Source organism: Cherax quadricarinatus, chromosome 3 (genome assembly GCF_038502225.1).
Source record: "Cherax quadricarinatus isolate ZL_2023a chromosome 3, ASM3850222v1, whole genome shotgun sequence".
NCBI lineage: Eukaryota > Metazoa > Arthropoda > Malacostraca > Decapoda > Parastacidae > Cherax > Cherax quadricarinatus.
The window spans coordinates 64,591,756-64,735,934 of NC_091294.1; the positions used below are offsets into that span (position 1 = coordinate 64,591,756).

Sequence of the window (144,179 nt, forward strand, 5' to 3'; positions counted from 1 at the left end):
GGCGTCTTCAGATTACTTTTGACTCTACTGAGAGTGACACTAACGCCAGGATAACCAACAAAGAACGATCTGTGCGTTAGTGTGAACAAAGTGTCTCACAAACCATGATAAACACTTACAGAGAAGTGTGATCAGCTTTTTAGTGATATTGTGTGAACAATTATTGATGAACAGTGTAACAACGAGTGTTGCGATCCAACAGAGTGTAGTGCGACATTCTTCAAAGAACACTATACTTCAATCAACTCAACGTATATCCGGGCATAATTCTGGGTCAGATACATATACCTAGGTAAGTATTCTAACTCCTGATGTACTACTATTGACTGCGCAGTTGAGTATAAAGTCGTGAGTTAGTCACTTATCATAAACCCCAGTGATATGCGGACCTTTGAGTCCACACACGTAAGTTTGTCAGCCATCAGTGAATGAAATATGCTGACATAACACCCCCTAGTGGTAATTTATAATCTTACAAATTATAACTCAAAACAGCCCGTTGAGGAATGACTTCGACAGCTTCTCAAGACCTCGTCTGCAGGGGCGGCTGTGCAGGCGATGAGCTGTCTTTCTAAGTTAAGTTTTCCTATATTTAATAAGCTTAGCTGGTAATCCCATTTCTCAACATTTATATAACAGAAGGAAAATATATCTTAATCATAACAGGTAAACTCCAGGTAACACTCACCAATTTGACTGGAGATTACTGTGTATCATACTCAAAAAACCTCACTGTCTATCTATGAAAATAACACTGGCCAGAGTTACTACATAACAGACTTATCTGAGGTTCCTGCAGTTGTCCTTTCCAGTCACCTGATACTCAAATTATGCAGAAATGCACATCCAACAATTTCGGCTCCTATTTGAGAGGTGTCAGCCCAATTTAACCTCTAGAGCTACGAAAATTCTTCCGATTATTCACTAACGTTTCTTGCCCAATTCAAACAAAAATGGCGAGTCTTCTGCTCTGCGCAGGTGCAGGGCTTCCCATTTTTATAACATAATTTTTATTAAATACAATATAGGCCATCTATTTACATATACTGTATTTCAGGAAAATATATAGTATTTTCCACAACCTATGTAACTGTATTTGTGTATACCTGAATAAATTTACTTAATATTGCATTTCATTCTTGTACAACAGTAATCTTATAGAGTCACCCATTACCTACATACCCTTTTCTATGGTGATCAGGGAACCTGTAGCTCGATCGCTAGCGCACTTGCCTGACACACCAAGGTCCAGAGGTCGAAGTTACGGTACGGCTGGATAATATTAGGACGTGTTTCCATATGACACCTGCTGTCCATGTTCACCTATCAGTATAAAATGGACACCTGAATGTTAATCGACTGGTGTGGGTCGCATCCTGGGACAAAACTGGCCTAATTTGCCCGAAATGCTCAACATAAGCGGCTTTCTTTAGTGTCAGCTAGACCTGTATACCTTGTACTTGTAGAAATTTCTATAATCTAAAATAAGCGCTAATTATTATTGTTATAATCATGGGGATCGCTAAATCCGTAGGAATATACAGCGCATGTGGGGGAGGATGGAAGGTATTCAGGCTCAATTCAGGGAACCGGAGCACAGATTCAATTCCCTGGATCAAGAGCCCCTCACTAGCGTCAAGAAATTTCCCTTGAGGGGACCTAACATGTAGAAATAGATATTATTATATTGAATCATTGTTTTCACAAAAAGCATTTTTGAATATATATCTTTTGTCTTATACCAATTAGATTCACTAACAATTAATAATCTACTGTACAACTATGATATAATTCTTAGTGTTAAGTAGACTGTAAGCCAATAATGTTAAGTTGGCCCATAATGCCTAGGCATAATAGAGGCTCTCTTTGCATTGCAACCCACTATTGTAAATACAAAATCTCAATGTACTATTTGCAGAGACAAATAAATAAATAAATAAATCTTATTGTGAGATCCTGGACCAGCGGCCGCCGCCCTCTCAGTATATGGCAATAATTATTCATTTGGCCGTATTTATTATACTTTGCGTTATTTATCTTGTGAGATACCATTCTGGAATAAATGTGATAGGTAGATAACATTAATTCTAATAATAAAGTAATTACACATTTTATTACTCGTAGCAACTCTACCCTTACATTACGACGCTCCAGGAAGTACTGGCTGGCTGGCTGGCTGGCTGGCTGGCTGGCTGGCTGGCTGGCTGGCTGGCTGGCTGGCTGGCTGGCTGGCTGGCTGCGGCTGCGGCTGCGGCTGCGGCTGCTGCTGCCGCTGCTGCCGCTGCCGCCGCTGCCGCCGCCGCCGGCGGCGACGTGTGGCTCCTCCCAATTTTAACTAATGTCAAATGGCAAAATTAATATATCAGAAAGAAAAATAAGAAAATAATTAAAAAAGTCGGAAAAAATCTGAAAATTTACTTCACATACAGAGGTATATCATGCGCTCGTCACCACAAAAAGTATTTGTAAAATTACTGTAATTCGTTGTAGAAACATCGTACAACAATGAGATTTACACCAAAATATTGCCAGATTGTTAAATATTTTTCAGTAAACTTAAGTCATTTTTCGTATTTTTTCGATTTTTAGTTTTCCTGGGCGCGCCGCGAATATCTGCCTCCTCCCCCCTGAAGCCTGGGAAGGAGGGTGAGTTAGAAGAGTCTGCCATGTTGTAGTGTTGTAGTGTAGGCCTGGGTGTGGTGGACGCTGAACCGGCGTCCTGCTGGGTACAGGTTAGATAACAGTTTCCTAGGTGTTTTGTTGCTGTTTTTCAGTGCTGTTTGCTCTTATAGTATGATTGAGGTAGTTGTTAGTGAGGTGTAGTTGTGGAGAACTTTAGTAGATGGATTATTATTATAATCAAGGGGGAAGCGCTAAACCCGGAGCATTATACAGCGCCTGGGGGGGGGGATATGTGGAAGGCATTCAGGCTTAATTCGGGGAACTGGAGCACAGATCCAATTCCCTAAATCAAGAGCCCCTCACCAACATCAAGGAACCTTCCTTGAGGGGTTTAGTAGATGGAGGTAGAGATGGTTGTTGGTGTGAGAGCAGTCCGGTGCCTGGGTTCACAGGTCAGTCTTCCTCTGGTCCTCTTATTTTAACAGGTTGTACGTATCTACTGTTAGTTTTCTTGGGTCATGTTGGGTTCTACGTGTATTATTGCAGTTGTGCTTGTAATTATGTCATCACAGGAACTTTGATCCTGGGAATTGAAGAATTACGGAGCTACACTGTCGCTGCCAACATATATGTAAGTTCATTTAGGCTGTGCATAATTTTTTTTCTTCTGGGCGCACGTGTTACGGGCACATAAGATGTACTACATTATATATAGTGAACCTAGTATAAGTCAGTCAGTTATGACCTTTTATGGGTATGCCTTCTTACACCTGCCCCTGTTCACCTAGCAGTAAGTAGTAATACGTAGGTACCTGGATGTCAGCCGCCGTACACCTGCTGCCCCTGTTCACCTAGCAGTAAGTAGTAATACGTAGGTACCTGGATGTCAGCCGCCGTACACCTGCTGCCCCTGTTCACCTAGCAGTAGGTAGTAATACGTAGGTACCTGGATGTCAGCCGCCGTACACCTGCTGCCCCTGTTCACCTAGCAGTAAGTAGTAATACGTAGGTACCTGGATGTCGGCCGCCATACACCTGCTGCCCCTGTTCACCTAGCAGTAAGTAGTAATACGTAGGTACCTGGATGTCGGCCGCCGTACACCTGCTGCCCCTGTTTACCTAGCAGTAAGTAGTAATACGTAGGTACCTGGATGTCGGCTGCCGTACACCTGCTGCCCCTGTTCACCTAGCAGTAAGTAGTAATACGTAGGTACCTGGATGTCAGCCGCCGTACACCTGCTGCCCTTGTTCACCTAGCAGTAAGTAGTAATACGTAGGTACATGGATGTCAGCCGCCGTACACCTGCTGCCCCTGTTCACCTAGCAGTAAGTAGTAATACGTAGGTACCTGGATGTCGGCCGCCGTACACCTGCTGCCCCTGTTCACCTAGCAGTAAGTAGTAATACGTAGGTACCTGGATGTCGGCCGCCGTACACCTGCTGCCCCTGTTCACCTAGCAGTAAGTAGTAATACGTAGGTACCTGGATGTCAGCCGCCGTACACCTGCTGCCCCTGTTCACCTAGCAGTAAGTAGTAATACGTAGGTACCTGGATGTCAGCCGCCGTACACCTGCTGCCCCTGTTCACCTAGCAGTAAGTAGTAATACGTAGGTACCTGGATGTCAGCCGCCGTACACCTCCTGCCCCTGTTCACCTAGCAGTAAGTAGTAATACGTAGGTACCTGGATGTCGGCCGCCATACACCTGCTGCCCCTGTTCACCTAGCAGTAAGTAGTAATACGTAGGTACCTGGATGTCGGCCGCCGTACACCTGCTGCCCCTGTTCACCTAGCAGTAAGTAGTAATACGTAGGTACCTGGATGTCGGCCGCCGTACACCTGCTGCCCCTGTTCACCTAGCAGTAAGTAGTAATACGTAGGTACCTGGATGTCAGCCGCCGTACACCTGCTGCCCTTGTTCACCTAGCAGTAAGTAGTAATACGTAGGTACATGGATGTCAGCCGCCGTACACCTGCTGCCCCTGTTCACCTAGCAGTAAGTAGTAATACGTAGGTACCTGGATGTCGGCCGCCGTACACCTGCTGCCCCTGTTCACCTAGCAGTAAGTAGTAATACGTAGGTACCTGGATGTCGGCCGCCGTACACCTGCTGCCCCTGTTCACCTAGCAGTAAGTAGTAATACGTAGGTACCTGGATGTCAGCCGCCGTACACCTGCTGCCCCTGTTCACCTAGCAGTAAGTAGTAATACGTAGGTACCTGGATGTCAGCCGCCGTACACCTGCTGCCCCTGTTCACCTAGCAGTAAGTAGTAATACGTAGGTACCTGGATGTCAGCCGCCGTACACCTGCTGCCCCTGTTCACCTAGCAGTAAGTAGTAATACGTAGGTACCTGGATGTCAGCAGCCGTACACCTGCTGCCCCTGTTCACCTAGCAGTAAGTAGTAATACGTAGGTACCTGGATGTCGGCCGCCGTACACCTGCTGCCCCTGTTCACCTAGCAGTAAGTAGTAATACGTAGGTACCTGGATGTCGGCCGCCGTACACCTGCTGCCCCTGTTCACCTAGAAGTAAGTAGTAATACGTAGGTACCTGGATGTCGGCCGCCGTACACCTGCTGCCCCTGTTCACCTAGCAGTAAGTAGTAATACGTAGGTACCTGGATGTCGGCCGCCGTACACCTGCTGCCCCTGTTCACCTAGCAGTAAGTAGTAATACGTAGGTACCTGGATGTCGGCCGCCGTACACCTGCTGCCCCTGTTCACCTAGCAGTAAGTAGTAATACGTAGGTACCTGGATGTCAGCCGCCGTACACCTGCTGCCCCTGTTCACCTAGCAGTAAGTAGTAATACGTAGGTACCTGGATGTCGGCCGCCGTACACCTGCTGCCCCTGTTCACCTAGCAGTAAGTAGTAATACGTAGGTACCTGGATGTCGGCCGCCGTACACCTGCTGCCCCTGTTCACCTAGGAGTAAGTAGTAATACGTAGGTACCTGGATGTCAGCCGCCGTACACTTGCTGCCCCTGTTCACCTAGCAGTAAGTAGTAGTACGTAGGTACCTGGATGTCGGCCGCCGTACACCTGCTGCCCCTGTTCACCTAGCAGTAAGTAGTAATACGTAGGTACCTGGATGTCTGCCGCCGTACACCTGCTGCCCCTGTTCACCTAGCAGTAAGTAGTAATACGTAGGTACCTGGATGTCGGCCGCCGTACACCTGCCCCTGTTCACCTAGCAGTAAGTAGTAATACGTAGGTACCTGGATGTCGGCCGCCGTACACCTGCTGCCCCTGTTCACCTAGCAGTAAGTAGTAATACGTAGGTACCTGGATGTCGGCCGCCGTACACCTGCTGCCCCTGTTCACCTAACAGTAAGTAGTAATACGTAGGTACCTGGATGTCGGCCGCCGTACACCTGCTGCCCCTGTTCACCTAGCAGTAAGTAGTAATACGTAGGTACCTGGATGTCGGCCGCCGTACACCTGCTGCCCCTGTTCACCTAGCAGTAAGTAGTAATACGTAGGTACCTGGATGTCGGCCGCCATACACCTGCTGCCCCTGTTCACCTAGCAGTAAGTAGTAATACGTAGGTACCTGGATGTCGGCCGCCGTACACCTGCCCCTTTTCACCTAGCAGTAAGTAGTAATACGTAGGTACTTGGATGTCGGCCGCCGTACACTTGCTGCCCCTGTTCACCTAGCAGTAAGTAGTAATACGTAGGTACCTGGATGTCAGCCGCCGTACACCTGCTGCCCCTGTTCACCTAGCAGTAAGTAGTAATACGTAGGTACCTGGATGTCAGCTGCCGTATATCTGCTGCCCCTGTTCATCTAGCAGTAAGTAGGTACCTGGGTGTTAGTCGCCGTACATCTGCTGTCACTTCACCTAGCAGTAAGTAGGTACCCGGGTGTTAGTCGCCGTATATATGCTGCCCCTGTTCACCTAGCAGTAAGTAGGTACCTGGGTGTTAGTCGCCGTACATCTGATGTCATTGTTCACCTAGCAGTAAGTAGGTACCTGGGTGTTAGTCGCCGTACATCTGCTGTCACTGTTCACCTAGCAGTAAGTAGGTACCTGGGTGTTAGTCGCCGTACATCTGCTGCCCCTGTTCACCTAGCAGTAAGTAGGTACCTGGGTGTTAGTCGCCGTACATCTGCTGTCACTGTTCACCTAGCAGTAAGTAGGTACCCGGGTGTTAGTCGCCGTACATCTGCTGCCCCTGTTCACCTAGCAGTAAGTACCTGGGTGTTAGTCGCCGTACATCTGCTGTCACTGTTCACCAAGCAGTAAGTAGGTACCTGGGTGTTAGTCGCCGTACATCTGCTGTCACTTCACCTAGCAGTAAGTAGGTACCTGGGTGTTAGTCGCCGTACATCTGCTGCCCCTGGTCACCTAGCAGTATGTAGGTACCTGGGTGTTAGTCGCCGTACATCTGCTGTCACTGCTCACCTAGCAGTAAGTAAGTACCTGGGTGTTAGTCGCCGTACATCTGCTGCCCCTGTTCACCTAGCAGTAAGTAGGTACCTGGGTGTTAGTCGCCGTACATCTGCTGTCACTGTTCACCTAGCAGTAAGTAGGTACCTGGGTGTTAGTCGCCGTACATCTGCTGTCACTGTTCACCTAGCAGTAAGTAGGTACCTGGGTGTTAGTCGCCGTACATCTGCTGTCACTGTTCACCTAGCAGTAAGTAGGTACCTGGGTGTTAGTCGCCGTACATCTGCTGTCACTGTTCACCTAGCAGCAAGTAGGTACCTGGGAGTTAGTCATGTTCACCTAGCAGCAAGTACCTGGGTGTACATCTGCCCCTGTTCACCTAGCAGTATGTAGGTCACCTATCTGCTGTCAGTAAGTAAGTACCTGGGTGTTAGTCGCCGTACATCTGCTGCCCCTGTTCACCTAGTAGTAAGTAGGTACCTGGGTGTTAGTCGCCGTACATCTGCTGCCACTTCACCTAGCAGTAAGTACCTGGGTGTAGTTGACTGGTGTGAGTAGCATCCTGGGGGACAACATTGAAGAACCACAGTAGAATAAGACAGTCTGGAAGGCACACTGACTTTCTTGAGTTATCCTGGGTGGATAATCCTCTGGGTTAAAAATCGAAACAAATCTTATCTTGTTTGAATTTTTAACCTGGTGGGTTAGCCAGTAAAGTCAGTACATCATCGGGAACTCTTATTTCCTTTGGGATCTTTAATCTTGTCCCTCAAAATACAACGCACGACAATTAGCTAACTCCCAGGTACCTACATACTACTTGGTGAAAATGGACAGCAGGTGTAAAGACACGTGCCCAGTGTTTCCACCAATGCCAGGGATTGAACCATGTGAATGTGTTGTCTTCTAGTATATTTGTAATAGGTGTTTGAGGTCTGCCACTTTGAGGCTCGTCAGCAAGTATCCTCGGCCTGGGTTACCGCCACTTGTTTTTATGTTCACGCAATATTTTCTTGACATTGCATTAGCACTAGACTTAGGCACTATATGATCCTTATGAGTTTAGCACTTCACTCTAAATATAATAATAATAATAATATTAATAATTGACTTAAAATAATTTAAGAATAGATCCAAAGAATATCTAATGAATGAAGCCGCAGAAAAGTAAGATTTCTTGCAGTGTTTAAAATATTCATAAATTCAGTTTGATCTGATGTATTTATTGTAAGATTTATTAGCATTACTAAGAATAGAAAATATAGGTAACTATGCTTGTGCAAAAAATAAAATTAACTATAACACAGGACCCCAGTGGAAATAAGTCGAATTGTCTAACATTGTTGATTTTTTAATTATCATTGGTTCATTTATATATAAAATTTACTGCTGTTTAACCTGTATGGATTTTGTTTGTTTTTTTAATATAATAAGACATGATTTTTTTTTATATAAAGTCGTTGTAAAGGTTTAAAATTCTGTGTGTGGCCTGGAGAAGTTCAGTTCCATACACAGCTCTCTCTCTTCCCGTTTTTTCTCCAAGTCTGTCCCACGGTCGCCTTAGCTGCTGTGTCTATTTCTACGACTAAGAACACTCCTCTCCAGCGCTATTCTTCGTCTGTCCCGTCTTCCCCGCTCATCCCATTGGGATCTTACCTGCACTTGCTTGCTTGCTTGCTTGTGACGATAGCCGGTGCCCCGTGGCCTGTTGGCAAGAGCTCTCGCTTCACACGGTGATGGTCAGGGTTCGATTCTCGGCGAATGGGTGAAAATATCGGACGTGTTTCCTTACACCCGTTGTCTAAGTTCACCCATCAGTAAAATGGGTACCTGGGTGTTTGTCGACTGGTGTGTGTCGCATCCTGGGACAAGACTGACCTAATTTGCCCGAAATGCTCAGCATAAGGGGTTTTCTGTATAGTAGTATGTCATTGTTGTCGGCTAGGCCTGTATACCTTGTATATGTACTTGTAGTATTATTATTATTAGTAGTAGTATTGATGATGACACCTTCATTGACAGCAGCCATCATAGTAAGAGGAACAAGAGACAGGCTCGGGCTTGTCTCAACTCACCACCCATCCACAAGTTATGTCATTAAGGGTGTAGCACTTCACATGAGGCTACATTAAGCTGTTGAGGACTCTTGATCCAAGGAATTGCAGCTTGTTCCCTTTCATATCAAACTTTTTACAATGGAGGTGTCTTGGTGTTGGTAAATGGCTTTTAATCCAAAGAAATGGAATTTTCTTCATTGAGTCAAATTTAATTCTGTCCTTAGCTCTGTGGCTTCCTCCTGCAGTGTTTTGGAATCTCAGGTTAAAGTAATAATAATAATCATAATATATATTTCTACAAGTACATGTACAAGGTGTACAGGCCTAACTGACATTAATGACATACTACTATATAGAAAGCTGCTTGTTATGCTGAGCATTTCGGGCAAATTAGGACAGCTTTGTCCCAGGATGCGACCTACACCAGTCAACTAACACCCAGGTACCCATTTTATACTGATGGGTGAACATGGACAGCAGGTGTCTTATGGAAACACGTCACTAATGTTTTCCAGCAGTACCAGAGATTGATCTCCGGAGCTCAGTGAGTGAACTGAGTGCGCTAGCGATCGAGCTTTGGGAAGAGGTTCTACTTCTCCAAGAGGAAAATAGGAGGCTGAAAATGCCTAGATGGATTTGGGAGTGAGTGTGAGATGGATGGAGTCTGTGTGGAGGAAAAGGCTACTAACGGTTTAGTTTGAGAGTGGCAACTGCTTCAAGTGGGAAGTGATTCCCACTTCAGGTAGAAACATCAAGATAAGGAACATTAATAGAGAAGACCTGAAGGGGGGGGGGAACGATTTTGCTTTTTTCTTTTCTTTCTAATTTTAATGAATTTTTTCCTGTGAATTATTAAGCAGCATTTGAAACCTACACAGTGTTTCTTTTCACTTTTTTCCTTTTATTTTTATTATTAACACGCTGGCCGATTCCCACCAAGGGAGGGTGGCCCGAAAAAGAAAAACTTTCACCATCATTCACTCCATCACTGTCTTGCTAGAAGGGTGCTTTACACTACAGTTTTTAAACTGCAACATTAACACCCCTCCTTCAGAGTGCAGGCACTGTACTTCCCATCTCCAGGACTCAAGTCCGGCCTGCCGGTTTCCCTGAATCCCTTCATAAATGTTACTTTGCTTACACTCCAACAGCACGTCAAGTATTAAAAACCATTTGTCTCCATTCACTCCTATCAAACACGCTCACGCATGCCCGCTGGAAGTCCAAACCCCTCGCACACAAAACCTCCTTTACCCCCTCCCTCCAACCTTTCCTAGGCCGACCCCTACCCTGCCTTCCTTCCACTACAGACTGATGCACTCTTGAAGTCATTCTGTTTCGCTCCATTCTCTCTACATGTCCGAACCACCTCAACAACCCTTCCTCAGCCCTCTGGACAACAGTTTTGGCAATCCCACCCCTCCTCCTAACTTCCAAACTACGAATTCTCTGCATTATATTCACACCACACATTGCCCTCAGACGTGACATCTCCACTGCCTCCAGTCTTCTCCTCGCTGCAGCATTCATCACCCATGCTTCACACCCATACAGGAGCGTTGGTAAAACTATACTCTCATACATTCCCCTCTTTGCTTCCAAGGACAGACTCCTAAGTGCACCACTCACCCTTTTCCCCTCATCAATTCTGTGATTCACCTCATCTTTCATAGACCCATCCGCTGACATGTCCACTCCCAAATATCTGAATACATTCACCTCCTCCATACTCCCTCCAAACTAATATCCAATCTTTCATCACCTAATCTTTTTGTTATCATAACCTTACTGTTTCCTGTATTCACTTTCAATTTTCTTCTTTTACATACCCTACCAAATTCATCCACCAACCTCTGCAACTTCTCTTCAGAATCACCCAAGAGCACAGTGTCATCAGCAAAGAGCAACTGTGACAACTCCCACTTTATGTGTGATTCTTTATCTTTTAACTCCACACCTCTTGCCAAGACCCTCGCATTTACTTCTCTTACAACCCCATCTACAAATATATTGAACAACCACTGTGACATCGCACATCCTTGTCTAAGGCCTACTTTTACTGGGAAATAATCACCCTCTTTCATACATAATCTAACATGAGCCTCGCTATCCTCGTAAAAACTCTTCACTGCTTTCAGTAACCTACCTCCTATACCATACATCTGCAACATCTGTCACATTGCCCCCTATCCACCCTGTCATATGCCTTTTCCAAATCCATAAGTGCCACAAAAACCTCTTTAGCCTTATCTAAATACTGTTCACTAATGTTTCACTGTAAACACCTGGTCCACACATCCCCTACCTTTCCTAAAGCCTTACTCATCTGCTATCCTATTCTCTGTCTTACTTTTAATTCTTTCAATAATAACTCTACCATACACTTTACCAAGTATACTCAACAGACTTATCCCCCTATAATTTTTGCACTCTTTTGTCCCCTTTGCCTTTATACAAAGGAACTATGCATGCTCTCTGCCAATCCCTAGGTACCTTACCCTCTTCCATACATTTATTAAATAATAGCACCAACCACTCAAAACTATATCCCCACCTGCTTTTAACATTTCTATGTTTATCCCATCAATCCCAGCTGCCTTACCCCCTTTCAGTTTACCTACTGCCTCACGAACTTCCCTCACACTCACAACTGGCTCTTTCTCATTCCTACAAGATGTTATTCCTCCTTGCCCTATACACGAAATCACACCTTCCCTATCTTCATCAACATTCAACAATTCCTCAAAATATTCCCTCCATCTTCCCAATACTTCTAACTCTCCATTTAATAACTCTCCTGTTTTTAACTGACAAATCCATTTGTTCTCTAGGCTTTCTTAACTTGTTAATCTCACTCCAAAACTTTTTCTTATTTTCAACAAAATTTGTTGATAACATCTCACCCACTCTCTCATTTGCTCTCTTTTTACATTGCTTCACCAGTCTCTTAGCCTCTTTTTCTCCATATACTCTTCCCTCCTTGCATCACTTCTACTTTGTAAAAACTTCTCATATGCTAACTTTTTCTCCCCCTTACTACTCTCTTTACATCATCATTCCACCAATCGCTCCTCTTCCCACCTGCACCCACTCTCCTGTAACCACAAACTTCTGCTGAACACTCTAACACTACATTTTTAAAACTACCGCATACCTCTTCGACCCCATTGCCTATGCTCTCATTAGCCCATCTATCCTCCAATAGTTGTTTATATCTTACCCTAACTGCCTCCTCTTTTAGTTTATAAACCTTCACCTCTCTCTTACCTGGTGCTTCTATTCTCCTTGTATCCTATCTACCTTTTACTCTCAGTGTAGCTACAACTAAAAAGTGATCTGATATATCTGTGGCCCCTCTATAAACATGTACATCCTGAAGTCTACTCAACAGTCTTTTATCTACTAATACATAATCCAACAAACTACTGTCATTTTGCCCTACATCATATCTTGTATACTTATTTATCCTCTTTTTCTTGAAATATGTATTTCCTATAACTAAACCCCTTTCTATACAAAGTTCAATCAAAGGGCTCCCATTATCATTTTCACCTGGCACCCCAAACTTACCTACCACACCCTCTCTAAAAGTTTCTCATACTTTAGCATTCAGGTCCCCTACCACAATTACTCTCTCACTTGGTTCAAAGGTTTCTATACATTCACTTAACATCTCCCAAAATCTCTCTCTCTCCTCTACATTCCTCTCTTGTCCAGGTGCATACATGCTTATTATGACCCATTTTTCACATCCAACCTTTACTTTAATCCACATAATCCTTGAATTTACACATTTATATTCTCTTTTCTCCTTCTATAACTGATTCTTCAACATTCTTACACCTTCCTTAGCTCTAACTCTCTTAGATACTCCAGATTTAATCCCATTTATTTCTCCCCACCGAAACTCCCCTACCCCCTTCAGCTTTGTTTCGCTTAGGGCCAGGACATCCCACTTCTTTTTATTCATAACATCAGCAATCATCTGTTTCTTGTCATCCGCACAACATCCACGCACATTCAAGCATCCCAGTTTTATAAAGTTTTTCTTCTCTTTTTTAGTAAATGTCTACAGGAAAAGGGGTTCCTAGCCCATTGCTCCCGGCATTTTAGTCGCCTCATACGACACGCATGGCTTACGGAGGAAAGATTCTTTTCCACTTTCCCATGGACAATAGAAGAAATAAAGAAGAACAAAAGCTATTTAGAAAAAGGAGAAAAAATCTAGATGTATGTATATATATATATATATATATGAATGTGCTTTTCTGTGAAGAGTGACCAAACTGTAAGTAGGAGTACCAAGATATCCCTGTTATCTAGCGCGTTTATGAGACAGAAAAGACACCAGCAATCCTACCATCATGTAAAACAGTTACAGGTTTCTGTTTCACAGTCATCTGGCAGGATGATAGTACTTCTCTGGGTTGCCGCTGTCTACCAACCTACTACCTACACCAACCTACTACCTACCTTATAGTTAGAAAAAAAACAAAATTGTTGTATTCTATAGGTCTTAAAAGATTTCTTTTTCAGCAAATTTGGTAAGATGTACAATGGTCTAGTTGGCATCAAACGAAAGATAGAGCTAGATAATCATCGGATTATACAAAATGCCTTATACAAAATGTTGAAATTTGCTGCTTTTTTTTTTTTGGGGGGGGGGGGGATCCATAAAAACAAAATGGTAATACATATCACAAATCCCCTCTCCTGGTTTATAGAATAATCATTCCTCAATAAAATGTGAAAAAATCATGGTGCTCCTATAAAAACTTTGCAAAAGAAGGATAATAAAATAAATAACTTATTCCTGAGTTATTCACATGTGTGGTTTGCATGAAACTCTAGGGTGGCCGTGTGCCACCTTTCACTGACCATGGCTCTACTCATTGGCGACTCATGAGTCACTGGGGTACTAGTAATAATAATAATAATAATATCTTTATTTACTACAAGTACATGTACAAGGTATACAGTCCTAGCTGACAACAATGACATACTACTATATAGAAACTCCCTTGTTATGCTCTGCATTTCGGGCAAATTAGGTCAGTGTCCCGGGATGCGACCCACACCAGTCGACTAACACCCAGGTACCCATTTTACTGATGGGGAACATAGACAACAGGCGGAAAGAAACACGTCCAATGTTTCTACTCTGGCTGGGAATTGAACCCAGGCCCTTGCCCTGTGAAGCGAGAGCGTTAACCAACAGGCCAGTGCTCAGTGATCACTAGTTCAAAGTTCAAGTTCAAAGTTTATTCTCTATAAGGATTACAATGCTGAGTATACAGAATTTGGGTATTGTGTGGTTTACATGTAGTAAAAATAATTACAGAGTGTACCACTAGAACACCTAGCATGGCTAGGTATTTCGGGCAGACTTAGTTTAAATCTTAAATTTAAAATATTACAAAGTATGAGGTAAGTTGGTATTATGGCTAAGTGACTACTAGTTTGTGAGTTTAGCAATGTGAATGCTTTTGTTTTGGCACAATACATAGTTTCAGTATTGGAGTATCACAGGCCAACTTACGACTAGTTAGGATTCATTATTTTAAGATTGAGATTGATATTTCTTTTTATGGTCAAATGGGTGAGTGAGTGTAAGTGTGAACCACCAGGTGGTATTCGTGTAATTAGTTGACAGGGTGTATCAGGGAGATAAGATGTTTTCTAATGGTAGTTTTGAAGGTGATGAATGTGTCTGCAGTTCTAGAGTTTTCAGGTAGGGTGTTCCAGATTTTAGGGCCTTTGACATACATTGAATTTTTGTAAAGGTTTAGTCGGACACGGGGAATGTCATAGAGATGTTTGTGTCTGGTGCTATGCCTGTGGGTTCTGTCACAACTATCAAAAAAGCGTTTTAGGTCAAGGTTAATATTGGAATTTAAGGTCCTGTAGATGTAGGTTGCACAGTAGTAAGTGTGGATGTACTGAACAGGGAGTAAGTTTAGAAATATGAAGAGTGGGGGGTGTGTTGCCAGGGATGGGATTTAGTGATTATTCTTACTGCGGATTCTTGTTGGGTTATTATTGGCTTTAGGTGTGTTGCTGCAGTTGATCGCGAAGCACAAATAGCATAGGTGAGGTATGGATAAATAAGTGAGTGGTATAGTGTGAGAAGGGCATTTTGCGGCACATAGTATCGTATCTTGGAGAGGATCCCAACCGTTTTAGATACTTTTTTGGTTATGTGTTGGATATGGGTGCTGAAATTCAGGTTGTTGTCGAGGTATAGGCCTAGGAATTTGCCCTCATTATGTCTGGCAATTAGAGTGTTGTCGATCTTAATGTTAATTTGTGCAACTCCTGCTCTGCTACCAAACATAATGTAGTAGGTTTTGTCAGTGTTAAGCGTAAGTTTATTGGCTGTCATCCAAGTTGATATTTTGATCAGCTCCTAGTTAACAATGGTGTTGAGGGTGGCAAGATTAGGGTGAGAGATGACATAAGTAGTGTCGTTCAGGTGTTGGGATACGTTTGGAAGATCATTGATGTATATGAGGAAGAGCAGGGGACCAAGGACCCTTCCCTGCAGAACTCCAGTATCAAGTGGCTGTGGTGTTGATGCTGTGTCTTTAATGGTGACATACTGATACCTATTAGTAAGGTAAGATTTGAAATATGCAAGCGCATGGCCTCTTATACCATAATGGTCAAGTTTGTGGAGTAGGATGGTGTGGTCTACTGTGTCAAAAGCTTTTCTTAGGTCAATAAAAATTCCTAGTGGATATTCCTTATTTTCCAATACTGTGTAAAGTAGATCTAGCATTTTTATGATTGCATCATTAGTGCTTTTATTTTTCCTGAATCCAAATTGGCAGGGGTTGAGTATGTTTTGTGCCCTTATAAATGAATATAGTCTCCTGTGCACAAGTTTCTCAAAGATTTTGGATAGCAATGGTAAGTTTGATATTGGCCTATAGTTGTTTAAATCTGTAGGGTCACCACCTTTATGTATTGGTGTAACCCTTGCCGTCTTGAGTAGTTTCGGGAAGGTTCTAGTTTCTAGTGACTTGTTAAAAAGTAATGAAATAGCAGGCGAAAGGACATGGGCCGCTCGCTTGTACAATAATGGTGGGACATGAGACAGATTCCCTGAGTTATTTTTAAGTGACTTTATAATCTCGGTGACTTCCGTGGGCTCAGTTGGTGCAAGATAGAAGGAATTTGGGAAATTCCCATCTAGGTAGTCCCCGGCATGGGCATTGGTATGTGGGATTTTATTGGCGAGATTAGATCCTATGGTTGAGAAGAAGTCGTTTATCTTGTTAGCTGTGTCAGTGGGATGCAGTGGTGTTTCATTAGGTTTAGTTAGGACAATATTCTTGGGGTTTTTTCAGTTTTTGGGTCCCTAGAATCTGAGTGTGTTTTCCAGGTCTTTTTTATATCTCCTCTTGTGTCAGTGAATCTACTGGAGTAGTATAGTTGTTTGGCTTTCTTTATTACTTTGGTGAGAACTGATGAATAGTGTTTAAGAATATCTTTGTGTATTAAGCCCTGTCTATATTGCTTTTCATATTGGTGTTTCTTATCAATGGATTTCAGAATGGTGCTGGTTAGCCATGCGCAACCAAGCCGTTTGTTTGTGATCTGTTTCGTTTTTATAGGACAATGTTTGTTGTATAGTCTAAGTAATTTGTTAAGAAAAATGTCTGTCCAGTCGACTCAGAAGATGCCAACAAGTATATTTGGATAGAAACAGTCATAAAAATTGTAAAAAAAAGAAACTCGAATTGGCATCCTGTCGTATTGATGACCCCAGCAACAAAAAAAAATCGAAAGACATACGGTAGGGCCCCACTTATATGTCGGGTTAGGTTCCAGGCTGTCACCAGAAAGCAGACATCGCCGGAAGGCAGAACGCCTTTTTTTCCATTTATAAATGCCTGTAAATGCCAGACAACAAGTTTACACTAAATTATATTAAGTTAATAATAACTTAATACACCTACCATCCGACTTACGACCGAGTTCGGTTCCGAGAAACCGGTCGTAAGTCGAAATGGTTGTAAGTCGAACTTTACTACTGAATATCAACAAAACGTTTTTGTAATGACTTTATTTTATTGTTTTATTTTGGTATTTCATGTTTTACTTCACTTTTTATGCTTTTAGTACTGTATTTTATACTGTAAGGTTTAGGATAAACACTGTGTACTACACAAATAATTGTTTATTTCCCAGAAATTTGGCATAAAAAACACGGTAGTAAGTAGAGTGGTCGTAAGTCGGATGGTAGGTGTATAATTTAGTAATAGAACTAGGGATTAAAAACACACTAAGTAAAATGTATTCACAGTACATTCATTACTTATCATAAAGTATTTGTAATCTTAATGTAGGGAGAGAGGTGAGTAGTACTCATTTGTAGGAAGTCAGGTGTAGGTAGCCCTGGGTCCCTGTCTCATATTTAATATACGATATTTAAAACATCCCTGAGAGTTAAAATACACATACAGTACACTCACTATTTACCTTAAAATATGTGTAGTCTTAATATTGGAAGAGAGGTGAGTAGTATTTATTTGTAGGAAGTCAGTGTAGGTAACCGGCAGGTGTAGCCCGCCTGGGCTACACCTACCGGCTACCTACACTATGGCCCAGAGCCATATTATTAGCATTGACATACCTTGTTAACTGAATTTAATTGTTTCCAACAACTACCTTTAGATCCCATCATAAACGAAGGGAGAAGTAATGAATAATTCATGCTGAAAATTGTAAACAAAAGCAGAGTGTAGGAGTGGCTGGGCCAATCGCAGATTCATACACGTTTTCTCTGTTGGCTGAGCAGAGAAAACGTAATGTTGTCCCTCCACCCGGCTACCACACAGGTAATACCTGTGTGGTATTATTATCAGAGCACATATAAAATATGCAATAAATGCCAGACAACAAGTTTACGCTAACTTATATTAAGTTAGCAATAGAAATAGACATTAAAAACACAATAAAAGGTAAGATACACACAGAGTGCGCTTATTACTTACCTTAAAATATTAATATTAATGTGTGTGAGGTGAGTGGTAGGGTGTTTATTAAATAAAATCAGAATGACACACCATCATCCTCTAACTTGGCACTTAAAGCAAGAGGCTTATGACTCCTCTTTTTATCACAGCTAAGCTTAGACGCTATCGTCAACGAGAGCCAACTAGTTAACGAAAGAGTAAATGAGAGAGAGAACGAGATAGAGTTCAGACAATGTAAGAATACAAACTGAACAGGTAGTGGGCAATCACTTGGTCAGGCGAAATAAATGCGTATTAATGTGTCTATTTTTAGTTCATTCACGTACATTTGTAAGAGTTTGTAAAACATTTACCTCAATTTTTTTTTATTATAATAATTACCTCGCAATACAAATACTCTTACATTGTGTGTAAGTTGTACAAGTTAGTACAGAATAAACAAACAGCAACACACCATTTTGAGAGTGAATGAAGATATTATTATAATTATTATCATAATAAAAAGCACTAAACCTACAAGGGTTGTGAATTGCTATATATATAGTGAAGGCATACAAAAAGAATATTTTTCTACAGTTATCCCCGAGTTTGACTAGAGAAAATGTAATTCTTCCAACACTACCTACACAGCTGCTTAGTAAACAAATCTCATACAGGTCTGCCATCACAAATCCGGCAATCAGTTATTCGGTTCCTTCAATTATTCGGCACTAATTTAGGCTAGCATAATTTCAAATTTCCAGGGTTGCCACACCAACCTGCTGGTACTGTTTGGTGGCGCTACTTGCTGCATAAGTCATTCTAATTTCTTTTCTCCATTTATTGTTATAACCTGCTTACTTTTAGCCCTAACCATGGTTCCAATGAATAAAAGAAATACTTTTCATTGTGTAAAGCACCTACACAGTACATTGTCCATTAAAGATAAGGTGGCTTTGAAGCCACTGTCGGTTGCCATGAGCTCAGTCTCGTGATGCAGGGGGAATATGTTTTATTATTACGCTAATATCAACACTGCAGCTGAATGCCTACCATAATTGATCTAATATGACATAATAAACAATATAGATAGCATAAAACATGTTAAATAATCCAAAATGAATAATACTTGGCATAATACCGAGCAGTTCGACGGAGGTATGAAGAGGATATGGGATACAAGTACCATTCTCCTATCCCTGTCTTGGGGCTTATATTAGAGAAAACGGAGTATAACACAGGGCTAACTGTGATATACACTCGTACCGCGCCATAAACCTGAAATAAGAAAGCTGTTTTCTCTTCATAGATTATCACACATAGCATACGTGTAGAGAACCTAGCTTAACCCAAAAAAGTCAGATAACGTGGCTTATTTCTAGTACCTGGCTTGGGTTAGCCATAGTATATGATTTTTGGTAAATATTCAGTTCCCAGCCAGGGTAGAAACATCGGGCGTGTTTCTTTACACCTGTTGTCTATGTTCACCCATCAGTAAATGGATACCTGGGTGTTATTGGACTGGTGTGGGTGTTATCCTGGGACACTGACCTAATATGCTTGAAATACTCTGCATAACAAGCGGCTTTCTATATAGGAGTATGTCACTGATGTCAGCTATGTCTGTATACCATGTACATGTAGTAAATAAAGATATTATTATTATTATTATTATTATTATTGTTGTTGTTATTTTCTCAGTTGTTTGTTGGGTTGTATTATTGAAACATGGGCAATGTACAATGGGAAGATACTTCTTAATGTACACCAAAAATGAAAAATCAGACGATAAATAGCGGAGTTAACTTCTCGACCATTAGCGGCCGCGTAGCGGTATATTTTTATGTGGTTTTTATGGTTATATTCTCGTTTTTTTGGTCTCATTTGATAGATTGGAAGATACATTACAGAAATAGATATGAATTTGAATGCTTTCATGACGAAAAGTACCTTGAAATTGCGCTCACAGTAGCGAAAATGTTCTATTCTGTAGCAATGCTCGAGTAAACAATACCTGTCCACCTGCCAGTCCAAATTCCAATATGGAGTCAAGAATGGGCTCACATTATTTATACAATTATTACAGTAATGCAATTGTCTGCGTAACAGTAAATCTTCTATTTTTTGTGTGAATAAAAATTCCAAATGGTAAGCAAGAGTAATATAAGTGGGACCTGGAGCCAAGACTAATGAACAGAGAAAATGTTATTTTAGTGCCAGAATGTCTGCATTGTTTATTTTGGACCCTATTTTGAAATTGGCATCTGTGAAATTGGCCAAATTGCCAATTTCTGACCACTTTATTGGGTAGTTGAAATAGGTGAATGGGCGGTTTCTTGTACTCAGTCGACAGACTAGAAGTAAGTAAATAAGTAAGTTTATTCAGGTATGCACAAATAGTTACATAGATTATCTGTCTCATAAACACGCTAGATAACAGGGATATCTTGCTACTCCTACTTACACTTTGGTCACACTTCACAGACACGCACATGCATATGTATATACATACATCTAGGTTTTTCTCCTTTTTCTAAATAGCTCTTGTTCTTCTTTATTTCTTCTATTGTCCATGGGGAAGTGGAAAAGTATGTTTCCTCCGTAAGCCATGCGTGTCGTATGAGGCGACTAAAATGCCGGGAGCGATGGGCTAGGAACCCCTTCTCCTGTAGACATGTACTAAAAAGAGAAGATGAAAAACTTTATAAAACTGGGATGCTTGAATGTGCGTGGATGTAGTGCAGATGACAAGAAACAGATGATTGCTGATGTTATGAATGAAAAGAAGTTGGATGTCCTAGCCCTAAACGAAACAAAGCTGAAGGGGGTAGGGGAGTTTCGGTGGGGGGAAATAAATGGGGTTAAATCTGGAGTATCTGAGAGAGTTAGAGCTAAGGAAGGTGTGGCAGTAATGTTGAAGGTTCAGTTATGGATGGAGAAAAGAGAATATGAATGTGTAAATGCAAGAATTATGTGGATTAAAGTAAAGGTTGGATGCGAAAAGTGGGTCATAATAAGCGTGTATACACCTGGAGAAGAGACGAATGCAGAGGAGAGAGAGAGATTTTGGGAGATGTTAAGTGAAAGTATAGGAGCCTTTGAACCAAGTGAGAGAGTAATTGTGGTAGGGGACCTGAATGCTAAAGTAGGAGAAACTTTTAGAGAGGGTGTGGTAGGTAAGTTTGGGGTGCCAGGTGTAAATGATAATGGGAGCCCTTTGATTGAACTTTGTATAGAAAGGGGTTTAGTTATAGGTAATACATATTTTAAGAAAAAGAGGATAAATAAGTGTACAAGATATGATGTAGGGCGAAATGACAGTAGTTTGTTGGATTATGTATTGGTAGATAAAAGACTGTTGAGTAGACTTCAGCATGTACATGTTTCTAGAGGGGCCACAGATATATCAAATCATTTTCTAGTTGTAGCTACACTGAGAGTAAAAGGTAGATGGGATACAAGGAGAATAGAAATATCAGGGAAGAGAGAGGTGAAGATTTATAAACTAAAAGAGGAGGCAGTTAGGGAAAGATATAAACAGCTATTGGAGGATAGTTGGGCTAATGAGAGCATAGGCAATGGGGTCGAAGAGGTATGGGGTAGGTTTAAAAATGTAGTGTTAGAGTGTTCAGCAGAAGTTTGTGGTTACAGGAAAGTGGGTGCGGGAGGGAAGAGGAGCGATTGGTGGAATGATGATGTAAAGATAGTAGTAAGGGAGAAAAAGTTAGCATATGAGAAGTTTTTACAAAGTAGAAGTGATGCAAGGAGGGAAGAGTATATGGAGAAAAAGAGAGAGGTTAAGAGAGTGGTGAAGCAATGTAAAAAGAGAGCAAATGAGAGAGTGGGTGAGATGTTATCAACAAATTTTGTTGAAAATAAGAAAAAGTTTTGGAGTGAGATTAACAAGTTAAGGAAGCCTAAAGAACAAATGGATTTGTCAGTTAAAAATAGGAGAGGAGAGTTATTAAATGGAGAGTTAGAGGTATTGGGAAGATGGAGGGAATATTTTGAGGAATTGTTAAATGTTGATGAAGATAGGGAACCTGTGATTTCGTGTATAGGGCAAGGAGGAATAACATCTTGTAGGAGTGAGGAAGAGCCAGTTGTGAGTGTGGGGGAAGTTCGTGAGGCAGTAGGTAAAATGAAAGGGGGTAAGGCAGATGGGATTGATGGGATAAAGATAGAAATGTTAAAAGCAGGTGGGGATATAGTTTTGGAGTGGTTGGTGCAATTATTTAATAAATGTATGGAAGAGGGTAAGGTACCTAGGGATTGGCAGAGAGCATGCATAGTTCCTTTGTATAAAGGCAAAGGGGACAAAAGAGAGTGCAAAAATTATAAGTCTGTTGAGTATACCTGGTAAAGTGTATGGTAGAGTTATTATTGAAAGAATTAAGAGTAAGACGGAGAATAGGATAGCAGATGAACAAGGAGGCTTTAGGAAAGGTAGGGGGTGTGTGGACCAGGTGTTCACAGTGAAACATATAAGTGAACAGTATTTAGATAAGGCTAAAGAGGTCTTTGTGGCATTTATGGATTTGGAAAAGGCATATGACAGGGTGGATAGGGGGGCAATGTGGCAGATGTTGCAGGTGTATGGTGTAGGAGGTAGGTTACTGAAAGTAGTGAAGAGTTTTTACGAGGATAGTGAGGCTCAAGTTAGAGTATGTAGGAAAGAGGGAAATTATTTCCCAGTAAAAGTAGGCCTTAGACAAGGATGTGTGATGTCACCGTGGTTGTTTAATATATTTATAGATGGGGTTGTAAGAGAAGTAAATGCGAGGGTCTTGACAAGAGGCGTGGAGTTAGAAGATAAAGAATCACACATAAAGTGGGAGTTGTCACAGTTGCTCTTTGCTGATGACACTGTGCTCTTGGGAGATTCTGAAGAGAAGTTGCAGAGATTGGTGGATGAATTTGGTAGGGTGTGCAAAAGAAGAAAATTAAAAGTGAATACAGGAAAGAGTAAGGTTATGAGGATAACAAAAAGATTAGGTGATGAAAGATTGGATATCAGATTGGAGGGAGAGAGTATGGAGGAGGTGAATGTATTCAGATTTTTGGGAGTGGACGTGTCAGCGGATGGGTCTATGAAGGATGAGGTGAATCATAGAATTGATGAGGGGAAAAGGGTGAGTGGTGCACTAAGTCTGTGGAGACAAAGAACTTTGTCCTTGGAGGCAAAGAGGGGAATGTATGAGAGTATAGTTTTACCAACGCTCTTATATGGGTGTGAAGCATGGGTGATGAATGTTGCAGCGAGGAGAAGGGTGGAGGCAGTGGAGATGTCATGTCTGAGGGAAATGTGTGGTGTGAATATAATGCAGAGAATTCGTAGTTTGGAAGTTAGGAGGAGGTGCGGGATTACCAAAACTGTTGTCCAGAGGGCTGAGGAAGGGTTGTTGAGGTGGTTCGGACATGTAGAGAGAATGGAGAGAAACAGAATGACTTCAAGAGTGTATCAGTCTGTAGTGGAAGGAAGGCGGGGTAGGGGTCGGCCTAGGAAAGGTTGGAGGGATGGGGTAAAGGAGGTTTTGTGTGCGAGGGGCTTGGACTTCCAGCAGGCGTACGTGAGCGTGTTTGATAGGAGTGAATGGAGACGAATGGTTTTTAATACATGACGTGCTGTTGGAGTGTGAGCAAAGTAACATTTATGAAGGGGTTCAGGGAAACCGGCAGGCCGGACTTGAGTCCTGGAGATGGGAAGTACAGTGCCTGCACTCTGAAGGAGGGGTGTTAATGTTGCAGTTTAAAAACTGTAGTGTAAAGCACCCTTCTGGCAAGACAGTGATGGAGTGAATGATGGTGAATGTTTTTCTTTTTCGGGCCACCCTGCCTTGGTGGGAATCAGTCAGTGTGATAATAAAAAAAATAATAATAACCTTGTCAGTCCTTGAGCAAGGACCACCAAGTTTTGGAGCCTACTCTACCTGATGCCAGCTTTATTTTTGTGTCAGCCTCCTATTTATAGATGACCCTCTTTTGGACTTCTATTTTCTTACAGGCTTGCTTGTAGGAAAATGGGAGAAGATAGTGGGATGCCTCTTATACTTTCTCCAAGCAGTAGCAGCCTCTTTATGATGAAAGCCAAACCAAGGCTTCATCACATACTGTTGGTGAGGGATATGTTCTTGTTGGAGATTAAGGATGTGCTCAGTGAAGGCATTCAGTTAGCTGTCAACATCACCATGGAGAAGAGCATTCCAGTCGGAGGCCGTGAGCTCAGAGGAAAAGGTTGGCCAGTTTCCTATTTTCCATTCTTCACTTTGTTCTGTTGGAATCTTTAGTGTTGTAAAGCCTTGTGGTCAGATGATCCAATATCACCAAGGGGCTGGCAAGTAACTATACTTTCTAACAGATCATTCACTACTGGATTGAGGGTTGAGCCAGACATGTGCGTAGGGAAATCAACAAAGTTTCTCGTGTCAAGCACAAGGTATGGATAGACTGAGGGCCCTGAATCTGCACTCTCTCGAAAGGCGTAGAATTAGGGGGGATATGATCGAGGTGTATAAATGGAAAACAGGAATAATTAAAGGGGATGTAAATGGCATGCTGAAAATTTCCTGCCAAGACAGGACTTGCAGCAATGGTTTCAAGTTGGAAAAATTCAGATTCAGGAAGGATATAGGAAAGCACTGGTTTGGTAATAGAGTTGTGGATGAGTGGAACAAACTCCCGAGTACAGTTATTGAGGCTAAAACGTTGTGTAGTTTTAAAAATAAGTTAGATAAATACATGAGTGGGTGTGGGTGGGTGAGAGTTTGACCTGACTTGCTTGTGCTGCTGGGTCTGGTGCCGTGCTCCTTCTTTGAGTGGAGGTGATCAGACTGGGTGGGTCATTGGGCTAATCTGGAGGGGGGGGACATGGCCCTGCTCTGCATGGGTCAGTATGCCTGCTGCAGTGCTCCTTCTTTCTTATGTTCTTATGTATAAGATGTTGGTTGAGGTCACCAACAATTGTGTTGACATTTGTGCTGAAGTAAAAGCATGTCCACATTTTCCATCAGGAAGTTGATTGGGTCTGCATGTTGCCACTGAGGTCTCTACATTGCATATGCTAGTATGAAGGTACTAGTGGTTATGCATAGTTTCAAGAATATTATTTCTAAGTGAGTAGGGATGGCACCATCAATGGGTTGGGCATGTACACTTTTAGAGAAGCACACAGTGACACCACCTCCTTTTCCTTGCCTGTCTCTTCTCATCCATGAGGTGTAGCCAGCATCTCTATCAAAATTGTCTGGAGTCCTGTCGTCCAAAAATGTGTCTACAACAGTGACCAAATCGGGATGTCGAGTGTTCATAAAACTGTGCATGAGCTCCCTGACATTGGTAATGAAGCCTCTAATGTTGGCCAACAGAATGCTGATAGACTGGCTCCTCGTGATTGTGTTCAGCTAGAATTGATGGGTGTGTAATTTATTTATTTATTTGTTTATTTATTTATTATTAATTTGAACATGATACAGAGAAGTACAAGGAATACAATTTTTAAAGTGCAGCATGCCAAAGCCCCTTGTATGCAGTGCATTATGGGCAGGCTTAAAATTAACTTAAGATTAACTAAGCAATGATATATTCAGTGGTACAAAAATTATTGTAAACAGATAACAATTTAGTACAAATGAGTATTACGAAGACAGGTCATATGGTCATTGACTGTGATGCTGAGCAATCAGTAGAATGGAGTATTCTGTTGGGTAATGAAGTTAAATATTAACAAAGTTTGATTGGGTCACAGTATGACATTTATGAGATACAATAATGAGAAACATTTATGAGATACAGTTTGAGATTCAATTATTCAGTATTTATTTAGTTGTGGGTGAGTAAGTGATTTTTGAGAAGAGACTTGAATTTATAAACAGACAGTGTTTCTTTTATATTCACAGGTAATGAATTCCAGATTTTAGGGCCTTTTATGTGCATTGAGTTTTTGCATAGCGTGAGATGGACATGAGGAACATCAAAGAGCGATCTGTCCCTTGTGTTATGGTCATGTGTTCTGTTGAGGTTGGTAAGGAGATGTTTGAGGGGAGGGTTTATATCAGAGTTAAGTGTTCTATGTATGTAGTAGGTGCAGTAATAAGTATGGATGTTTTGTATGGTGAGTAGGTTTAGAGTTTTGAATATTGGTGGAGTGTGCTGTCTGTAGTGGGAATTTATCATTCTGACTGCAGCCTTTTGTTGGGTAATTAGTGGTCTGAGGTGGTTTATTGTTGTTGAGCCCCATGTACAAATTCCGTAGGTGAGATAGGGGTAAATGAGTGAGTGATGTAGGGCCAGGAGGGCTGACTGTGGAACATAGTACTGTATCTTCGTTAGTATGCCTACGGTCTTGGAATTTTTTTGGGAAATTTGCTGTATATGTGTTTGAAAGTTGAGTCTATTATCAAGGTGGATTCCTAAGAATTTTCCCTCTGTGAGTTTTGTGATAGGTGATCCGTTCATCATTGTTAAGAGACACGTCTGTAGCTCTGTTACCAAACTGAATGAAGTAGGTTTTGTCAATGTTTAGAGTAAGTTTGTTGGTCCTCATCCAGGTTGATATTTTCTGTAATTCGGTATTTACAGTATTGGCTAGCACGACTGGGCTCGGGTGAGAGAAGACGTATATAGTATCATCTGCAAATAGTGTGGGTTTGAGTAGTTGCGATGCATTTTGTAGGTCATTTATGTATATGAGAAAGAGAAGAGGGCCTAGGACACTTCCCTGTGGGACACCAACTGTAATTGGCTGTGCGGAAGAGTTTGCCCCATTTGTGTACACATATTGGCTTCTGTTGCTGAGGTATGACTTTAGGTAGTTGAGGGAGTGCCCTCTTATACCATAGTGCGACAATTTTATGTGGAGCAAGTCATGGTCAACTGTATCAAAAGCTTTACGTAAGTCAATGAAGATCCCCAGTTGGACTTTTTTTTCTCTATTGCAGTGTAAATATGTTCTAGCATGTGTATAATAGCATCATTAGTATTTTTATTAGGCCTGAACCCAAATTGACAGGGGTTGAGTATGTTGTGGGAGATGAGGTAGGAATAGATATGCTTATGAATTAATTTTTCAAAGATTTTAGAGAGAGGGTGTAAGTTGGATATTGGCCTATAGTTATTCGAGTCTGTGTGGTCTCCTCCTTTATGGATCGGGGTGACCCTTACTATTTTGAGAACTGTAGGAAAGATAGAGGATTCAATGGATTTGTTAAAGAGTGTTGCAATGATTGGTGATAGCACCTGTGACACTTTTTTGTATATATAGGGTGGTAAGGCATTTAAATCTCCTGTCTTTTTTTTTAGTGTGTTGATAATAAGGGAGACTTCAGTTGGGTTAGTCGGAGCTAGGAACAGAGTGTTCGGGTAGTTGCCAGTGAGGTAGTCATTGGGTGGGTATCTGAGCTTGGGATTTTATTGGCAAGGTTTTTTCCTATACTGGAAAAGAAATCATTGAGTCTGTTTGCTGTTTCAGTAGGTATGAGTTGGGGTTCCTCTAGTTTTGTTAATTCAATTTCACTATTTCGTGTTATCTTTTTTGTTCCTAGAATTTCTGATAGGGTTTTCCAGGTCTTTTTTATATCACCTCGTAAGTTGGATAATCTGTTCTCATAATACAATTTTTTAGCCCTTATTATTAGGCTGGTTAGGACTGACGAGTAACGTTTTGTTTGGTCTCTGGTTATGTGGCCCATTCTGTACTGTTTTTCGTATAGGTGCTTTGTATTTATGGATTTGAGGATGCTGGGTGTTATCCAGGGACTGTTCAGTCTCTTTGCAGTCATCTGTTTAGTTTTTTTAGGGCAGTGCTTGTTATAGAGGTATTGGGTCTTTTTTAGAAAATTATTAATACATTCGTCAATATCTGTATAGGTTTCTTGCTCAGTATGCCAGTCAATGTTTGTCACTGCTGCTGTGAAGTTATTAATGGCTGCCTCATTGTGAAGTCTGAAAGTGACTTTAGTAGTGTCTAGGAGTAATTTGCCAAGGTTTGTTATGAGGAAGGTAGGGTAGTAGTCTGTGGTATTATCTGTGATTATGCCTGATCTTACCCCTTCATCGCGCAAGGGGTCCGAAAATTTGAAATTCGAACTGAACTCCCTATGGAGGATAGAGTAACTCAATACAATGTCACTGATCCCATATAAATTGATTTCTGATGGTTTGTTTTCGAGCAATTGCTAATCTCCGAAGACCGAAAATATTAGGCTGCTCCCGACAAAGGGATTAAAAAATTTTATGTTGCAAACTTGCAATTGTTAATAAAACACACCAAAACAATTTTTTAAATTTAATATACAAACAGACAATATAAAAAACATAAATGGAACTTGTATCAAAACATTTTTTAATTGTTACAAAAATATAAAAAGGAAGCAAATATCAACAATGCCAAATTGCAAAGTGATGCAAGTTTCAATCCCTATATTCCTGAGATTCATTTGGAAGACCAATGATTCTATATTGCTAAATGGAAAGATGGAAGTCTGAGAAACAATTTCTATCAGTCTTTATGCACAGATTTACTTTGCATACACTACACACGAATGACGATGTTACCGTTTTCTTCGTGTTGCTGCAATACTTGCAAGTAAATGGCCTTTGCCCTGCCATTGGGAAGTGCATTAGACTAATGTCTTTCCTAACACTGTCATCAGGCATTTCTGTACGTTTTCCCCTCCCAGGTTTCACTATGCCAACACCATTGGAAGTACATGGTGAATTAGTTGGTGAAGGTCTTGGAGTTGTTCTTAGGATGCTCCCTCTAAGGTTTTGTCCTTTAGACCTTGCAATTTCAGAGATACAATTCCTGAAATACTTCAGTTGCATACACTTTTGCTTTATTGCTCGAGAATCACGGCAATAAAGCAGCCATGCATTCACAACAGCAAGATCAAGAATATAGGCAAATAGCCGCATGTACCAACGTTTTGATTTCATTGGTGTTTTGTAGAGATGCACCAACATGTTGCTTTTGTCAATACCTCCCATGTTTGCATTATAGTTCTTGATGACTGCAGGGCACGATATTTGCTCTTTCCTCTTTGTAACCTTGTTATATCTGTCAACAAGACTCAGAGGCTCGACCCCAATATCAGTTGTCACTAAAGTCACAACTTTGGTGTCCTTCCATCTTACAACAAGGACACCATCATTGTTGTTGAAGCAAAAATTGCCCCTGACCACACTGTTCCTTTCCATTTGTTTGATAGGCGCCAGATGTGGCTTACCACATCTATTGTCACGTACTGTTCCAGTGTATCTGCAGTTATACTTATCTCTTAGTAGCTTGACCAAAGGTATACTTGAAAAGAAATTGTCAGCATAGATTGCTGATGTGTTTGTCTTGTTCATAGTTTGTGCAAGTACCAGAACAATCTTTGTACTTATTGGAAGTTTAGATTCTTCCTGTGGCAGCTGTATGGGATGTGTGTCAAAAGTTGTTGTGCCTTGATACATGAGTATATCATGTATGAGTCCATCTTGACTTGCACGACAAAAAAGTTTGAAACCCCACTTATCTGGTTTTGTTTTGATGTACTGCCTTAGGTTTCCAGCAGTTTTACCCTTGAAACCAACCATGACTTCATCAATAGATTGCTTGGGTGTAGCTGGAATTTTCAAGCAAGCATTAGTTAGTTCAGTGTAAAGAGGCCTTACTTTGTAGAATCTGTCATTATCCTTTTTTGTGTTGTCATTGAAATGAATATGACTTCTAAGGTACCTAAACCTCTTAGACGCCATGCTATCTACAACCTGTGGGATCCTAAAAGCAGCTTTCCAATAGTCTTCGAGGGATGGTATTACAACCTAGGATTTCAAATGGCCTGTTATCCCAGGTGTAATGGGAGCAAATAAACACAGTAGAAAAAGTTTAGACTTATATTATCCTTCACCAATTATAACAGCAATATGTACACTATGTACAGTGATAAATATAGTGCACTCCACGGTAAGCAAGGCAGAAATAGAAGCCACAAGATAGCAGACCGTGCTTCAACCAGCTCTAGAATGGGAATGACAAGGGCAGACAGGAGAGCGGTATCCACATAACCTCTGCGATTGTCAATCCCACCTTCTTATTGGCTAGAACCTGGTCACTAGTTGAACGATGGGGCCCCATCATCAACTCTTAGCAACCTGGTTCGCTGGTTGGGGGAGATAGCCTGTAAATGAGGGTGTGTCCATGCGCCGAATAAAGGTTACGTACTCTTTGCATGCCACACCCCCACCCCCGAGAAGGCTCAGGATTAGGCTGCCACCTCCCAGTGGTAACCGTGCCGCCATGGCACCAAATAATGGGACCGCCTATCCTCTCCACCATCCAACTCTTAGATAGAGCTCAGCTTTCCTAGTGACCAAAAGCCAAACCCTAAACTCAGAGTGAGACAGCAGTCAGATAGGCCAACATAGGTCCAAGATACAAGCGGACGGTAGCCCGTATCCCCTCACTAAAAAAAAACCCCCACATCAGGGGATAAAAAAAAGAGCTTGAAAGGGGGGTTACCACAAATACATCCTAACCTAAATAAAATATTAAACTAGACTCTTGACAAAGAGTCTGCCAACACATTTTCTTTGCCGGCAATGTAATTTATTTTTAGGTTGTAGGGCTGCAGCCTGAGCGTCCAACGCATAAGCCTTGTGTTGTGATTCTTCATGGCTTGGAGATAGACTAACGGGTTGTGATCACTGTAGACTGTGACCACCTGCGATGTCTGGCCCACATAAACATCGAAATGTTCCAAAGCCATTACCAGCGCGAGGGCTTCTTTTTCAATGGTAGAGTAAGCTCTCTGATGTGGCTGGAACTTAGCTGAAAAGTATGCGATTGGCTGCAGCTCTTTGTTCCCGATTTGTAATAGTACCGCCCCAACCCCAGACTCACAAGCATCAACCTGTAATGAAAAAGGTTTGGAGAAGTCTGGAGACAGGAGAATGGGTGCAGAGCACAATAATCTTTTTGCTTTATTAAAAGCAGTGTTACAATCTGACGTCCAATTAAAGGGAACTTTATGACTGGTAAGAGAGGTAAGAGGGGCTACAATATCTGAGAAATTCTTACAGAATCTTCTGTAAAATCCTATCATGCCTAGGAAACGTTGAAGAGATTTCCTATCATGAGGAACTGGATAATCTTTAATCGAAAGAACTTTAGCAAGTTTAGGTGCAACATTACCACTACCTACTTCATGGCCTAGAAAAGTGATAGTGGCCTGGCCAAAGGAAGATTTAGATAAATTAACTGTTAATTGGGAATTCTTAAAGGTCTCAAACAGAGCTTTAAGTCTAAGTAGGTGTTGATCCCAAGTATCAGACACCACAACAATATCATCTAGGTATGCTGCCGTGCCTTCAAGTCCTTTAATAGCCTGATGGATGAGTTTCTGGAATGAAGAGGGGGAATTTTTCATTCCGAAGGGGGTAACTGTATACTGATAATGACCTCCTGGAATCACGAAGGCAGAGATTTCCTTCGCCTTATCTGTCAAAGGTACCTGATAGTAACCTTTAAGGAGATCTAATTTGGACACAAAAGTAGCCTTACCCACAAAGTCAATTACGTCATCCAGACGAGGAAGAGGGTAAGCATCTGTGATTGTGACCTCGTTCACTTTACGGTAGTCTGTGCACATACGAAACCCTCCATCAGCCTTTTTTACTAGGATGCACGGTGAAGCCCATGGACTAGATGACTCCTCCACTAAACCATGTTCTAACAAGAAGTCTACTTCCTGCTGAAGTAGCCTTTGCTTTTCAGGATTAGCTCTGTAGGGGGAGAGTTTAATTGGTTTAGATTTTCCCACATCTACATCATGGTAACCTAACGTACATTTTTTCGGCACATCCGAAAAAATATTAGGATATGACTGTAGAAGCTCAGTTAAATTGGTTGCTTGTATTTCAGATAATCCATCCATTAACGGGCTAGGATCCTTGAGGAGGACAGAATTTGAAAGTTTAGTATTAATTTCAGAGATAGAGTGCAAAGAGTCAGAGTCGTCCTCAGAGGTAGAGGACAGAGTCATTACTGGGACTTTATCTGGTGTATGAAAGGCCTTGATTTGATTAATGTGGTAAGTTTTTGTTTTTGAGGTCTTATCAATGGGAGCTACCACATAATTTAAATCAGATAATCTACTTACAATCTGCATAGGTCCCGTATATCTAGCTTTCAAGGTGTGGCCAGGTATAGGTTCCTGCACCAACACCTTGTCTCCTGGATGGAAGGAGCGGAATTGTGCACTTTTGTCATACCTCTGTTTCATCTTACTTTGAGCTATCTTTAGGTTAGCCGTGGCCAACTCACGTGCCACCTGCAACCTTGAAGACGGGTTGTAGAGTGCTGAGCTTACGTCTTCTCCCATCCATCCTTCTTTGAGCACCCGAAGAGGACCTCGTACATTGTGCCCAAAGATCAGCTCAAACGGACTATACCCTGTAGACTCTTGCACCGTCTCTCGTACTGAGAACAGCAACAAAGGTAGAGATTCATCCCAATCTGTCGGAAAGTGCATGCAAAAACTTCTCATCATTGTTTTTAATGTTTGGTGGAATCTTTCCAAGGCGCCTTGGGACTGAGGATGATAGGCAGTGGATAAGTTGTGAATTATCCCTAACCTAGTTAATACTTCCCTAAATGCTTTGGCAGTGAAGTTAGTACCTTGATCACTTTGTATAGTTTTAGGAATGCCAAAACAAGAAATGAATTTTGTTAAAGCTTTGAGAATAGCTTTAGTATTGATACTACGCATTGGGATCGCTTCAGGATATCTGGTTACTTTATCCATAATTGTAAATAAATACTGATTTCCAGACTTTGACTTAGGTAGTGGACCTACACAATCTATAATTAAATCTGCAAAAGGTTCTCCATCAGCAGGTATGGGTTGGAGAGGTGCAGGTTTAATGGAATGTCCAGGTTTTCCAACTTGCTGACATTCTCGGCAACACCTAATATGATTCTTCACATCTTTCTTTAATTTTGGCCAATAAAATTCTTTTGTGATTCTATACAAGGTTTTTGTAATTCCTAAGTGACCTCCTGATGACGTATTATGAGCTATATTTAATATCTGAGGTCTATACTTGGTTGGAACCACTAACCTGTCGTATAATTGCCGGCCCTCTTTCTCCTTACCAGTCTCAGTGCAAACCAAATAATCATTTTTAACTTCATACTTGACTGGATGACCCCAAGAGGATTTACCCATGGCTGCCTGAAAAGCGAATTTTAAAGAAGGGTCCTTTCGTTGTTCCTCCCGGAAGGACAGTCCCTCGGGCATGGAAACAGAGACATCTGGCAATCCTGCAACCTGGGAATAGGAAGGCTTGATCGGGGTCTGTTCACTTGATTTACGAGACTCCGGCCGGTGTGTCTCATAAAACAACGTGGCTATTCCGAGATCGGAGTCGTCCAAGGATAGGTCAACATTCTCCCCAGACAACCCTTGGGATGTTGCCCGAGTTATGGCCAACACTGGAGAAGCATTAATCATTATAGGTTCAGGACACGAAGTAACAGTAGTAATGTTATTACCCAGTAATAACATGGCATTTTTCATGGGAAATCCTTTTGAGATACCTACAGTCAAGTACCCAGTGTAATATTTGCACTGTACATAAATTTTATGCAAAGGAACTGAATATATAGCTCCTCCATAGGCTTCCAATAAAACTGAGGAATTCAAGGAAGTATTCTCTGAAAGGGGTAATATTCCTTCTCTGACAAGTGAGCAATATGCTCCAGTATCTCTAAAGGTATTTACTTTAGTTGGTTCTGAGTTTTCCTGAAGGGAAATAAGACTTTCGCAATAATAAGGGGCCATACCTTTTTCTACTTCTCTAGGGGACATGTTACTAGGGATATTAGAGATTTTCCCGATGGGTTGAGGTTTTTGGGGGCAGTTGGAACTGATGTGACCTACTTTATTGCACCTGAAGCAGACGACAGGCTTGCCCTTTACTCCCTGATGACGTTGCAAGTGGTGTCGTTCTGGCTGGTGCCTCTCTGGATATTGTTGTCGAGATGCTCCATAAGTAGTTTGCCTCTCCGCAGGGGGACCATATGTTGAGAAGCGTGGCTCACCAGGTGACTTGGTTGGATGACGTAGACGCTCTCCCTCCGGCTGGCACTTCATTCTCCAATGTTGTCGATCTCTGCTCACGCCAGACTGTTGAAAAGAGAGACGGGACCGCTCGGACAAGGAGCGGTTCGTTTCGAAGGTATCAGCCAACCTGGCCGCCTCCAATGCAGTGGTTAAGTCACGATCCTGCAGAAAGACACGAACCTCTGGTCCCACAGACTCCAGCAGGTTATCAATCAGAATAAGCTGCACCAGCTCCTCAAAGTTAGAGACACCACTCGCTTTATACCAGCTGGTAAAAGCTTTGGTTTGCTGTCTCACAAAGTCCACCAGGGATTGACCAAGCTGCCGCCTGTTCAATTTGAAGGTCTTACGATATTTAGCTGGGATACATGTATATGCTCCCAACACTGTGGTCTTCACTACTTGATAATCAGAGAATTCAGCGTCAGTTAATACCGACGTAAATTCCTGTGCCTTACCCAATAATGCTGTATGAACCAACGCTGCCCAGTGCTGTTCCGGCCACCTCAAGGCTCGAGCCTGATTTTCGAAGCTTTCGAAAAATTGCTCTGGTTCGGCCTCATTGAAGCGGGGAACAAGCTGTACTGCTTTTTGTAAACTGAAATCGTTTACAGAATGCGAAAACTGCCTCCTTTCTCTTTCCCTATCAAATTCTTCCCTTGCGAATGCTCTCTGTTCCCTAGTTTGCTCCAGCGTGATTTTTGCCAGCTCAAGTGCCAACGACGCTGATTCACCTCGAGACAACCCAGCTGCACCATACTGACCATTTTGCTCCGTAGGTGTATCATCTTCCTCATGCGAGAACATAAGAGTTTTTTCCCTAGCTCCCGTAGAGGGAGGAGTTTGATGTGCCATCTCTTCTTCAATAAGTATGTCAGCAATAAGTGAACGCAGTTGCGCAGCTGTGAGAGTGCGTTTATAGGGAATGCCAATGGAACGAGCAATTTGCCAACAACGCTGTAGGGACAATTTAGGTAGGTTATGCAAAGTATATGCCGACACCAGGCGTCTGACTCGTCTAGGTGGCATAAGTTATTCGCTATGCACAGTACGAATACCCCAACGTAACACGTTAATTTGCAGAACACGCTTAGCTATGCACAGTACGATTGCAGAATACGCATACAAGCAAAGCCGACTGCACACAAGATTGACCGTAGCGAAGCGAGCACACTGAACAAGCTAGTAGCGAGCTGTTGAACGATCACACAATAGCAAGGCTGATCATAAGCAACTGACACGCAAAATTTGTAAAGCGAAGCGAAACAGCAAGCTACACAATGTTCCTGCTACAAGCTTCACCCTAAGCTCAACCGTTTCTCTAAGTCCAGCTCTCGGACAGGCTACCCATATTACAACCTAGGATTTCAAATGGCCTGTTATCCCAGGTGTAATGGGAGCAAATAAACACAGTAGAAAAAGTTTAGACTTATATTATCCTTCACCAATTTATAACAGCAATATGTACACTATGTACAGTGATAAATATAGTGCACTCCACGGTAAGCAAGGCAGAAATAGAAGCCACAAGATAGCAGACCGTGCTTCAACCAGCTCTAGAATGGGAATGACAAGGGCAGACAGGAGAGCGGTATCCACATAACCTCTGCGATTGTCAATCCCACCTTCTTATTGGCTAGAACCTGGTCACTAGTTGAACGATGGGGCCCCATCATCAACTCTTAGCAACCTGGTTCGCTGGTTGGGGGAGATAGCCTGTAAATGAGGGTGTGTCCATGCGCCGAATAAAGGTTACGTACTCTTTGCATGCCACAGATGTCCTTTCTTCCTCCTCATCATCACTTGACATCTCTGCATCCTGTGCATCCAGTGGCAAGTATTCATCACCACTATCCAGCAATTCTGGTTAGTCTACCTCTGGTTCCGAGTCACTGTCTTCAGAAACGCAGACATACCTCGACCTGCTGGTCGACTGCTCCCCATAAAACAGCCTCTCATGGAACTGGAAGGACAATAGAAACCTCCTGTATAAATCCAGACCACTACAGAGTTCATATATGCAATTGAAATTTTTTTATAAATATTTATTTGACTATAATTGGACATTCCCGGAAACTCGCGCAAGACCGAAAGAATTCGGACTAAAATGCTTGCACTTTTTTCAACTGCATGCTACACTCATATTATGCTTCACACGGACTTTAGGTATATATCAAAATATGCCTAAACTATTCATGTAAGCACTAAACACAACAATCAGTACTTACCGACATTGTAGAATGTATAATCCAAGAGTAGATTAGTAAGGGTGGAGGGAAAAATGCGTGTGTGTTCGAAGCCAAGCCACCAGTGTTTATATTTTGATCTCTCAACCAATGGGAAGGCGGCAGAAGCGAACTGTACTTAGCTGAAGAGACTCAGGGAAGGCTTGTGATTGGTTGGAACTAAAGAACGGGAAGCTGGTCGCGCGGGGCGCAAAGTATGACACGCGCCAAAAACACGTAATTAATACCGAATTTTTTCGGCCAAGCTCGACAAAGGGTTAACCCTTTGTCGAGCTTGGATATGGTGTTGGTCCAGATGTGGTCTAGTAGGGAAACACTAGTCTCTGTAACTCTTGTAGGTTTTGTTACTGTTGGTAGCAACATGTAGTTGCTCAGTGTTTGTGAATTCAGCAACGTGTGGGTCCTGGTCTTGTAGGAGATTTATATGAAGTCACCTGAGAGTAGTAAGTGATCTTTGTTCATGCATGCATCAGTTATCATACTTCCTAGGTTTTCACTAAAACGGCTAATATTTGACTGTGGTACTCTGTAGATGTTTATCACTGTGAGAGGTTTTTGTAGATATTTGGATTTGAATTTAGCTATTATATATTCCCCATGTTCATCCCTTGTGCAAGTATTAGTGATACATTCTAGTTGGTCTGAGTAGTATATAGCTGTGCCACCCCCTTGTTGATCTGGCCTACAGTTGTGTATGGCTGTGTAACCAGGAATGGCATAGACATCTGTAGTGTCAGGTATAAGATAAAGTAAATGTTCTAAAGCTATAAAATAGCACCTGAATTATTTTAACAAATGTAAAAATATGAGCTAAAGTAGCTCTTTAAAGCTAAAATAAATGAGACAATATAAAAGGTACTAAAATAATTTGTGGTGAACAAATAAATTGGTAATCAAATAAATGAATATAATGGCAAAATAATGAACTTATTACACTTTAGCACCTGAGAATAGCACCTTGATTATTTTAACAATTGTGAATATATGAACTCTGGTTGTTATATAAGCTAAAATAAAGGAGAAAAATATATAAGGGACTAAATTAAGTAATGGTAAACAAAGTTAAATTGACAGATAGTTACTAAGATATAATATTGATTTGGGAGTAAGATCGGACTTGAGTCCTGGAGATGGGAAGTACAGTGCCTGCACTCTGAAGGAGGGGTGTTAATGTTGCAGTTTAAAAACTGTAGTGTAAAGCACCCTTCTGGTAAGACAGTGATGGAGTGAATGATGATGAAAGTTTTTCTTTTTTGGGCTACCCTGCCTTGGTGGGAATCGGCCAGTGTGATAATAAAATAATAAAAAATCTGATTTGTTATATATAGTAAGTTGAGCAATTTATTGTACTTTACAAAGTAATAAAAAAAGTATGAGGTAGTTGGTACTAGTTACCAAAAGATAGTTTAGGGCCTTGAACAATAATATAATTGAAATATTCATTAATTGCACACACAATACAGTCACTAAGATATGAAAATAATCTAAGAGTAGGATTTGCCTTATAGCATAAAGTTTGAGCAATGTTTGAGTAATGTACCTGCCCTTGAAACAGGTAGGACACTGAGGCAGCCGCTGGGACGTACCTCTGTGGTTTTGTATATGGCACAAAACTACCTGCTTGGCTGAGATAGTTGTAGCTGAGTGGGTGACGTGTGAATGTTGTCACCAATTTAGAGATCCTACTGGTATGCTCTGAGAACGTATCTCTGAAGAACTGGTTGTTCTGTCTGTCAAGTTCCTTTTTCTTACAACACTAGCCCTCCTGATGTCCCCTTTTGTGGCAATAATTGCACCTGGTATTGCGCAGGCAGTTGTCAGTGGTGTCCCCCTCTAGAGTGACAGCAAGAGCACTACCTAGGTGCCTAGGACAGTGGACTCCTATTTACTGCAACTCTTGTGTTTCGCTGCTGATTCAGCAGCTGATTTCTCTGTAGGTTCTGCTGCTGGTGAGCTTGATGATTATGTGCCTGGTGAGCATTTTCATGGGACTCACTCTATCTCTGTCTTTGTCATTATGTCTCTGTTTCTGTCTCCCTTTGTCTCTCATTTTTCCCCTTCCCCCACCCCACCCACATGGCCAGAAATTGTTGGTTGTGTGCGTGCTGGACAAATTTTTGTGGTGCCCAAAAGGTAAGAGTTGCTCTGGCTATTGTTAAAGTGTTCTTGGATGTTCCCAGAGGTTGATGCAGTGTGATGGCAGCGAATAAGTGTTTTGAGAGCATTCTTGTTGTCTGGGAGGCTCCCAGTGAGCCACACATTGGCATTTTTGTGTGATTCCAAGGTAAGATCCTGAGGTTTTGTTAGCAGTTGGTACTGTAAAGAATACTATTTATGCCATGGGAAACAACATGGCTTACCAATATAATTATATGTCTGTGCAGCTGTTCTGCTGTTTTCCTGAAAACTTTTTTGTTGTTGGGGAATTTTGTGCACTGACATGCCTATCTATGTTGTTGTTCGCCATGATACCTTTGCAAAGATGTTGTCCCGAGTGATATTTCATACCCTATTCTATCAGGTTATCTTATGTATGATCACTGGAGGTAAGTTTTCCATTTTTATTATATATTACCTTGTACATATTGTAATAATAACCCTAGACATAAAATAACAGTGAATATTAAAAGACCAGTAATATATGCAGTAGGTGTTAAACCTGAGGAGCCTAGAAACAGTGTTTATGTACCTAAGCTATCTCTTGATTATAAGATTAATCAGTGAACAGTTAGATTATCATACTTTATCTGTCATTGATAGTGTCGTACGTCACCCAAACCTACTTCCCGTGTTCATAAGACTATTTACACATTCAATAATTGTCTGGTAATTTGAAGCAATTTGTTCTTCTGTATATATTTAATATATAGTCTTGGATTCTTGTGTAATATAAGGCTAGAAGGAATGTCATGGCTTACATGGTAAGCAGGATATTGCTACTCCCTTTAAGCAAGGTGCCTTATGGCTGGTGATGAGATCTTGATTCAAAGGCTTGGAGCTACACTCCTTTTCCTCATATCAAATCTTATTACTATGGGTTTAGCATCTCTCAGTGAATATTTAGCAATAATGGTTCTGTATGTTCAGTATTATCACTTATAATTAATGCAGAGCTTAGATACCACATTCCTTCATCTGAGGGGCCTCAGTGATGGTAAAGGGCTTTTGATTCAAGGAATGGAGTCATTTCCCTTTAGATCAGTCCTACTGTAATTTCCTCCCATTGTCTAGGAGCTGTGTGATTCCCTAAGGGTTTAGTCCTTCTCTCTAATTGCAATAATATAATTGTACACTGCATATGACAGTAGCTAATTCTGGTGGAAGGAGGCAAGTGTGTCTGTTAAATTTCATTTGATGGAAGCCATGAATGCATCTAGGTATTTTTGTTTTGACACATAGCATTTGAATCAATAGCTTAGAAAACTGACACAGCAACATCTTGTGATCTTGATGCACAGAAATATTGAGAGCTTGCCTAACCTGCATCAAAATAAAACAAAAAAAAATTCTTTGTGTAGTATACAAACTGTTGTTTACATGTAATAAGCATTGTTAAGCTTAAAGAAGGCCACTAGCATGCATGAGCATTTTGGCCAGACTAATCTTAATGCTTACAGACTACATAAAACTAGACATGGGTTATGTAGTGGAAATTTTAATTCTGTATTATTACAAAAAAACTTGGTACCAAAAATATTATAACTAGAAAACTTTATAGTAAAGAGGGAGCAGAGAGTATTACAGTTAGTACAGTTTATAATAGTACAATTTTAAGTGCATATTAATATTTGAAACCGATTTAGCGATCCTAGTTAAATGGGATTTCTTGAGTAGTTTCGAAATGGTTCTATGATTTCAGGCTAATAAAGATTATAAGAGATGGTTAAAAACAGAAGTAGTTGGATGAGTTAGTTTTGTGTGGTATAGCAACTTACTTCCACATACTTCCAGTAGTGTGGTTTTTCACTGGTAACTTCACATACCACTACTCTACCTCATCTCCACAAATATGCTGCACTATTATCAAAACTGATTGACTGAACACAATGGCTCCTGGCTGAGGGACTGATTACCTCAGGCTCCTTCTCATCTTTTCCTGTTTCTCTGCATTGGACTGAAGCCACTGGTTGGCAAAATGTTTCTAGAATGAGGATTCCCAAGTGTTGCACAAGTGTTTTACTTCACCTAGTACTCCTAGAGCTTCTTGGTCTATAATGGAATATCTTATTTCAGGCTCTTTAAAGAAATCTGCAACTGGACGTTTACAGTTTTCTTGGCCTTTTTGTATCGGGCAACATCTATTGCAGTTCTAAAAACATTGGTATGTATTTCACTGTCTTGATTTAACTTTGGTAGAGTTAACGTTACAGTACATGTTTATTAAGTTTTTTTTTACAAAAAAAACAATTGAATAAACAATATATTTTTTTTCAGTGAAATTTATATTTTTTGGGGCCAGGCTGTCACTGGTGCAAAAATTTCAGCAGAACATTCTTTATGTATATGGAAATATTTTGTGGTACCCAAAACCCTGCATGTAGCATATGAAGAGTAGTTTTAGGCATGGCCTTGTCTGATGTTGCTTCCTTTTAATGGTTGTGATCTTATACTCTCAGGACTCTGGTATAATCCTAACTATTTATAGGGCAGTAAATTCAAATTTAAGTACAGTGGACCCCTGATTTGCGATATTAATCCGTTCCTGAGAGCTCATCGTAAACCAAAATTATCGCAAACCGAAACAATTTTCCCCATAAGAAATAATGGAAATCAAATTAATCCGTGCAAGACACCCAAAAGTATGAAACATTTTTTTTACCACGTGAAATATTAATTTTAATACACACAAACTGACACTTACCTTTATTAAAAAATAAAAGCACTAATGATGCAATAATAAAAATGCTAGATCTGCTTTACACAGCATTGGAAAATAAGGAATATCCACTAGGAATTTTTATTGACCTAAGAAAAGCTTTTGACACAGTAGACCACGGCATCCTACTCCACAAACTTGACCATTATGGTATAAGAGGCCATGCGCTTGCATATTTCAAATCTTACCTTACTAATAGGTATCAGTATGTCACCATTAAAGACACAGCATCAACAACACGGCCACTTGATACTGGAATTCTGCAGGGAAGTGTCCTTGGTCCCCTGCTCTTCCTCATATACATCAATGATCTTCCAAACGTATCGCAACACCTGAACCCCATTCTCTTTGCTGACGACACGACTTATGCCATCTCTCGCCCTAATCTTGCCACCCTCAACACCATTGTTAACGAGGAGCTGATCAAAATATCGACTTGGATGACAGCCAATAAACTTACGCTTAACACTGACAAAACCTACTATATTATGTTTGGTAGCAGAGCAGGAGTTGCGCAAATTAACATTAAGATCGACAACACTCTAATTGCCAGACATAATGAGGGAAAATTCCTAGGCCTATACCTTGACAACAACCTGAATTTCAGCACCCATATCCAACACATTACCAAAAAAGTATCCAAAACGGTTTGGATCCTCTTCCTCTCCAAAATACGATACTACGTGCCGCAAAATGCCCTTCTCACACTATACCACTCGCTTATTTATCCATACTTCACCTATGCTATTGTGCTTGGGGATCAACTGCAGCAACACACCTAAAGCCAATAATAACCCAACAAAAAGCCGCAGTAAGAATAATCACTAAATCCCATCCCTGGCAACACACCCCCCCACTCTTCATGGATCTAAACTTACTCCCTGTTCAATACATCCACACTTACTACTATGCAATCTACATCTACAGGACCTTAAATTCCAATATTAACCTTGGCCTTAAATGCTTTCTTGATAGTTGTGACAGAACCCACAGGCATAACACCAGACACAAACATCTCTGACATTCCCTGTGTCCGACTAAACCTTTACAAAAATTCAATGCATGTCAAAAGCCCTAAAATCTGGAACACCCTACCTGAAAACTCTAGAACTGCAGACACATTCATCACCATCAAAACTACCATTAGAAAACATCTTATCTCCCTGATACACCCCGTCAGCTAATTACACGAAAACCACCTGGTGGTTCACACTTACACTCACTCACCCATTTGACCATAAACAGAAATATCAATCTCAATCTTAAAATAATGAATCCTAACTAGTCATAAGTTGGCCTGTGATACTCCAATACTGAAACTATGTATTGTGCCAAAACAAAAGCATTCACATTGCTAAACTCACAAACTAGTATTTAGTCACTTAGCCATAATACCAACTTACCTCATCATTTGTAATATTTTAAAGTTAAGAATTAATCTAAGTCTGCCCGAAATGCCTAGCCATGCTAGATGTTCTAGTGGCCCCCTCTGTAATTAGTATTTTACTATATGTAAACCACACAATAACCAAATTCTGTAAACTCAGCATTGTAATCCTTATACAGAATAAACTTGGAATTTGAATTTGAATTGAAGATCTGGTGATGATTGATGGGATGGGAGGAGGGGAGAGTGTTGATGGTGTTAGTGTTTAGAAGGGGAATCTCCTTCCATTAGGACTTGAGGTAGCAAGTCCTTTTCCGGGGTTACCTCCCTTCTTCTTTTAATGCCACTAGGACCAGCTTGAGAGTCACTGGACCTCTGTCGCACAACAAATCTGTCCATAGAGCTCTGTACCTCCTGTTCTTTTACGATTTGTCTAAAATGGGCCACAACGTTGTCATTGTAATAGTCACCAGTACGGCTTCCAATAGCTGTGTTAGGGTGATTTTCATCCATAAAGGTTTGCAGTTCAACACACTTTGCACACATTTCCTTAATTTTTGAAGTAGGCACAATGGATTTCACAACTGGCATAGGCTTCTCAGGGTTAGCCCCCAAACCCTTCAAAATCTTTCTTAATTTCCATACTAATTCTCACTCTTTTTACCACAGGATTGGCATTAGAAGCTTTCTTGGGGCCCATGGTGACTTACTTTGCAGAAACAAGCACCAAAAACACTGTGATAATATGGAATGTACCGAATGTATGCTTAGATGCTAGCACACTGGCTGGCTCGCTTGTAAACACTGGTACGCACTGGGCAGTTCAGGCCACATGTGGACGCGTCTTGGATGAATCGCGTATACCGGTTTTTTTAACGCGAACCAAGGCAAAATTTTTGCGTTAAAATGTATTGTATACCGGATTTAACGTATACCGATGCCTTCGTATACCAGGGGTCCACTGTACTTCACTTCTTTTATGCAGTGTACAGATTATAACGTGGTTCAAATGTAATAAAATATTATTAGGTACAAAAAGAAACTCGCTTGAATGAAGTGGGTTTCTTTGTATGAGTTTTAATGAATGATTAGGACAAGTACACCTACCATCCGACTTATGACCTGCTCGACATACGACCACTTGACTTACGACCGTGTTTTTATGCCAAATTTCTGGGAAATAAAAAACTGTTTGTGCTGTACACAGTGTTTATCCTAAACCTTACAGTATAAAATACAGCACTGACAGCATAAAAAGTAAAGTAAAAAATGAAATACCAAAATAAAACAACAAAGTAAAGTCATTACAAAAATGTGAAGTTGATATTCAGCAGTAAGGTTCGACTTACGTCCATTTTGACTTACGACCGGTTGTTCGGAGCCAAGCTCGGTCGTAAGTCGGATGGTACCTGTAATAGTTTCCTTTCCTTTTACTAGTACTGGAGTTCTCTTTATCATTTTTAACACAGTAGGTTTCTATTTTCTATAGCTGAGCTCAAGACCTACCCAGCTGGGAGCTGCCAGTCACCATCCAGCATCTCTGCAGGTTGTATCACTTAGGCTAATGATAAGATTCACTGCCAGTGGGTACACCTGTATCTGTTGCTAAGGTTCACATTAAACTGGAAAAAGTGGGATTGCTATTACCCTGTCCTTGTCTATCATTCCTTCATGATAAGTTAGACACATGTGCAACTCTTGGGTATCTTTGAGGAAACGTTTTGCCACACAGTGGCTTTATCAGTCCATACATAGGAGAAACTTCAAGAACTGGAGTAGAACGAGGTAATCAGTCCCTCAACCTTGAGTCCATGTGGTCAGTCCATCAATCTTGAATAGAATACGGCATATGTGCGTAGAAGCGGCTTATAAACCGTAGGCAGGAGAGGTGCAGCAGTCGTAGGTGGTGTCGCATTTGTCCAATGTATCGGTTCTCTGAGCCATTCATCTGCAATCCTGTCAGACACTGCAGCTTCTTGGGATCTTAATACTTGGGAATTCTTCACTTGCCTAACCCTTGGGCACGACCTACTTCCACATTGGACAAATGTGACACCACCTACGACTGCTGCACCTCTCCTGCCTACGGTTTATAAGCTGCTTCTCCGCACATATGCCGTATTCTATTCAAGATTGATGGACTGACCACATCGACACAAGGTTGAGGGACTTGATTACCTCATTCTACTCCTGTTCTTCAAGTTTCTCCTATGTATGGACTGATGAAGCCACTGTGTGGCAAAACGTTTCCTCAATAAAGATACCCAAGAGTTGCACATGTGTCTAATTTTTCAACGTGTCATTTCTCTGAACCATTCATCTGCAATCATTCCTTCATCTCGCATACCTAGCTTCATCTCTAATACATCAATGTTTGTACTTTTTTATTGAATTACTAAACACCTCCAGTATTTTAAAAACTGTGTATTCTTATTCTTATATAATTGTGTAATCATAATTAACTTTTAAGGATGGCAAATATGCCTTGCATAACAAGAGGCTTACTGTAGTTATATATGCCAATCACCCAAATTGTACATTGTAATTATAAAGTATACTGTACTCCAATTTATAGAGATTGTTTACCATTTCAGGTGGGGCAGCCCCGGTAAAATGGCTCATGGTCACTTTGTGAATATAAAGCTAGATTTATTTCTTTGTGAAGGTTACAATGTGTAATTATAATTTTGGTTTGCTAAGTGCAAAGAAAGTCACTATCTTGCCAGGGCATTTCGGGCAGACTAATCTGAATACATAGTAACTACTTAAAACTAGACAAGATAATAGTGGTTCACTTTATTACAATCTTGTTTAATCTTAATACTAATATGTGGTAGTCAAGGTAGAGGTTTATAAGAGTAATAATCTTGAAGTTGCACATAATAAAAACTTAATTAATGGTTCAAGCAGTAATATTTCATGAATTGGCAGATATTTAAGACTAGAGGTCACATAATATAACTAATTAGAAGTTGTTTTGGTTGATTTGGTTAGTATTGTAAGTATCAGGGGATCCTTTACTGGTTCTGGCAGTGAGTTCCAGATCTTTGGGCCCTTTATGTGCATTGCATTTTTGCATAGTGTGAGACTGACATGAGGGTTGTGATGAGTGCCTTATTCCTTGTATTGTGACTACATTCTGTTGTAACTATCAAGGAGAAGTTTAAGTGGAGGGTTTATAGTGGAATTTACTGTTCTGCATATGTAGTAGGCACAATATTATAAGTGCATGTCTCTTACATTTAGCATGTTCAGGCTTTTGAAAAATGGTGGGTGTGCTGTCTAGCACAGGAGCTGGTAATCATCTGCACAGCAGCTTTCTGTTGAGTTATTAAAGGTTGAAGGTGGTCGGCTGTGGTTGATCCCCAGGCACAAATACCGTAGGTGAGGTAAGGATATATTAAAGAGTGTCATTTGTGGTACATAGCATTGTATCATGAAAAGGATGCCTACTGGTTTGGAAATTTTCTTGGATATATGTTGGATGTGGGAATGAAATTTAACCCCTTGACTGTCGCAACTCCCAATCCTGAGGCGTTTCCTGGTGTTGCAAAATTTAAAAAAAAAAAAAATTATTTTTTCTTATGAAATGATAGAGAATCTTTTCCCGATTGTAATGACACCAAAAGAACGAAATTTGATGGAAAACTGACAGAATTACGCTCTCACAAATTTGGCTACCTTGGCGATATTTACAAATCAGTGATTTCGCCCACTTTGAGCCCTATTTTCGGCTAATTCCATTGTTCTATTCGACCAAACTCATAGCTATTTCTTTAGAACTCCATTTTTTCTATCAATTGAGTACAAGAAACTGCCCATTTATCGATTTCAACTACCCAGTAACGTGGTCAGAAATTTGCAATTTGGCTAATTTCACGAAAATTAAAAAATATGACAATTTGAAAATAATCTGCAGAATGAACAATGCAGACATTCCTGGCTCTAAAATAACATTTTCTTTGTTCATCAGTCACATCTCAGGGCCCCTCTTACTTTGTATTTTGAATTTTTATTCAAAGAAAAAATAGAAGATTTACTGTTATGCAGACTACTGCAATACTATAATAATTGTACAAATAATGTCAACCCATTCAGGACTGCATATTAGAATGGCTAGTTGGACATTTATTGGACAATGACATCATTTGTTTACTTTTGAACATCGGCAAAAATCAAACATTTCCCCTACTTTGAGCTCCATTTCAAGGTTCTTTTTATAGTAAAACCAATCAAAATCACCTCTATTTCTATAATATGTTTTCCATTCTATCAAATGAGACCAAGAAAACGAGAGTACAGCCATAAACACTCCACGAAAATAGACCACAAATTCGGCATTTTAATTAAAAAAATGGTCGGAGTTTTTTTTTTCTCATTATGCACTGCGTGCTGCAGGATTTTTTTTACATGGTGCACACTGACCACACAGACCCAATCTCTCACATGTGGGCCTACCAGCTTTCTCCTGCTTGATTTGAAGCCGCTAGAATTTCTGTGTATATGTACGTCAAAAACAGTGGCTCATAAGACGTATATATACGACCAAAACAGTCAAAGGGTTAACATTACTTTTACCTTTATTGAAGACTTTGTTGGTGTATGGAAGATGGCAAGTAGGGGAGAGGGAGGAGAGGTTCTCTACCACCATCACTACTACCCTCTACCACCATCACTACTACCCTCTACCACCATCACTACTACCCTCTACCACCATCACTACTACCCTCTACCACCATCACTACTACCCTCTACCACCATCACTACTACCCTCTACCACCATCACTACTACCCTCTACCACCATCACTGCTACCCTCTACCACCATCACTACTACCCTCTACCACCATCACTACTACCCTCTACCACCATCACTACTACCCTCTACCACCATCACTACTACCCTCTACCACCATCACTACTACCCTCTACCACCATCACTACTACCCTCTACCACCATCACTACTACCCTCTACCACCATCACTACTACCCTCTACCACCGTCACTACTACCCTCTACCACCGTCACTACCACCCTCTACCACCATCACTACCACCCTCTACCACCATCACTACCACCCTCTACCACCATCACTACCACCCTCTACCACCATCACTACCACCCTCGACCACCATCACTACCACCCTCGACCACCATCACTACCACCCTCTACCACCATCACTACCACCCTCTACCACCATCACTACCACCCTCTACCACCATCACTACCACCTTCTACCACCATCACTACCACCCTCTACCACCATCACTACCACCCTCTACCACCATCACTACCACCCTCTACCACCATCACTACCACCCTCTACCGATGAGAAAGAAAGCCAGACTGACTCAGAACGCGTGGGATGGTTTGTGTGGGCGCAGGTGGACATGTTCGGTACGGCGGACCACTGTCAATTCGATGAAACCTGAGGTGATGAATGAAAACTGGGACAAAATTTGGACGAAAAAAGTAGTTGAAAACCGAATTCAGTGAAAACCAGGGCAAAAAAAGAAAAACAGAGGTTCCACTGTACATACTGTTGTCTGTCGTTAAGATAAGATTCTAGGTAATCAAGGGAATGCCCTCTGATGCCATAATGATTTAGTTTTAGGTGCAGGAGATTGTGGTCCACTCTATCAAATGCTTTTCATAGGCCAATGAAGAACATCAGAGGCTATACATTTTTATCGAGGGCTGTATATATTAGTTCAATCATTTGTATAATAGCATTATTCCTACTTTTTTTTGGTCTAAACCCAAAATAGCATGGGTTAAGTATGTTGTTGGATATAAGGTAGGAGTAAAGTCATTTGTGTATTACATGTATTTTTTTGAATATTTTAAAAAGTAAGGGCAAGTTTTTTATTGGTCTGTAGTTGTTCAAGTCAGTTGGATCACCTCCTTTGAGGATCGGGGTAACCCTTGCTGTCTTGAGTATAGATGGGAAGGTTGAGGACACTACAGATTTGTTAAATATTGTTGCAGTAATGGGTGACAGCACATATGCAGCTTTTTTATTTATAAATGGTGGCATGTTATCTAGATCTCCTGCTTTGTTTTATTAATGATTTAATGATGAGTGAGACCAGTAGAATTAGTTGGAGCTAAATATACAGTGGACCCCCGGTATTCGATATTAATCCGTTCCTGAGAGCTCATCGAATACCGATAATATCGAAAACCGAATCAATTTTCCTCATAAGAAATAATGGAAATCAAATTAATCCGTACAAGACACCCAAAAGTATGAAAAAAAAAAATTTTACTACATGAAATATTAAGTTTAATGCAATAGAATGATTACAATAACAATAAAATAATTGACACTTACCTTTAATGAAGATCTGGTGATGATTGATAGGATGGGAGGAGGAGAGAGGTGTTAGTGTTTAGAAGGGGAATCCCCTTTCATTAGGACTTGAGGTAGCAAGTCCTTTTCTGGGGTTAGTTCCCTTCTTCTTTTAATGCCACTAGGACCAGCTTGAGAGTCACTGGACCTCTGTCGCACAACAAATCTGTCCATAGAGCTCTGTACCTCCCGTTCCTTTGCGATTTGTCTAAAATGGGCCACAACATTGCCATTGTAATAGTCACCAGCATGGCTTGCAATAGCTGTGTTAGGGTGATTTTCATCCATAAAGGTTTGCACTTCAACCTACTGTGCACACATTTCCTTAATTTTTGAAGTAGACACAATGGATTCCACAACTGGCATAGGCTTCTCAGGGTTAGCCCCAAACCCTTCAAAATCTTTCTTAATTTCCATACTAATTCTCACCCTTTTTACCACAGGGTTGGCACTAGAAGCTTTCTTGGGGCCCATGGTGACTTATTTTGCAGAAACAAGCGCCAAACACAGTGATAATATGGATAATATGGAATGTACCGAATGTATCCTTAGATGCGCGCACACTGGCTGGCTTGTAAACACTGGCACACATGGGGCAGTTCTGGCCACACATGGACAGGTCTCGTATGAATTGTATCAAATACCGGATTTTCAATCGAATACCGAGGAAAATTTTTTGCGATATAATGCATCGAATACCGGATACTCTACAGTGGACCGGGGGTCCACTGTAGAGTATTTGGGTAGTTGCCAGTGAGGTATTCTTTCGGCTGGGTATTTGAGCTAGGAATTTTACTTGCTAGCTTTGATCCTACTGTAGAGAAGACATTAAATTTGTTGGCCGTGTCTATAGGCTGTATGTGAGGTTCATCTGGTGTAGTTAAGTTTATATCTCCGTTTCCAGAGGGTTTCCTAGAGCCCAAAATTTTGGAGAGGGTTTGCCAGGTATTTCATATCACCTTTTATATAAATAAATCTATTTTCGTAATACAGTTGCTTTGATTTTCATATTAGTTTTGTGAGTATTGATGTGTATTGTTTAGCCAGTTCTTTAGTAATCAGGCCTAATCTGAACAGATTTTCAAGTTGGTGCTTTTTATCAATATATTTGAGGATACTATTTGTTAGGCATGGGCTATTTAGTCTCTTTTCAGTGATCTGCTTCATTCTGATCAGACATTGCTTGTTATAGAGGTTTAGGGTTTTATGTAAATAAGTTTTGACATCTTTGTCAATATTGTTGCTGTCAGCTAGCTCTCTCTGCCAATCAGTGTCACCTAGTGCTAATATGAAATTATTTACAGATGTCTCGTCATGCAGGCAAAATGAGATCTTTCTCGAGCCGTGAGGCAGTTTACATAAGTTGGTTATGAGAAAGGTAGGGTAGTGATCTGTAGTGTTGTCTGTGAGTATACATGCTTGTAGTGGGGATATCGTGTTGGTCCAGATATGGTCAAATAATGAGGCACTTCGCTCAGAGATTCTTGTTGACTTAGTTATAGAAGGTAGCAGCAAGCCGTTTTTCATAGTGTTTGTGAAATCAACTACTGGAGGGTCAATTGTTTGGATGAGGTTCATGTTGAAGTCTGTAAGTATTGGGTGGTGTTTATTCAACTCTGACTCAGTTACCATGTTTCTAAGGTTACTACTAAAAATGTAAGTACATATTTGTCTGTGGTAGTCTGTAGACTGCTCCAACTGTTATAGGTTGCTTAAGGTTTTTTGATGTGAATTTAGCTATTATATATTCGCCATTGTCGTCCCTTGTGCAAGTAGATTTCATACATCCCAGTTCACCAGAGTAATAGATGGTAGTGCCTCCTGGTTGGTTAGCCCTGCAGTTATGTATGGTTGTGTAATCAGGTATGGTAAATATGTCTGTCAAATCTTGTATGAGCCAGGTTTCAGTAAAAATAATGAAAGTTGTAGACTGTAATGTTGTTGCTGGCACTGAGTAGTGTTTTAACCTGACTAGCAGTGTAGTAATGGCAATTACTGTTAACCCTTTCAGGGTCCGTCCCGTAGATCTACGGCTTCACGTTCAGGGTCCAAACCGTAGATCTACGCCAAAATTCTAGCAGCGTCAAATTTAGCACTAAAACGCTCATAGGCCTACATGTGGGGGAACGGGTCTGCGTGGTGGGTGTACACCATAAATAAAAATTCTAGGCGCCCACATAGCATTGTGGGAACGCCGGCTCTGTTACCTTTGTTCATCATGCCTCGTCGCAAGGCAGCTCTCGCTCCAAGGAAAATTTGGACTCTCCTCTTCCTATCTGATAGTTCTGACTCTGATGGAAGTGGAAATGAAGACGAACTCTTTGGCTTTGATCAGTTAGTGACCGAAAGGAATGACCAGGATATCGATAATAACACAGAAAACCCTGACAATCTTCAACCTTCTACCTCTGGTGTGGGCACTCCTCAGTCACGGTCAGTTGTACCTCATCATAAGAGAAAACTTATTTTTGCGTGGCCAGGCTTCTGACTTTAGTAATGATGATGATAGTGACGTGAATTGTGATTTTGTTGCTCTTGACGATCATTCGAGTAGTGATAGCGAGGAAACATATTCACCAGTGAAGCTTCGGTATGTACGCCGCCGCATGCGCTCGGGTAGTGTACCCTATGCAGTGCCCAGGGGACGGAGTACATCCCAGAGTACATCCTGTGGCCTTACACCAGGAATAGACAGTGAAAGTGAGGATGATGTCACTACACTTGGCATGGATAGACCACAGGCATCAGTAGTTGGTGGTAGTGGTGATGGTAGTGCCATGGCCATGTGTGACTCACCAGCCCAGGCTGGGACCCACGCTGCTGACTCCTCAGTTCAAGGACAAAGCGGAGCGTCAGCCACCAGCCCACCACAACCACAACTACCCTCACAACCAGCCTATGATGTCCAGTATCCACCAGCAAACTGTATCTGGGATTGGCAGCAAAATCTCAGTTTTGTTCCCAAGCCCCACCACTTTGATGACTCTCAAAGTGGAATTCTACCTACTTGTCCCCTTGGAACCACGGCCAATGAACTGGAATTTTTTAAAATATTCTTTGACCAGCCCTTGATGGAAACTATTGCCAGGGAAAGTAACAAGTACAGTGGTCCCTCGCTTTTCGTAGTTCTTGGCAATCGTAAATTTCGCCAATCATAGGGGTATTTTCGTATAAACATGGACTCGCTTTTCATAGGTTGACTCGTGAATAGTAGTTCGTCCGGGACGCGTACGCACGGTGTGAGCCGGGGAGGCCTCCCTACCCAGCCAGTCTGGCATTGTTTACCAGTGAGTGAAGGTCCCCTCAAGTGCTCCTATGAAATATTTCATAATATTCCACTCATTTTAGTGCTTGCAGGTACTAAATAAGCTACCATAGCTCCAAAAAAAGCTCCTAGTGCCAAGCCTGTGGTAAAGAAGGTGAGAAATATGTACAGTGACAAAGTCTTGGGTCATTTTAGGGAAGTGTTAGAGACGCCAGAAACAGAGCTCTCTCCACAGTTACTTTGCGAGACAGGACTAGAGTGACTCAAGGTGGTCCTAGTGGCATTAAGAAACAGAGAAGAGAAGCAACCCCAGAGAAGCAATTGGTACCTGAGGTGTTGCTGGAAGGGGATTCCCCTTCCAAACTGTAAACAATCCAATGTCTCTCCTCCTCCAGTCTCCCATACACTAAGAAGAATCTCCAATAAAGGTAAGTATTATGCTGTTAATGTTTTATTCATCATTTCCCATTGTATTGTTTATGTACTACATGTATATTTCATGTAAAAAAATTTTTTGTTTTAATACTTCTGGGTGTCAGGAACGGATTAATTGTATTTACATTATTTCTTATGGGGAAAATTGATTCGCAAATCGTAAATTTCGTTTATAGAAGCTCCTCCAGGAACAGATTAATTACGAAAAACGAGGGACCACTGTATTTTGAGTACACCATGGCAAATACGATCATATCACCACAGTCAAGACTACACCGGTGGAAAGAGATGACTGTTGCAGAAATGTATTTGCTTTTTGCAACAATAATGCTTATACCTCATGTCTATAAGCATAATATAAAAGCATACTGGTCCACAGATCGGCTAATTTCTACCCCGGTCTTCAGTGAAATCATCCCAGTGAACAGGTTTATCTTACTGTTATGTATGTTGCACTTCTCTGACAAAACCAGGCCTGACAGAAGTGACAGGTTATACAAGATTAGAAATGTTTTTATGTATCTCAAACAAAAGTTCAACATGTACTTCTATCCATTCAAGAATCTTGTAATTGACGAGTCTTTGATTTTGTTCATAGGTAGGCTGTCATTCAAGCAGTATATACCGAGCAAGAGGAAACGCTTTGGTAGTTAGTTTAATATGTTTATTATGCAGCCCATACCCATCCTGTGGGCGGTAGTCAAAAGATTACAGAGGTACATAATTGGTCCAGGGACAGGACTCCAAAGTTTTGATAGCTGAGCAAGTTACAGAGGTAATGAACTCACAATTTACAAAGGTAATGAACTCACAATTTACAAAGGTAATGAACTCCAGGTAGGTCTAGTCACAATCATGACAAGTTACAAAGGTAAAACTGTTTATTCTCTGTGACTGTGACAGAGGCCTAGTATTGGATATTGTTGTATACACTGGATGTAAAACATTGAAAGATACCAAGATGTTATTGGGTATCTCAGGTGACGTAGTGAGAAGCATGATGGCACCTTATCTTGGTAAGGGGCATGCATCATATACCGATAACTGGTACACAAGCCCTTTACTCAGTGATTTCTTGCGAGTGAACAAGACATATGTGTGTGGCACAATGCGTTCTAATCATAAATATATGCCCAGGTACAACGCAGGTGCTCGTGGTGATGACGTGCAGGTGTTTACTACCAATGACATCATGGCATTACGGTGGCATGACAAACGAGATGTCACATTGCTGACAACCATTCACCGTAACGAAATGCAAGACAGTGGCAAAGTTGATGGAGTGACTAATGAACATATTAAAAAACCAGTGACAGTGATTGATTATACACAAAACATGCGCTTGGTTGACAAATGTGACATACAGATTGGCTTTGTTGATTGTGTTCGTAAGAGTTATAAGTGGTACATGAAACTTTTCTTCCATCTCATGGACATTTAAATGCTCAATGCATATAATATGTACCAAATGAAGACTGGCAACAGACCACCGTATGGTGAATTTTGTTTGTCTGTTGTCAGACAACTCATAATGAAGTACCAGGTAACAACACCTGGTATACAACAAGGTCCTCGAATTCCTCAGAATATACCCAAGCGTTTGAGGAGGGAAGGTGATCATTTCATAATACAGCTTCCTACAACTAAGAAGAAATTTGCTCAGAAGAAATGCATTGTCTGTGCACAAACAAAACGACGGCAACAAAGACGCAAAGACACTCAGTTTATGTGTTAGGAATGTAAGGTGCCTCTTTGTACGGTGCCTTGTTTCAAGGAGTTCCACAAGCTTCAGCAGTTCTAAAACCATGTCCAGTGATTGTAAATATGTAAATATATGATAGAACATTAGTATTATACAAGATTTGTGCATGTTTATTGTAATAAACAAAAGTGGTAAACAATAATATGATAATAACTTTAGTGCGGTTATTGTGTTCAATACAGTGAGTTTATATATATACATTATATACAGTATTGGTCTCTCAGGCCCCAAATGTTAGTAGGAAAAGAAAAAAATTAGAAAAGAAAAAAACTACAAAAAACGTTAAATAAAGTAATGTGCGTATGTGGAAATCGTCAATGTTGCCGCCACCCGGTCATTATGGGTAAACTTCTTGGCACTGTATCTCGGTAAGTACTGATCAGATTTTTTTTTTTGTCTTATTACCTTCACAAAAATGTACTCTTTAATTCTGTAAGAATTTTTTTTTTTTTTTCTCTCAAAATTTCTAGTGAGGATAGGAAAGAGACAGGTAAACATGCACCAACAGGGAATACAGTCACAGAAACCCAAGGCAAATGGAAACCAAGCCTGTGCACATACTATGCACTTGGTATCTGTAGGCATGGGAAATCTGGAAAAACACATGGGACGTGCAACTTTGACCACCCTAGAAAATGCCGTGCCCATATGACAACAGGAAAATGCAGACTCCCTTCCTGTAAGCTTTTTCACCCAGAAATGTGTCCCTCTTCAGTACTTCAGTACAGGAAAGACTGTGCTATAACTTAAATTGCCAGGCACACTATCTAAAGGTAATAAAGCAAAAAGTACGAAATTTGATGGAAAATTGACGAAATTATGCTTTCGCGAATATTGATGTGTCAGCGATATTTATGCATCGGCGATTTTGCCGACTTTGACTCCCATTTTAGGCCAATCACCTTATTCCAGTCGACCAAATTCTTAGCTATTTCACTAGTATTACTTCTATTCTATCGACTGAGCACAAGAAATCGCCAACTCAACTGTTTCAATTACAAAATAAAGTGAATGGAAACTGGTAATTTTTGCCAATTTAGTGCAAAGTTCAAAATATTGCAATTTCAAAATAGAGTCCAGAATAAACAATGCAGGCATTCCTGGCACTAAAGTAACATTTCCTCTGTTCATTAGTTATGTTTTCAGGCTTTACAAATGAATTCCATTTTGATTTTTAATTCACAGAATGAATTTTTATTCAAACCAAAAAATAGAAGATTTACTGTCATGCAGTATTGTAATAATTGTATAAATAATATCAGCACATTTGTGAACATATATTAGACCCGCCAGCTGGTGTGTATTAGACGTGTGAAGTCATTTGTTTACTCTTGAACATCGACAAAAATTTAACATTTCTGCTGCTTTGAGCTCAGTGTCAAGCCATTTTCAGTACTAAAACCAATCAAAATCATCTCTATTTCTGTAATATATCTTCCATTCTATCAACTAAGACTAAGAAATTGCAAATACAACTATAAAAAACATGAAAGAGCACTGCAAAGTTGCTGTTTTAATCGAAAATTACGGTCTCTCTTTTTTTCTCTTATTATGCACTGTTTGCTGCAGGATTTGTTTTATGTGGTGCACACATACCACTTAAATGTATTCTCTCATGTCTAGGCCCAAATTTACCGCTCACAGCTTATCAGAGTGAGCTGAGCTCATGGCGTAGATCTACGGTTTGGACCCTCAACATAAAGCCGTAGATCTACGACATGGACCCTGAAAGGGTTAAAATATGTCATTACATATATGACGAGTGTGTTGTTGTTGTTGGGTTTATAAAGGCCACTGACAGCATAAGCCGTACATATAGTGGTGGTGGTGGCGGCAGCAGCAGAGGCCACCACCATTAATCACGCTGAAACATTTTCTGTAATTTATAAATATGAAATATTTACACTTTATTAATAAATATTTACACTTTATAAATAAGAAATATTTACACTTATCTTAGAGGAGATGTTAATTTAATTAGCTTGATGGAGGAGATGCTGGCAGAGGTTTAGGGTGGTGAAAGATATGCAGGGCAGCATATGTTCTCAGTGGCCCTTTATACCTCCAACAACATTGGAGGAGTTTCGTGTCATCCTTTTTCTATCGCTTAATCACTGAACTTACTTGCTACACTGTTAATGCTACACTTTATCTCTGGCTGGCGCTATAGCCTTTATCGACTCCTGCTGCTTTAGTATCATGCATATCGTAGAATCACTGAAGAAGGCACATTCTCCCGTCTTCCTCCTCCACTTTGGTACTTTGCTATGAGTTCTTTCTTGAATTCTATCATGGTGGCTTATTTAGCAGTCACACAGAATAAACAAGTGCAAAAAAACAATTATTACGAAATGTTCCTATGACCTCGCAGAATAATGTTCACTCGCTGAGAAACAAAGTGACATTGCCTCAGAATGTGTGTGGGAGGCTTTGTGTCTGCATGGCACTCGGACAGGTACCTACGAGAACGGAGGAAAGTAACGAAAACAGAGCCAATATTTTTACGAAAACAGAGCCCAATGAAAAGGGAGGGTTCACTGTATCTTGGAAAGTACTTGTGGGAAAATTTATTGCTTTTGTTTTATTACACCCACAAAAATATACTGATTAATTTTTTTTTTAATTCTTCGACCCTGAGAGCAAGTTTGAGAGCAGGAGAGCTGTATAATTATGATGTGTTTAGTGCTTCCCAATAATATTAATAAAAATAATTAGAGCAGGGGTCCCGACCTCTGCAGATATTGCAACATGGAACCAGTCATGCCAACTGAGTCCCATTATGTTAAGAGTTGAGTACCATCTATGACTGTCATATATTTTTTTACTTATGCTTTTCTCTCATGGAATGTTTTTCAGGCTAAGAAGCCAGAAATGGAAGAGTCTCTCCACAAATTTCTTATTGATGGGCCACGCAAAATTATTATTGCCAGACATGGAGAAAGAGTTGATTTCACTTTTGGTGACTGGACACGCTTGTGCTTTGATGAGACAGGTATGTTTTATTTATTGTCTATAATCTATGTTATGCAGAGTACAAAATATTCTTGAACTAGTTTAAAGACAATGTAGGGGATGCCTTTATTTCAAATGATATTTCATTCAGAGTGGAAAAACTCAAAGCCTAAGTGAAATGTATTAAAATATAAACCTGATACAAGGAGGGAGGAGAATATAGAGAGAAAAAGAGAGGTTAAGAAAGAGTGGTGATGGAATGTAAAAGGAAAGCAAATGAAAGATTGCATGAATGCTATCCACAAATTTTGTTGAGAACAAGAAAAAGTTTTAGAATGAGATTAATAAGTTGAGGAAGCCTAGGGAACAAATAGATTTGACAGTTAGATAGGAAAGAGAAGGATTATTAGATGGAGAGTCAGGGGAGATGGAGGGAATATTTTGAGGAACTGTTAACCCTTTGAGGGTCCAGTCCCCCAACCTAAAGCTTGTTCATAGGGTCCAAGAATTTAAAAAAAAAAAAAAATTATTTTTTCTTATGAGATGGTAGTCTTTTTCTGAAGGTAATATAACAAAAAATATGAAATTTGATGGAAAATGATGAAATTACACTATCACGAATTATGCTGTGTCAGTGATATTTATGCATCAGTGATTTTGCCCACTTAGATTCCTATTTTTGGCCCATTACATTGTTCTAGTTGACCAGATTCTTAGCTGTTTTGCTAGTTTGCCTTCCATTTTAGCAATTCAGGACAAGAAACCTCCCAGTCAGTTATGTCAACTACCCAGTAAAGTAATCAGAAATTGATAATCTGTCCAATTTCACACAGATTTCAAAATATTCCAGTTTCAAAATAGGGTCCAAAATAAACAATGCAGGCATTCCTGGTATTAAAATAACATTTCCTCTGTTCATTAGTTATGTTTCCATGCTTTACATATGAATTCCATTTTGATTTTTTATTCACACAAAGAATTTTTCTTCACACAAAGAATTTTTATTCACACAAAGAATTTTTATTCACACTCAAAAATAGAAGATTTACTGTTATGCAGTATTGTAATAATTGAATAAATAATATCAGTGCCTTCTTGAACACATGTTAGACCCACCAGTTGATGTGTATTGGATGCTTGATATGATTTGTTTACTCTTGAACATAAGCAATAATCGAAAATTTCCCCTACTTTGAGCTCAGCTTCAAACTATTTACAAACCTAAAACCAATCAAAATCATCTTTTTTTCTGTAATATATCTTCCATTCTATCAAATGAGACCAAAAAAACTGAATACAACCATAAAAACAAGATGAAAGTACACCACAAAGTTACTGTTTTAATCCCAAAACACGGTCAGTTTTTCCATTCACTGTGTGCTTCAGGATTTTTTTTACATGATGCACACTTACCAAATACACATTCTCTCATATATAGGCCCAAATTTACTGCTCACAGCTTATCTGAGTGAGCTAACCTCACGCCTTGGAACAGTGGCACAGACCCTGGCTTCAAACACGTAAAACAACTGCATAGACCCTCAAGTGATTAAATGTTAATGAAGATAGAGGTGCTGTGGTTTTGGTATTGGGCAGGGAGACATAACATCATATAGGAGTGATGAAGAGCTAGTTGTGAATGTGGGAGAAGTGCATGAGGCAGTGGGTAGAATGAAAGGGGATATAACAGCTGGGAATGATGGGATGAAGACAGAAATGTTAAAAGCAGGTGGGGACATAGTTTTGGAGTGGTTAATGCTTTTATTTAATAAGTATATGGAAGAGGGCAAGGTACCTAGGGATTGGCAGAGAGCATGCTTATTTCCTTTGTATAAAGGCAAAGGGGGCAAAAGAATGTTTAAGAATTATAGGGGAATAATCCTGTTGAGTATACCTGGTAAAGTGTATGATAGTTGTTATTGAAAGAGGGAGAGCAGGATTGCAGAGGAACAAGGAGGTTTTAGGAAGGGTAGTGGGTGCGTAGATCTAGTGTTTACAGTGAAACATATAGGTGAACAGTACAGTGGACCCCCGGTATACGATGGCATCGTATACGTTAAATCCGGTATACGATACATTTTAACGCAAAAATTTTGCCTCGCCACTCGTTAAAAAACCCGCTACATGCGATTCGTCCGGGATGCGTACACGTGAGGCCTGAACTGCCCCATGCGTGCCAGTGTTTACAAGCCATCCAGTGTGCTCGCATCTAAGCATACATTCAGTACATTCCATATTATCACAGTGTTTTTGGTGCTTGTTTCTGCAAAATAAGTCACCATGGGCCCCAAGAAAGCTTCTAGTGCCAACCCTGTGGTAAAAAGGGTGAGAATTAGTATGGAAATTAAGAAAGATTTTGAAGGGTTTGGGGTTAACCCTGAGAAGCCTATGCCATTGTGCCAACTTCAAAAATTAAGGAAATGTGTGCAAAGTGGGTTGAACTGCAAACCTTTATGGATGAAAATTGCCCTGACACAGCTATTGCAAGCCATGCTGGTGACTATTACAATGACAGTGTTGTGGCCCATTTTAGACAAATCTTAAAGGAACAGGAGGTACAGAGCTCTATGGACAGATTTGTTGTGCAACATAGGTCCAGTGACTCTCAAGCTGGTCCTAGTGGCATTAAAAGAAGGGAAGTAACCCCAGAAAAGGACTTGCTACCTAAAGTCCTAATGGAAGGGGATTCCCCTTCTAAACATTAACAACTTCGACACTCTCCCCTCCTCCCATCCCATCAATCATCACCAGATCTTCATTACAGGTAAGCGTCATGTATTCTGTTGTTAGTAGAGTACTGCTAACTGTGCATGTCTTCTTCAGTTTGTGTGCATTAAACTTAATATTTCATGTGGTAAAACTTTTTTTTTTCATAGTACTTTTGGGTGTCTTGCACGGATTAATTTGATTTCCATTATTTCTTATGGGGAAAATTAATTCGCCTTCCGATAATTTTGGCATATGATGAGCTCTCAGGAACGGATTAATATTGTATACCGGGGGTCCACTGTATTAGATAAAGGTAAAGAGGTTTTTGTGGCATTTATGGATTTGGAAAAGGCATATGATAGGGTGGATGGGGGACAATGTGGCAGATGTTGCAAATGTATGGAATAGGTCAGTTACTGAAAGCGGTGAAGAGTTTTTACAAGGATAGTGAGGATAGATAGGGTGATTATTTCCCAGTAAAAGTAAGCTTTAGACAGGGATCTGTGATGTCACCATGGATGTTCAATATATTTTTTCACTGGGGTTGGAAGAGCAGTGAATGCTTGGGTGTTGGCAAGAGGTGTGGGGTTAACAGATAAAGAATCTAACACAGAGTGGGAGTTGTCAAAGTTGCTTTTTGCTGATGACACTGCTTTTGGGAGATTCTGAAGAGAAGTTGCAGATGTTGGTGGATGAGTTTGGTAGGGTATGTAAAGGAAGGAAATTAAAAGTGAACATAGGACAGTGTAAGGTGATGAGGATAAAAAATTTAGGTAATGAAAGATTGGATATCAGATTGGAGGGAGAGATTGTGGAGGAAATGAATGTATTCATATATTTGGGAGTAGACTTGTCAGTAGATGGGTCTGTGAAAGACGAGGTGAATTATGGATTTGATGAGGGGAAAAAGGTAAGTGGTGCACTGAGAAGTCTGTGGAGACAAAGAGCATTATCCATGGAAGCAAAAAAGGGAATGCATGAGAGTATAGTCATAGCAGTGCTCTTACTTGGGTGTAAAACATGTGTGGTAAATGTTGGAACAAGGAGAAGGCTGGGGGCAGTGGAGATGTCATGTCTGAGGTCAATGTGTGGTGCGAATATAATGCAAGAGAATCCATAGTTTGGAAATTAGGATGAGGTACAGGGTTATGAAAAGTATTATTCAGAGAGCTGAGGTGGTTTGGACATTGAGAGGATGGAATGAAATAGAATGACTTGGAGAGCCTATAAATCTGTAGTAGAATTAAAGCAGGGTAGGGGTCGGCCTAGTTAAGGTTGGAGGGAGGGTGTAAAGGCTTCATGTGCAAGGGCCTTGGACTTAAAGCAAGCATTCGTTCCCTTCCTAGACAGTAGCAAGTGGAGACAAATGGTTTTTAGTACTGGACATGCCGTTGGAGTGTGAACAAGATAACATTTATGAAGGGATTTACGGAAACTGGTAGGCTGGACTTGAGACCTGGAGGTGGGAAGTACAGTGCCTGCACTCTGAAGGAGGGGTGTTGATAAGTTGCAGTTTTATAACTGTAGTGTAGACCTGCTTCTGGCATGACAATGATGAAGTGAATGATGATGATGATGATGAAAGTGTTTCTTCTTTTCCAGGTCACCCGTCGTTGGTGGGAAACAGCTGATGTGTTAATGAAAAATAACAAGCTTGATCTGCTTTATTTGTTTAACAATCCTTATTGCTCTAGTCAGCAATATTGTGCACTAATTTGCATATTCAAAGATGTTAAAACTGAGTATTAAGAGGTATCTGTAATATGTTAGTGGTTCTAGGGATTACCTTCCCCAGAACAGGTCTTTTAGATTGGAAAGGACAAATTTTAATACTTGACGTGCTGTTGGAGTGTGAGCAAAGTAACATTTATGAAGGGATTCAGGGAAACCGGCAGGCCGGACTTGAGTCCTGGAGATGGGAAGTACAGTGCCTGCACTCTGAAGGAGGGGTGTTAATGTTGCAGTTTAAAAACTGTAGTGTAAAGCACCCTTCTGGCAAGACAGTGATGGAGTGAATGATGGTGAAAGTTTTTCTTTTTCGGGCCACCCTGCCTTGGTGGGAATCGGCCAGTGTGATAATAAAAAAAAAAAATAAAAAAATTAGATGATTGCGAAGTATTAAGAAGCACATAGGAAAGTAAGCAGTTTTAAGATTTATCTATCATGTTATATTTTTATGAGAAAGAAAAATCATTGTCATTGGTGACAGAGTACAAAAAAAAGATTAACAGATTTCCATTACACAGTCATGTGACAGGCCAGTAATACCTCCCTAGATGGTTGCCCTTTATTAACCTTCTATTAAAATTATTTAACTCTCATCTGACTGAGGCCTTCTGCTGGCTTGACAGTGCACTCCATTAAAAATTATGGTCATAGTTATAACCATTATCTCTATCATCTTACCTTCTCTCTCTCTCTCTTTCTTTTTTTTTACACAGGGTTTGACAAGGTTAAGGATCCCTAGCTTTATTGACAAGCTATTTACAGGTTAAGGATTCCTAACTTTATTGGCAAGCTAAGAGCCGTTACCTTCATTTGAAAGCATTTTTATTATTATGAGACATACAAGTAGGGAACAGGATGAAGTTGGAGCCATCTGTGAGCCAGCATTTTCATGTGATCAACTAACTTTATCTCGTTGACATCATTATGCTGTACGAATGTGTTCCATACTCGAGTCATCCTGGGTATATATGATCTCAGATGGAGTGATGTTCTGGAGAAGGGTACAGCCAGAGTGAAGTTGCTACTTTCTGCCCGTCTTGTGGCATAAAAGCTTGTTTCACGCTGTCCTCGAAGTGGATCCAAGTGTGGTACTTTGACATTATTGGCCTTGTACATAACAGTAAGGCCACCCACATCCCTCCTATGTTGAAGGCTCTGCTGAAATGACAGATCTATCCAGGATAGGTCCAGTCTCTCTCTCTCTCTCTCTCTCTCTCTGCTCTCTGCTCTCTGCTCTCTGCTCTCTTGCTCTCTTGCTCTCTTGCTCTCTTGCTCTCTTGCTCTCTTGCTCTCTTGCTCTCTTGCTCTCTTGCTCTCTGTCATCTTACATTTTATCTGAGGAATTTTTCTAATGTTTCAACCATCATACCTTACATCTTAGTAATTGTATTTCCTGTCTCAGCTATCTTTTCTCCTGTCCCAGGCATCTTACCTCCTGTCTGTTAGTACAGACAGCTTTCTCTGTTGAGGACCTAGAGAGCCCAACTTCATGATCCTTTGATTCCTGAACAAGGAGGCTGCTAAGTTGCAGGTTAAATCACCTGTTCCTCTGAGGGACTAGGTTGTCAGCCAAGGAGTACTGTGCCGTGTGGCAAAACTAGGGGATCTTGGTAGAATCATGCACCAGTTGGTGATCCCGGAATACTTAATACTTGCAACTCTGAAGTTGATTCATGACATCCCAGGATCAGCACATCAGGGTAAACAGTGCAGTGTCAGACAGGTGAGAATGAAATTCTATTGGCCTAAAATGGCAGTGGAAATGCAAAGCTTGTGCATAAGTGTGTTGTCTGCCTCCAGCACACAGGCACCATTTCCAGTCCTAATCCCATTCTCATGTATCCCATTACAAAAGGAGCCCTGGGAGAAAACATCTGTTGATGAACTTCTTGACCTCAGAGAAGGGTAATAAACACCTGCTTGTAATGGTGGATAACTTAACAAATTATTTTTTTTTTTGACAAGGTTTTTTTTTTTTTTGACAAGTTAAGGATTCCTAACTTTATTGACAAGCTAAGAGCTGGCACCTACATCAGCCCCTGTGAAAGCATTTTTATTGTTATGCACTTCACTTGTCTGAGGGATGACCTGAAGATCTGTGATACATGTAGTATGAGTTTTGGTGCTGATCACTGGAGCTACTCTAGTCATGAGGTTTAGACTGAGGTTTCATACACTGACTTGTAATGATCACATTTACCACAGTTGAAACATTTCACATCATATTTTGATGGTGATGCAGGTGGTGGTGAATGGTATGGATTTTTACCTTTCTTCTTACTGTTTGCACTTTTCCTACATGTATTTGTTTGAGGATGGGTACTGCTGGCTGCTGACACTTTGACGGATGCAGCATGTGTGTTTGTACGCTGCACAGGTGGCACTGTGGGCGTGAGCAGGACTACGTCAAGTGCTTGGTATACTCTGTCTCTTTCAGCAGCTGACTTAAGCCTGTCTGTGGCTTTGCATATGGCCATGATATCATGTTTTGGGCCAAGATAACTGTTAATATTGTTTATGCATATTAGATGAATTTTGGTAGATAAATAATCCATAGAGACGATATTAGCGTCATATCAAAGCATAATAAACTTGCCTTCTTCTTGCCTCCTGCCTGTCTTCCATACACCAACAAGAGTCAATAAAGGTAAGTGTTATGTTAAATGTGCATTTATCCATTTTATTAGTGCTTTATATTTGCTTGTTATTGTTTTCTGTATGTATATCTATATTTAATCTTTAAAAAAAATATTTTTTGTTAATACTTTTGGGTGTCTGAAACGGGTTAATTGGATTTCCATTATTTCCTATGGGGAAAATTAATTTGGATAACGATAAATTCAGTTAAAGATAAGCTCTCTGGAACGGATTAACTCTTTCAGGGTCTGTGCCGTAGATCTACGGCTTTACGTTGAGGGTCCAAACCGTAGATCTATGCCATGAGTTCAGCTCACTCTGATAAGCTGTGAGTGGTAAATTTTGGCCTAGATATGAGAGAATACATCTATGTGGTATGTGTGCACCACATAAAACAAATCCTGCAGCACAGCGCATAATGAGAGAAAAAACTGAGACTGTAATTTTCAATTAAAATAACAACTTTGCAGTGTTTTTTCGTATGTTTTTTATTGTTGTATTTCCCCTCAAGGAAGGTTCCTTGATGCTGGTGAGGGGCTCTTGATCTAGGGAACTGGATCTATGCTCCAGTTCCCTGAATTAACCCTGAATACGTTCCATCCTCCCCACAGGTGCTGTATAATCCTACGGGTTTAGCGCTTCCCCCTTGATTACAATAATTACAATATAGTTGTATTTGCAATTTCTTGGTCTCATTTGATAGAATGGAAGGTATATTACAGAAATAGAGATGATTTTGATTGATTTTAATATTGAAAATGGCTTGAAACTGAGCTCATAGTAGCAGAAATGTTAAATTTTTGCCGATGTTGAAGAATAAACAGATGACTTCACACGTCTAATACACACCAGCTTGTGGGTCTAATATATGTTCACAAATGTGCTGATATTATTTATACAATTATTACAATATTGCATGACAGTAAATCTTCTATTTTTTTCTTTAAATAAAAATTCATTATGTGAATTAAAAATCAAAATGAAATTCATTTGTAAAGCCTGAAAATGTAACTAATGAACAGAGGAAATGTTAGTTTAGTGCCAGGAATGCCTGCATTGTTTACTCTGGACCTTATTTTGAAATTGGAATATTTTGAACTTTGCACTAAATTGGCCAAATTACTACTTTCCAATCACACTATTTTGTAGTTGAAACAGCTGAGTTGGCAATTTCATGTGCTCGATCGATAGAATAGAAGTAATGCTAGTGAAATAGCTAAGAATTTGATTGACTCGAATAAGGTATTTGCCTAAAATGGGAGTCAAAGTAGGCAAAATCGCCAATGCGTAAATATTGCAGACACATCAAAATTCGTGAGAGGATAATTTTATCAATTTTCATCAAATTTCGTACTTTTTGTTTTATTACCTTCAGAAAAAGATTCTCTACCATTTCATAAGAAAATAACAAAATTATTTTTGAAAATTCTTGAACACTGGTACGCACTTTAAATTTGGCCTCTGGACCCTGAAAGGGTTAATATCGTTACTCGAGGGTCCACTGTACCTCGGGATACAAACTTAATTCATTCCAGCAGGCTGTTCGAGTGCTGATGCTGAACAAATTTGTTCCTACAAGGAATAATGTAAATTAAATTAATCTGTTTGTCTTCCAAAAATACACTTACAAAAGCACTTACAAAAATATACTTACTTAATTGTTCGAGTTGGGAGCAGTTCGTATGCCGAGGTACCACTGTGTACTAAAAATGTTGTAAATGGTGCAGAGGTGACATTAAAACAACAACTAAGATGGTTGACATAAACCCATTACCATTATAGTATGCTCCTTGCTTAGCAATGAATTTGTTTACTGATGTTGTCTTAGGAACGGAACTCTGTCGTTAAGGGAGGGGAGGCTGTACAGGTCTCCCTCAACATTCACGTTTTCAGCTTTCGCGGGCTTCACACATTCGCGAATTCCCAACCGCCAAATTCCCAGCCACCAAATTCCCAGCCGCCAAATCATATTCAAGTTTCCTGCCACCTGCGAGTCCCTACTACCCTCCCACCGACCCCCACAACTGGCAGCCAGCCCTCCTACCACTCATTGTGGCGAGTGTTTTGTTTGTTCATTATTTGCTATTAAACTACAGTATAAATATTGTAAACCCATTCATGACTGCATATTGGAATGGCTATTCAGACAGGTATTAGACGGTGACATCATGTATTTACTCTTGAACACAGCAAAGAATCAAACATTTCTGCTACTGCTAATAATAACAATAGTAATAACAATAGCAATAATAATAATAATAAAAATAATAATAATAATAATAATAAATACGATATAATTGAAGAAGGAAGCTGTACAAAAATACGAGGGAGTGATTGACACATCGTCAGTATGGCTTTGTTTATGCTGGAGTGAGCATTAGTCTCCCTGCTCTTCCAAACATTTCACAATAATTCATTGTGTTTGGTGCTTGTAGATTGAGTGCAACTGGAGTGGTTGAGGCAGTGGTTGAGGCAGTGGTTGAGGCAGCGATTGAGGCAGTGGGTGAGGCAGCGATTGAGGCAGTGGGTGAGGCAGCGATTGAGGCAGTGGGTGAGGCAGCTGTTGAGGCTGCTGTTGAGGCAGCGATTGAGGCAGTGGTTGAGGCAGCAATTGAGGCAGTGGGTGAGGCAGCTGTTGAGGCTGCTGTTGAGGCTGCTGTTGAGGCAGCGATTGAGGCAGTGGGTGAGGCAGCTGTTGAGGCAGTGGGTGAGGCAGCTGTTGAGGCAGCGATTGAGGCAGTGGGTGAGGCAGCTGTTGAGGCTGTAGGTGAGGCAGTGGGTGAGGCAGCGATTGAGGCAGTGGGTGAGGCAGCTGTTGAGGCAGCGATTGAGGCAGTGGGTGAGGCAGCGGTTGAGGCAGTGGTATTTAATAACATACATGTTATTAATAATAATACATGTTATTAATAATATGTACTATGTATTATTATTTATAACATATATGTTATTAAATACCACTGCCTCAACTGCTCAATTATTGTGAAATGTTTGGAAGAGCAGGGAGACTAATGCTCACTCCAGCATAAACAAAGCCACACTGACGATCTGTCAACCACTCCCTCGTATTTTTGTACAATTTCCTTCTTCAATTATATCGTATTATTATTATTATTATTATTATTATTATTATTACTATTGTTACTATTGTTATTATTAGCAGTAGCAGAAATGTTTGATTCTTTGCTGTGTTCAAGAGTAAACACATGATGTCACCGTCCAACACCTGTCCGAATAGCCATTCCAATATGCAGTCATGAATGGGTTTAAATTATTTATACTGTAGTTTAATAGCAAATAATGAACAAACAAAACTCACCACACTGAGTGGTGGGAGGGCTGGCTGCCAGTTGCGGGGGTCGGAGGGAGGGTAGTAGGGACTCGCAGTGGTTGAGGAAGTGATGGAGGCATTGGTGGAGGTTTATCTGGAGTTTATCTGGAGAGAGTTCCGGGGGTCAACGCCCCCGCGGCCCGGTCTGTGACCAGGCCTCCTTAGGTCAGTGTCTCAGGATGCGACCCACACCAGTCGACTAACACCCAGGTACCCATTTTACTGATGGGGAACCTAGACAACAGGTGGAAAGAAACACGTCCAATGTTTCTACTCTGGCTGGGAATCGAACCCAGGCCCTCACCGTGTGAAGCGAGAGCGTTAACCACCAGGCCACCAGTGGTGTAGTCTGTGGTATTTAATAACATACATGTTATTAAAGCATAACATGTTTATATTTAGTACAATTTATGACGTTTTCATGTATTTTATGATTTTTCATGGTTCAACAAGTTAAGGAAGCAGTATTGTATTATATTTCCCTACAATATATTGGGGCACCAAACATTCACGGTTTTTCAACATTCGCGAGGCTCTTGATCCCCTAACCCTCGCGAATGTTGAGGGAGACCTGTATTTCCTTTGTTTGAGTCGCCCTGCCTTGGTGGGTGATGACTGGTGTTAGAAAAACTTTTGTTTCTGCATTTAATATGAGATATAGTGTTATTGGTGGGTGTTAAAAATTAATACCACATTATCTTTGTGCAGGAAAGTACCAGCGAAGTGATCTTAACATGCCTGAAACACTTCCTCAACGGAAAGGAGCACCTCATAGTTTTTATAAAGATAGCCCGCTTACAAACATTGGTTTATTTCAAGCAACACTTGTAGGTCAAGCTCTGAAGGCCAATAATACAGAGGTGCATCATGTTTTATGCTCCCCAGCTTTACGCTGTGTTCAAACTTGTGCCAGTATACTTAAGGGTAAGTTCAATAAATAATTACATAGCTAATCAATATTGATGAAAGTAAACTGAAGATTACATAAATTTTGCATGTTTAGTATACACAATAATAGGTTTCTTGAATAATTTGTAAGTGTCTTTTCAAAGGTGGGGGGAAGGGCTCCTAGAAGTTAGGAAAGGCTTTTTACTCAAGGAATTATAACCGTCCTCCCCCTTCTCAGATCAAACCTGATTACCACTCATACTTCAGTTTCCCAGACACTGTTTTACACTTATGGATGTTCTGCTGTCCTTGAATATAATGATAAGAAAAATAAATATAGTAAGGAAATTGCATAGAAGATTATTCACAAACACTAATCTTTGGTCGAAGGAGACTCTAACTTATGAACTTGGGACAAGGTATGCAGTGCTCTAACCACCGTACCACACTGGACCAATACCTTGGAATTCAGCCATCACTAAACATTTTGATCCAAGGCAGCTAGCATTCAGGAAGGTGGCCCGTCGGTTGATGCATGCAGGGGATAAGATGAAATAGCTAACGCCACCTTCCTGAATGCTGGCTGCCTTGGATCAAAATGTTTGGCATTGGCTGGACGCCAAAGTATTGGTACAGTGGCTAGAGCACTGCGTACCTTGTCCCAAGGATTGTAGGTTCGAGTCTCCTTCGACCAGAGATTAGTGTTTGTGAATATTTTGCCTGTTCTGCGAATTCTAAACATAAAAAGGTTTTTACAAAGCAGAAGTGTTATAAGAAGAGCAGAGTATATGGAGAGTAAAAGAAAGGTAAAGAGAGTGGTGAGAGAGTGCAAAAGGAGAGCAGATGATAGAGTGGGAGAGGCACTGTCAAGAAATTTTAATGAAAATAAGAAAAAATTTTGGAGTGAGTTAAACAAGTTAAGAAAGCCTAGGGAAAATATGGATTTGTCAGTTAAAAACAGAGTAGGGGAGTTAGTAGATGGGGAGATGGAGGTATTGGGTAGATGGCGAGAATATTTTGAGGAACTTTTAAATGTTAAGGAAGAAACAGAGGCAGTAATTTCATGCACTGGTCAGGGAGGTATACCATCTTTTAGGAGTGAAGAAGAGCAGAATGTAAGTGTGGGGGAGGTACGTGAGGCATTACGTAAAATGAAAGGGGGTAAAGCAGCTGGAACTGATGGGATCATGACAGAAATGTTAAAAGCAGGGGGGGATATAGTGTTGGAGTGGTTGGTACTTTTGTTTAATAAATGTATGAAAGAGGGGAAGGTACCTAGGGATTGGCGGAGAGCATGTATAGTCCCTTTATATAAAGGGAAAGGGGACAAAAGAGACTGTAAAAATTATAGAGGAATAAGCTTACTGAGTATACCAGGAAAAGTGTACGGTAGGGTTATAATTGAAAGAATTAGAGGTAAGACAGAATGTAGGATTGCGGATGAGCAAGGAGGTTTTAGAGTGGGTAGGGGATGTGTAGATCAGGTGTTTACATTGAAGCATATATGTGAACAGTATTTAGATAAAGATAGGGAAGTTTTTATTGCATTTATGGATTTAGAAAAGGCATATGATAGAGTGGATAGAGGAGCAATGTGGCAGATGTTGCAAGTATATGGAATAGGTGGTAAGTTATTAAATGCTGTAAAGAGTTTTTATGAGGATAGTGAGGCTCAGGTTAGGGTGTGTAGAAGAGAGGGAGAATACTTCCCGGTAAAAGTAGGTCTTAGACAGGGATGTGTAATGTCACCATGGTTGTTTAATATATTTATAGATGGGGTTATAAAGGAAGTAAATGCTAGGGTGTTTGGGAGAGGGGTGGGATTAAATTATGGGGAATCAAGTTCAAAATGGGAATTGACACAGTTACTTTTTGCTGATGATACTGTGCTTATGGGAGATTCTAAAGAAAAATTGCAAAGGTTAGTGGATGAGTTTGGGAATGTGTGTAAAGGTAGAAAGTTGAAAGTGAACATAGAAAAGAGTAAGGTGATGAGGGTGTCAAATGATTTAGATAAAGAAAAATTGGATATCAAATTGGGGAGGAGGAGTATGGAAGAAGTGAATGTTTTCAGATACTTGGGAGTTGACGTGTCGGCGGATGGATTTATGAAGGATGAGGTTAATCATAGAATTGATGAGGGAAAAAAGGTGAGTGGTGCGTTGAGGTATATGTGGAGTCAAAAAACGTTATCTATGGAGGCAAAGAAGGGAATGTATGAAAGTATAGTAGTACCAACACTCTTATATGGGTGTGAAGCTTGGGTGGTAAATGCAGCAGCGAGGAGACAGTTGGAGGCAGTGGAGATGTCCTGTTTAAGGGCAATGTGTGGTGTAAATATTATGCAGAAAATTCGGAGTGTGGAAATTAGGAGAAGGTGTGGAGTTAATAAAAGTATTAGTCAGAGGGCAGAAGAGGGGTTGTTGAGGTGGTTTGGTCATTTAGAGAGAATGGATCAAAGTAGAATGACATGGAAAGCATATAAATCTATAGGGGAAGGAAGGAGGGGTAGGGGTCGTCCTCGAAAGGGTTGGAGAGAGGGGGTAAAGGAGGTTTTGTGGGTAAGGGGCTTGGACTTCCAGCAAGCGTGCGTGAGCGTGTTAGATAGGAGTGAATGGAGACGAATGGTACTTGGGACCTGACGATCTGTTGGAGTGTGAGCAGGGTAATATTTAGTGAAGGGATTCAGGGAAACCGGTTATTTTCATATAGTCGGACTTGAGTCCTGGAAATGGGAAGTACAATGCCTGCACTTTAAAGGAGTGGTTTGGGATATTGGCAGTTTGGAGGGATATGTTGTGTATCTTTATACGTATATGCTTCTAAACTGTTGTATTCTGGGCACCTCTGCAAAAGCAGTGATAATGTGTGAGTGTGGTGAAAGTGTTGAATGATGATGAAAGTATTTTCTTTTTGGGGATTTTCTTTCTTTTTTGGGTCACCCTGCCTCGGTGGGAGACGGCCGACTTGTTGAAAAAAAAAAAATATATATATATATATATACAGTGGACCCCCGGTTTACGATATTATTTCATTCCAGAAGTATGTTCAGGTGCCAGTACTGACCGAATTTGTTCCCATAAAGAATATTGTGAATTAGATTAGTCCATTTCAGACCCCCAAACATGCACATACAAACGCACTTACATAAATACACTTACATAATTTGTCGCATTGGGAGCTGATCGTAAACCGAGGGTCCACTGTATATTTTTTATTTTTTTTTTTATTATCACACTGGCCGATTCCCACCAAGGCAGGGTGGCCCGAAAAAGAAAAACTTTCACCATCATTCACTCCATCACTGTCTTGCCAGAAGGGTGCTTTACACTACAGTTTTTAAACTGCAACATTAACACCCCTCCTTCAGAGTGCAGGCACTGTACTTCCCATCTCCAGGACTCAAGTCCGGCCTGCCGGTTTCCCTGAATCCCTTCATAAATGTTACTTTGCTCACACTCCAACAGCACGTCAAGTATTAAAAACCATTTGTCTCCATTCACTCCTATCAAACACGCTCACGCATGCCTGCTGGAAGTCCAAGCCCCTCGCACACAAAACCCCCTTTACCCCCTCCCTCCAACCCTTCCTAGGCCGACCCCTACCCCGCCTTCCTTCCACTACAGACTGATACACTCTTGAAGTTATTCTGTTTCGCTCCATTCTCTCTACATGTCCGAACCACCTCAACAACCCTTCCTCAGCCCTCTGGACAACAGTTTTGGTAATCCCGCACCTCCTCCTAACTTCCAAACTACGAATTCTCTGCATTATATTCACACCACACATTGCCCTCAGACATGACATCTCCACTGCCTCCAGCCTTCTCCTCGCTGCAACATTCATCACCCATGCTTCACACCCATATAAGAGCGTTGGTAAAACTATACTCTCATACATTCCCCTCTTTGCCTCCAAGGACAAAGTTCTCTGTCTCCACAGACTCCTAAGTGCACCACTCACTCTTTTTCTCTCATCAATTCTATGATTCACCTCATCTTTCATAGACCCATCCGCTGACACGTCCACTCCCAAATATCTGAATACGTTCACCTCCTCCATACTCTCTCCCTCCAATCTGATATTCAATCTTTCATCACCTAATCTTTTTGTTATCCTCATAACCTTACTCTTTCCTGTATTCACCTTTAATTTTCTTCTTTTGCACACCCTACCAAATTCATCCACCAATCTCTGCAGCTTCTCTTCAGAATCTCCCAAGAGCACAGTGTCATCAGCAAAGAGCAGCTGTGACAACTCCCACCCTGTGTGTGATTCTTTATCTTTTAACTCCACGCCTCTTGCCAAGACCCTCGCATTTACTTCTCTTACAACCCCATCTATGAATATATTAAACAACCACGGTGACATCACACATCCTTGTCTAAGGCCTACTTTTACTGGGAAAAAATTTCCTTCTTTCCTACATACTCTAACTTGAGCCTCACTATCCTCGTAAAAACTCTTCACTGCTTTCAGTAACCTACCTCCTACACCATACACTTGCAACATCTGCCACATTGCCCCCCTATCCACCCTGTCATACGCCTTTTCCAAATCCATAAATGCCACAAAGACCTCTTTAGCCTTATCTAAATACTGTTCACTTATATGTTTCACTGTAAACACCTGGTCCACACACCCCCTACCTTTCCTAAAGCCTCCTTGTTCATCTGCTATCCTATTCTCCGTCTTACTCTTAATTCTTTCAATTATAACTCTACCATACACTTTACCAGGTACACTCAACAGACTTATCGCCCTATAATTTTTGCACTCTCTTTTATCCCCTTTGCCTTTATACAAAGGAACTATGCATGCTCTCTGCCAATCCCTAGGTACCTTACCCTCTTCCATACATTTATTAAATAATTGCACCAACCACTCCAAAACTATATCCCCACCTGCTTTTAACATTTCTATCTTTATCCCATCAATCCCGGCTGCCTTACCCCCTTTCATTCTACCTACTGCCTCACGAACTTCCCCCACACTCACAACTGGCTCTTCCTCACTCCTACAAGATGTTATTCCTCCTTGCCCTATACACAAAATCACAGCTTCCCTATCTTCATCAACATTTAACAATTCCTCAAAATATTCCCTCCATCTTCCCAATACCTCTAACTCTCCATTTAATAACTCTCCTCTCCTATTTTTAACTGACAAATCCATTTGTTCTCTAGGCTTCCTTAACTTGTTAATCTCACTCCAAAACTTTTTCTTATTTTCAACAAAATTTGTTGATATATATAAATATATATATATATATATATATATATATATATATATATATATATGGAGACAAAGAACTTTGTCCTTGGAGGCAAAGAGGGGAATGTATGAGAGTATAGTTTTACCAACGCTCTTATATGGGTGTGAAGCGTGGGTGATGAATGTTGCAGCGAGGAGAAGGCTGGAGGCAGTGGAGATGTCGTGTCTGAGGGCAATGTGTGGTGTGAATATAATGCAGAGAATTCGTAGTTTGGAAGTTAGGAGGAGGTGCGGGATTACCAAAACTGTTGTCCAGAGGGCTGAGGAAGGGTTGTTGAGGTGGTTCGGACATGTAGAGAGAATGGAGCGAAACAGAATGACTTCAAGAGTGTATCAGTCTGTAGTGGAAGGAAGGCGGGGTAGGGGTCGGCCTAGGAAGGGTTGGAGGGAGGGGGTAAAGGAGGTTTTGTGTGCGAGGGGCTTGGACTTCCAGCAGGCATGCGTGAGCGTGTTTGATAGGAGTGAATGGAGACAAATGGTTTTTAATACTTGACGTGCTGTTGGAGTGTGAGCAAAGTAACATTTATGAAGGGATTCAGGGAAACCGGCAGGCCGGACTTGAGTCCTGGAGATGGGAAGTACAGTGCCTGCACTCTGAAGGAGGGGTGTTAATGTTGCAGTTTAAAAACTGTAGTGTAAAGCACCCTTCTGGCAAGACAGTGATGGAGTGAATGATGGTGAAAGTTTTTCTTTTTCGGGCCACCCTGCCTTGGTGGGAATCGGCCGGTGTGATAATAAATAAATAAAATATATTTCTTTTTTTTTTCAACAAGTCGGCCGTCTCCCACCGAGGCAGGGTGACCCAAAAAAGAAAGAAAATCCTTAAAAAGAAAATACTTTCATCATCATTCAACACTTTCACCACACTCGCACATTATCACTGTTTTTGCAGAGGTGCTCAGAATACAACAGTCTAGAAGCACATACGTAAAAAGACGCACAACACATCCCTCCAAACCGCCAACATCCCAAACCCCTCCTTCAAAGTGCAGGCATTGTACTTCCCATTTCCAGGACTCATGTCCGACTATATGAAAATAACCGGTTTCCCTGAATCCCTTCACTAAATATTACCCTGCTCACACTCCAACAGATCGTCAGGTCCAAAGTATCATTCGTCTCCATTCACTCCTATCTAACACGCTCACGCACGCTTGCTGGAAGTCCAAGCCCCTCGCCCACAAAACCTCCTTTACCCCCTCTCTCCAACCCTTTCGAGGACGACCCCTACCCCTCCTTAGTTCCCCTATAGATTTATATGCTTTCCATGTCATTCTACTTTGATCCATTCTCTCTAAATGACCAAACCACCTCAACAACCCCTCTTCTGCCCTCTGACTAATGCTTTTATTAACTCCACACCTTCTCCTAATTTCCACACTCCGAATTTTCTGCATAATACTTACACCACACATTGCCCTTAGACAGGACATCTCCACTGCCTCCAACCATCTCCTCGCTGCTGCATTTACCACCCAAGCTTCACATCCATATAAGAGTGTTGGTACTACTATACTTTCATACATTCCCTTCTTTGCCTCCATAGATAGCGTTTTTTGACTCCACATATACCTCAACTCACCACTCATCTTTTTTTCCTCATTAATTCTATGATTAACCTCATCCTTCAAAATTCCATCCGCCGACACGTCAGCTCCCAAGTATCTGAAAACATTCACTTCTTCCATACTCTCCTCCCCAATTTGATATCCAATTTTTCTTTATCTAAATCATTTGATATCCTCATCACCTTACTCTTTTCTATGTTCACTTTCAACTTTCTACCTTTACACACATTCCCAAACTCATCTAGTTGAATCCTCTCTAATAAACAACTTTCTTTGTATGAACCTTAGCCCTGGCTTCGTCTCTGTAGATGCCTTCCTCTCCCACTACATTGTAAAATGCTCCAAACTTCAGAACACCCGTGACTTAACCTGACTCCTCATTTTTTCTTTTTTCTTTTTTCTTTTTCTTCTCCCTTTTCCCCTTTCCTCTTTCCTTTTCTCCTCTGGGTTGTCTTTCTCTCTTCTGTCTCGTGTTTCTGTTCCTTCTTCATTTATTTCACCACTTCCCCTTTCACGCACCTCTGTGCGCTTGCTTTCCCTCAGTGGGCACCTAGCTCTCTTGCAGTGCTCCCTTCCTTTGTTTTTGACTGCTCGTCCTCCTTATTTCCCACTTCTACCACTACCACTACTACTACCTCTTCTACTACTACTACTACTACAACTACTGATGAAATTAAGACACATGTGCGGCGTCTGGTTGCCTTTGTTGTGGACGTTTCGCCATCCAGTGGCTGGCTGGATGGCGAAACGTCTACGATAGTGATGTCCGGGTGTTGCGCATGTGTCTTAATTTCATCTTGTCGGTATTACATACCATTCTTGTACTACTACTACTACTACTACTACTAATACTAATACTAATACTAATACTAATACTACTACTACTACTACTACTACTAATACTACTACTACTACTACTACTACTACTACTACTACTACTACTACTACTACTACTACTACTACTACTACTACTACTAATACTACTACTACTACTACTAATACTACTACTAATACTACTACTAATACTACTAATACTGCTACTACTACTACTACTACTACTACTACTACTACTACTACTACTACTACTAATACTACTACTACTACTACTACTACTGATAGCTTGTGCTACCAGGTCGGTTGCCGTGTTCCTCCCTTAAGTCAATGTGACCTGACCTGACTAGGTTGGGTGCATTGGCTTAAGCCGGTAGGAGACTTGGACCTGCCTCGCATGGGCCAGTAGGCCTTCTGCAGTGTTCCTTCGTTCTTATGTTCTTACTACTACTACTACTACTACTACTACTACTACTACTACTACTACTAATACTACTACTAATACTACTACTAATACTACTACTAATACTACTACTAATACTACTACTAATACTACTACTAATACTACTACTAATACTACTACTAATACTACTACTAATACTACTACTAATACTACTACTAATACTACTACTAATACTACTACTAATATTACTACTAATACTACTACTAATACTACTACTAATACTACTACTAATACTACTACTAATACTACTACTAATGCTACTACTAATGCTACTACTAATGCTACTACTAATGCTACTACTAATACTACTACTAATACTACTACTAATACTACTACTAATACTACTACTAATACTACTACTAATACTACTACTAATACTACTACTAATACTACTACTAATACTACTACTAATGCTACTACTAATACTACTACTAATACTACTACTAATACTACTACTAATACTACTACTATACTACTAATACTACTACTAATACTACTACTACTACTACTACTACTAATACTACTACTAATACTACTACTAATACTACTAATACTACTACTAATACTACTAATACTACTACTAATACTACTACTAATACTACTACTAATACTACTACTAATACTACTACTACTACTACTACTACTACTTCTTCTTATTCTTATTCTTATTCTTATTCTTCTTGCCTATATATAGCCATCCTGCTCCACTTCTGGTTAGTGTGACTTTGTCAATGGTCCAAGTCGGACCAAAACGTCGTCGTAAGCTTCTCTCTTTTATGTGCGGGTTATTTGTGCATCAACCTTTTGTCCACCAATACATAATCTAATAAACTACTTTCATTATGTGCTACATCATACCTTGTACAGTGGACCCCCGCATAGCGAACTTAATCCGTGCAAGAGGGCTGGTCGTTATGCGAAATGTTCGCTATGCGAATTAATTTTCCCCATAAGAAATAATGGAAATAAAATTAATCCGTGCAAGACACCCAAAAGTATGAAAAAAAAATTTTTTTACCACAAAAAAATGTTAATTTTAGTACACACAAACTGAAAAAGGCATGCACAATTACATGACACTTACTTTTATTGAAGATCTGGTGATGATTGATGGGATGGGAGGAGGGGAGAGAGAGTGTTAGTGTTTAGAAGGGGAATCCCCTTCCATTAGGACTTGAGGTAGCAAGTCCTTTTCTGGGGTTACTTCCCTTCTTCTTTTAATGCCACTAGGACCAGCTTCAGAGTCACTGGACTTCTTTCGCACAACATATCTGTCCATAGTGGCCTGTACCTCTCGTTCCTTTATGATTTGTCTAAAGTGGTTCACAACAGTGTCATTGTAACAGTCACCAGCACGGCTTGCAATAGCTGTGTGAGGGTGATTTTCATCAAAAAAGGTTTGCACTTCAAGCCATTTTGTACACATTTCCTTAATCTTTGAAGTAGGCAATTCCTTCAATTTCTCTCTCCCCTCCTTTGAACCAGTTTCCCCAGGTCTGGCCTCTTGCTCTTGAAGTTGATCTATCAGCTCATCAGTGGTTAGTTCTTCATTGTCCTCCTCCACCAACTCTTCCACATCCTCCCCACTAACCTCCAACCCCAAGGACTTCCCCAATTCCACAATTGATTCCTCAACTGGTATACTACTCCTCTCAGGGTTAGCCTCAAACCCTTCAAAATCCCTTTTGTCTACACATTCTGGCCACAGTTTCTTCCAAGCAGAGTTCAAGGTTCTCTTAGTCACTCCCTCCCAAGCCTTACCTATAAGGTTTACACAATTGAGGATATTAAAGTGATCCTTCCAAAACTCTTTTAGAGTCAATCGAGTGTCTGTGGTCACTTCAAAGCACTTTTGAAACAGAGCTTTTGTGTACAGTTTCTTGAAGTTGGAAATGACCTGCTGGTCCATGGGCTGCAGGAGAGGAGTGGTATTAGGAGGCAAAAACTTCACCTTAATGAAGCTCATGTCCCCATAAAGTCGCTCTGCCACGTCTGTAGGATGACCAGGGGCATTGTCTAACACCAGGAGGCACTTAAGGTCTAATTTCTTTTCAGTTAGGTAATCTTTCACATTGGGGGCAAATGCATGGTGTAACCAGTTATAGAAAAATTCCCTAGTGACCCATGCCTTACTGTTTGCCCTCCACAGCACACACAAATTATCCTTGAGGACATTCTTTTGCCTGAACGCTCTGGGAGTTTCAGAGTGATACACTAATAAAGGCTTAACTTTGCAATCACCACTAGCATTGGCACACATCAACAAAGTAAGCCTGTCTTTCATAGGCTTATGTCCTGGGAGTGCCTTTTCCTCCTGAGTAATGTAGGTCCTGCTTGGCATTTTCTTCCAGAACAGGCCTGTTTCATCACAATTAAACACTTGTTCAGGTTCCAGTCCTTCAGTTTCTATGTACTCCTTGAATTCCTGCACATATTTTTCAGCCGCTTTGTGGTCCGAACTGGCAGCCTCACCATGCCGTATCACACTATGGATGCCACTACGCTTCTTAAATCTCTCAAACCAACCTTTGCTGGCCTTAAATTCACTCACATCATCACTAGTTGCAGGCATTTTTTTAATTAAATCGTCATGCAACTTCCTAGCCTTTTCACATATGATCGCTTGAGAGACGCTATCTCCTGCTAGCTGTTTTTCATTTATCCACACCAATAAGAGTCTCTCAACATCTTCCATCACTTGCGATCTTTGTTTCGAAAACACAGTTAAACCTTTGGCAACAACAGCTTCCTTGATTGCCATTTTCTTGCCCACAATAGAAGCGATGGTTGATTTTGGTTTCTTGTACAACCTGACCAGGTCGGTGATACGTACTCCACTTTCATACTTATCAATGATCTCTTTCTTCATTTCAATGGGTATTCTTACCCTTTGAGGTGTAGGGTTGGCACTAGAAGCTTTCTTGGGGCCCATGGTCACTTATTTTCCACAAACAGCACCGAAAACACTGTAATAATACGAAATATTCCGAGTGTATGCTTGAATGTTACCGCGGAGGCTGGCTGGTAAACAATGGGACGGGCGGCACATGTGAGGCTGGCTGAGGGCGCAGATTGGACGCGTCTCGGACGAAGTTCGCTGAGCGGGTTTTTGTCCACTATGCGGGGCAAAATTTTAGCGAACAAAGCGTTCGCTATGCGGATTGTTCGCTATGCAAGGCGTTCGCTATGCGGGGGTCCACTGTATATTTATTTATCCTCTTTTTCATAAAATATGTATTAGTTATTACCAATATATATATGTATATATATGTTTTTTTTTTTTTTTTTTTTTCGCAACAAGTCGGTCGTCTCCCACCGAGGCAGGGTGACCCAAAAAAGAAAGAAAATCCCCAAAAAGAAAATACTTTCATCATCATTCAACACTTTCACCACACTCACACATTATCACTGCTTTTGCAGAGGTGCTCAGAATACAACAGTTTAGAAGCATATACGTATAAAGATACACAACATATCCCTCCAAACTGCCAATATATATGTATATATATATATATATGACCTGACGATCTGTTGGAGTGTGAGCAGGGTAATATTTAGTGAAGGGATTCAGGGAAACCGGTTATTTTCATATAGTCGGACTTGAGTCCTGGAAATGGGAAGTACAATGCCTGCACTTTAAAGGAGGCGTTTGGGATATTGGCAGTTTGGAGGGATATGTTGTGTATCTTTATACGTATATGCTTCTAAGCTGTTGTATTCTGAGCACCTCTGCAAAAGCAGTGATAATGTGTGAGTGTGGTGAAAGTGTTGAATGATGATGAAAGTATTTTCTTTTTGGGGATTTTCTTTCTTTTTTGGGTCACCCTGCCTCGGTGGGAAACGGCCGACTTGTTGAAAAAAAAAATATATACAGTGGACCCCCGGTTAACGATATTTTTTCACTCCAGAAGTATGTTCAGGTGCCAGTACTGACCGAATTTGTTCCCATAAGGAATATTGTGAAGTAGATTAGTCCATTTCAGACCCCCAAACATACACGTACAAACGCACTTACATAATTACACTTACATAATTGGTCGCATTCGGAGGTAATCATTATGCCGGGGTCCACTGTATATGTATATATATGTATATGTGTATATATGTAGGTAGTAGGTTGGTAGACAGCAACCACCCAGGGAGGTACTACCGTCCTGCCAAGTGAGTGTAAAACGAAAGCCTGTGATTGTTTTACATGATGGTAGGATTGCTGATGTCTTTTGTCTGTCTCATAAATATGCAAGATTACAGGCATATCTTGCTACTTCTACTTACACTTAGGTCACACTACACATACATATACACATTTATTTATACACACTCATCTGAGTTTTCTTTGATTTTATCTTAATAGTTCTTGGTCTTATTAATTTTCCTTTTATATCCATGGGGAAGTGGAATAAGAATCTTTCCTCCGTAAGCCATGCGTGTTGTAAAAGTCAACTAAAATGCCGGGAACAATGGGCTAGTAACCCCTTTTCCTGTAAAGATTACTAAAAAGAATAAGAAGAAGAAAATTGTCAAAGTGGGAAGTCTGAATGTGCGTGGATGTTGTGCAGATGATAAGAAGGAGATGATTGTGGATGTTATGAATGAGAAGAAGCTGGATGTCCTGGCTTTAAGTGAAACAAAGCTGAAGGGGGTGGGAGAGTTTCAGTGGAGAGGAATAAATGGGATTAGGTCAGGGGTTTCAAATAGAGTTAGAGCTAAAGAAGGAGTAGCAATAATGTTGAAGGATTAGCTATGGCAGGAAAAGAGGGACTATAAATGTATTAATTTAAGGATTATGTGGAGTAAAATAAAGATTGGATGTGAAAAGTGGGTTATAATAAGCGTGTATGCACCTGGAGAAGAGAGAAGTGTAGAGGAGAGAGAGAGATTTTGGGAAATGTTGAGTGAATGCGTGGGGAGTTTTGAATCAAGTGTGAGAGTAATGGTGGTTGGGGATTTCAATGCTAAAGTGGGTAAAAATGTTATGGAGGGAGTAGTAGGTAAATTTGGGGTGCCAGGGGTAAATGTAAATGGGGTGCCTTTAATTGAGCTATGTGTAGAAAGAAATTTGGTAAAAAGTAATACATATTTTATGAAAAAGAGGATAAATAAATATACAAGGTATGATGTAGCACGTAATGAAAGTAGTTTATTGGATTATGTATTGGTGGATAAAAGGTTGATGGGTAGGCTCCAGGATGTACATGTTTATAGAGGGGCAACTGATATATCGGATCATTATTTAGTTGTAGCTACAGTTAGAGTAAGAGGTAGATGGGAAAAGAGGAAGGTGGCAACAACAAGTAAGAGGGAGGTGAAAGTGTATAAACTAAGGGAGGAGGAAGTTCGGGTGAGATATAAGCGACTATTGGCAGAAAGGTGGGCTAGTGTAAAGATGAGTAGTGGGGGGGTTGAAGAGGGTTGGAATAGTTTTAAAAATGCAGTATTAGAATGTGGGGCAGAAGTTTGTGGTTATAGGAGGGTGCGGGCAGGAGGAAAGAGGAGTGATTGGTGGAATGATGAAGTAAAGGGTGTGATAAAAGAGAAAAAGGTAGCTTATGAGAGGTTTTTACAAAGCAGAAGTGTTATAAGAAGAGCAGAGTATATGGAGAGTAAAAGAAAGGTAAAGAGAGTGGTGAGAGAGTGCAAAAGGAGAGCAGATGATAGAGTGGGAGAGGCACTGTCAAGAAATTTTAATGAAAATAAGAAAAAATTTTGGAGTGAGTTAAACAAGTTAAGAAAGCCTAGGGAAAATATGGATTTGTCAGTTAAAACAGAGTAGGGGAGTTAGTAGATGGGGAGATGGAGGTATTGGGTAGATGGCGAGAATATTTTGAGGAACTTTTAAATGTTAAGGAAGAAGCAGAGGCAGTAATTTCATGCACTGGTCAGGGAGGTATACCATCTTTTAGGAGTGAAGAAGAGCAGAATGTAAGTGTGGGGGAGGTACGTGAGGCATTACGTAAAATGAAAGGGGGTAAAGCAGCTGGAACTGATGGGATAATGACAGAAATGTTAAAAGCAGGGGGGGATATAGTGTTGGAGTGGTTGGTACTTTTGTTTAATAAATGTATGAAAGAGGGGAAGGTACCTAGGGATTGGCGGAGAGCATGTATAGTACCTTTATATAAAGGGAAAGGGGACAAAAGAGATTGTAAAAATTATGGAGGAATAAGCTTACTGAGTATGCCAGGAAAAGTGCAAGGTAGGGTTATAATTGAAAGAATTAGAGGTAAGACAGAATGTAGGATTGCGCATGAGCAAGGAGGTTTCAGAGTGGGTAGGGGATGTGTAGATCAGGTGTTTACATTGAAGCATATATGTGAACAGTATTTAGATAAAGATAGGGAAGTTTTTATTGCATTTATGGATTTAGAAAAGGCATATGATAGAGTGGATAGAGGAGCAATGTGGCAGATGTTGCAAGTATATGGAATAGGTGGTAAGTTATTAAATGCTGTAAAGAGTTTTTATGAGGATAGTGAGGCTCAGGTTAGGGTGTGTAGAAGAGAGGGAGACTACTTCCCGGTAAAAGTAGGTCTTAGACAGGGATGTGTAATGTCACCATGATTGTTTAATATATTTATAGATGGGGTTGTAAAGGAAGTAAATGCTAGGGTGTTTGGGAGAGGGGTGGGATTAAATTATGGGGAATCAAATTCAAAATGGGAATTGACACAGTTACTTTTTGCTGATGATACTGTGCTTATGGGAGATTCTAAAGAAAAATTGCAAAGGTTAGTGGATGAGTTTGGGAATGTGTGTAAAGGTAGAAAGTTGAAAGTGAACATAGAAAAGAGTAAGGTGATGAGGGTGTCAAATGATTTAGATAAAGAAAAATTGGATATCAAATTGGGGAGGAGGAGTATGGAAGAAGTGAATGTTTTAAGATACTTGGGAGTTGACGTGTCGGCGGATGGATTTATGAAGGATGAGGTTAATCATAGAATTGATGAGGGAAAAAAGGTGAGTGGTGCGTTGAGGTATATGTGGAGTCAAAAAACGTTATCTATGGAGGCAAAGAAGGGAATGTATGAAAGTATAGTAGTACCAACACTCTTATATGGGTGTGAAGCTTGGGTGGTAAATGCAGCAGCGAGGAGACGGTTGGAGGCAGTGGAGATGTCCTGTTTAAGGGCAATGTGTGGTGTAAATATTATGCAGAAAATTCGGAGTGTGGAAATTAGGAGAAGGTGTGGAGTTAATAAAAGTATTAGTCAGAGGGCAGAAGAGGGGTTGTTGAGGTGGTTTGGTCATTTAGAGAGAATGGATCAAAGTAGAATGACATGGAAAGCATATAAATCTATAGGGGAAGGAAGGCGGGGTAGGGGTCGTCCTCGAAAGGGTTGGAGAGTGGGGGTAAAGGAGGTTTTGTGGGCAAGGGGCTTGGACTTCCAGCAAGCGTGTGTGAGCGTGTTAGATAGGAGTGAATGGAGACGAATGGTACTTGGGACCTGACGATCTGTTGGAGTGTGAACAGGGTAATATTTAGTGAAGGGATTCAGGGAAACCGGTTATTTTCATATAGTCGGACTTGAGTCCTGGAAATGGGAAGTACAATGCCTGCACTTTAAAGGAGGGGTTTGGGATATTGGCAGTTTGGAGGGATATGTTGTGTATCTTTATTTGTGTATGCTTCTAGACTGTTGTATTCTGAGCACCTCTGCAAAAACAGTGATAATGTGCGAGTGTGGTGAAAGTGTTGAATGATGATGAAAGTATTTTCTTTTTGGGGATTTTCTTTCTTTTTTTGGGTCACCCTGCCTCGGTGGGAGACGGCCGACTTGTTGAAATATATATATATATATATAATATATATATATATATATATATATATATATATATATATATATATATATATATATATATATATATATATATATATTTTTTTTTTTTTTTTTTTTCAACAAGTCGGCCGTCTCCCACCGAGGCAGGGTGACCCAAAAAAAAAGAAAGAAAATCCCCAAAAAGAAAATACTTTCATCATCATTCAACACTTTCACCACACTCACACATTATCACTGCTTTTGCAGAGGTGCTCAGAATACAACAGTTTAGAAGCATATACGTATAAAGATACACAACATATCCCTCCAAACTGCCAATATCCCAAAACCCCTCCTTTAAAGTGCAGGCATTGTACTTCCCATTTCCAGGACTCAAGTCCGACTATATGAAAATAACCGGTTTCCCTGAATCCCTTCACTAAATATTACCCTGCTCACACTCCAACAGATCGTCAGGTCCCAAGTATCATTCGTCTCCATTCACTCCTATCTAACACGCCCACGCACGCCCGCTGGAAGTCCAAGCCCCTCACCCACAAAACCTCCTTTACCCCCTCTTTCCAACCCTTTCGAGGACGACCCCTACCCCTCTTTCCTTCCCCTATAGATTTATATGCTTTCCATGTCATTCTACTTTGATCCATTCTCTCTAAATGACCAAACCACCTCAACAACCCCTCTTCTGCCCTCTGACTAATGTTTTTATTAACTCCACACCTTCTCCTAATTTCCACACTCCGAATTTTCTGCATAATATTTACACCACACATTGCCCTTAAACAGGACATCTCCACTGCCTCCAACCGTCTCCTCGCTGCTGCATTTACCACCCAAGCTTCACATCCATATAAGAGTGTTGGTACTACTATACTTTCATACATTCCCTTCTTTGCCTCCATAGATAACGTTTTTTGACTCCACATATACCTCAACGCACCACTCACCTTTTTTCCCTCATCAATTCTATGATTAACCTCATCCTTCATAAATCCATCCGCCGACAAGTCAACTCCCAAGTATCTGAAAACATTCACTTCTTCCATACTCCTCCTCCCCAATTTGATATCCAATTTTTCTTTATCTAAATCATTTGATACCCTCATCACCTTACTCTTTTCTATGTTCACTTTTAACTTTCTACCTTTACACACATTCTCAAACTCATCCACTAACCTTTGCAATTTTTCTTTAGAATCTCCCATAAGCACAGTATCATCTGCAAAAAGTAACTGTGTCAATTCCCATTTTGAATTTGATTCCCCATAATTTAATCCCACCCCTCTCCCGAACACCCTAGCATTTACTTCTTTTACAACCCCATCTATAAATATATTACACAACCATGGTGACATTACACATCCCTGTCTAAGACCTACTTTTACCGGGAAGTATTCTCCCTCTCTTCTACACACCCTAACCTGGGCCTCACTATCCTCATAAAAGCTCTTTACAGCATTTAGTAACTTACCACCTATTCCATAAACTTGCAACATCTGCCACATTGCTCCTCTATCCACTCTATCATATGCCTTTTCTAAATCCATAAATGCAATAAAAACTTCCCTACCTTTATCTAAATACTGTTCACATATATGCTTCACTGTAAACACTTGATCTACACATCCCCTACCCACTCTGAAGCCTCTTTGCTCATCCGCAATTCTACATTCTGTGTTACCTCTAATTCTTTCAATTATAACTCTACCGTATACTTTTCCTGGTATACTCAGTAAACTTATTCCTCTATAATTTTTACAATCTCTTTTGTCCCCTTTCCCTTTATATAAAGGGACTATACATGCTCTCTGCCAATTCCTAGGTACCTTCCCCTCTTTCATACATTTATTAAACAAAAGTACCAACCACTCCAACACTATATCCCCCCCTGGTTTTAACATTTCTGTCATGATCCCATCAGTTCCAGCTGCTTTACCCCCTTTCATTCTACGTAATGCCTCACGTACCTCCACCACACTTACATTCTGCTCTTCTTCACTCCTAAAAGATGGTATACCTCCCTGGCCAGTGCATGAAATTACTGCCTCCCTTTCTTCCTTAACATTTAAAAGTTCCTCAAAATATTCTTGCCATCTACCTAATACCTCCCTCTCCCCATCTACTAACTCCCCTACTCTGTTTTTAACTGACAAATCCATACTTTCCCTAGGCTTTCTTAACTTGTTTAACTCACTCCAAAATTTTTTCTTATTTTCATTAAAATTTCTTGACAATGTCTCTCCCACTCTTTCATCTGCTCTCCTTTTGCACTCTCTCACCACTCTCTTCACCTTTCTTTTACTCTCCATATACTCTGCTCTTCTTATAACACTTCTGCTTTGTAAAAACCTCTCGTAAGCTACCTTTTTCTCTTTTATCACACCCTTTACTTCATCATTCCACCAATCACTCCTCTTTCCTCCTGCCACCACCCTCCTATAACCACAAACTTCTGCCCCACATTCCAATACTGCATTTTTAAAACTATTCCAACCCTCTTCAACCCCCCCACTACTCATCTTTGCACTAGCCCACCTTTCTGCCAATAGTCGCTTATATCTCGCCCGAACTTCCTCCTCCCTTAGTTTATACACTTTCACCTCCCTCTTACTTTTTGTTGCCACCTTCCTCTTTTCCCATCTACCTCTTACTCTAACTGTAGCTACAACTAAATAATGATCCGATATATCAGTTGCCCCTCTATAAACATGTACATCCTGGAGCCTACCCATCAACCTTTTATCCACCAATACATAATCTAACAAACTACTTTCATTACGTGCTACATCATACCTTGTATATTTATTTATCCTCTTTTTCATAAAATATGTGTTACTTATTACCAAATTTCTTTCTACACATAGCTCAATTAAAGGCTCCCCATTTACATTTACCCCTGGCACCCCAAATTTACCTACTACTCCCTCCATAACATTTTTACCCACTTTAGCATTGAAATCCCCAACCACCATTACTCTCACACTTGATTCAAAACTCCCCACGCATTCACTCAACATTTCCCAGAATCTCTCTCTCTCCTCTACACTTCTCTCTTCTCCAGGTGCATACACGCTTACTATAACCCACTTTTCACATCCAATCTTTATTTTACTCCACATAATCCTTGAATTTATACATTTGTAGTCCCTCTTTTCCTGCCATAGCTTATCCTTCAACATTATTGCTACTCCTTCTTTAGCTCTAACTCTATTTGAAACCCCTGACCTAATCCCATTTATTCCTCTCCATTTAAACTCTCCCACCCCCTTCAGCTTTGTTTCACTTAAAGCCAGGACATCCAGTTTCTTCTCATTCATAACATCCACAATCATCTCTTTCTTATCATTTGCACAACATCCACGCACATTCAGACTTCCCACTTTGACAATTTTCTTCTTCTTATTCTTTTTAGTAATCTTTACAGGAAAAGGGGTTACTAGCCCATTGTTCCCGGCATTTTAGTTGACTTTTACAACACGCATGGCTTACGGAGGAAAGATTCTTATTCCACTTCCCCATGGATATAAAAGGAAAAGTAATAAGACCAAGAACTATTAAGATAAAATCAAAGAAAACTCAGATGAGTGTGCATAAATAAACATGTACATGTATGTGTAGTGTGACCTAAGTGTAAGTAGAAGTAGCAAGACGTACCTGTAATCTTGCATATTTATGATACAGACAAAAGACACCAGCAATCCTACCATCATGTAAAACAATTACAGGCTTTTGCTTTACACTCACTTGGCAGGACGGTAGTACCTCCCTGGGTGGTTGCTGTCTACCAACCTACTACCTATATATATATATATACAGTGGACCCCCGCATAACGATGGCATCGCATAGCGATTTTTCCGCATAACGATTACTTTTATCGCAAAATTTTTTCCCCGCATACCGATTAAAAACCCGCATACCGATTTTCGTCCGAGACGCGTCCAATGTGCCCTCAGCCAGCCTCACATGTGCCGCTCCGTCCCATTGTTTACCAGCCAGCCTCCGCGGTAACATCCAAGCATACACTCGGAATATTTCGTATTATTACAGTATTTTCGGTGCTGTTTCTGGAAAATAAGTGACCATGGGCCCCAAGAAAGCTTCTAGTGCCAACCCTGTGGTAAAAAGGGTGAGAATTAGTATGGAAATTAAGAAAGATTTTGAAGGGTTTGGGGCTAACCCTGAGAAGCCTATGCCAGTTGTGGAATCCATTGTGCCTACTTCAAAGATTAAGGAAATGTGTGCACAGTGGGTTGAACTGCAAACCTTTATAGATGAAAATCACCCTGACACAGCTGTTGCAAGCCGTGCTGGTGACTATTTCAATGACAATGTTGTGGCCCATTTTAGACAAATCGTAAAGGAACGGGAGGTACAGAGCTCTATGGACAGATTTGTTGTGCGACAGAGGTCCAGTGACTCTCAAGCTGGTCCTAGTGGCATTAAAAGAAGAAGGGAAGTAACCCCGGAAAAGGACTTGCTACCTCAAGTCGTAATGGAAGGGGATTCCCCTTCTAAACAGTAAGAAGATAATGCTCTCCCCTCCTCCCATCCCATCAATCATCACCAGATCTTCAATAAAAGTAAGTGTCATTTAATTGTGCATGCCTTTTTCAGTTTGTGTGTATTAAAATTAACATTTCATGTGGTAAAAAAAATTTTTTTTCATACTTTTGGGCGTCTTGCACGGATTAATTTGATTTCCATTATTTCTTATGGGGAAAATTCATTCGCATAACGATTATTTCGCATAACGATGAGCCCTCTTGCACGGATTAAAATCGTTAACCGGGGGTCCACTGTATATATATATATATATACATACATATATATATATACATACATATATATATATACATACATATATATATATACATACACACACACACACACACACACACACACACACACACACACACACACACACACACACACACACACACACACACACACACACACACACACACACACATACACAAGGAGGCAGAGGAGAGGTTTGTTCCCAAGGGAAACAGAAATAATGGGAAGAACAGAACAAGTCCTTGGTTCACCCAAAGGTGTAGGGAGGCAAAAACTAGGTGTACTAGAGAATGGAAAAGGTACAGAAGACAGAGAACTCAGGAAAATAAAGAAATCAGCCGAAGAGCCAGAAACGAATATGCACAGATAAGAAGGGAGGCTCAGAGACAATATGAAAATGACATAGCATCAAAAGTAAAGACTGACCCGAAGCTGTTGTACAGCCACATCAGGAGGAAAACAACTGTCAAGGACCAGGTAATCAGACTGAGGAAGGGTGATGGGGAATTCACAAGAAACGACCGAGAGGTATGTCAGGAGCTCAACACAAGATTTAAAGAGGTATTTACAGTGGAAACCAGTAGGACTCCAAGAAATCAGAACAGGGGGGCACACCAGCAAGTGCTGGATGAGGTACATATAACCAAGGAGGAGGTGAAGAAGCTGCTATGCGAACTTGACACCTCAAAGGCGGTGGGACCAGACAACATCTCTCCATGGGTCCTTAAAGAGGGAGCAGAGATATTGTGTGAGCCATTAACAAAGATCTTCAACACATCATTTGAAACTGGGCAACTCCCTGAGGTATGAAAAATGGCAAATGTAGTCCCAATTTTTAAAAAGGGAGACAGACATGAGGCACTAAACTACAGACCTGTATCTCTAACGTGTATAGTATGCAAGGTCATGGAGAAGATCATCAGGAGGAGAGTGGTGGGGCACCGGGAAAGAAACAAGTGTATAATTGACAACCAGCACGGTTTCAGGGAAGGAAAATCCTGTGTCACAAACCTACTAGAGTTTTATGACAAGGTGACAGAAGTAAGACAAGAGAGAGAGGGGTGGATCGACTGCGTATTTTTGGACTGCAAGAAGGCTTTCGACACAGTTCCTCACAAGAGGTTACTGCAAAAGCTAGAGGACCAGGCACACATAACAGGAAAGGCACTGCAATGGATCAGAGAATATCTGACAGGGAGGAAACAACGAGTCATGGTACGCGACGAGGTGTCAGAGTGGGCGCCTGTGACAAGCGGGGTTCCACAGGGGTCAGTCCTAGGACCTGTGCTGTTCTTGGTATACGTGAACGACATAATGGAAGGGATAGACTCAGAAGTGTCCTTGTTTGCAGACGATGTGAAGTTAATGAGAAGAATCGAATCGGACGAGGATCAGGCAGGACTACAAAGAGATCTGGACAGGCTTCAAGCCTGGTCCAGCAACTGGCTCCTTGAATTTAACCCTGCCAAATGCAAAGTCATGAAGATTGGGGAAGGGCAAAGAAGACCGCAGACACAATATAGTTTAGATGGCCAAAGACTGCAAACCTCACTAAAGGAAAAAGATCTGTGGGTGAGTATAACACCGAGCATATCTCCTGAGGCGCACATCAATCAGATAACTGCTGCAGCATACGGGCGCCTGGCAAACCTACGGATAGCGTTCCGATACCTCAGTAAGGATTCGTTTAAGACTCTGTACACCATCTACGTCAGGCCCATACTGGAGTATGCAGCACCAGTTTGGAATCCACACCTAGTCAAGCACGTCAAGAAATTAGAGAAAGTGCAAAGGTTTGCAACAAGACTAGTCCCAGAGCTACGGGGATTGTCCTATGAAGAAAGGTTGAGGGAAATCGGCCTGACGACACTGGAGGCCAGGAGGGTCAGGGGAGACATGATAACGACATATAAAATACTGCGCGGAATAGACGAGGTGGACAAAGACGGGATGTTCCAGAGATGGGACACAGACACAAGAGGTCACAATTGGAAGTTGAAGACTCAGATGAATCAAAGGGATGTTAGGAAGTGTTTCTTCAGTCATAGAGTAGTCAGGCCATGGAATAGCCTAGAAAGTGATGTGGTGGAGGCAGGAACCATACATAGTTTTAAGGCGAGGTATGATAGAGCTCATGGGGCAGGGAGAGAGAGGACCTAGTAGCAATCAGCGAAGAGGCGGGGCCAGGAGCTGTGACTCGACCCCTGCAACCACAAATAGGTGAGTACACACACACACACACACACACACACACACACACACACACACACACACACACACACACACACACACACACACACACACAAAAAAAAAAAAAAACCACTCTGAAAGAATAGAGAAATTCAAAGCGCTTTCGTGACTACTCACATTATCAAGGAACTATAGTTCCTTGATAATGTGAGTAGTCACGAAAGCAATTGGAATGTCTGTATTCTTTCAGAGTGGTTGTTTTGCATATTCTGAAATCACCTGTTTACTGTGATCTTATTGCATATATATATATATATATATATAGTTTTTTTTTCAGGTATGGGTATTGCTGAAGTTATGCCAATCAACATTGAACCTGGGCTCTTTGAGTTTCTTCTATATTACAAAGATGAAATGCCTACATGGATGACTCTGGAAGAACTAACAGATGCAGGCTTCAATATCAATCATAATTATGATCAAATAACTCAGGAAAAGGAATTGAATACCAATGAGAGTTGCAATGACTTCTATCACAGAAATGCCAATGTTACACAGAAGGTTATCAAAAGAACACAATTACAAGGTATCATTGTTTTAACGATAATATATAATTTTTTTTAACATGCCAACCACCACCCACTGAGGTAGGGTGACCCTAAAAAGAAGAAACATTTTCACCAGTATGCAGTCCTAAGTAATGTCTATTAGAGCTGATTTCCTTGATTCTGTTTATTACAGTGTACAGTACACTACTGTATAAACATTTAAAAATATACAAAAAATGTTTTGAATGTTGCAAATGTGACATTAAAAAAATATCAAAAGATGTTTGACACAAACCCACTACCAGTACAGTATGCTTCTCATTTACCGACCAATTCACTCACCGACCTACTCTTAGGAACGGAACTCTGTCGTTAAGCGAGGAGAGGCTGTACCACAGTTCAGATTCCCTTCCAAACAGCAATTATCCCCATTTCTCCTTCAGAGTGCAGGCACTCTTTCTCGCACCTCCAGGACTCTAGTCCGGCTAACTAGTTCCCCTGAACCCCTTTATGAATGTTATCTTGCTCTCACTCCAATATAACATCAAGTTATGAAAAACTACTTGCATGCACTCACTCCTATTTAACATGCTTACACAAGCCCCTCGCATTCTAAACAACCTTTAACCTCTCGTTCCAACCTTTCTTAGGGTGACACCTGCTCCCTCCCCCCTTTCCCTACACTACTGATTTTTACACCTTCCAAGTTATCCTGTTTTGCTCCATCCTTTCTAAATATCCAAACTTCAGCCCTCTGTAATTCTGCACCTCCTAATCCCCAAACTACAAAATTCTTTAGATAACATTCACCCTGCACTGTGCCCACAGACATGACAGATGTCCACTGCCCTCAGCCTCCTCGCTGCAACATTCACCACCCATGCTTCACACCTATGTAAGAGTGTTGGTACTGCTGTTCCCTGATACATTCCCCATTTTTGCCTCCATGAATGATATTCTTTGTCCCCATAGATGCCTTTATGTTCCACTTGTTTTTCCCCTCATCAATTCTATGGTTCACCTCATCTTTCCTAGACCCATCTGCTGATGCATTCACTCCCAAATATCAGAACACATTCACTTCCTCCTTCTAATCTGATATCAAATCTTTCATTACCTAAATTTTTTGTTATCCTCATCATCCTGCTCTTTCCTATGTTCACTTTTTATTTTCCTTCTTTCACATAGCCTCCCAGATTTTTCCACTAACTTCTGCAACTTTTCTTCAGTATCTCCCAAAACCACAGTTTCATCAGCAAAAATCAATTGTGACAAACTCCAACTTTGTGTTAGATTTTTTATCTTCCAATCCCAACCTTTCCCGAACACTCCTGCATACACTTTTCTTACAACCCCATTTATAAATATGCTAACTTTTTGAGGGTCCAGACCTTTAATCTGAAACTTATTTTCAGGGTCCAAAAATTCCCCCCCCCCTCAAATTATAAATTGGTAGGGCGATCTTTTTCTGAAGGTAATTACACCAAAAGTATGAACTTTGATAGAAAACTTGCAGAATTAAAACTTGCAGATATTTTTTTTGTGCACCGGTAATTTTGCCCACTTTGAGTCCTATTTTGGGTCAATTCCATTGTTCCAGCCAACCAGACTCTTAGCTGCTATGCTTAGTATGCCTTCCATTAGATTAGATTAGATTTTTTTTTTTTTTGACAAATTACATGGTTGTACAAAGGAATATAATAGTTGGGTGTACATGCCAAAACCCCTCTGTATGCTGAGCATTTAGGGCAAACTTAAAGATTAACTTAAGAATAGTAAGGCAATAATACATAGTTCATATGGTCATTAGATGAGTTAGAGTGAGTACAGGAAAATTTAATATTATATCAGGTGATGCTACATGGTTTTGATAAGTCTAGTAGAGACTTTTTTACACTATTTAATTACTAGTTAATAAAGATTACAGTACGGGTCCGCCATCACAAATCCAGCAATCAGTTATTCGGTTCCTTCAGTTATTCGGCACTAATTTCAGCTAGCATAATTTCAAATTTCCAGGGTCACCACACCAACCTGCTGGTACTGTTTGGTGGTGCTACTTGCTGTATAACTCATTCTAATTTCTTTTTCTCCATTTATTGTTATAACCTGCTTACTTTTAGCCCTAGCCATGGTTTCAATGAATAAAAGAAATGCTTTTTGTTGTGTAAAGCACCTACACAGTACATTGTCTATTAAAGATAAGGTGGCTTTGAAGCCACTGTCGTTTGCCATGAGCTCAGAAATAAGTAAGTTTATTCAGGTACTATACACAAATACAGTTACATAGATTATCATACACAGCAGCGTATGTATAGAGAACCTAGGATAACCCAAAAAAGTCCGACAAAGTGACTTATTTCCAGTACCTGGCTTGGGCTTGCCATAATTTTTGGTAAATATTGTTTTTTCTCAGTTGTCTGTTGGGCTATCTCCTTGAAACTTGGGCAATGTATGATGGAAAGATGCTTCTTAACGTACACCAAAAATAAAAAAGACGAACGATAAATAAGGGAGTTCACTTCTCAGCCATTAGCTGCCACTTTGTAGTATATTTTCATATGGTTTTTATGGTTGTATTCTCGTTGTTTTGGTCTCATTTGATAGAATGGAAGATATATTGCAGAATTAGATATGATTTTGATTGCTTTCATGATGAAAAGTACCTTGAAATTGAGCTGAAAGTAGCGGAAATGTTCGATTTTTACCGATGTTCAGTGAACTTTGTGTAAGTCAAGTTGGTTAATTTTATTAAATGTATTCTAACCTAACCACTCTGTAATCCAGCAAACTCAGTAATCCGGCACACTACAGGTCCCAATGATGCCGGATTTGTGATGGAGGACCAGTATTACAATGTAATAATTTTAAACAATTTACAGTGTGATGTATTACAGTTCAGTACTATTTAAAACAATGAAATTTGGTATTACAATGGAACAATTTACATTATGATGTATTGTATTATAATCTACTTCTGTTTAAAACAGTGAAAAGAACAGACATCCTAATTTCAAAGTAGTAAGTGGTTGAGCATTGATCAGCACAATATGAGTAGCTTTTGAGAAACTGGTAGTGGTTAGGTACGGTTTGTCTGGTTAATTTTGGGCAATGAGGTGATTTCTTATTTGGGCCTTAAACTGATTTCCAGACAGGGGTCCTTTAGTTTGTTCTGGCAACGAATTCCAGATCTTTGGGCCTTTTACGTGCATAGCATTTTTGCATAGGGAGAGATGAGCACGGGGAATATTGAAGAGTGATCTGTGTCTCGTATTATGTTTGTGTTCTGTTATAGTTATCAAGGAGGAGTTTGAGAGGAGGGTTTACATTAGAGCATAGTGTTCTGTGTATGTAGTAGGAACAATAATAAGTCTGGATGTTTTGTATATTTAGTAAGTTAAGACTCTTCAAAAGTGGTGGAGTGTGTTATCTAATGCAGGAGTTAGTAATCAATCTCACTGCAGCTTTTTGCTGGGTTATTAAAGGCTTAAGGTGATTTGCTGTTGTTGAGCCCCATGCACAAATACCATAGGTTAGGTAAGGGTAAATGAGAGTGTGGTATAAAGCTAGAAGAGCTGATTGGGGTACATAGTACCATATCTTTGAAAGGATGCCTACTGTTTTGGAGACTTTCTTGGAAATTTGCTGTATGTATGTCTGAAATTTGAGGCTGCAGTCAAGGTGGAGACCTAGAAATTTGCCCTCTGTCTGTCTCAAGATAGGTGAACCATTTATCAATATGTTTAGCTGTACATTTGAAGCTCTGTTTCCAAAAAGCATGAAGTAGGTTTTGTCAATGTTGAGAGTAAGTTTGTTGGTAATCATCCAAGTAGATATTTTTAGCAATTCAGCATTTACTGTGCTGTTAGTATGGTTGGGTTTGGGTGAGAAAAGACATAAGTTGTCATCTGCAAATAAAATGGGTATAAGGAGATTAGATGCATTTGGTAGGTCATTAATGTATATGAGAAAGAGAAGTGGGCCAAGAATGCTCCCCTGTGGGACTCCAACAAGAATAGGTTGTGTAGTGGAACAGGCTCCATTTGTGTATACATACTGGTTTCTGTTGTTAAGATATGATTTTAGATAATCGAGTGTCCTCTGACCCCGTAATGTTCAAATTTTTGGTGCAAAAGGTCAGGGTCAACTGTATCAAAAGCTTTTTGTAAGTCTATAAACAGTCCCAGGGGAAATTCATTTTTCTCGAGTGCAGAGTATTAGTTCAAGCATATGTATAATAGCATTATTAGTACTTTTTTTCGGTCTGAACCCAAACTGACAAGGGTTGTGTATGTTGTGGGATACGAAGTATCCCACAACATACTCAACCCTTGTCAGGAGTAGACTAGTTTGTGTATTAATTTTTTGAAAATTTTAGATAGTAGGGGCAGGTTTGATATATAATTGTTCAATTCAGTTGGATCACCTCCTTTGAGGATCGGGGTGACTCTTGCTGTCTTGAGTATGGATGGGAAGGTGTAAGATTCAATGGATTTGTTAAAAAGAGTTGCAATAATTAGTGACAACACATGAGAGGCTTTTTTATACATGAGTGGTGGTAAGTTATTTAGGTCCCCTGTCTTGTTCTTTAGTGTTTTGATGATAAGTGAGATTTCAGTTGGGTTTGTTGGGGCTAAAAATAGAGTATTAGGGTAGTTGCCAGTGAGGTAGTCTTTTGGTTGAATGTTTGAGCTTGGTATTTTACCTGCTAGTTTTGTTCCTATGGTAGAGAAAGAGACATTAAGTTTGTTGGCAGTATCAGTCGGCTGTAGGAGAGGTTCATCTGGTTTAGTTAAGTTAATCAATCTGTTTTGTGACAGCTTTTTTGTTCCTAGAATTTCAGATAAGGTTTTCCAGGTATTTTTCGTATCACCTTTTATGTCATGAAATCTGTCTTCATAATACAATGTTTTTTGACCTCCTTATTAGATTGATTAACATTGATGAGTAACGTTTTGTGAGATCCTTTGTTATTAGACCCATTCTGTACTGTTTTTCATATAGATGTTTTTTATCAATAGATTTGAAGATGATGTTTGTAAGCAGGGGCTGTTTAGTCTCTTTGTTGTGATCTGCTTAGTTTTTATTGGGCAATGCATGTTATAGAGGTTTTGGGTTTTTTGTAAAAAAATATTAACACATTCATCAATATCGAAGTTGTCTGCTAGCTCGTATTGTCAATGTCACTAAATGCTTAAATAATTTTATTAACAGATGACTCGTTGTGTAGTCAGAATGTGATCTTGGTTGTGTCCTCAGGCAGTTTACAGAAGTTGGTTATGAGAAAGATGGCATAGTGGTCAGTGGTGTTATCTGTGATTATGCCTGCTTTTAATGGGGATATAGTGTTTGTCCAGATATGGTCTAGTAATGAGGCATCTGTGTCAGTGATTCTTGTAGGTCTTGTTATTGTGGTAGAAGTAAGCAGCTGTTCATAGTGTTTGTGAATTCAGTCAATTGAGCACAAGAAACTACCCATTTCACTATTTCAGCTACCCAATAAAGTGATCAGAAATTGTTAATTTGGCCAATTCACACAAAATTTAAAATTTTTCAATTTAATAGTAGGGTCCAGAATAAACATTGAAGACACTCCTGGCACTGTAATGACATTTTGTCTATTCATTAGTGCCATCCCCAGGCTTCTCCTATATTACACTTGTTTTCTGTTTTGAATTTTTATTCACATAAAAAATAGATTTACTGTTATACAGGCTACTGCATCATTGTAAATTTTTTATAAATGTCAGCGCATTCATGAATGCATATGAACCCTTAACCCTTTGACTGTTTTGGTCGTATATATACGTCTTACGAGCCACCGTGTTTGACGTATATACAGTGGACCCCCGCATAACGATCACCTCCAAATGCGACCAATTATGTAAGTGTATTTATGTAAGTGCGTTTGTACGTGTATGTTTGGGGGTCTGAAATGGACTAATCTACTTCACAATATTCCTTATGGGAAAAAATTCGGTCAGTACTGGCACCTGAACATACTTCTGGAATGAAAAAAGTTCGTTAACCGGGGGTCCACTGTATACTCAAAAATTCTAGTGGCCTCAAATCAAGCAGGAGAATGCTGATAGGCCCACATGTAAGAGAATGGGTCTATGTGGTCAGTGTGCACTGTATAAAAAAAATCCTGCAGTACGCAGTGCATAATGAGAAAAAAACTCCAACCATTTTTTTGGATTAAAACGCTGACTTTGTGGTGTACTTTCATCTCCTACATCTCCTACCATTCCTAAAGCCTTCTTGTTCATCTGTGATCCTGCTCTCTGTCTTACCCTTAATTCTTTCAATAATAGCTCTACCATACACCTTACCAGGTAAATTTAACAGGCTTATTTCCCTATAATTTTTACACTCTTGTCCTCTTTGCCTTTATACAAAGGAACTATGCACAAACTGCCAATTCCTTGGTACCTTCGCCTCTTTCATACATTTATTAAATAAAAGCACCATCCACTCCAGAACTATATCCGCACCTACTTTTAAAATTTCTACGATAACATAAATTCCAACTACTTTACCCCCTTTTATTCTACCCACAGCCTCAAGCATCTCCCCCACACTCACATCTGGCTCTTCCTTGCTCCTAAAAGATGATATACATCATGATCAATGAATAAAGTAATAGTTTCCCTCTCTTCATCAACATTTAACAGTTCCTCAAAGTATTCCCTCCATTTTCCCGATACCTCCGACTCCCTATCTAATAACTCTCTCCTCTTCTATTTTTAACTGTCAAATTCATTCATTTCCTAGGCTTTCTCAGCTTATTAATGTCAACTACAAGGTGTATTTATTTGGAAATAAAACCTTGCACCATATTTTTTCCAGGTGGCACAGTGTTACTCGTAGGTCACAGTGCAACTCTGGAAACTTGTACGAGAGAATTAGTTGGAGGAGCACCGAGAACAGAACATGAGATGATTGCTGTGATCAAGGAGGTCTGTATGAAACCAGTATTTATATCTTACCTAAATTTGTTGCTTTATTATTTAAGTGTAGTATTGTATGTGAGCTGGAGACAAATGGTACAAAGCCAACAAGTGGTGAAAAAGAGAGAATTACAGAGGGAAACTTTATTGAGGTGTTTCACCTGTGGACATATTTCTTCAGTTAGTGACTGAAGATGATTATCCAGAGTCAAAACATCTCAATAAAGTTCCTCTTTCCAGTTGGATCTTTTTCACTCTTGAGTTCTCCACTGAATGGCTCTGGCTTTAAATCCTTATCAGGGCAAGACTTATGGGTAAGTCTTATTGCACCTATTGCCCATGTTCACATCAGTAATTAGCTACTAATGTGTTAGCCAACTGTTTGTGTCACATCTTTAAGGATTGTTAAATACTTTAAAGCACTGTTATAAGTCAAGGACTTTCTGTCCCTGTTACTACGTATTTCTTCTCTATATCTTCATATATACAAGTAGGTAAACACTGGCACAAGGCAACAAGTGGAATTAATAACACTGATAATTGGGAAGTTTTTTATTTCTACATTTGACCCAGTGTCGAGCTTTATCAGGTATACAAGAAAAAAAGCATACACACCACCTTGTTAGGGATACAAGCACCCTGGGGTCAGGCTCAGAGAAAAACAGGGCAAAGGTTTAAGGTAAAGCAGGCAGTGGCGAAGTATGTGAGGTCGAGTTTTGGTGAGAGTAAAGAACAAAGCCAAGGTGACAAGACAAGGTTTATTATTTTTATATTATAAATGATGAATAATGTGAGGAATGGGGAAATGGAGTGATGGTGATGGTAATCTACTCTTTGAGGAGAACCAGTCATCTATTTGTGTTAGTATCCTCTTTGGATGTGCTGTGTATAAGGAAGGCTTTTTGTTTTCAAGAGCAAACAATTTTAAGTAACAAAAGTATTCTCAATTTACATCTGTTCTTCTGAATGAGATTTGTCATTACACATTCTGAATGCTTAGAAAAAAATCCTGTTATTATACTTCTCTTGGTTTTGAGCTCAGGGTGGTATATATTTTATATTACGTCATCATAATGTTTAAGTGTATAGAAACCCAATAGTAAAGATGACCAAATATATTACTTCTCCCATCATGACCTCGGACCCAAGCAGGACATTATCATAGGATTCTTCTTATGAGCACTCACACTTTATAATGATGAATATCTTTCAGAAGAACAGGAATATGTAAAGGACACTTATTCTGCTATCGAATTTCCTCTTTATATTGTTCACTCGTTCAAACATAAAGCTTTCCTCATACACTGACACCCACAGTGGATATCAGCATTGTCAGATGACTGGCCCTATACACAAGGCATAACTGCCATTACTATAACTCTGTTTTTCTGAAAGACTAACTTGAGTGTGGCACTCTTAACCACCAAAATATCAAAATTACTAGAAACCCTAAACCTGGAATTGCTTGTATACCAGTAGTGTACAGCATACCATTGGCAGAAGTGTGAAATTATATGTTGGGAGACTGGCCAAGACCTTCAACCTATGTGTCAGTAACAAATCTGCCTGCAGGATGGATTACGGTAACATTGCATGCATAGTCCATTGTAACCTATATTGTCACATCATGGACTTGGGAAGAGAACACAAATCAAACCACCAAAACAAGACATTGCTCAGAATATAATGGACTAATAGGGGATTCTGTTATATCTGAATGTAGTGGACTAATAGGGGATGCTGTTATATCTGAATGTTTAAAAACAGTAAAAATGTACCCTAAAGCACTATACCAGTGGTTCCCAACCTTTTCACTACCAAGGATCCCTTTTATTTAAATTAATTTTCCCATGAACCTCAGGTTTTTGAAAGGTCTGTCTACTTAACAAGCTTATTTTATTAACTAACAACAAACTCGTTTTCCCAGTTTTATCTCTCAGTTGAAAGATGTGTAACTGACTATTCAATTAAATAAATGACAGTATTGAAAAAACTTACTTTTTTAATGAGATGGTTAAGGCTGTCTTGCTGATGCTATGTTCTGAATTTCAGATTCAATGGCAGACAGTTTTAAGCATAGATCAGGTTCCACATTCCTTCTGTTTTTGAATTTTGATTTTACAGTGAACTCTGTTTTCATCAATCTCTGTTTATTGTTCTAGGGCGCTTTAAATGTCGTAGCAAATTACGTGTGGGTGGGGTGAGGTGGGGTGGCCTGGCTGGCTACCATATCTACCACACCTAATTTCTTACAGTAAACACTACTCACTTCTCACCCTACATTAAGACTACAAATATTTCGAGGTACAGCAGACCACCAATTAGCACAGTAGTTACGTTCCTGAAAATGCCCTGTTTGGTAAAATCGTGTTAGATGAACTGAAGAACTTAATGGAAAAATAAGGTTACGTTCCTGGGATCCCCCAAAAAGCCAAACAACTTTTTTTTATGCCTCCACATCTTACAAAAATAAAAGTGAATATGTAGTTGTAGTTCATTGTTGTGATGTATTAAGTTGTTTTTACAGCTTAAGACTAAAATGTAACAGAAATAATAGTATTTCTTACCTTAAATTGTGGGTGCTGGTGTTTGTGGATGATTGTGAAGAGAGTGGAGAGTTATGCTGTGGTCCTACTGGGCTGAGGTGGATGGTAGAGGTTCTGGTACTGAAGTTGATGGTTGTACTGGAGTGTCTAACTTTAAATCATTCAGTCAGTCAAGTCATTCAGCAAGTCGACTCAAGTCACTCAGTAAGTCAGCCAAGGCATTCAGTAAATCAGTCACGTCACTCAGTAAGTCCATCAAGTCACTCAGTAAGTCAATCAAGTCACTAAGTCAGTCAACTCATTCAGTAAGTCAGTCAACTCATTCAGTAAGTCATTCAAGTCATCCAGTCAGTCAGTCAAATCATTAAGTCAATCAAGTCACTCAGTAATTCAGTCAAGTCACTCATTAAGTCAGTAAAGTCACTCAGTAAGTTAGTCAAATCATTCAGTAAGTCGTGTCACTCAGTAAGTCAACCAAGTCATTCAGTAAGTCCATCAAGTCACTCAGTAAGTCAGTCAAGTCACTCAGTAATAGCGCACAAAATGCGTGCTAAAGGAATAACAGGAAAAGTCGGTCGATGGATCTATAATTTCCTCACTAACAGAACATAGAGTAGTAGTAGTCAACAGAGTAAAGTCCGAGGCAGCTACGGTGAAAAGCTCTGTTCCACAAGGCACAGTACTCGCTCCCATCTTGTTCTTCATCCTCATATCCGACATAGACAAGGATGTCAGCCACAGCACCGTGTCTTCCTTTGCAGATGACACCCGAATCTGCATGACAGTGTCTTCCATTGCAGACACTGCAAGGCTCCAGGCGGACATCAACCAAATCCTTCAGTGGGCTGCAGAAAACAATATGAAGTTCAACGATGAGAAATTTCAATTATAGTGGACCCTCGACCAACGATGGCATCGATTAACGATAAATCTGACTAGCGATACATTTTAACGCAAAAATTTTGCCTCGACTAGCACTTAAAAACCCGACCAGCGCTATTCGTTCTGTACCATACACGTCCACTTTGGCCTGAGCGCGCCTCACTTGTCCCTTTGGTGCCAGTGTTTACAAGCCAGCCAGCCACCGCGGTCGCTTCCAAACATACAACTGGAACATTTCGTATTATCACAGCTTTTTTAGTGATTGCACCTGCAAAATAAGTCACCATTGGCCCCAAGAAAGCTTCTAGTGCCAACCCTACAGCAAAAAGGGTGAGAATTACTATGGAGATGAAGAAAGAGATCATTGATAAATATGAAAGTGGAGTGCGTATCTCTGAGCTGGTCAGGTTGTATAATAAACCCCAATCAACCATCGCTACTATTGTGGGCAAGAAAACGGCAATCAAGGAAGCTGTTCTTGCCAAAGGTGCAACTATGTTTTCGAAACTGAGATCGCAAGTGATAGAAGATATTGAGAGACTTTTATTGGTGTGGATAAACGAGAAACAGATAGCAGGAGACAGCATCTCTCAAGCGATCATATGTGAAAAGGCTAGGAAGTTGCATGACGATTTAATTAGAAAAATGCCAGCAACTAGTGATGAGTGAATTTAAGGCCAGCAAAGGTTGGTTTGAGAGATTTAAGAAGCGTAGTGGCATTCATAGTGTGATAAGACATGGTGAGGCTGCCAGTTCGGACCACAAATCGGCTGAAAAATATGTGCAGGACTTCAAGGAGTACATAGACAGTGAAGGACTGAAACCTGAACAAGTGTTTAATTGTGACAAAACAGGCCTGTTTTGGAAGAAAATGCCAAGCAGGACGTACATTACTCAGGAGGAAAAGGCACTCCCAGGACATAAGCCTATGAAAGACAGGCTTACTCTGTTGATGTGTGCCAATGCTAGTGGTGATTGCAAAGTGAAGCCTTTATTGGTGTATCACTCTGAAACTCCCAGAGTGTTCAGGAAAAACAATGTCCTCAAGGCTAATTTGTGTGTGCTGTGGAGGGCAAACAGTAAGGCATGGGTCACTAGGGACTTTTTCTATGACTGGTTACATCATGCATTTGCCCCCAATGTGAAAAATTACCTAATTGAAAAGAAATTAGACCTTAAGTGCCTCCTGCTATTAGACAATGCTCCTGGTCATCCTTCAGACTTGGCAGAGCGACTTTCTAGGGACATGAGCTTCATTAAGGTGAAGTTTTTGCCTCCTAATACCACTCCTTTCCTGCAGCCCATGGACCAGCAGGTTATTTCCAACTTCAAGAAACTGTACACGAAAGCTATGTTTGAAAGGTGCTTTGTAGTGACCTCAGAAACTCAACTGACTCTAAGAGAGTTTTGGAAAGATCATTTTACCATCCTCAGTTGTGTAAACATTATAGGTAAGGCTTGGGAGAAAGTGACTAAGAGGACATTGAACTCTGCTTGGAAAAAACTGTGGCCAGAATGTTTAGACAAAAGGGATTTTGAAGGGTTTGAGGCTAACCCTGAGAATCCTATGCCAGTTGAGGAATCCATTGTGGCACTGGGGAAGTCCTTGGGGTTGGAGGTTAGCGGGGAGGATGTGGAAGAGTTGGTGGTGGAGGACAGTGAAGAACTAACCACTGATGAGCTGCTAGATCATCTTCAACAGCAAGAGGGCACACCTGAGGAAACTGCTTCGGAGGAGGGGAGAGAGAAATTGAAGAAGTTGCCTACTTCTAAGATAAAGGAAATGTGTGCAAAGTGGCTTGAAGTGCAAACCTTTTCTGATGAAAATCACCCTGACACAGCTACTGCAAGCTGTGCTGGTGACTATTACACTGACACTGTTGTGAACCACTTTAGGAAAGTCATAAAGGAACGAGAGGTACAGGCCTCTGTGGACAGATATGTTGTGCGACAGAACTCCAGTGACTCTGAAGCTGGTCCTAATGGCATTAAAAGAACAAGGGAAGTAACCCCAGAAAAAGACTTGCTGCCTCAAGTGCTAATGGAAGGGGATTCCCCTTCTAAACACTAACAACACTCCCCTCCTCCCAGCCCATCAGTCATCACCAGATCTTCAATAAAGGTAAGTGTCATGTAACTGTGCATGTAATCTTCAGTTTGTGTGTATTAAAATTAATACTTCATGTGGTAAAAAAAATTTTTTTCAATACTTTTGGGTGTCTTGCACGGATTAATTTGATTTCCATTATTTCTTATGGGGAAAATTAACTTGACTAACGATAATTCTGACTAACGATGAGCTCTCAGGAACGGATTAATATCGCTGGTTGAGGGTCCACTGTACTCAGATATGGTAAACACAAGGAAATTAAATCTTCATCAGAGTACAAAACAAATTCTGGCCACAAAATAGAGCGAAACACCAACGTCAAAGACCTGGGAGTGATCATGTCGTAGGATCTCACCTTCAAGGACCATAACATTGTATCAATCGCATCTGCTAGAAAAATGACAGGATGGATAATGAGAACCTTCAAAACTAGGGATGCCAAGCCCATGATGACACTCTTCAGGTCACTTGTTCTATCTAGGCTGGAATATTGCTGCACACTAACAACACCTTTCAAGGCAGGTGAAATTGCCGACCTAGAAAATGTACAGAGAACCTTCACGGCGCGCATAGCGGAGATAAAACACCTCAATTACTGGGAGCGCTTGAGGTTCCTGAACCTGTATTCCCTGGAACGGAACGCAGGCGGGAGAGATACATGATTATATACACCTGGAAAATCCTAGAGGGACTAGTACCGAACTTGCACATGAAAATCACTCACTACGAAAGCAAAAGACTTGGCAGACGATGCAACATCCCCCCAATGAAAAGCAGGGGTGTCACTAGCACGTTAAGAGACCATACAATAAGTGTCAGGGGCCTGAGACTGTTCAACTGCCTCCCAGCATACCTAAGGGGGATTACCAACAGATCCATGGCAGTCTTCAAGCTGGCACTGGACAAGCACCTAAAGTCGGTTCCTGACCAGCCGGGCTGTGGCTTGTATGTTGGTTTGCGTGCAGCCAGCAGTAACAGCCTGGTTGATCAGGCTCTGATCCACCAGGAGGCCTGGTCACAGACCGGGCCGCGGGGGAGTTGACCCCCGGAACTCTCTCCAGGTACTCTCTCCAGTAATGTCAGCATAGTTGCTGAACCCCTACATGTGTTGTATAGCTTATCTGAGTATCATAGCACCATCCATATGTTTTACATACACGTCTGCTTTGCTAGGCTTAGTGACTAGTTTGTATGACATCATGTGATCCCGGATGAATGTGTGGGCTGCATCAGCCTCAGTTCCCTGTAATCCAAGCAAGCGATGAGCCAGGCAGTTTGGGCTCTTCCCCCTTCATACTCTGCTAATATAAGTGTTACCATCCAACAAGTGTGTTTTACTCCAACCATCATATCTCCTACGAACCCCCACTACAGTAAGTCAGTCAAGTGGCTCAGTAAGTCAAGGCACTCAGTAAGTCAGTCAAGTCACTCACTAAATCAGTCAAGTCATTCACTAAGTCAGTCAAGGCACTCACTAAATCAGTCAAGTCATTCAGTAAGTCAGTCAAGTCACTCAGTCATGTCACTCAGTAAGTCAGTCAAGTCATTCAGAAAGTCAAGTCACTCAGTAAGTTAGCCAAGTCATTCAGTAAGTCAGTCAAGGCTCTCAGTAAGTCAGCCAAGTCATTCAGTGAGTCAAGTCACTCAGTAAGTGAAATCATTCAGTAAGTCAGTGAAGTCACTCAGTAAGTCAGTCAAGTCACTCAGTAAGTCAGTCAGGTCATTCAGTAAGTCAGTCAAGTCACTCAGTAAGTCAGTCAGGTCATTCAGTAAGTCAGTCAAGTCATTCAGTAAGTCAAGTTACTCAGTAAGTCAGTCAAGTCACTCAGTAAGTCAGTCAAGTCAGTCAAGTCATTCAGTAAGTCAGCCAAGTCATTCAGTAAGCCAGGGCACTCAGTAAGTCAGTCAAGTCACTCAGTAAGTGACTTGACTGACTTACTGAGTGACTTGACTGACTTACCTGGAGTTTACCTGGAGAGAGTTCTGGGGGTCAACGCCCCCGCGGCCTGGTCTGTGACCAGGCCTCCTGGTGGATCAGAGCCTGATCAACCAGGCTGTTGCTGCTGGCTGCACGCAAACCAACGTACGAGCCACAGCCCGGCTGGTCAGGAACCGACTTTAGGTGCTTGTCCAGTGCCAGCTTGAAGACTGCCAGGGGTCTGTTGGTAATCCCCCTTATGTATGCTGGGAGGCAGTTGAGCAGTCTTGGGCCCCTGACACTTATTGTATGGTCTCTTAACGTGCTAGTGACACCCCTGCTTTTCATTGGGGGGATGGTGCATCGTCTGCCAAGTCTTTTGCTTTCGTAGTGAGTGATTTTCGTGTGCAAGTTCGGTACTAGTCCCTCTAGGATTTTCCAGGTGTATATAATCATGTATCTCTCCTGCCTGTGTTCCAGGGAATACAGGTTTAGGAACCTCAAGCGCTACTGAGTGACTTGATTGACTTACTGTCAGTCAAGTCATTCAGTAAGTCAGTCAGGTCACACAGTAAGTTAGTCATTCAGTAAGTCATTTAGTAAGTCATTCAGTAAGTCATTCAGTCAAACTCACGTTTACCTCTTTTTCTGTTTACAAAGTAACACTTCATTACGGCAACAGGTTATCTCTTGTCTAATATCTTTGTTTCTTTGTTAATTCTAACCTAACCTAACCTAACACAATTCACAAACACAGCTGCCTTGTAGCAGAGAAAGATTGTACTAGACACGTATGAATTACGAACACTGGGATGGTGGGGTTTTGTTGGGGAATGGTAGGGGATGGCGGGAGGTCTCCCCGGCTGCTTCACAACTAGGTGGCAGCTTGAGCAGAAGAGAATTTTATTTTTCCTTCCCACAAACTAAACCGTGTTAAATTAATTATACGATGTGCTACATAAAATTGTGCCGCAATTCTTCAATCGTGCAATACCCAAATCGTGCCAAATAAACTCGTGCTAAATGACAGTCTACTGTAAGTAATGAGTGTACACTATATGCATTTTATCACTCTAGGGCACTTTAAATGTCGATATATATTAGGTGTGGGTGGGGTGAGGTTGAGTGGCCTGGCTGGCTACCATACCTACCACACCTAACTTCTTACAGTCAACATTAGTCACTGCTTACCCTACATTAAGACTACAAATATTTTGAGGTAAGTAATGAGTGTACTCTGTGTGTATTTTACTTTTTATTTTTTAATGCCTAGTTCTTTTGCTAACTTTATATATGTCAGTATAAACCTATTGTCTGACATTTATAAGTGGAAACAAATGACATCCACTTTCCAGGGGTAGTCTGGAACCTAACCAGCTATATAAGTGGGGCCCTACTGTACACATACTAGAAGATAAAATGAGAATTTTTTTAGCTATACCCCTTAGTAGCAAACTAAAATTCAATACTCACATCCAATACCTATCTCAAGAAAATTTCTAATATGGTGGATATCCTTCAGAAAATCATTACTCTGTACCTCAACAAAATTATTCATTCAGTACTACTCTCTAATCCATCATTACCTCACTTATTGCTTATGTACATGGGATTTATAATACATTAATTTTTTTAAAATGCGCTGGTCATCTCCCACTGAGGCAGGGTGACCCAAAAGAAAGAAACACTTTCACCATTATTCACACTATCACTGTTTTTGTAGTGGCATGCAGATACGACAGTTTAGATGTCACTCTAAACAGCAGTTATCACAAACTGTTCCTTTAAAGTCCAGGTACTGTACTTATTACCTCCAGGACTCCTGGAGATAAGAACCAGCTAACCGGTTTCCCTGAATCCCTTTGCAGATATTACCCTGCTCACACTCCAGCAGCTCATCAAGTCCCAAAAACCATTCATCTCCACTCCTATCTATCACGCTCACACGTGTGCTGTATGTCCAAGCCCCTAGCACACAAAACCTCTTTTACCCCCTCTTTCTGTCCTTTCCTAGGATGACTCCTACCCCTCCTTGCTCCACTACAGATTTATGCACCCTTGAAGTCATCCTATTTTACTCTATCCTCTCAAACCACCTCAACAACCCCTTCTCATCCCTCTGAATAATACTTTTAGTAACTCCACACCTCTTCCTAATTTCCACACTATGATTTCTGAGCATAATATTTATGCTGCACATTGCCACCTCCTCGCTGCAACACTGACAAGCCTTGCTTCACATCTATATAAGGTTGTTGGTACCATTATACTCTCATACATTCCCATCCTTGCCTCCACAGATAACATTCTTGGCTATTCAAATGATCATTATCAGGTTCCAGAAAACACACATCCGTACATTTGAAATTTACATTTACTCATCATTCAAAACATCCATTCATACTTCCATGCATACTGTGATATTTTTAAAAGAAACTCGTACAAATATTAGTTCAATTCTAAAGCAGTAGAATGCATAGACGCAATTATTTTTGTAATAACATATCGGCTGTGTGCCACCAAGGCAGGGTGGCCTGAAAAAGAAGAACTTTCATCATCAGTCACTCCATCACTGTCTTGCCAGAGGCACGCTTACACTACAGTTATAAAACATTAACATCCCTCCTTCAGAGTGTAGACACTGGCCTGCTGGTTTCCCTGAATCCCTTCATAAATGTTACTTTGCTCACAATCTAACAGCACATCAAGTCTTAAAAACCATTTGTCGCCATTTATGCCTATCTAACACACTTATGCATGCTTGCTGGAAGTCCAAACCCCTCTCACACAAAACCTCCTTTACCCCCTCCCTCCAGCCTTTCCTAGGCCGACCCCTGCCTCACCTTCCTTCCACTACAGATTTATACACTCTTGAAGTCATTCTATTTCGTTCCATCCTCTCTACATTTCTGAACCACCTCAGCAACCCCTCCTCAATCCTCTGGATAATAGTTTTGGTAATCCCACACCTCCTTCTAATTTCCAAACTGCGAATTCTCTTCGTTTTATTCACACTACACATAGCTCTCAGAATTGACATCTCCACCGCCTCCAACCTTCTCCTCGTTGCAACATTCATTACCCGTGTTTCGCACCCATATAAGAGTGTTGCTTTAACTATGCTCTCATACATTCCCCTCTTTGCTTTCATGGATAAAGTTCTTTGTCTCCACAGACTCCTAAGTGCACCACTCACCTTTTTCCCCTCGTCAATTCTATGATTCACCTCATCTTTCATAGACCCATCCGCTGACACGTCTACTACATTCACCTCCTCCATACTCTCTCCCTCCAATCTAATATCCAATCTTCTGTTACCTAATTTTTTTGTTATCCTCGTCACCTCACTCTTTCCTATATTCACTTTAAATTTTCTTTTACATTCCCTCCCAAACTCGTCCACCAACCTCTGCAACTTCTTTTCAATATAAGAAACAAGTTTTTGATATTCCATGTGTTCAGCTCAACCAAATTGAAAATTCCATGCAAATAAATGGATAAAAAATGTTGACCTCTCAATCAAAAGCTTTTTGACAGCTTCCTGTCTGTTAATTGCTTCAAAAATTAAACATAAATGAATTGATACAACTTTATGTACATCAAATATACATGTCAAATGCTCTATTTCTTTAGCAATCTGCTTATCCATTTTCCAGACACTTCACATTCATGTTCTTATTATCATCACTATATTTCTGTGCCAATAATTGTAAACAAAAATATCATAACAGTTTTGTTTGTCATCTCTTCACATTATCATGCTGTTTTAATCTACAGGACTCTCACTTTATGCAGATTTACTTTATCAGATGTCTTATTTCTATAAGTAATTCTTTGTATGGGATATACATTTCCAAGATGGAAATGGTGCAGTTTGCAAAATACTACTATGAAGAATGATATAGTGTAATTATTTATGTCATGACTGAGCTTAATAGAGCTGCTATGTACAGAGTTTTCTTACTTAATGATCATATTATGTACATTTTGAAAATAAAATTTGTTTATCATATCTGTTTTGAAATCTCCTGAGTGGAGTTTATATCCACTGCATCATTGTTTAACATCTTCCATTTTCCAACCATGTTCTTGTTTTATCTCTGGTAAAGAGCTTATCACACTAAAAACAGGCAAGTACGTATTTTCATTCGTAACTAACATTAACAAGCTAACACTTTTTTGTAACCAGTAATATTTATGCTTATTAACTTCCAATAATTGTTTTACCACTTCACTTTATCCTCCCAACAGATTCCCTACTGCTCAGTTGCTTTTGCTGCTCAAGACACCAAGGGCAGCTGGTCATTGCAGAAGCCGCCATTTTTACCTGCAACCCACTCCGCTAATAATCAATTTGATTGGAATGTCCTCAGTTCATAGCTCTCATATCTAACCAGAATTAAAAAATATTCCTGTTTCCAGTTGACTGGTAAAACTGAAACTTAACATAGATTTAATATCAGTGCCAAGAGCATTGATAAATAATAATAATAATAATAATAATACATGTAATAATAATAATAATAATAATAATAATAATACATGTAATAATAATAATAATACATATTATAATAATAATAATAATAATACATATAATAATACATATAATAATAATACATATAATAATACATGTAATAATAATAATAATATTTATTCCTCTAATTACATGATACAACTGATACAGCCCAAGCTGACATCATTGGCATACTATATACAAAGTCCCTGGTTATGCAGAACATTTTGGGGCAACTTGAGTTAATCGTAATCCTCATGATGTGACCCATAACAGTTTGCTAACACCTAGGTACCTACTTACTGCTACGTGAACAAGGACAGCAGGTGTGAGGAAATATACCCAACATTACACTCATGCTGGGAGTCAATCATGGGCCCTCAGTGTGTGAACTGAAGACATTACCAACCAAGCCATGGATATGTAGGCTCACAGTGTATATGATCTTTATATTCAGCCTCTCCTCACTGTACTGCTGGTGGGTTTGTGTCAACCATCTTCAGATATTTTTTTAATGTCATCTTTGCACCATTTATAACATGTAACTATGTATTGTGCCAAAACAAAAGCATTCACATTGCTAAACTAGCAAACTAGTATTTAGTCACTTAGCCATAATACCAACTTACCTCATAATTTGTAATATTTTAAATTTAAGAATTAATCTAAGTCTGCCTGAAATGCCTAGCCATGCTAGGTGTTTTAGTGGTACCCTCTGTAATTATTATTTTACTACATGTAAACCACACAGTTGTAATCCTTATAGAGAATAAACTTTGAATTTGAATTTACTATATTTTTAAATGTTTATATAGTAGTTTATTGTATGTAATAAACATAGAAAATCAGCTCTAATACAGCCTCTCCTAACTTTACGACAGAATTTCCTTTTAAGACCACGTTGGTAAACAAATTCATTGCTAATCAAGGAACCACCCCTTACTAATACAGTAGGGCCCCACTTTACGGCATTTCGCTTTGCGGCGTTCCGCTAATACGGTCATTTCAAATTATGACCAAAACTCTCTATACAGCTCCCCCCACCTGATTTTATAATACGGTCACCGTGCCCCACCCGGTTTGTTTACATTCTCTGTGAGATCCGTAAACACTATGTCTCTCCGTTATGTCTGGAAACTCCAAAATTTCAAGTGTTTTTAAAAGTTATTTAATAATTTAAAAATACTCTGATAATCATACTTATGTATATCTGTACCTAAATAAACTAACATACTGTGCTGGCATGCAGGTACACATTAAAATCAGTAAGTGTCTTATGTCTCGAGATGCCATATTAATGATGATGATAATCACCAAGTCTCATTAAATGTCGTATATTACGTTAATATACACATGTATTTTCATTAATCCATCTATGATATTTTTTTCAGAATTATATAATAAACACGATAAATAACATAGATAATAAATATACCCCACAGCAGAATAAATAAACATAAATATGAGATGTGGTAGCAGACGACTTGCACTGCACAAGTGACGCCATATTAGAAACGATAATAATAATCACTGAATCTCATTAAATGCCATATATTACGTTAATATACACATTTTCATTAATCCATCCATGATACTTTTTTCAAAATTATATAATAAACATGATACATAACATATAAAGATGATAAATACACCCCACAATAGAATAAATAAACAAAATATGAGATGTGGGAGCCAGACTTTTACGAGTGACGGAAAGAATAACATTTTCTCTAGTCCAACATCAGAGAAAATGTGTTACTGGGGGTAACTGTAGAAAATCATTCCTTTTGTATGTATGTTAGTTAGTTTATTAAGATATACACAAATACAGTTACATAGATTATCATACATAACAGCATATGTGTAGAGAACCTAGGATAACCCAAAACAAGTCAGACAGAGTGACTTATTTCCATTGCCTTCACTCAGAGCTTCATTTCTTCTAAAAATGGTGTTACGTGAGAATGGGAGTGTTCTTCTTTATTTATTCTACTGTATCAATGTAGAGACAACTTGTACACAAACCGGACGTGTACACTTCGTTTGTTTACAAAACTTACATTTGCCTGGTTTGTTTACATAACTCTGCACCTGTCCTTTCTCATGTACTCATTCTCTTTCTCATTTATTCGTTTTATCTCGTTTACTCACCGCTGACCCTACATTAAGACTACAAATATTTTAAGGTAAGTAATGCGTGAACTGTATATGCATTTTATCACTCTGGGATGCTTAAATATCATAGAATAGTATGTGTGGGTGGGGTGGCCTGGTATGGTAGCCCGGCTGACTACCATACATACCACGCTTGATTTCTTACAATAAATACTACTCATCTCACCCTAGATTAAGACTACAAATATTTTAAGGTAAGTAATGAGAAGAGATTGTAAAAATTATAGAGGAATAAGTTTACTGAGTATACCAGGAAAAGTATACGGTAGAGTTATAATTGAAAGAATTAGAGGTAAGGCAGAATGTAGAATTGCGGATGAGCAAGGAGGCTTCAGAGTGGGTAGGGGATGTGTAGATCAAGTGTTTACATTGAAGCATATATGTGAACAGTATTTAAGATAAAGGTAGGGAAGTTTTTATTGCATTTATGGATTTAGAAAAGGCATATGATAGAGTGGATAGAGGAGCAATGTGGCAGATGTTGCAAGTTTATGGAATAGGTGGTAAGTTACTAAATGCTGTAAAGAGCTTTTATGAGGATAGTGAGGCTCAGGTTAGGGTGTGTAGAAGAGAGGGAGAATACTTCCCGGTAAAAGTAGGTCTTAGACAGGGATGTGTAATGTCACCATGGTTGTTTAATATATTTATAGATGGGGTTGTAAAAGAAGTAAATGCTAGGGTGTTCGGGAGAGGGGTGGGATTAAATTATGGGGAATCAAATTCAAAATGGGAATTGACACAGTTACTTTTTGCTGATGATACTGTGCTTATGGGAGATTCTAAAGAAAAATTGCAAAGGTTAGTGGATGAGTTTGAGAATGTGTGTAAAGGTAGAAAGTTGAAAGTGAACATAGAAAAGAGTAAGGTGATGAGGGTATCAAATGATTTAGATAAAGAAAAATTGGATATCAAATTGGGGAGGAGGAGTATGGAAGAAGTGAATGTTTTCAGATACTTGGGAGTTGACGTGTCGGCGGATGGATTTATGAAGGATGAGGTTAATCATAGAATTGATGAGGGAAAAAAGGTGAGTGGTGCGTTGAGGTATATGTGAAGTCAAAAAACGTTATCTATGGAGGCAAAGAAGGGAATGTATGAAAGTATAGTAGTGCCAACACTCTTATATGGATGTGAAGCTTGGGTGGTAAATGCAGCAGCGAGGAGACGGTTGGAGGCAGTGGAGATGTCCTGTCTAAGGGCAGTGTGTGGTGTAAATATTATGCAGAAAATTCGAAGTGTGGAAATTAGGAGAAGGTGTGGAGTTAATAAAAGCATTAGTCAGAGGGCAGAAGAGGGGTTGTTGAGGTGGTTTGGTCATTTAGAGAGAATGGATCAAAGTAGAATGACATAGAAAGCATATAAATCTATAGGGGAAGGAAAGAGGGGTAGGGGTCGTCCTCGAAAGGGTTGGAAAGAGGGGGTAAAGGAGGTTTTGTGGGCGAGGGGCTTGGACTTCCAGCAAGCGTGCATGAGCGTGTTAGATAGGAGTGAATGGAGACGAATGATACTTGGGATCTGACGATCTGTTGGAGTGTGAGCAGGGTAATATTTAGTGAAGGGATTCAGGGAAACAGGTTATTTTCTTATAGTCGGACTTGAGTCCTGGAAATGGGAAGTACAATGCCTGCACTTTAAAGGAGGGGTTTGGGATATTGGCAGTTTGGAGGGATATGTTGTGTATCTTTATACTTATATGCTTCTAAACTGTTGTATTCTGAGCACCTCTGCAAAAGCAGTGATAATGTGTGAGTGTGGTGAAAGTGTTGAATGATGATGAAAGTATTTTCTTTTTGGGGATTTTCTTTCTTTTTTTGGGTCACCCTGCCTCGGTGGGAGACGACCAACTTGTTAAAAAAAAAAAAAAGTAATGAGTGAACTGTATATGCATTTTATCGCTCTGTGATGTTTAAATGTAATAGAATATTATGTGTAGGTGGGGTGGCCTGGTATGGTAGCCTGGCTGACTACCATACATACCACACTTGATTTCTTACAATAAATACTACTTGTCTCACCCTAGATTAAGACTACAAATATTTTAAGGTAAGTAATGAGTGCACTATGTGTGTATTTTACTGCTTTTATTGTTTTTTTGATTCCTAGTTCTATTGCTAACTTAATATATGTTAGTGTAAACTTGTTATCTAGTATTTGTATGCATTTATAAGGGGAAAAAAAAGGGTGTTCCACTTTACGGCGATTTCCGCTTTACGGCGGTAGCCTGGAACCTAACCTGTCGTATAAGTGGGGCCCTACTGTAGAGTGGACCCCCGGTTTGCGATTTTAATCCGTTCCTGAGAGCTCATCGTAAACCAGAATTATCGAAAAGCGAATCAATTTTCCCCATAAGAAATAATGGAAATCAAATTAATCGATGCAAGACACCCAAAAGTATGAAAAAAAAAAAATTACCACATTAAATATTAAGTTTAATGCCCACAAACTGAAGAAGACATGCACAGTTTGTAGTACTCTACTAACAATAGAATACATGACACTTACCTTTAATGAAGATCTGGTGATGATTGATGGGATGGGAGGAGGGGAGAGTGTCAAACTTATTGTTTAGAAGGGGAATTCCCTTCCAGTAGGACTTGAGGTAGCAAGTCCTTTTCTGGGGTTACTTCCCTTCTTCTTTTAATGCCACTAAGACCAGTTTGATCCCTTCTTCTTTTAATGCCACTAAGACCAGTTTGAGAGTCACTGGCAGCCTCACCATGCCTAATCACACTATGTATGCCACTAAGATTCTTAAATCTTTCAAACCAACCTTTGCTGGCCTTAAATTCACTCACATCACCACTAGTTGCAGGCAATTTCTTTACCAAATCGTCATGCAACTGCCTAGCCTTTTCACAAATGATCGCTTGAGAGATGCTATCTCCTGCTATGTTTTTCATTTATCCACACCAATAACAGTCTCTCAACATCTTCTAACACTTGTGGTCGCTGTTTTGTAATCACAGTTGCACCTTTTGCAACAACAGCTTTCTTGATTGCCGTTTTCCTGGTCACTATAGTAGAGATGGTTGATTGGGGTTTTGTATACAACCTGACCAGCTCCGATACACGCACTCCACTTTCGTACTTTGCAATTATCTCTTTCTTCATTTCAGTAATCATTAGCGCCCTTTTTCTCGAAGGGTTGGCATTAGAAGCTTTCTTGGGGCCCATGGTGACTTACTTTGCAGAAACATGCACCAAAAACACTGTGATAATATGGAATGTACCTAATGTATCCTTTGACGCAAGCACACTGACTGGCTTGTAAACACTGGCACACACGTGGACACGTCTCGGACGAATTGTATACAGGGTTATTTAAAGGGAGCCGAGGCAAAAATTTTGCGTTAAAATCCATCGAATACCGGATTTATCGGATACCGATGGTCTCGCGAACCAGGGGTCCACTGTACTTCAAAAATGTCACCACCTGATATTAAAACATTCAGTTTTATATTTGCTGTGAAAATACTTTCAATCCATTTATTATCAATAGTAATATAACATGAAATAGGTCAATGCATGCATAGCTGATTACTTGGGGAAAAAAAATTGGAGAAAATCACTTTTTTTTTTTTTTTTTTTTTTTTTACAGTCTTTGCATACAATAAGAGTGATCTATAGTTATCCTTCAGACACATAATGTTTTCTGTAATGGTTGCAGTCATTTTTTTTTATTTAGCCCCCCTTCACCCATTGCTCCTATACTTCTCCATATGATGTCAGTTTTTATTACTTTGGGCATCTTTATCACACTTCTACATTATTTATGTTATACATAATATTATTCTGGAATAAATATGATAGGTATATAACCTTTATTGATAGTAATAGTATAATTATACAGTTTTTTATAGTGTGAGGCACACCTGGGTGTGTCATGGTGAAACATCAGTTACTGAGACACTCTGCTTGTGCCTTAAACCTCTGCTATACCTCTACCCACTTTGCAATGATGCCCAATAGTGAATTAAATATATTAGAAAGAAAAATTGAAAAAATGCAAAAAAATTATGAAAATTCACTTTATGATCAGACGTATATTAAGGGTTGTGCTATCACAATAAATGTTGAAATAACTATAATTCATTGTAGAAACATCGTGCAACTGACTTACACCAAAATGCTAGTTTTTCTGTAACCTTTACTCATTTTCTTAATTCAAACTTATTCTGAATAAAGAGAAGATCTAAAGAAAACTTGAATTTGATAACTTTGTTATAATTTGCATATTACAGAAAATTATAATTACTGTACTGTAAACATCTTTAAGGGGGGCTCCTTGGCATGGTGAAGAGGCTCTTGGTCTGAGAAATTAGACTTTTTGGTCTCCTTCCTCAGACTGAACCTAATTACCCCCAATCCCTCTTTCCTTATCCCACCTTCCCCATTCCCCCCCCATTTCTTCACCTTTCCCCCCTCTCTCCCCCATTTCTTCACCTTTCCCCCCTTCTCTCCCCCATTTCTTCACCTTTCCCCCCTCTCCCCACCCTCCCCATGTTTCCCATCCCATTTGTAGTCTCTGGGGTCCTCCCCTTGGGCATTATGGTTTCTAGGTAGGGAGAAGTGTGCCAGGGTTCATCCCACTCCGTGGGGTCCCTCAAGGGGTGTTGTGGTTTGCCGTGGAATCTGAATTGCCTGAAGGTGCCTTGCTCCCTTTCTGGATTTATGAAAAGTGAGTGGGGTGCCCTTCGCATAATGAGTATATCTCCAGAAGCTACCTGTTGGTTCTGGGAGGTGGTAGCCGAAGGAAGTATGTTTTGTGGTGGGTTTCCGACTGCCCTTTCTTTTGTCCACCAAGGTGGCTTGGTAGATGTGAGGCTGTTATCCCGAAGCACTGGTTTACTGGCATGAAGGGTAGGGTATGGTATGGGTTCCACGCTGCATCGTCACAGCCCATGGGCTCAAGGCCCTCTCAGATGAGGGGGTGAACTTCTATCCCTTCCATGCCTCCTAGTGACTATCCCTCCATCATCCCTCTTTTTTTTCTTTTCGCCTTTCTTTTTTTCTAAAAATAACAAAAAAGGAGATGTCATGGAAGAATCACGTTTATGGAGTCTTCACCTAATGAAACCCTTCCTCCTCCCAGACCCCTTTCTGATCCCACACCCTGTTCTGACCCCGGCTTCATTTTCGATCCATTCTCTCGACTCTTCTCATACCCCTGTACCTTCTGCTAGTGACGCTTCATCACCTGCTTCAGATACTGCAGTGTCAACCGTTTCTGTCCATGCTACTACTTCTAGCATGCCTTTCACAGTGCTTCTGGCTTCCCCGAATACAGTGCGATGGTTTTCGGATCGCTCGCCTCCCTCAGGTCAGACCACCCATGGTACTACCCCTAAGCGTCCAAGACAACCTACTAATGACAGTTCATCGATGCTCGCTCAAAAATGACCTACACAACACTTACTACCTTTGCATACCTGGCTAACAAATGCGCAATGGACAAAATTCTTTTCTTTACAAACGACATCTCGAACGGAATATGTCTGATCATGGAATTGGTAAAACTCTTTTAAGGCACATTGGCCAAAATATATCTTTCCACACTCTTCAAAGCAGTGCGTGCGTCATAACTGTACAGAATTCAGAGCAAGTACATGCTCTCTCCTGCATCACTTCCATTGTTAACATATTGGTCACTATCTGTAAGCACTCTACTCTTAATTCTTGCAGTGTTACTGTGGTGTTACCGCGTTCCATTATACAGAGTTATTTTTTGTCTTACAGCGATATTATGGAACAGTTAGTCCTTCAAAACCTCCCTATTCTTAAGGTAGATACATACATCCTGCCTGCTCATGGGCAGAGGCATTTTCCTAGTAACATCACTCCTTTAACCTTCGACTGCCGTGAACTGCCATCCTCTGTCTGCATTGCGGGCCATCGTTTAGAGGTCCGTCAAGTAGTTCCCACTCCCCAACAGTGTCTTAACTGCTGACATTTTTGGCACCCCACTAAACACTGCAGATCTGTGGTGGAATGCCTGATTTGCGGTGCAGCAGATCATTCCAACATGTCTTGTAGTCTTCTCCCGTCTTGTCTCAATTGTAAGGATCCTCATTCTTCCTTTTCCCACCATTGCCAGATCTGTCGTAATGAACGAGAGCTCCATTAACTTAGAGTGCAAGGGGCTTACTTACACTATGGCAGTCTCTCAGCTCCGCCTTCAAGGAAAATTTCTTTGTGTCCCGTATACTTGAGTAGCCTATAGACCTCCAACCTCGATGGTCCTCCCGCCTCCCAATCCCTTTGCATTTGTGTCTCGCAGGGTCACCCCAGTTTCTAATGCTTTTGCAGTTTTATCCTCTAACACTCCTACCTCCGCACCACTTTCTTCTACTTCTTTGTCTTGCTCGCTCACTTCTCAGTCTATTATACCTAGCAGACTTACACTTTCTTCATGTCCATCTCCTGTACAGAATCTATCTTCTACCTCAGAGACTAGTTCTTACTACCTTTCCAACTCTCACACAAAGGTGGAGATTCACCCCCCCGCTAGTGTAGTTCCCTCTTCCCCTGTTCCTCCCCCCTCCCCTGTCTTCTATAGTTGCCCTCCAACCTCCTTCCTCTCCTGTTACACTGCAGGACTCTTCTCCCCCAGCCAACTCATCTCTCCAGGCTCATACTCCCTGCCCTCTTCAGACCTCTTTGGTTACCTCCAGTTGCTCCGACCTTTATTTGCAATGCCTCTCCTGTCTCTGACATCATGTCATCATTGGCTTCCTTATCAACTGAGACATTAGATGCTGTCTCCAGCAATATAGCGGAGATGACACCCCCGATGGAAATCAATGCACCTCCATCTACCCTTTCTATTTCACGACCCATACAACAATATTCCTCCACAATATTCTAATTCTTCCTTGCTTACGTGCTTAATGTTACCCCCTCACACTAACTTTACTGATCCTAAAAGCCCATAAGTTTTATCGTTTCATATTGTTGTCACTTTATTTTTGTATATAATGTCTTTTTTTTTTACAATGGAATATTCGTGTCCTTCGGGGCAATCAAGGAAAACTCCAATTGTAGCTCTCCCAGTTATCCCCAGTATGTGTTGGGTTGCAAGTGCCCAAAATTCGTTCTGCTATCATTCGCCCCGTTTCGGGCCACTTGCTGATACATTCTTTTGACTTTACCTGACGAATCTTTTAATGAAAGCACGCTTCTTGTTCTCATTGATATAGCATATCAACAAGTTTTTATTCATTCCCCGCTGCATTATACTGCAGCTCATATTTATTTACACCGATGGTATACAGTTTGCTCTCTCTATCTGTCTCCTTCCCGTGTATTCTGTATCTCTGATATCGCATTTTTAATTTCATCTCTACTGCCACCCATATTGTTGTTTTGTGATTTTAATGCTCACCATCACCTGTGGGGAGGGTCCCACTGCGACTCTCTTATTGATTAATTGGAGACTCTTCCCATCCTTCTAAGCAGAAGCGTGCGATCGCTCGCCGTGTCATCCGTGAAGCTAAACGCACTTGTTGGCGAGACTATGTTTCCACCATCACCTCTGCTTCTTCTATGAGTGCAGTCTGGAAAAAAGTGTGGAAATTGAGTGGTAAATACTCTCCTGACCCGGCTCCTGTTCTACGGGTCACTGGTGTTGATGTAGCAAACCCTCTCGACGTTGCCATTGAACTTGGCACACATCTGGTCCGTATTTCCCGAGGGCTCCATCTATGCCCCTCGTTTCTTTCCTCAAAGTCTGCCAGAGAGTTAGTACCCTTGGACTTTTCTTCTCTCAGAGAAGAACAGTATAATGTGCCTTTTACACTTCAAGAACTGGAGGCAACGCTCTCAGCTTGCCGATCATCGGCAGCTGGGCCTGACGACATTCATATTCGTATGTTACAACATTTACATCAGTCAGCCCTTGTAGTCCTCTTACACCTCTTCAATCTTATTTGGGCACAAGGAGTTCTTCCCCAGCTGTGGAAATCTGCCATTGTTCTCCCTTTCCGCAAACCGGGTACTACAGGACATGATGCCTCTCACTATCGCCCCATCGCTCTTACTAGTGCAGTTTGCAAAGTGATGGAACGCCTCGTAAATCGACGTTTAATGTGGTATTTAGAGACTCGCAACAGTCTCTCCGCTAGTCAATATGGCTTTCGTAAGGGTCGTTCTACCATAGACCCCTTACTACGCTTGGATACGTATGTTCGTAATGCCTTTGCGAATAATCACTCAGTTATTGCCATATTTTTTGACCTTGAGAAGGCATATGACACAACTTGGAGGTATAATATTTTGGCCCAGGCCCATTCCTTAGGCCTCCGAGGCAATCTACCATCCTTCCTTAAGAACTTTTTAACTGACAGACATTTCCGTGTTCGAGTCAATAATGTTCTTTCCCCGGACTTTGTCCAAGCTGAAGATGTCCCTCAGGGATGTGTTCTAAGCACAACACTTTTTCTCCTTGCTATAAATGATTTGGCCTCTGTTCTTCCACCCAATATTTGGTCATCACTCTATGTTGATGACTTCGCTATTGCTTGTGCAGGCGCTGACTGTCACCTTATTGCAGTTTCTCTCCAGCATGCGGTCGACCGTGTTTCCACTTGGGCCACCACACATGGGTTTAAATTTTCAAGTACCAAAACTCACCAAATTACTTTCACTAGACGTTCTGTTATCTCCAATCATCCTTTGTATCTCTATGGCTCCCGTATCCCTGAACGTGATACAGTCAGGTTTCTAGGCCTTCTCTTTGACCGTCGGTTATCCTGGAAACCTCACATTACCTCTCTGAAGGCAACTTGTCACAGCCGGCTAAACCTTCTTAAAACCCTTGCTCATCTTTCCTGGGGAGCTGATCGTCGAACTCTGCTTCGCCTACATTCAGCCCTCGTTTTATCGAAACTCGATTATAGTGACCAGATTTATTCCGCGGCCTCTCCTGCTACTCTCTCTAGCCTTAACTCTATCCATCACCAAGGCTTACGTTTGTGCCTTGGTGCTTTTCGCTCTTCCCCTGTTGAGAGCCTCTATACAGAAGCAAATGTTCCATCCTTGTCTGATCGCCGTGATGCCCATTGCCTTCGCTACTACGTACGCTCTCATGATCTACACAATCCTTCCATTTATAGAATGGTCACTGATATTAGTAGACATTCTTTATTCGTTCGCCGCCCCTGTTTGCTCCGTCCCTTTTCTCTTCGCCTACATTCACTCTTGTCTTCCCTTCAGTTACCACCTTTATATGTTCATGTAGCATCTCACTTTTCCCTACCCCCCTGGGAAGTTCCAACTGTTCGGGTCTGTTCTTTCTCACTCCCTTGCTCGAAAGCTCAACTGCCTACGGTGGCTTCCCGCTCTCTTTTTCTTGATCACTTCCACTCCCATTCTCATGCCACCGCTGTGTACACAGATGGCTCTAAGTCTTCAGACGGCGTCGGATTCGCAGCAGTGTTTCCGGACAGCGTCGTACGGGGGCATTTACTATCTTCAGCTAGCATTTTTACTGCTGAACTGTATGCCATTCTTGCAGCACTTATTCGTATCGCATCTATGCCTGTGTCATCATTTGTAGTAGTCTCAGACTCCCTTAGTGCTCTACAGGCTATACGAAAATTTGATACATCTCATCCCCTAGTTCTCCGTATCCAACTTTGGCTATGCCGTATCTCTACCAAACATAAAGATATTGTTTTTTGTTGGGTCCCTGGTCATGTCGACGTACAGGGCAATGAACAGGCAGACACTGCTGCGCGGTCAGCAGTACATGACCTACCAATTTCCTATCGAGGTGTTCCATTTCTGGACTATTTTGCTGCAATAGCTACCCACCTTCGCACCCGTTGGCAACAACGTTGGTCAACTCTGCTCGGTAACAAACTTCATTCTATTAAACCGAGCATAGGTTACTGGCCGTCTTCTTGTCATCAGTGCCGAGGTTGGGAGACCACTCTCTCCCGCCTTCGCATTGGCCACACTCGTCTTACTCATGGGTATCTCATGGAGAGGCACCCTGTTCCTCTCTGTGAGCAGTGTCAAGTTCCAGTATCGATTAGCCACATTCTGTTAGACTGCCCTCTCTATCAACAAGCACGCAGAATTTACCTCCAACGTCCTCTTCGTTCTACTACTCTCTCTTTACCTTCCCTTCTTGCTGATGGACCCTCCTTTAATCCTGACTCTCTCATTGACTTCTTGACAACGACTGATTTACTCCACAAACTCTGATGATACTTTTCGCACTCCCCTCAACCCTTTCTAGCTCAGTCTCTTGCTGCCCTTTACCCTTTCACCATCCACTGCCCCGCTGTTATCCGTACCCTATTACTCATCCATCTCCCTTTTGCCACCTGATGCCCTCGCTTCCTTCCTGCCCTGCAGCGCTGTATAGTCCTTGTGGCTTAGAGCTTCTTTTTGATTATAATAATAATAATTCCCATCCTTCTTACTTCTTCCAAGTATGCCTGACCGTTTCAAGTCCTCATTGGCAATTTGTTCAAGCAGATTTGGACTTGTGCCCCCATCTTACCACCTGTTGTGAGGACCCTCTTTTGTCCACTATTGATGAACTAGCACTACTTTTTGACCTTAGTCCTAACTGTGGTGATGCGTTCTATCCCCCAAACCTCAGGTAGGCATTCTCAGGCATGCGTACCTTGGTGGTCTCCTACATGCACCTGTGCAGTACATTTAGAATGTGCTGCATGGGGTTGTTACCGATATAATTGTACCGCAGAGCATCTGTTGGATTTCAAGCAGGCAAGGGCAGTTGCTCACATCATCATCCACGATGCTAAATACACTTGTTGGCGAGACTGTGTGTCTACCATTAACTTGTCTTCCCCTATGTGCACGATTTGGAAAAAGGTGCGAAAAATGTGTGGTAAGTACACTCCGGACCCAGCTCCCATTTTGCGGGTTGCTGGAGTCGATGTTGCAGAACCCTCAGAAGTTGCCACAGCAATTGGGAACTATCTTGTCCGTATCTCCCGAGGGCTTCACCTCTGTCCCTCATTTCTTGCGTCTGAACCTACCAAAGAGCAGTTGCCCTTAGATTTCTCCTCCGATGGGTTGGAGCCGTATAACATACCTATTACTCTTCAGGAACTGGTGTCCACGCTTTCCATTTGCCAGCTGTTGGCACCAGGACCTGATGATATCCACATCAGTATGCTTCAACATCTCCATTCTATGGCCCTTCCTGTTCTTTTACATCTTTTCAATCTAATTAAGAAACGAGGGGTTCTCCCTCAACACTGGATATTGGCTATTGTACTACTGTTTCATAAACCGGGCACCTCTGGACTTGACATTTCTCACTATCATCCCATTGCCCTGACCAGTGTGGTCTGCAAGATGATGGAACGATTGGTGAGTAGACATCTGATGTGGTTCTTAGAGACACGCAATAGCCTTTCCCCTTGCCAATATGGCTTTTGCAAAGGCCACTCTACTGTAGACCCCTTGCTCCACTTAGATATGTATATTCGAAATGCCTTTGCTAACAACCACTTTGTCCTAGCGGTCTTTTTTGATCTAGAGAAGGCATATGACACCACTTGGTGGTATAACATCGTAACCCAAGCCCACTCCTTGGGCCTCTGCAGTAATCTACCAAACTTCATTGCTGCTTTCATGTCCGAGAGACATTTTTGGGTCCGTATTGGTGCCTCGCTTTCCTCGGACTTTGTACAAGCTGAGGGAGTTCCACAAGGTTGTGTCCTCAGCATTATTCTTTTTCTCTTAGCTATAAATGACCTACCTTCCATCCTTCCTTCGCATATTTGGTCGTCACTTTATGTTGATGGACTTTGCTATAGCTTACTTTGGCGCTGACTATCGAATAGTAGCAGCCTCCCTTCAGGTTATAATAGACTGCGTCTCCCCATTGGACCACTTCTCACAGCTTTAAATTTTCTAGTACAAAAACCAAATTCATTACCTTCACTATGCATCCTCTAATTCTGGATACTCCCTTGTACTTACACGGTTCACGTATTCCGGCATGTGATACGGTTAGGTTTCTGGGCCTACTCTTTGATGGCCGGCTGATGTGGGGACCACACATTTCTTCTTTAAAGACAAGTTGCCATGGTTGGCTAAATCCCCTTAAAGTTCTTGCACATCGTTTGTGGGGAGCAGATTGTCACACTCTCCTCCATTTGCATTCCACCCTAGTCTTGTCCAAGCTGGATTGTGGTGACCAAATCTATTCTGCAGCCTCTCCCATAACTCTGTCCGAGTTAGATCCCACTCATCACCAAGGTCTCCGTCTGTGCCTTAGTGCTTTTCGTTCATCCCTTCTTGAGAGCCTCTATGCAGAAGTGATTATTCCATCCTTGTCCAGTCGCCATGATGCTCATTGCCTTTGCTATTATGTTCGATCTCATGACCTTTACAATCCTTCCATATATAGGATGGTCACTGATGTTATTAGACGTTCTTTATTTGTTCGTCGCTCCTGCTTACTCTGCCCCTTTTCTCTCCGCCTCTTGTCTTCTCTTCAGTTACCACCTTTCTATGTTCATGTAGCATCTCACTTTTCCCTGCCCCATTGGAAGTTCCAGCTGTTCGTGTCTGTTCTTCCCCACTGCCACTCTTTTTCTTGACCACTTCTGCTCTCATTCTCATGCCATCGCAATGTACACTGATGGTTCTAAGTTTTCTGATGGCATCGAATTCGCAGCGGTGTTTTTGGAAAGTGTCGTGCGAGGACATTTATTATCCTCGGCTACCATTTTAATGGCTGAATTGTATGCCATTCTAGTAGCACTTACCCGTATAGCATCTATGCCTGTGTCACCATTTGTGGTTGTTTCAAACTCCCTTAGTGCATTACAGGCTATAAAAAAATTTGATACACCTCACCCCCTAGTTCTTCGTATCCAACTTTGGCTACACTGTATCTCTAGCAGACACAAAGATATTGTTTTTTACTGGGCCCCTGGTAATGTTGACATACAGAGCAATGAACAGGCAGACACTGCTGAACAGTCAGCAGTATATGACCTCCCAGTTTCACATAGAGGTGTTCCATTCCATTCACAGTCTATTTCGCTGAAATTGCTAACCACCTTCGCACCCGTTGGCAACAACATTGGCCTGATCTGCTCCATAACAAACTTCATTCTATTAAACCGAGTATAGGTTTCTGGCCGTCTTCTTGTCATCAATGTCGAGGTTGGGAGACTAATCTCTCCCATCTTCACATTGGCTACACTCGTCTTACTCACGGGTATCTCATGGAGAGGCGCCCTGTTCCTCTCTGTGAGAGTTGTCAAGTTACAGTATCTGTTAGCTACATTCTGTTGGACTCTCTCCACTATCAACATGCATGCAGAATTTACCTCCAACGTCGTCTCCACTCCACTGCCCTTTCTTTACCTTCCCCTCTTGCTGATGGACCTTCCTTTAATCCAGACTCTCTCATTGACTTTTTGACAATGACTGATTTACTACACAAACTCTGACAATGACGATGGGTAGAATGAAATGGGGTAAAGCAGCTGGGATTGATGAAATAAAAATAGAAATGCTAAATGCAGGTGGGGATATAGTTCTGGAGTGGTTAGTGTTTTTATTTAATGAATGTATGGAAGAGGGTAAGGTACCTAGGGATTGGCAGAGAGCATGCACAGTTCCTTTGTATAAAGGCAAAGAAGACAACAAGAGTGTAAAATTTATAGAGGAATAAGTCTGTTGAGTATACCTGGTAAAGAGTATGGTTGTAAAATTTATACCTCTTCAAGGGGGGCTCCTTGGCGTGGTGAAGAGGCTCTTGGTCTGAGGAATTAGCCCTGTCGGTCTTCTTCCTCAGACCGAACCTAATTACCCCCCATTCTCCCCTCCCCTATCCCATCCTCCCCTTTTTCCATTCCTCCTCCTCCTCCCCACCCCTCCCTTTTGCCCTTCCTCTTTTTGGCCTTCGGGATTTCTCCCACAGGCGCGCTAGTTCCTAGGTAGGGGAAAGGACACCGGGGTCCATCCCATTCCATTGAGGTTCTTGGCGGTGGCGTAGTTTGCCGTGGAATCTGGATTGCCTAGGGATGTCCCGATCACTCTCCAGTATCCCGGAGTAGCTTTGGGTGTCTTTTGGGCGATGGGTGTATCTCTGGAAGCCACCTTTCGGATTCCGGGGGTGGTGGCCGAAGGAGGTATGCTTTGAGGCGGATATCCGGCCACCCTCTCTTTTGTCCACCGAGGTAGCTCGGCAGATGTGAGGTTGCTATCCCGGATTGCTGGTTTACTGGCATGAAGGGTAGGGTATGGCACGGGTTCCATGCTGCATCTGCGCTACTAGCGGTGTTGAGGTCCTCTTGGTCGCGGAGGGAGATTTCCGACCCTTTCATTCCTCCTGGGAACTATTCCTCCCCGCTCCCCCCTTTTTTATTCTTTTTTTTATTTTTATTTTCTTTTCTTCTTTCTTTTTTTTTTCTTAAAAACAAAAAGCAAAGGAGTAACCTAACCATGGCAGCAATAGTCCATGAAACCACTACCCCCGGGCCCCTTCTTGATACCGCGCCCCATTCTGACCCTGTCTTGTGTTTAGACCACTCTTCGGACACTCCTGATGCCCCTGTACCTCTTGCTGGTGCTGTTTCCTCACCCGCTTCAGGTACCGGGGCTTCGACTGACTCCTTCGATTTGTCTGAACTCCGCTCTCCTTTGACTATGCTTCCGGCTTCTCCCTCTACGGTACGGCAATTTTCGAATCGCCCGCCCATTTCATCCCGGACCAACTCCGGTCCTACTCCTAAATGCCAACGTCAATCTCCTGATGATGCTCCTTCGTTACCTTCCCATTCTACTCGGAAAAGACCGACACGTCAAGCACTCCCTCTCCACGCTCAGTTTTGGACCACACAATGGACTAAATTCTTTACTTTAAGACCAACTTCTTCTTCTGCCTACCTTTCTGACCATAGTATTAGCAAAGCGCTCCTGCGTCATGTTGGCAGAGATATTTCATTTCACGCTCTCAAGAGCGGTACGCGCATCGTCACTGTCCAGAATGCTACCCAAGCTCATGATCTTTCTCTCCTTTCGAATATCGATACTACTCCTATCACTTTTGAAAAACATCTTTCTCTCAATTCCTGTAGTGGTACTGTCATTCTGCCCCATACCATAGTCCAACAGAATTTCCAGTCATGTGGCAATGACATTTTTGAACAGCTGGAACTCCAGGATCTCCCAATCCTCAAAGTAGACACTTATGTCCTTCCTGCCCGGAGGCGGAGACGTTACCCTTGCAATGTGGCTCGTTTAACTTTTGACAGCCGAGAACTCCCGTCCTCTGTATATGTCGCGGGACATCGGTTACAAGTTCGAAAGGTGATACCTACACCGCAACAATGTAGAAATTGCTGGCGTTTTGGTCACCCAGCGAAATATTGCAGATCTATGGCCGAATGCCCAGTCTGTGGTGCCGACGACCATTCTAATACATCTTACAGTCAACCTCCATCTTGCCTTAATTATAATGAAGCTCACCCTTCGTACTCCCGCCGTTGCCAGGTCTACTTAAATGAACGTGAAATCCGTTGCCTCAAAGAGGCAGAAGGTCTCCCTTATGCTATGGCAGTTACTCATCTCCGCCTCCAAGGGAGACTACCCCGTGTTTCTTATTCTCATGTTTCCAAACGTCCCCCCACTTCTGGGGTCCCATCTTCTGCAGCCTCCTCTGTTGTTACCCCTCCCATAGCCACTACGGCATCTAATCCTTTTGCTGTCCTTGGCTCTGACGTCCCGACTACAACTCAGTCTGTTCTCACATCTTCGCGTCCTTCCTCACAAGCCCCAGTATCAACAAGACCTCGTACGACACCTAATACCAATCGCCCCTCTACTCAGAAGTCCAAAAAATCCACATTGCTCAAATCTTCTTTGCCCCTTCCTTTCCTTCTTTCACCTCCACACTTTACCTTTCCAGTCTCTGTACCTAGTTCCTCCCCTCTCTCTGGCTCTGTTACAAGTGTGGAGATTCACCCTCCTCCTCGTACTATGCCTTCCACCCCCGTCCCCTCCCAAGTTTCTCCCTCTTCTGCCACCTCCCAGGTTTCTGCCTCTTCTGTCCCCCCCCACACTTCATCTCCAGTCCCTTACACTTTTCCCTCCCCCTCTACTTTGGTACAGTCCATTACTGTCCCAATCTTTACTCACCCTCCTCCTCCTATCTCCAATATGGTCTCCCATACATCTTTGAATTCAGAAACACTTGAAGCCATTTCAGAATATATTGCAGAGACTAAACCTTCAATGGACACTGATTCACTTCCTGTTCCTTCTCTTCCCTCTCCTCCATCTTCACAACCCCATTCTTCGCAACGCTCCATTCCTTCGCTACTTGAACATCTTCCAATGCCACCACACGTTGACTTTTCTAACCCCTCTAGTCCGTAGGTGCCTTTACCTACAGATTCCTGATATTTTCTTCATCGCCAATAATGGCCTATTTACAGTGGAATATCCGCGGCCTCAGGGGTAATCGGGGTGAGCTTCAGATGTTGCTTTCCAGGTTTTCCCCTGTTGGTGCTTGCTTACAAGAACCAAAATTACACTCGGCTGTTTTCCAACCTATCTCAGGCTATAATTTATTGTATTCTTCGGATCCTTTCTCAGATGGGACCTTTAATGAAAGTGCCCTTCTACGCAATGATATTCCGTACTGTCAACTATTTGTCCATACCTCGCTGCATTACACTGCAGCCCGTATCCACTTGAATAAGTGGTTTACAATATGTTCTTTATATCTCTCTCCTTCTCGAGCATTTTCTATCCCAGACTTTGCCTTTCTTGTTTCATCCTTACCACCACCACTTCTGTTACTTGGTGATTTTAATGCCCACCATTTCCTCTGGGGGGGGGTCTCATTGTGACTCACGTGGCATTCAGTTGGAGGCTTTCCTCGCCTCTCACCCCCTCCATGTTTTAAATACGGGTACTCCCACCCATTTTGATCCTCGTACTCATACTCTCTCTTGCATCGATCTATCAGTCTGCTCTTCCTCCACTGCACTAGACTTCACCTGGTCTGTTCTACCAGACTTACATGACAGCGATCATTTTCCGATCATTCTTACTTCTCCTTCCTATTCACCACCTTTCCGTAGCCCTCGCTGGCAATTTGATCGGGCAAATTGGGATCTTTACTCACACCTCACTGCTTTTAGTGAGGTTCCTTCTTCATCCTCCATTGATGAGCTCCTACACATCTTCTTGACATCAGTTTATACCGCAGCTTCTCATTCTATACCCCAAACCTCAGGCAGGCATTCTCAGAAGTGCGTGCCTTGGTGGTCTCCTGCTTGTGCTCGTGCAGTACGTTTGAAACGTGCTGCATGGGGCAGGTACCGGTACAATAGAACCGCTGAGAGACTTGTTGATTTTAAGCAGAAGCGTGCGATCGCTCGCCGTGTCATCCGTGAAGCTAAACGCACTTGTTGGCGAGACTATGTTTCCACCATCACCTCTGCTTCTTCTATGAGTGCAGTCTGGAAAAAAGTGAGGAAATTGAGTGGTAAATACTCTCCTGACCCGGCTCCTGTTCTACGGGTCACTGGTGTTGATGTAGCAAACCCTCTCGACGTTGCCATTGAACTTGGCACACATCTGGTCCGTATTTCCCGAGGGCTCCATCTATGCCCCTCGTTTCTTTCCTCAAAGTCTGCCAGAGAGTTAGTACCCTTGGACTTTTCTTCTCTCAGAGAAGAACAGTATAATGTGCCTTTTACACTTCAAGAACTAGAGGCAACGCTCTCAGCTTGCTGATCATCGGCAGCTGGGCCTGACGACATTCATATTTGTATGTTACAACATTTACATGGGTCAGCCCTTGTAGTCCTCTTACACCTCTTTAATCTTATTTGGGCACAAGGAGTTCTTCCCCAGCTGTGGAAATCTGCCATTGTTCTCCCTTTCCGTAAACCGGGTACTACAGGACATGATGCCTCCCACTATCATCCCATCGCTCTTACTAGTGCAGTTTGCAAAGTGATGGAATGTCTCGTAAATCGACGTTTAATGTGGTATTTAGAGACGCACAACAGTCTCTCCGCAAGTCAATATGGCTTTCTTAAGGGTCGTTCTACCATAGACCCCTTACTACGCTTGGATACGTATGTTCGTAATGCCTTTGCGAATAATCACTCAGTTATTGCCATATTTTTTGACCTTGAGAAGGCATATGACACAACTTGGAGGTATAATATTTTGGCCCAGGCTCATTCCTTAGGCCTCCGAGGCAATCTACCATCCTTCCTTAAGAACTTTTTAACTGACAGACATTTCCGTGTTCGAGTCAATAATGTTCTTTCCCCGGACTTCGTCCAAGCTGAAGGTGTCCCTCAGGGATGTGTTCTAAGCACAACACTTTTTCTCCTTGCTATAAATGATTTGGCCTCTGTTCTTCCACCCAATATTTGGTCATCACTCTATGTTGATGACTTCGCTATTGCTTGTGCAGGCGCTGACTGTCACCTTATTGCAGTTTCTCTGCAGCATGCGGTCGACCGTGTTTCCACTTGGGCCACCACACATGGGTTTAAATTTTCAAGTACCAAAACTCACCAAATTACTTTCACTAGACGCTCTGTTATCTCCGATCATCCTTTGTATCTCTATGGCTCCCGTATCCCCGAACGTGATACAGTCAGGTTTCTAGGCCTTCTCTTTGACCGTCGGTTAACCTGGAAACCTCACATTACCTCTCTGAAGGCAACTTGTCACAGCCGGCTAAACCTTCTTAAAACCCTTGCTCATCTTTCCTGGGGAGCTGATCGTCGAACTCTGCTTCGCCTACATTCAGCCCTCGTTTTATCGAAACTCGATTATGGTGACCAGATTTATTCCGCAGCCTCTCCTGCTACTCTCTCTAGCCTTAACTCTATCCATCACCAAGGCTTACGTTTGTGCCTTGGTGCTTTTCGCTCTTCCCCTGTTGAGAGCCTCTATACAGAAGCAAATGTTCCATCCTTGTCTGATCGCCGTGATGCCCATTGCCTTCGTTACTATGTACGCTCTCACGATCTACACAATCCTTCCATTTATAGAATGGTCACCGATATTAGTAGACATTCTTTATTCGTTCGCCGCCCCTGTTTGCTCCGTCCCTTTTCTCTTCGCCTACATTCACTCTTGTCTTCCCTTCAGTTACCACCTTTATATGTTCATGTAGCATCTCACTTTTCCCTACCCCCCTGGGAAGTTCCAGCTGTTCGGGTCTGTTCTTTCTCACTCCCTTGCTCGAAAGCTCAACTGCCTACGGTGGCTTCCCGCTCTCTTTTTCTTGATCACTTCCACTCCCATTCTCATGCCACCGCTGTGTACACAGATGGCTCTAAGTCTTCAGACGGCGTCGGATTCGCAGCAGTGTTTCTGGACAGCGTCGTACGGGGGCATTTACTATCTTCAGCTAGCATTTTTACTGCTGAACTGTATGCCATTCTTGCAGCACTTATTCGTATCGCATCTATGCCTGTGTCATCATTTGTAGTAGTCTCAGACTCCCTTAGTGCTCTACAGGCTATACGAAAATTTGATACATCTCATCCCCTAGTTCTCCGTATCCAACTTTGGCTACGCCGTATCTCTACCAAACATAAAGATATTGTTTTTTGTTGGGTCCCTGGTCATGTCGACGTACAGGGCAATGAACAGGCAGACACTGCTGCGCGGTCAGCAGTACATGACCTACCAATTTCCTATCGAGGTGTTCCATTTCTGGACTATTTTGCTGCAATAGCTACCCACCTTCGCACCCGTTGGCAACAACGTTGGTCAACTCTGCTCGGTAACAAACTTCATTCTATTAAACCGAGCATAGGTTACTGGCCGTCTTCTTGTCATCAGTGCCGAGGTTGGGAGACCACTCTCTCCCGCCTTCGCATTGGCCACACTCGTCTTACTCATGGGTATCTCATGGAGAGGCAACCTGTTCCTCTCTGTGAGCAGTGTCAAGTTCCAGTATCGATTAGCCACATTCTGTTAGACTGCCCTCTCTATCAACGAGCACGCAGAATTTACCTCCAACGTCGTCTTCGTTCTACTACTCTCTCTTTACCTTCCCTTCTTGCTGATGGACCCTCCTTTAATCCTGACTCTCTCATTGACTTCTTGACAACGACTGATTTACTCCACAAACTCTGATGATTCTTTTCGCACTCCCCTCAGCCCTTTCTAGTTCAGTCTCTTGCTGCCCTTTACCCTTTCACCATCCACTACCCCGCTGTTATCCGTAACCTATTACTCATCCATCTCCCTTTTGCCACCTGATGCCCTCGCTTCCTTCCTGCCCTGCAGCGCTGTATAGTCCTTGTGGCTTAGCGCTTCTTTTTGATTATAATAATAATAATCTCCTGCCTTAGCATTGGCCACACTCATCTTACTCATGGGTATCTCATGGAGAGGCACCCTGTTCCTCTCTGTGAGCAGTGTCAAGTTCCAGTATCGATTAGCCACATTCTGTTAGACTGCCCTCTCTATCAACGAGCACGCAGAATTTACCTCCAACGTCGTCTTCGTTCTACTACTCTCTCTTTACCTTCCCTTCTTGCTGATGGACCCTCCTTTAATCCTGACTCTCTCGTTGACTTCTTAACAACGACTGATTTACTCCACAAACTCTGATGATACTTTTTGCACTCCCCTCAGCCCTTTCTAGTTCAGTCTCTTGCTGCCCTTTACCCTTTCACCATCCACTTACCCGCTGTTATCCGTAACCTATTACTCATCCATCTCCCTTTTGCCACCTGATGCCCTCGCTTCCTTCCTGCCCTGCAGCGCTGTATAGTCCTTGTGGCTTAGCGCTTCTTTTTGATTATAATAATAATAATGTGAAAAATGAGGTAAATCATGGAACTGATGAGGGGAAAAATGTGAGTGGTGCACTTAGGAGTTTGAGGAGACAAATAACTTTATCCATGAAAGCAAAGAGGGGAATGTATGAGAGTATAGTTATACCAATGCTCTTGTATGGGTGTGAGGCATGGGTTGTGAATGTTGCAACAAGGAGAAGGCTGGAGGCAGTGATGTTATGTCTGAGGGCAATGTGTGGTGTGAATATAATGCAGAGAATCCATAGTTTGAAGATTAGGAGGAGGTGAGGGATTACCAAAACTATTATCCAGAGGGCTGAGGATGGGTTGAGATGGTTTGGACATGCAGAGAGGCTGGAATGAAATAGAATGACTTTGAGAGTATATAAATCTGTAAGTAAAGGAAAGGCAGGGTAGGAGTCTGCCTAGGAAAGGTTGGAAGGGGTAAAGGAAGTTTTGTGTGCGAAGGGCTTGGATTTCCAACGAGCGTACTTGTGTTATATAGGAGCAAATGGAGACAAATGGTTTTCAGGACATGCCATGCTGTTGGAGTGTAAGCAAGGTAACATTTATGATGGGATTCAGGGAAACCAGCAGGCCGGACTTGATTCCTGGAGATGGGAAGTACAGTGTGTGCACTCTGAAGGAGGGGTGCTACTGATGCAGTTTTATAACTAGTGTAAGCATGCCTCTGGCAAGGCAGTGATGGAGTGAATGATGAAAGTTTTTCTTTTTCGGGCAACCCTGCCTTGGTGGGAAACGGCAGATATACAATGCCTGCAGATGCCCAAGGGATTGTATTTCTGTTTGCTAGGATTTATTGTAGCTGCATTCACTGCTGGTGCAGTGCACTACACATTACGTCATTTTGATGAAGTCATTGAATATAATGATGAATTTTTTATAAAATACATTGGTCTCTCGATAATCGTCGGGCTCGCTGGTCGTCCTTTTCGGAAATCGTCACGTTATTTTCGTCCAAACATTGGCTCGCAAATGGTCGGTTGACTCGCTAATCATCATTTGTCCTGGATGCATACCCACAGCTCTGAGCCGCTTCAGCCTCCCTTCCCAGCCAGTGTGCCATTGTTTACCAGTGAGCGACGGTCCCCTCACTTGTTCATACGAAATATTTCATAATATTCCATTCATTTTAGTGCTTGCAAATGCTAAATAAGTTACCATGGCTCCAAAGAAAGCTCCTAGTGCCAAGCCTTTGGTAAAGAAGGTGAGAAATACGATTGAATTTAAGAAAAACATCATTGAACAATATGAAAGTGGCGTACGTGTGGCTGAACTGGCCAGGATGTATAACAAACCCCATACAACCATATCTTCCATCATGGCAAAGAAAAAGGAAATCAGGGAAGCTGTTGTTGCTTGGAGAAAACTGTGCCCAGATTGTGTCTTCAAGAGGGATTTTGAAGGGTTTGTGGCTGACCCTGATGAGCCTATGCCAGTTGTGAAATCTATTGTGGCATTGGGGAGTTCCATGGGGTTGGATGTGAGTTTGGAGGATGTGGAAGAGTTGGTGGAGGACCACAACGAAGAGCTAACCACTGAGGAGCTGCAAGAGCTTCAGCAGGAACAGCAACAGATCTCAGCTCAGAATCTTGCTGCAGAAGAGGAGGAAGTGAAATGGAAGAAGGTGCCTTATTCAGAAATTAAGAAGATTTTTGAAATGTGGGGTAGGATGGAAAGATTTATGGAGAAGCATCACCCTGAGAAGGATGTTGCAGGCTATATCCCCTCAAGGAAGGCTCCTTGATGTTGGTGAGGGGCTCTTGATTTAGGGAATTGGATCTGTGCTCCAGTTCCCCGAATTAAGCCTGAATGCCTTCCACATCCCCCCCCCAGGCGCTGTATAATCTTCCGGGTTTAGCGCTTCCCCCTTGATTATAATAATAATAATGCAAGCTATATCGGCAACCTGTACAGTGACAGAGTCTTGGCCCATTTAAGGGAAGGTTTAAAGAGATGCCAGAAACAGAGCTCTCTGGACACTTTTTTTTGCTAGACAGGACTCCAGTGACTCTCAAGCTGGTCCTAGTGGCATTAAGAAACAGAGAAGGACTTGGTACCTGAGGTGTTGATGGAAGGGGATTCCCCTTTCCAACAGTAACTAATCCAATCTCTCTCCTCCTCCAGTCTTCCATACACTAAGAAGAATCGCCAATAAAGGTAAGTATTATGCTGTTAATGTTTCGTTCATCATGTCCCATTGTATTGTTTATGTACTACGTCTATATTTCATATAAAAAAAATTTTGTTTTAATACTTCTGGGTGTCAGGAATGGATTAACTGTATTTACATTATTTCTTATGGGGAAAATTTATTCAAAAAATAGTCTATTTTGATAATCGTCACACTTCCAGGAACGGATTAATGAAGATAAATGAGGGACCACTGTATACTTAGGAAACTGGTATGAATAAGTGGATTGCACCAAAATGTTGCCAGATTTATGCATTATTTTTCTGTAACATTTTTTTTTGCTTTTTTTTCGATTTTTAAAAGAAAAAATCCATGTTGAAACCTCATCCCCTTGAGTCTTTGTCTCAGTTAGCTAAGAGGTCCTTAACATTACTGAGAACACTAAGATAATTAATTATATGGGTTATAAATGGGGCAATGCCCCTCCCTAGGGTAGGTAACAGCAGAACTTGCTTAGTGAATTACACCCTGTAAGCATAGCACCAGAAGCTAGTAACTCCTGCGACATACTGATGATAGTTACTAACATGTTAATTGTGTGAAAGTTCTATTTTCCTCCTTGTTCATGATCTTTCAAAAATAAAAAAAATAAAATATGGGGAATAAATTACCTGCATGAACCTCATTACATTCATACCAGTAATTTAATTAGAAGGCAACTAAGGTAACTATTATTTACCAATTATTATAACTCTGAGGCATGTAGGAATATTTTGAGACACCCTAGGTCACAAGGAGAATGTCTCCCTTCAATACCCACTACCCTCACACATTCCCACATCTACTCTTCAGTCATGGCTGAGTGGTTGAGGGGAGAGGATGCTTGTGTGTGTTGAGTGAGGTCCTAGGCCGTCTATCTCAGGACTGCTTATTTCACCCGACTAATAACTCATCATGTAACTCATATCATTGGATTGCAGCTGCATTGTTGCTAGAACTCTTATGTGTGAGCTGTGACTAGTGATGTACCTAGTGAAACACGGAAGTGTTAGTTTAAAGTGGCTCTAGAAGGCCTACCTTCACTACCCCTCACCTGCCTCTTCCCCTCCTTCCTCGATTTGGAACTCAGCTATTTGCCTCTATTTATGGTCTAGAGGCGATTTTGCCAGTCCACATAAGAGCTTGAATGCCCGTGTCAGTCCTCCTGCCAGCACTCGGTGATTTCTCCCTCACCCTTCTTACGAATGTGTCTCCTGTGGGCATCATAGAAACTTATACTGTTGAATCGCAGCTGCAGTGTTGTGAGAATTCTAGTGTGAGTTGTGAATCGTGATATACTTAGTGTAACACTGGAAATAGCATACTGTTTGATGCCTCTGCTGCCCCATGTCAGCTACCCCTCTTCCTTTCATTTGAACTCGGCCATTCGCCTCCATCAACGTGCAGTGTAGAAGCGTATTTTGCTGATCCGCTGGTACTCGAACCTCCGAGTTCCGCACAGCTAGTCGCCTCTGCCGACCTGAGAAATATGGATAAATCTCCCATCCTGCGTGAGTTGGTGACCCAGACCTGACTGAGGCCTGCCAGATGATTCCAACTGTGCCATTTGTACAAAATATGTTATATCTCTAACTGAGGAAGCTGTATCTGTTATTCTTCTATGCACTGAGTGTTTCTGGGATGAATGCTGCATAGTTGGAACGAAAGGGTGGTTAACAACAATTTAACGAGCACTGCAGTACCAGGTAACTCCTTTGGATACCAGAGACGGCTTTTTAACTGTAACATGCCAGAGGTTCATCTGTTACCATAGTAAGTTTGTGCTGATTTGTTTGTGCACAGAGTGAAAATTTGTCTGTTATCCCAAGACACGTGTGCTAGATGTGTTAAGTGCCACTGGTTTGGAGTAATTAACGAGTATTGTAGTGTTGGTAATTCTCGAGAAGACTGGCCCAGTGAATGACCTTGAAAGCGGCACTGCAACCCGCAGGCCCCTACACTTATATTGCCTGTGTCTAGCGAGGTGAATATCCTTTCCTTGTCCCTCCTATTCACCGGTATCCTTTAACTCATCGCCAGTGTGAAACTGCTGTGTCAGCTATGAGTATAGCTGATGTTGATGTAGATGATGGTGAAGGCAGATCTGAAACCTATTTTAGTAAACAGGCTCGGAAAAAGGAACGAGGCTTCCAGAGAAAACTTGCTGCAAGCAATGCAGGGGGGCGCACACCCTCTCGAAGCTGTCAGGTTTGATAGATTTTGCCACCAAAGTGGCTAGTTTATTGTGTACCCCATATCCATCCTGTGAACGGCAGCGCAAGAGCATATGGATACACAAAAGGCCTAGGAACTAGGCCCCAAAAGGGTTAAAAGGTGTACATATGGGTTTTTATTTATCTACATATCTACAGTTCACTTATCTGTTATAAGCAAATTTAGGAAATTTGCTTAGTATATCTGGTATCTTATTTTCATTAATAAGATATCTTGACATGTCACTTAGGTTATTATACTGTCTGTCTTTGTATTCCTCAGTAAGTGGACAATTAAGCACATAGTGTTCAAGACAGTGACCTTATGCCTGATCACATAATTTGCATTTAGTCTGATCATCATCTGTGTCTCTCCCAAACTGCCAGAAGTACTTGTAACCAAGCCTAAGCCTGGCCACTACAACATCAGTCTGTTCACATTGCAGGTTGCTCCATAAACATACTTATTTACGTTCATGTTGTCATAGTGGGTTATAGATGTACTCAGGCTTCTAACTGCATTCCTATAATATTTATTTTCAATATTTACTTCTCTCCTAATATTATTCCTAATGTTAGACACACATTTACCAAAGTTATATTCTACATTCTCCTTCTGGGTACTCTTCTTGGCTAACATTTCAACTTTATCATGAAGTAATCCAATGTGTGATGGGATCCATAGCAATTGTTCATTAATTCCTTTGTCCCTGACTTTGGAGTATCTCTACCTGGTTTCTCCAATGAGCATGTTGTTGGAGTCATTATATGAGTCAAGAGCATTTAGTGATGACATAGAATCATTAATGATGTTAGAGTCAAACTCAGTGTCATAGGTTAGCTTTAGTGCCATTAGGATTGCAAACAATTCAGTTTGCAGTGTAGACGCCCAGTTGTTAATTCTTATGTCTACCTCAACAAATTTTTTATCGTTCTTAACTAGGAAGGTGGCAACAAGAGCAGATGCAGCCCTGCCAGAAGACTCCTGTTTAGATCCATCAGTAGTGTATATAACTTGTGATAACTTATTACTACCAGCTAGGCGAGAAATTTCTTCTTTAGCAGTTACTTTAACAAGTGATTTAAGGAAGGGATTACAAGCTTATCCGATGTTATCCTGATGCCAAATGACTTCGAACAGGCGATAAATGACATGCCTATGCACTCTGCCCCAGGGCCAGACTCATGGAACTCCGTGTTCATCAAGAACTGCAAGAAGCCCCTATCACTAGCCTTTACCATCCTATGGAGAGGGAGCATGGACACGGGGGTCGTCCCACAGTTACTAAAAACGACAGACATAGCCCCACTCCACAAAGGGGGCAGTAAAGCAACAGCAAAGAACTACAGACCGATAGCACTAACATCCCATATCATAAAAATCTTTGAAAGGGTCCTAAGAAGGTAGATCACCACCCATCTAGAAACCCATCAGTTACACAACCCAGGGCAACATGGGTTTAGAACAGGTCGCTCCTGCCTGTCTCAACTATTGGATCACTACGACAAGGTCCTAGATGCACTAGAAGACAAAAAGAATGCAGATGTAATATATACAGACTTTGCAAAAGCCTTCGACAAGTGTGACCATGGCGTAATAGCGCACAAAATGCGTGCTAAAGGAATAACAGGAAAAGTCGGTCGATGGATCTATAATTTCCTCACTAACAGAACACAGAGTGTAGTAGTCAACAGAGTAAAGTCCAAGGCAGCTACGGTGAGAAGCTCTGTTCCACAAGGCACAATACTCGCTCCCATCTTGTTCCTCATCCTCATATCTGACATAGACAAGGATGTCAGCCACAGCACCGTGTCTTCCTTTGCAGATGACACCCGAATCTGCATTACAGTGTCTTCCATTGCAGACACTGCAAGGCTCCAGGCGGACATCAACCAAATCTTTCAGTGGGCTGCAGAAAACAATATGAAGTTCAACGATGAGAAATTTCAATTACTCAGATATGGTAAACACGAGGAAATTAAATCTTCATCAGAGTACAAAACAAATTCCGGCCACAAAATAGAGCGTAACACCAACGTCAAAGACCTGGGAGTGATCATGTCGGAGGATCTCACCTTCAAGGACCATAACATTGTATCAATCGCATCTGCTAGAAAAATGACAGGATGGATAATGAGAACCTTCAAAACTAGGGAGGCCAAGCCCATGATGACACTCTTCAAGTCACTTGTTCTATCTAGGCTGGAATATTGCTGCACACTAACAGCACCTTTCAAGGCAGGTGAAATTGCTGACCTAGAAAATGTACAGAGAACCTTCACGGCGTGCATAACGGAGATAAAACACCTCAATTACTGGGAGTGCTTGAGGTTCCTAAACCTGTATTCCCTGGAACGCAGGCAGGAGAGATACATGATTATATACACCTGGAAAATCCTAGAGGGACTAGTACTGAACTTTCACACGAAAATCACTCACTACGAAAGCAAAAGACTTGGCAGACGATGCAACATCCCTCCGATGAAAAGCAGGGGTGTCCCTAGCACGTTAAGAGACCATACAATAAGTGTCAGGGGCCCGAGACTGTTCAACTGCCTCCCAGCATACATAAGGGGGATTTCCAACAGACCCCTGGCACTGCACAAGCACCTAAAGTCGGTTCCTGACCTGCCGGGCTGTGGCTCGTACGTTGGTTTGCGTGCAGCCAGCAGTAACATCCTGGTTGATCAGGCTCTGATCCACCAAGAGGCCTGCTCACAGACAGGACCGCGGGTGCGTTGACCCCCCGAACTCTCTCCAGGTAATAAGCTTCTTGGGAAGGACTTGCAGGTATGTGATGTAAAGGAACACATCTTCCATGGAGGGGTGAAATGCTCTTATTGCCTACAGTGATACACGTCATGCAGGTTATAAAAATTAATGCAATTGCACATTTTCACAATCCATTTAGATCTGTGTGTATTTACCTCTAGACACTTTGTAAGATTCATTGTGACAGTCTGGTTCATTTCTTAACATTCTAATACCGAGTACAGTGTTAATCTCAACAATCCTATCACTGATACTAGAAATATCAAGCTCCTTCCTCATATTAAGAACGTTCGTAGATTTGGGGCACCCAAGAATAATTCTGAGAGCTTCATTTTGCATGAACTCCAAGGGTCGGAGAGAACTTCCTCTAGCTAATATCAACATGGGAGCAGCATAATCAATTAAGAACCTAACATAGGCTATGTACATCATTCTTACGATTCTCACATTAGCAAAATAGTTGGGGTTGTAGCCAGCAACAGCTTTGAGAGCATTTAACCTTTCTTTACATTTCTTATTTGGTGTGGTATAGTGGATTTGTTAAAGGGTACATCTACACCAAGATATCTAAGTTTTAACGTAGCTAATGTTTTCACCCTGCAAATAGATGGGTGGGGGATGTCGTTTGCTTGTTAATTGACTAGACCTCATAATAATAATATGAGGTCTAATCAATTACAAATTGCTTGAACTTCATTAAGAATGGTACTCATCTTCTTATGCCCTTTTGTATGGATCATGATGTCATCAGCATAGCTTAAAGCTATGTGTTTAGGTGAGGCAGGTAGAACATTTAGAATAGCATTAATCAGAATATTGAATAGCATGGGACTGAGAACTCCCTGCAGTGTACCTAGGAACATTTCTTTAGACTCGCTTCTAAAACCTTGGTAGAGGACAGAGGATACTCTATTTGACAGGTATCCTATTATCCAGCAGAGGAGGCTACCACCAATATTCATTTTGGCTAGTTCATGTAGTATAACGGTTCTGTTCGCGATATTAAATGCAGATTTTAGATCAAGAAAAGTGGTAAAACTAGTAGAGGTGTGTGCAGTGAGAAATACAGGTGGAAATACAGTTCTGCACACTTTTACCTTTCATGAACCCATAGAGGTAGGGGGAAAGTTGGTGTCTGATTCTGTGGTACAGTCTGTTAAGTATCATTCTTTCAAAAGTTTTACAAATACAACTGGTTAATGAGATCAGTCTAAATGTATCAGGCTGTTAGGGTTTGGGGATAGGCGCAATGAGACTATTGGTCCAGGAAGTAGGAAGAACTCCTTCATTGTAACTAGTATTTTACAGTGCCAACAAAGGGTTATCAGGCACGTGCCTTAGAGTTCTGAGAATATCATAGGTTATATCATCCTCTCCAGGAGCAGTTGATCGACCTTTAGTTAATGCATTATCTAATTAATACTCGGTGAAGAGGCAGTCACTCTCATCAATATTTTGGCTCATAAAATTAATCAGTTTCAACATTTCTTCAGGTGCACTCTCTTAAGTTTTTTCTAATACGAGATGTAAGGTTTTCATGCCTGAATGTTTTGGACCAGTCATTTATGAGGTCATTTGCTTTTTCAGGAGGAAAGGGATGAGCAACATTGGAAGTCTTTTTCCTGGTTATTTTATTTATACCTTTCCAAGCCAAACTTAAAGAGGTAGATTTGTTTAATCTACTAACAAATTGTTCCCATTCCTGTTGCTTCAGTTCTTGCTTTCTATTCCTTGCATTTGTTAGTGCAGCTTGGAACGTTCTGAGCAGGTCTAGAATTCTACATTCACTGTATGGTTTACCAATCCTCCTAGCTGCATGTGTTAGATTTTGTAGTTGTGGATCATTACAGTATTTACATTGATTTTTATTGTCATTCATAGTGGAAGGTTTATGTTTTCTTTTCCTATCCACTTGATGATTTAGTGGCAACTAAATCATCATTGAATTTTTGTGTGCCAATGGGCTCGTAATTCTTATACCATTGATCCAATTGGTTAATAAAGTTTCATCTGTGGCCTGGGTTGAGAATAAGTTTCCTCCTTCTCTATTTAGCTCCTTGACTGCTGAAGATATGATAAGATTGACAGTTGTGAGTCTTGGGTAGTGATCAGCTAGTAGATCATCGACTGTGACAGATTCATGCATCGTATATGATGTATTAAATCCAAGGCACAGATCTATATTCCACCAGAGCTGGTAGATATTTTAGCCAGTTTTCTGTCAAACATTTTTGAAACATTAGTGGCAACGTTGCTGACTGGTAAAAGATGTAACTTGGAGGCTTTTCTTCAACTTGATTGGTGTTGGTCAGCGACGTTGCCACTAATGTTTCAAAAATGTTTGACAGAAAACTGAATAAAATATCTACCAGCTCTTCAACTACTATTAGGAACCTGATACAAAAACACAAGCATGATTCTGGCACAAGTGCAGGAATTTACACTATACCATGTGGGGGGCGTGACAAAGTATATGTAGGGGAAACAGCCAGATCTCTGGACATTAGGATCGCCGAACACAAAAATGCTTGCAGAAATGATGACCGCAAAAATGCAAGTGTTCAACATATGGACAACGTTGGACACCTCATGAAATTCAATGAAGCTAAATTAGTGAGTAAAGACGACGACTTAAGACGGAGAAAATGCATAGAAGCTGCACTAATCACTGTCAGTAACATTATAAAGCAAAAATCCGGTAGTTACAGTATCTTAAAATTGTTAACAGGATATTACCCATTCTGGAAACTGCTGTGCTGTATAGTCCTTGTGGCTTAGCACTTCTTTTTGATTATAATAATAATAATGGAAACTGCTGTTACATGATGTCAGGAGGTCCCCCTCTAGCCATCTGTCTCACCTCCTTAGTTCCACCACCACCACCACTGTTACAAAAAATGCTATTCTAAAAGCTTAGAGATCTCCAGTGAACACTAGAAAGGACTGCCCTTCTAGCATCCA

At 41.1% G+C, this 144,179-nt stretch overlaps 1 protein-coding gene across 5 annotated transcripts; it reads left to right on the forward strand.

Moving 5' to 3' along the window:
- Positions 1-2,634: 2,634 nt before the first annotated feature.
- LOC128704660 (ecdysteroid-phosphate phosphatase) lies at positions 2,635-113,907 on the forward strand. Of its 5 annotated transcripts, none has more exons than XM_070092071.1 (7): positions 2,635-2,732; positions 40,619-40,706; positions 57,320-57,455; positions 68,526-68,741; positions 91,942-92,190; positions 99,002-99,111; positions 110,810-113,905. In XM_070092071.1, exons 3-7 carry the CDS (start codon positions 57,335-57,337, stop codon positions 110,936-110,938), a joined length of 825 nt encoding a protein of 274 aa, XP_069948172.1. In that variant the 5' UTR covers positions 2,635-2,732; positions 40,619-40,706; positions 57,320-57,334; the 3' UTR covers positions 110,939-113,905. The 5 variants fall into 5 exon arrangements, with proteins under 5 accessions (XP_069948172.1, XP_069948175.1, XP_069948151.1 ...); XM_070092050.1 differs by lacking the exon at positions 2,635-2,732 and adding an exon at positions 9,684-9,718; XM_070092061.1 differs by lacking the exon at positions 2,635-2,732 and adding an exon at positions 38,900-38,931.
- Positions 113,908-144,179: the final 30,272 nt, after the last annotated feature.

Excerpts from the sequence above, each read along its gene's own strand:
- LOC128704660 (XM_070092041.1), top strand. The coding sequence starts at position 39,069 with ATGTACCTAAGCTATCTCTTGATTATAAGATTAATCAGTGAACAGTTA. Across the intron at positions 57,456-68,525 it reads CTTGTGCTTTGATGAGACAG|GAAAGTACCAGCGAAGTGAT; the intron begins GTATGTTTTATT and ends ATCTTTGTGCAG. Across the intron at positions 99,112-110,809 it reads TGATTGCTGTGATCAAGGAG|ATTCCCTACTGCTCAGTTGC; the intron begins GTCTGTATGAAA and ends TCCTCCCAACAG.